General features: G+C 39.2%; 3 protein-coding genes across 5 annotated transcripts; 1 reads left to right on the forward strand and 2 right to left on the reverse strand.

Moving 5' to 3' along the window:
* Positions 1-12,566: 12,566 nt before the first annotated feature.
* On the reverse strand, positions 12,567-67,030 carry SERPINB7 (serpin family B member 7). Of its 2 annotated transcripts, none has more exons than XM_026495953.3 (8): positions 66,953-67,030; positions 35,077-35,262; positions 28,859-28,909; positions 28,176-28,292; positions 21,234-21,351; positions 17,449-17,591; positions 15,722-15,868; positions 12,567-13,600 (listed from the first exon to the last, which is right to left on the reverse strand). In XM_026495953.3, the coding sequence occupies exons 2-8, from the start codon at positions 35,242-35,244 to the stop codon at positions 13,202-13,204; spliced, it is 1,143 nt and encodes a 380-aa protein (XP_026351738.2). In that variant the 5' UTR covers positions 35,245-35,262; positions 66,953-67,030; the 3' UTR covers positions 12,567-13,201. The 2 variants fall into 2 exon arrangements, with proteins under 2 accessions (XP_026351738.2, XP_057169256.1); XM_057313273.1 differs by lacking the exon at positions 66,953-67,030 and adding an exon at positions 40,314-40,341.
* Positions 67,031-77,887: 10,857 nt separating this feature from the next.
* On the reverse strand, positions 77,888-98,617 carry SERPINB11 (serpin family B member 11). The gene is made up of 8 exons (XM_026495951.4): positions 98,549-98,617; positions 93,024-93,208; positions 92,063-92,122; positions 90,767-90,895; positions 88,345-88,462; positions 81,724-81,866; positions 80,870-81,025; positions 77,888-78,793 (listed from the first exon to the last, which is right to left on the reverse strand). The coding sequence occupies exons 2-8, from the start codon at positions 93,189-93,191 to the stop codon at positions 78,389-78,391; spliced, it is 1,179 nt and encodes a 392-aa protein (XP_026351736.2). The 5' UTR covers positions 93,192-93,208; positions 98,549-98,617; the 3' UTR covers positions 77,888-78,388.
* Positions 98,618-131,954: 33,337 nt separating this feature from the next.
* LOC113253161 (serpin B4-like) lies at positions 131,955-138,464 on the forward strand. Of its 2 annotated transcripts, none has more exons than XM_026495949.3 (7): positions 131,955-132,122; positions 132,622-132,678; positions 133,900-134,028; positions 134,799-134,916; positions 135,752-135,891; positions 136,188-136,343; positions 138,063-138,464. In XM_026495949.3, the coding sequence occupies exons 1-7, from the start codon at positions 131,955-131,957 to the stop codon at positions 138,462-138,464; spliced, it is 1,170 nt and encodes a 389-aa protein (XP_026351734.1). The 2 variants fall into 2 exon arrangements, with proteins under 2 accessions (XP_026351734.1, XP_026351735.1); XM_026495950.3 differs by having other exon boundaries at positions 136,251-136,343.
* The last annotated feature ends 5,715 nt before the right edge of the window (positions 138,465-144,179 follow it).

Here is a 144,179-nt window from a genome sequence, read left to right on the forward strand (position 1 = left end):
AGGCATAAACCATATATACATCCAAAAACCTGAATGGATCTCAAAAATAATATGCTAAATGAAAAAAAGCAGTACACAAAAAAGTGTATACTGTATTGCATTTATTTAGAAATTTAGAATAGACAAAACTAACCTCTGATGATAGAACCAAATCAGGGGTTGCATGAAGGAACTTTTCAGGATGATGGACATGTTCTGCGTCTTGATATGCATTGGCCAAAACTGTCCAAGTATACTTTTTAAAATCAGAGCATTTCACTGAAGGTAAATTATTCCTAAAAGAAGAAGAAGGAGAAGATTGAGGAAAAGAAGTCTTAGATCTCTTACCTTTTGTCTTATTTTCAATCCATGAGGTAATCTGCATCCTGGCTTCTTCTAAATTATTTTTGAAATCCAAATTTTCAGGTTTCAGTTTATATAATTTTTCAATACACTCTAAATATTCCTGTAAAGTGAGCATAGAAAAAGAAGAGACGTAGCAAATACATTACAATTTTCATACATTTAGGCCGTACATGGTAAAAATCATATGTAAATAAAGGCAGAAATAGGTAAAATACAAGTATGCAGGACCAGGCCCAGCTAGTAAAAATATATACATTTGTCGTGTTTGAGGCATATAGTGAAGTAAAATTAACAAATTACTATAGGATGTTACTTCAATGACAAAGACATTTCTCTTTCCTCTCAGCCTCTGAGGGTGCACTGCATAATTAGGATAATCTGACAGGAGAATTAGTGTCCTCAGTAATTAGTGTCAGATAGCTTGAGTTCCAAGATATCAATTCTTTTTTTATTACTGAGATCAAAATTTTTTTCAGTGTTGTTTTTAATCATAAACTATGTAAAGTGTATTCTTTTTATGCTTCAACTGGACAACATGTCACAAATTAACATCAGAAAATTAGAATCCTAAACCCTTCTATATGAAATAAATGCATATATGAAATACATTATATGTTCTCTACATAGCAATATCTATCTCAATATGTATTATGTCTTTTTTATTTCCCTACAGTTCTGAAAACACAAACAGTGCTAGAATAAATTAAATAAAGGAAGGAAGGAAAGGCTTCTACCTTACTTATAGAAACAATGTTTTACTTCAACTCCCCAGGAAGAACTTCTGCAAACATCCCACTTGCCATGTGGACTTGACTGGACACAGTGATTTCTGAGAGAATTGCTTGAATGTGTGAATGGACCCCTGTTTCTTGTTCACACTAGGATGAAGTTAGAAAATACTTGAAAACAGGGACCTTGGTATCACCCACTGAAGTATAGCTGAGTTTAGACAAGAGCATCTTATGTTTGCCTTAGGACATGAGATTTCAGAAAAAAATGGAATCAAAGACCACTTGTTTCACCATTTGGACATATTGAAATTTTTGCCTCTCACTGACTGTTGTTGTCTGACAATGAGATCACGCTCGGAGAGCAGGCACCACAACATGTCACAATCACCTCATGGGTGTGAGGGACAAAGGCACAGTCCATGCCCACAGAGCTTGTCCTGTCTCCTCCACAAGACGGTCCAGGGCACGCATTCATACAGACATATTAATTTTAGTATAGTTGGCATCAGGGAAAAATGTGTTTGCTACATTTTGTAATAAATAAGAATTCTGGGCAATTAAGTTTGGTCTTAGTAGCCCACCATAGATAACAGTGGGAAAGTCACATCTAAAAAGGTATAGACCTCCTTAGATAAATGAAGGAATACATTACGTTGTTTCTTTAGAAATTACTAATACGGAAAAGCATTTAACCATAAGGCTTATAGGGGTACCTGGATGGCTCAGTTGCCTTCAGCTCAGGTCACGATCTCAGGGTCCTGGGATTGAGCCCCAGACTGGGCTCCTTGCTCAGCAGGGATCTTGCTTCTTCCTCTCCCTCTGCCTGCTGCTCCCCCTGCTTGTGCTCTTTCTCTCACTATCTCTCTCTCTGTCAAATAAATAAATAAAATCTTGAAAAAATAAAGTTTTTAAAGATAAGCCATCTTTAGTTACCTTTTCAAAAAATAATATATTTATATATTTTGAGCACTCACTGTGGTCCAGGCACTTCTACTGTCTGGGTGACTTGTGGGTTCCATTATGAAGTCTGACCCTAAACTCCCTTCTGCACTTACTGTCCAATGAACGGAATAACCCTTCTTAAATACTGTCTCTCCCTCAATTTTTTGACAGTTTCATCATCTCCTGTTTCCAAAACTCAAGATGATTATTTTAACACAGCATGTGCAGGAGTTTGACTATACATGTCTATAGTCTAGACTCAAAGGACATGAGGAATAAATACTCTGTTTTATTGCCTTAAACCTTTAGTCCTCATGGACTAAAGATAAACTGCCATAAGAGAAATGAATACAGAAGTAGGAACTATACATAACTTTGTGTTTAAAGAATTTTCAGTTCTTGTTAATTCATTCAAGTGAAGCACCTACAATGGGAAACAAAGAATTATTTTCAAAGGTTATTCAGATGCTACTCCAAGAGACCAGATGGTGAGATAGGAAATCAATTTCTTGCCATGAATGTTAAGCTGTTTATATTTTTATGAGCTTTCTGCTATTCATTGCACCTTTCTCTTATCTGTTTCTTAGTTTTGTTCCGCAAAAAAAAAAAAAAAAAAAAAAAAAAAAGATAATATTTCAAAGAGGAAAGGTGAGCTTGAAAAACAAAATCTTTCATGTGCTCTTAAGCAGGAGTCTGAGTGTTACAGTGTTAGGGATAGGGTGTAGGCACTTACGTGTGTGTGTGTGTGTGTGTGTGTGTGTGTGTGTGTGTGTGACAGAATGCAAGATAGGTTTAAAAGGTGTTTAAAAACAATAAGCCCAATGAATGGGCTTATTCATTTGTGTTGTTACTTCATTTTGTTCATCCCTACATCCTCAGTTGTGAAACATAGTAGGAAGCCCATTTGTTGAATGGAGAATGAATGGTCGTGTGGATTAATGAATAGATCTTAACATGATTTGCAGGCAGTTAATACCATTGGTTACTCACCAAGCATGCAAAGATAATCATTAAATTCCTATAACAGGTAATTATTGTCAAGTTATGTTCACAAATGGTATCTGATTTGATGTTCACAGTATCCCTTTGAGATTCTAGCACCTTCTATCATTTTCTCCACAAAGAGTTAATAAGTTTCCTAAAGTCCTTTGACTAACCCAAGGTGAAACCATAGTTTCCTAAGACTTTTATCAGAGAACAGCTGAAATAAAACATTGCAACTCTCTTCAAATATATAAAGGGTGAGTACATTTAACATGCTTTGTAGAAATGGGATAAAGAAGTAGCTGATACACAGCAGATATTTCAACTTAAAATACACATGCAAGAGGATATAATTTTTGTGTACGTCTTTTTAGAACAGGAAAATGATAAAGGAGCAATGGTTATGGAGACGTAGACTTGAGCTCAAGGCTAGGAAGAACTTTCTACATTGTCTAAGGTCTTGGGGCTGGCAGAGTTTACACTGGCTTGGTGCCTTCATGGGGCTGCTCACAACCACACCAGGTCTTAGAAGCCCTGCATCTCTCCAAGGCAGGTGTGCAAAGTCAAGTAAATCGAATGTTCCTGGAGGAAGGATGGTCTACCTTTCCTTCTTCATTCACTAAACTCTCCCTTGCCCTGGGCAGTGTCTGGAGGAACGGGGTTAGAGAATAATAGGGATCATCAGCATTTTTGCTTCTACCTGGTGCTTGGTAGAATCTGGTAATGGGACCCCATGTACTATAGAACCATGTTCTGCATCTCTGTGTTCTGTATGGGGCTATTTTGAAGAACCACCTGGAATCTAATGGTCTCCTAGGATCCCTGTAGGGACTGGATGAGGAAAGACCCTAGGGTGCAGATTTAAGAAAGCACTCACTTTATTGTGTTAACCCTCTGCCTGTGTGACCTTGTCCCTGGAAGTGAGCACGGTCTTAAGAATGATTCACCCACTGAGCAAAATTTCAGAAAGCACCGTGCACCCAGAGCCATATAGACATAGGGCCGGCACCTAAGAATGACTGCCTCCTTATATTTTGCTCCTTTGGGAACCTTGCTTGCCTGCCCCTGCTCCTGGCCCTGCTTGGGCTGCCAGGTCAGGGTTTTGGATACAGGAGGCTACGGGTCTCTATTTCTGGTGGCTGTACTTACATTGCACTATGGACACCTTAAGGGTCTTCTGTTAAGATACTCAAATCAGAGTGAAATTCTCCCTTCATCTGTTGTTCATGTAAATGGAGTATCTCAACTGTAGGAAAGACCAAATGTTTTAAGAAAATGCTTTCTTTGTCCTGTACATTTTAAAAGGGGAAAGAACCCAATGTGGTACATTTCCTTAAAAAGCACCTGAAAAGGAAAACGTGTTGTTGCTGAGTTTGAGTGAGGATACAAATAGAAAAGTCATCATTTTTTTCTGAAGTATTTAACTTATACAATGTCTTGCCAAAATCCAGAGGCCCAGAAGCAACTTTCCCAGCCCAGGGGTGTGGTTCCAATAAAACAGCCTTAAGAGTTCCTACTCAGACAAGATCAAGTTTGAATAATGTGGCTGGTTAGAGAGCGGACACTTCATAGGGACTGGAAATGTTACCACTCGCTTAAAAGCTACCGCTCTCTTCCCATCAACATGGAAGTAAAATCCTCCAAGCCACCAGTATATTCCCGTATATTCTGGAAATGGGGTGGGGGAAGGGAGAAAAATGAGAGTCAGATGGGGTTCAAGTTCACAAGAAAATAGCAATAGATGCACAAACTGAGATACCAAGATCTGTTCCCCAGAGTTTGTGAGACGCTGACCCGTTGTTTTTTTGTTTGTTTGTTTGTTTTTTCCCCCTCACTCAACTGTTTGGGGAGTCTACTTCCTGGTGACCCACACAGCCACCCTACAATCAAAAAGCATCCTCTGGCTGTATCAGTTAATTCTAACTGGATTCAAAAAATCTGAAAAATAGGATTATTCTGTTGAAGGGACAATTAGTTGAAATGGCCAAGCATGGGTCTTGGTAACAGAGAGCCTTTAAATCGGACCAGTTTGAGTTCTAACATGAACTTTGCTTTCTGCTACACATGTGAGTAACTTACTTGACTTCCCTGAACCTATCTAAAAAATAAATCTCCTATTATAAGATAGGAATCACCTGACAAGGTCGTTGTGAATGTGAAATGTGATAATACATATAAAGCCTCTAAATAGGAACATTATTCAATACTATTATCTTCCTTCCCCCTTCTAGGGATTATGGATTGAACTCAAAGAAGAGTCATAGATTGGAGGAGGAAAGTATCAGGTCCCAAAATTAATTCTACAAATGTGCAAACTGAAGTGAGCCTAGTAAGGGTTACATGACCTACTCAAGTCTGCACAGCTAGAAAACATCCAATTCACAATGAACACCTGGTTTTCCTGACTCACGGTCGGCATCTCTCCCTCTAATTTACCAGATAGAGACACAATCTAGAAAAAGAGGATCTAAATTTGGTACCACGTAGCACAGTTTCCTCTTCGGTGTTGTAGCCATTTACTAGCAACTTTCTCACCTAGCCTCAGTTCAGGCATCACGAAAGTCCTCACCTTGACCTGGGAATAAAGATTGATGGCAGGAATGGCTCTTGTCAGTACCGGAAACCATGACATCAAAAAGCTCCCTCAGTGCGTGTGAATAGGGGAGAAGAGAACCACACTGCCTGGTTTTATATTCGTGCCTCCCTACCACCGTCTCCCATACCACGGCGCTTCTCCCCTCCCTTTTCCTTTAACTACAATGAAATATTTTTCTCCTATACTTTCCGAGACAAGTCATCACCAGTTACAAAAATCATGTCAAAGAAGGTACGATGATTTAGAGTTTGCATTTTTACCTTGTCTTCAGGGTGGCTGAAATTCCACTCTGGGAGCCACAGCTGCGCCTGCAACACACAGACACACAGAGTACTCGGCACTCAGAGTTTGCTCCTCTTGTCTTCTCAGAATTTGGTTGCACAGGTCATTTTTCCTTGCACTGTAAAGTGATTTAAAGTATTTATACCAAGGGTAGAGAGTGAGACCTGATACATGCAAGGTAAAATACACTGCTTCCTTGGTCAACGTAGTGACCCAAGATATGTGGAAAAACGTAATGAACATTTAATGCTGTGGATTTTAAACAATAAATTGAATGCTACTTTATAATTACAGAATATATTAGATGTTGGAAAATCAATTTGCATGTATATATTACACAAACAACATATTATCGATGTTTAAAAGGCAGAGAGGAGGCTTTTTGTCTTGGGAACTGGAAACAGATTTCTTTCCTTGACTCCTAAGATGATGAAATGTTGTTCTGTCTGGAATAGAGGCACCCAGGGATGGAGTAACCCTTGTTGAGTGCGGATCTCAGGGCAAAGGCCAGCAGGATTCCCACAGGAAGCAAGTTACAGATCAGCTGTAGCTCTAACTCAGACAGAGACTGATGTGGTGTACTGGAGTGTGCAAGATGGAGACAATGTAGACAGCATCTCTTCAGAGACAGTTAACCCCAACAAAGAAGTACTTTTTACACTGTGAGCCAGACCACGTATTCAAAATGGAAACAAGAGTTTCGCAAAGAATACTTCCCCTTAGGGTTAATGACGCATTCTGATATTTCCTTTCCTATTTTCTCCTTTTTCATGTTTTAAACACTGACAGCATTCACTAAATTGTTTTACAACCCACTAATTGGTCCCACCCCGCAGCTGGAAAATGCTGATTTAGCCTACGGTCTCATCTTGCAAAAGAGGAATCTAAGCCCTAATATAACTACGTATTCATTTAACACGGTGCACGCTAGAATGGATTAGTGTTTTCAAATTGTTTCGTACAGAGAAGTAACATATAAAAGATAATTCTGGGTGTTTCTGTTCAACCGTAGATTTCATCTATGTATTTATAATAGGCCTTTTGGTTGAGTTCATGCATTTCATCTGAATTCCGTAAACACTTTTGGCTTTCATTTTACCCCTACAGATTAAAATTACTACGCTACAAAAGTATTTTTTGCTAAAATAAAAGCACATATTTTTGCCTTTTTCATAAAGAATCCCCCAATAAATGATTATCTAGCATTACTTGGGTTCAATTAAAGTCAGATCCAGTCATTTATACTAACTCTTTTTATCAAATTACACACACATATACACACATAGAAAAGCTTCTACTTTTTAGGAATGATATCCAAACTACAAACATGTCCAGAGGAAGAAGAGGCTAATTAATGGAAGAAAAAGATTCAAGGCAATGAAAGGGAAAAAAAAAAAGGCAGGATTTAGGTCCTTTGTATTGCCATTAAATGACCCCTGATTTGTGTAGGTAACACAAAAACAGACACCAAATATAGTTACCATATGACACAAATCCAATAGTTCCCTTTATAAAACTTTATAGTGAATTTGTAGCGAATTTTATAAAATTATTGCACACAGGAATAAACACTTGGATTGGGGTCTAAACAAAACAGAATTGTCAAATGCCCGCCGTATCAGACCATTAGGCAGTGTTTGGCTTCACCCTACTGAGTGCGAAAAGGCAGTGGCACACAAGAAATGTCCCTTTGTTCCACTGGGTTCTTGGATTCTGAGAGGGTAAAGGGAAGAAATGAAACAACTTAAGTACTTATAACATAAGCAAGTGGCATCCTGGATGCTTGGACTATATTCTCAAGAGTCCACTCACCTCCAGCTTGCAGTCCTCCCTCTGGGTGAAGAGCCATCCGAAAGGGATGCAGGAGACACGGTGTTACCGTTGAGGAGCGGAAGGCCTGTGTAGGGCCTCTGGAGCCAGGGAAAGGGTCAGTGTTCTTCACGCTCCTGGAGAGAAATGAGCTTCTAAATGACTTTTCAAATCTCTAGGCTTTCAAAGAAATACACCTTGAATCATTTTGCCCACCAATATAGAGAACTTCACTTCTCTCATAGACAGTCCTCAGGAGAATTTGGATTCAAGGAAAAGAAGGGGTTCACAATGAAAAAAGAATTCTACCAACCTCACAGGACTTTGATTCATCTATAGATGTTGTTCCCCAGGAGACCCAAGGAACAGATAGTTTTTTTTTAAAAAGTTAATAATTCACTGGTTGTCTATAGACAGAACCAGGGGGTCATTTGCAAAGAGATGGCTGGGCGGATTCAATGACTTCTGTGCTATTATTACCTAGAAATGCTATTAACAAAAGAACATTTACTGGCTTCTCTTGCACATAAAGCCTCTTCTCTATAAAGACTCTGATTCACAGACATGAGTGAGGGTGTGTGTTCCTGCCTATTGTCCCAGATGTTTAAATGGACAGATCACTGTCCATGGTCACCCCTGGAGCCCTCATTCCACAGAAATTGTACCCATCTAGGGGACCGTGGTTCTTGTAGTTTTCTTAGTGTTACAGCAGATGGCTTCCAGCCCGAGTGCACTAACTTAGGTACATATAACAATGACTTTTAATCTAGCAGATCTGTGGATGAGATTCAAGAGGTCTTTGAACCTAAACTTGCACACATCAATTCTTATATATGTGCATGTTTCGATACTTTCTCAAAGGGAGCATTTACTTCAAAAAGTGAAGGATCGCGACCACCAAATCTCCCAATGGCCTCACACAGCGCCCCTGCACTTCACATTTCTCTTTCTCTGATGTCCACCCTCTCTGTTCCAGCTGTTGGATGTCACCATCATTTAAAGACTACCAGACTGAATCTTGAGAAGTCCTTATCTTTTGCTCTCGAATTCATTGTCACAAAGTTCTGACCCCACATTCATTCAATCAAAGGCTATCTCCTAAATCTGTCAGGTTCATTCCCTTCTGTCTACCCTATGACCTGCATTGTGATGCAGACCATCGTCACTTCTCAGATGGACCACTGCCCAGTTCTGCCCATTAACAGTCTTATAGCACTCCAGCTCAGCATCCACACACCAAACACAATCCTTCAAAAGGCAAACTTGAAAGTGTCACTCCCCTCCTTGAAGCCCTTCCTGCCCTTGCACCAAACTTAGAACAAAGGCGAACTCCACATAGTAGTGCCCAGGGCCAGCACCTGCTCCCCACTCCTCCCAGCCCACCTTTCACGGCCCTCTGCCCTCTGCATCCCGTGGTCACCCTTGTAGATCATTCATTAGAAGTTCGTTTCTCTCCAGGAGCTCATGGTCTTTTGCCTGTGGGCCCTGGAACATGCTGGTGCCTCTACTGAGCCCCTCTTCCTCTCTCCTCCCAGTCCCTTTATCTCTTCATTCCTTCTGGTTTGAGATATAGCAGTCCTTCCTCTAGGAAGCCTTCCTATCCTTCTAGGACTGGTTTAAAAGCCCCTATTTCACCCTTCCACAGTATCTCTGCCCTCATCCATAGAGCTTATCACCCTGCTACAACTTGAAAAACTTGTGATAGTTCCATCCAGCCTAAGATTCAAACTCTTAGCAGCATTGACAAGTCCTGTCTGAAGAGACGCACTTGGAGAGAAATTTTACATTTAAGAATGGACTGTTTTTTAAAATATCTAGAAAGTATTCCTGTCTGTCTTCTCTTGCCTCCATACGCTTTCCATTCTTTTCCCTTTTCTCTGCCTCCCAACACACTGAGTATATCAAGGTATATTATTTTGCTTTGTTCAAATTACAAGCCAGTAATAAAACTCAATATTTACAAAAGGTTAGTCATCTTTGGTTTCACTAAAGAACTTTCATGTTTCAAGTTCAATGGTATTCTTGTTTTGGTTCACAATGCCACGGGCAAGAAACAAGGGGAAGAAAAGGAATGTTTCATGACACAATTAAGTTCTGATAGCCAACCCTTTACCACTTTTAGGTAAGCTCACTGTGGCCTTCTCTTCCTCAAGGCGCTGCTGGCATCTAAAGTGAAGAATAAGCTTATGAATGCTGTTCCTAGTCCCGGGTTTTTACAAATTCTACCATGTCTGTAGGGACAGAAATGAAATATTAGTGTCCAAAGATAACCAGATGATTACAGACACATATGCTGCCTTTCTCTGTTGAGGAGTAGAACCTGTCTGTCAGTGAAGGGGTATAGAATGTGCTGGAGAGAAATTACAAAGTGAGCAGAAGATAACTGTCTCTTGTTTCAGAGAGTTTACGCTTAGGAGAGTTTATGATTAGAAGAGTTTGTACTATCATTATCATTCCTATATAAGCTCTCAAAAAATTTATTATTAGGATAAATAATATGTAGTCAAATCACCCAAATCATAAAAGCATAAATGACCCAAATATAAGAACACAGAGTCACGTAATTATGGATTTGCCCAAATTTATAAGAGGTGTGGTGTTTCAGGAAAGCTTGAGCTCATCAGAGACATGTGGTGTCAGCCAGCAGGCATGCCAAAGAAGGAGTGAGCCATGTGAGGCATTGGAGCATGAGATGAGAGGACTCTGAGTAGACCCAAGGCACAAGTGAGATTCACGATGTCCAAGACAGCAGGTTACAATGGAAAGAGCACACGTGATCTCAGGCAATTGCCCAACTTCTCTGACTCTAATTTTCCTTATGAAATGAAAATAACATTAATAATCATAATAGTTTCCACCTTACAGGACAGTAATGAGAATTGAGATGAAATCTGTGAAAACTTTTTGTAAATGATAAAGCAGCGATGGCAGTGAAGATGACAATAATGTTCTTCCGCTTTGTTGAAAAATGGGTGGAAAAAAGCTTCTTCCTGCTCCTGAAAAGACAGAAGATCCAACAATACTCTTTTGCCTGCCTTGGAGACCTTGCCCTTATGTGGGCTGTGGCATGTGACTGGCAGAAAACAGCATGCTTTCAAGGAGGCACTGATGGAGATGGGACCAAGTGTTAGCAAGGGCCCATGTTATCTGATAAGAGTCTCCATCTGCACTACACTCTCGGGTTGATTTCTGTCCTTTCTTGGGACCTTAAGGGAATCTACTCATTCAAAATGAAGAAGGGACACCCACTGTATGCCATACCCTGCCCTTAGAGAGTTTATACTCTAGCAAGCCACACGCACACCCACATGCACGTGTGCACACATACACGCAGACAGAACGTAGCAGGAAATTTGATCATAGCTCTCACAAAAGGAGGTACAGTATGTTTTTTGAGTCCATGTGAATGGAGCTCTCACCAGAGAACATGAATGTGGTCAGCTGTTTGAACAATTCAGTGGGTATTAAGCAAGGATGGAGAGAGTATGCTGCTCAGAGAGGACAGGTTGAACAACACAAAATACTAGATTGGGTTTTCAGTTAGTCCAAGGTATGTTGAGCTCGGTGTCTTTGGCAGGGAGTGGCAAAACCAGGTGGAGAGGAGGATAAGGAAAATTGTGGAAGGCCTGGAAGGTCATGCTGGAGTTTAGACTCTGTCTTTAGGTGGTAAAGGGCCATTGGTGCTTTATTAGAGAGTGACTTGTTCTGATCTATGTTTCAGGAAGGTAACTGGCATCTACGGATGAAAACATAGAAATCTTCATGACTTTGGGCTTAAGAGTGAGAGGGAAGTGCAAGTCACGTGAGGCAGAGAGAACAGATAAGAAACAAACTACAGATGTGAACAGTCTAAACTTGAGCAGTGCTGATGGGAAGAAAGGAGATAAATTCAAGAGAAGTTTTAGTGGTAACACCAATGAACAGTCCCTGTGTACAAAGATAATCTTGATGGCATGAGCTCAGAGTTTTAGACAATATAGTGTCCTCCTGTACCCCCTTCTTATATCTTTACCACCTAAGGACAGAGTTGAGAAGTATGTCATTTTTGAATGACAATAGGTGGGAATAGGGTTAATCAGAAAAATCAGTTCCTCAAAAAAAAAAAAAATACACACACACACACACACCACTGCATACTGGTTAATTTCACTCCCCCCGCTCCCCCACAAAGGTTTCTGAAAGACTTAATAGTTATTTCAGGTGTGGCAGATTAGCAATTAAATTATTTTGGTCGGGAGCTTTTCTACATCTCTCAAATCATGTCACATTAACTCATTCATGCCAAAGTCATGGATTCCACATTTGTTGAGAATCAAATATCTGCCAGATCTAGTATCATGCACCAGAGTGCCATGCTAGAGACTACTCCAGATTTATGTAGTTCTTATTTGGCGAAAGTCTTTTGTGATAAAAGCACAACTCAATAGACTGTTACTGTTTATAAAATCCTAAGCTTGGTCTATTGATTCTCAATTTATTTTTGATCTGTTTTGTAAAGTTACTTGTATCTTATTATAAATAATCATATATGCAAACCCTTTCCCTAATGAACTTAAATCTTAGTACTTAAAATTACCTTATCAGCCTATGTATCTCTAAAGGTAACTTTCATGTGTAATAAGCTAGCAACATTGAACCAAATCATATTTATATTTAAACAGCATTCTTTCTTTTCATTGCTAATTTGCTTGGCCTAGCAAATAAAGTGCTGGTAGTCTCACAGTTGGTCAGAGGAGAAAATTCACACTGTACAGCCATGTTGTATTTATTTATTCTGATGGAGAATAAACTACACAGCATGTGAAATATATTCTGTAAACAACAAATGGCAATAGTTCAAAGATACATAATATTTGAAAAACTATGTACTTGTTAAGTCTCTATCAAGGAAAAAAAGTATCAAGGAAAGCCCGAAAGATATGAACTTGAAATTATTAATGAAATATTTTAGTTGTCCTCTAATCCCAAATCTATATTTTTTTGGCATTTAAATTCGACACTGATTTCAAATCAGATGTGTGAAAGGAAACCCTATAGTGTCTCCTTAGGTCAGCAGGGAAAGGTTATCCTTCACACCTACATTCAGTAGCTGGGCTTCCTTCCACGCTCATTTACAATGAAACTGGAATAACTGGGCTAACTATAGAGTTTCAGACAAATCCCTAGGGCTGCTTCTACACTGTCATTACCAGCAGTTCCCAGATGTGATGCCCAGTTCCGGGTGCAAGGGGCTCTGGGGACGTGGGGCAGGGGGATGGTGTAAATGAGTTGGGGCAGAAAGGGAATGAACTTAGAAATAAGTGAGGAACACGGTGGTAGAAAGGCTAAACCCAGGTCAGGACAATCAACCAGGTGTCTGTGAAGGGTCAAGTCTCCAAAATCTCTGCGGATCAATATTAGAAGGGAATAAACACAAAGGAAACCCCAACTGCTTCGATTACACTCATATCTATTCTCTTGTGATGGTTCCTTGATGTGGCAGGGACTGCTATAATAGAGAGCAATTGTATTTTCAAGGGCAAGAGACTTTGCCACTAAACAAGATGATGTCATCCTTCCTGATGACGAAGAGGAAGGGGCGATCAGCTCTGAACACCCTGGACTCAGGGAGCTGCTTTTCTACGATGTTGGTTCCTGTGGCAGCAGTGGCCTCTGTGCCCTCCTCGGTGACCTCTATGTAGGACTTGTGCATCATTTTGGACACATACAGACGGCCTCCTGAAGCTATACCAGAGAGATCAGCTCTGGATTCATCAAAGATATCTTTCAGCCCTAGGGCTCTTAAGTGGTGTTTGATTTCATAATTCTTCTCTATCTTGAACTGAGGAAGAAACACCTCGACATACTGAGAGCTCATTTTTCTTGGATTGGTCCACTCCATTAGATTCTGAAAGGTCAGTCTGTTTTCAATCTGTAGGAATATTGAAAAGGCAATTCAATATTCTTAAGAGATAGATAAAACACCAACTACAAAGATAGATGGTTTTCCATAATTATCCTCTCCTGGATATTTGAGTGTAAGTATGTCAATGGGTCCAGGGGAGTCTGAAAATGGGAAATTATTAACACAAATAGTTGAAGCACTTTTTTTAAAAAAAGACTTTATTTATTTATTTGAGAGAGAGAGAGACAGAGATGGTGACAGAGAGTACAAGGAGGGAGGAGAGGGAGAAGCAGGCTCCCTACTGAGCAGGGAGCCCAATGTGGGACTCGATCCCAGGATCCTGGGATCATGACCTGAGCCGAAGACAGACGTTTCACCGACTGAGCCACCCAGGCGCCCCAAGCACCCTTTAACAAATCATGTTTAATTTGCTCTGCTATGACGAGGTATGACTTACTTGCATTTCAAGGCATTTCTGTTCTCTGAGCACATATGAACAAATACAGCCAAAGTGAAACAATAGGCAGGTGAAGGAATTAGGTTAGCAGAGATCATCAGAGGGAGAAAGGAGCTCAGTGGTCACTTAAGTCAGCATTTCTTGACCATTTCCCATCAGGAAAGACACAGAAAATGGCAATGTTTGCATAGCTTGCAGGAATAACCAATGGAACCACAGGTGGCCCAGGGCAAGGAACCCAGAGCTCTAACCTCCAGGGTTTAGGTGATCAGCACCTTTCAGCACAGTCACCTACACCATCTGGGGGGCTTGGATCCAAATACTCCTTCCTACTCAACACATGCGACAATGAAGCTCAAGACATTGTAGAAATGTGCCAAATTACATAGCTGGGCACCTCGGCTACATAGCTAGGAGCTCACGGCTCTCTCTCCAGCACCACTGCTGCCCCCAATGATTCACAAATGGAACTCACCAACTCCTGAATACTGAGAATTGATCAGAGACTAGTCTAGACTTATACAGGGGAGATTTTTCATGCACATTATTTACAAATCTTATATGTAGATATTTGTTCTCAAATTGAGTCTCATTGGAATTCTAAAGAGCTTTTCACAGCTACCATAATCAAAGACCTAAATTTATATAAACAAATTTTGTCTAATTTAAATTTTATGTGTGTAAATTATCCAGTTTATGGTTAATATGCAATAACTTCTCATTTCTGAATTAGAATTTTTTCCTCATTTAGCTCACTGTAAAGCCAACTTCCCCATTATTTAGTTACATAGGATTATGTAGGTCTGTAGGATAATGTAGGAATATAGATTTATACTCATCTGATCCAAACATTATTAGGAAGATCTAATACAGAAAAGAAAAACTTAGACAATAAGTACAAGAACAAATCTATCTTTTGAGTTATCTGCTGTTTTGTTTTATATGGGCTACTTCTTCTGTTATCACAGATTATTTGAAGCTAAAATAACTGATGTATGCTAAAATCTAATTGCGATAAAGGTTATCAAGTGAATTACTGGTTTAAAATGAGTACCAATATTTTATAATGTCACTTAAGGTTTAACAATAGCAACTTCATGACATTCCTCTTGCTAGTCATGTCAAAAAAGGTAATTAAAATGAAACTAAATGAAAATTTATAATGATTCAGTGGTTTTGTCCATTTAGAAATTGTATTTCCAAAGTTCTAAAATCGTGTTTCTAAATCAGGAAAAGGGTGGATCAGTCACAGGGCAGTCTCTAACCTCTGTTTTTTCCAGACACAGCAGCTCAGAGTGAGACCATACATTTCAGTGCTCAAAGCCCCAGGACCCTGGACCCCACTGTATCATTCCTGCCTGAAAATGCTTAGTCTGTCAAAATTCCATAAATACATAAAAGACTGTTTTCATGGCCAAGTGCAAAAACCTAAACTCATGCAGTTTTCCTTCCAAGGCTGAGGTTTGAGAGGGTTCCAACTTCATAGCTATTCAACTAAAATTACGTTAAACTGAAGTTAATCTCAGTAACTATAATGGTATCTGGCACTAGAGTAGGTACTCTTTAAATATTTGTCAAATAAATGAATAAGAGGGCAAATCTCTAATTCTTACAGCCTGAAATCGTCAAGTTGAAGCATAAAAACACAATGAATAATATCCTCAATAGTCAAAGTGGCAGTAGCAACTTACTTGGGACAGGTCATTCTCAGGCAGCATAATGAACATGCTTATGCCACCATGATACTTGAGCTCAAGAATCTGCATGGGTGGGTCTCTAATGACAGAAAAATTGAACTTCCGTTCTTGATGCATCATGGCGACTGCTTTCCCAGGACACTGAAAGTCAAGTCACACACAAAACATTTTATTAGCCCACCTTATTTCACTTGTAAGAATAGTGCTTCGGTGTCTGTCTGGTTGATCCTACAGGTTTTTCCTGACTTGCTGCAGTAGGGGTTGCAGTGGCTCACAGCTTAGGGAACGGGCCCAGAGATTAACTGCCTGAGTTTAAAACTTCCAGTTGTGCAACTTTGGGCAGTTACTTCACCTCTCTGTGCCTCCATTTCTCCATCAATATAATGGATGTAAAACTAGTCTCTACTGGATAGGACTGTTGTAAAGACTGTGTGAGTTAATATACCTAACACTTGGCATATTGATTTGCACTTAGCGTCTTATCTAAAAATGTCTATATGATAAGTAATGAATAATTATCAAATAGCATTATAATTAAAAATAAATGCTATAGATTTTTTATTTTTATAAGACCTCATTCTTAAATTGTGTGATTTTGATAGTACTGGTCCGTATTTTACTTCTGATGAAAGAAAGAAATCCATAGTATTCATAACAAGATTTATCATTCATTCATTGATCTTTGATTTCTACCAGCTCTCAGCCCTCCTATGTCTAAAATTTTTGATGTGGAAAAATGCGGAAAAACATTTCAATAAATGAAACTAAGTTTAAAAGTTTAACCTGAGTTTCTCTGTCTAAACACAAAAGGCTGAGTGATTAAAAGAAACTTAAGAGGTCAATTAGTGGAATTACCTCATTTGTGAGGATAGGCCTACGGTGGTTAAGTTAACTTGCCTAAGACAATGTAGGTTTTGTGAAGCAAGGCAAGGACCCCAACATAGCACTTCTGACTCCAAAGCCTTTGATGTTTCTACTATTCTATAAGATTATTGTGTACAAATTGGTAAAATACACACACACACACACACACACACACAAGAATATATGTTTTACAAAAGTTGGTTAAGACTGACACTTGGAAATGCATAACTTTACTAAACATAACTTTTTCCTTTGTAAAAGCAAACACATCCTTGCTTTGACTCAGGAAAAATCACTGATATTAAATAAATGGAACTATACACCCCACAGTTAGAATCACAAAAAATAAAAACCATACATTTGTCATATTTTCTTCATATAGGCATCCAACTAGAATATCTTAAAATAAATTCATACTTTATTACCTTTCTCAAATTTGAATATATTTTAAGAAATATCAATTTATGGGACATCTCCAGTTGTGTACCATAACCTGCATTATCAGGAAAGTAGGTTGTTTTATAAGCAATTCACCATAGAGTGTTGGTAAGCAGTCGAAGAAATAAGTAAAGAAATGATGAATCCATCATTTGTCTATGTAAATACCATAATTTCTGCAAAGGAATACTATGGCAAAAAAACTTTCTTTTTCCTTAAAGATTTTATTTATTTATTTGAGGGAGAGAGAGCACAGAGGGAGAGTAAGTGGAAGAAGCAGACTCCCTGCTGAGCAAGGAGCCTGATGCGGGGCTCCATCCCAGGACTCCGAGATCATGACCTAAGCCAAAGGCAGATGCTTAACCAACTGAGCCACCCAGGCCCCGGCCAAAAAAATCTTCTTAAAAAGGTTTCCATACCTTGGGGGATTTGAAATGGCAATTTACTGTTTCATTCTTGGTGAAGGCCAACTCCCACTTGCCTTTGAAGTACACAGCACTCACCAGCACCATTACCGCAGAGGAGCTTATGCTACCTGCTTGTAAGACGTTCTTGATTTTGCCTTTTGAAAAACAAACGGAGAAAAATTGTTAAATTTTAATGTAATTTTTTATTGTTTATTTTTTTTAGATTAATGTATTTATTTGAGAGAGAGAGGGAGAGAGCAGGGGGAGGGGCAGAGCGAGAGAGAATCTCAAGCAGACTCCCCACTGAGCACAGACCCCGTCTTGAGACTCAATCTCACCACCCTGAGATCACAATTGGAGCCAAAATCAAGAGGCGAACGCTTAACTGACTGAGCCACCCAGGTGCCCTGTTAATGTAATTTTTTAAAAAACACAAGGTGAACGTATTTTCCTTATGACATAATTATAATAACAATGATATTAGTAATAACCTATGAGCAATTGCTCTGTCCAGTAGTCTTTGAACACTTCATGTGCAATATTTGGTTTATTCCTCACAAAATCTCTGTGAGGCAGGCACTTTCCTGTTGAGGAAGCTAGAACACAGAGAGATGAAGTAATCTGTACAACATCACACACAAGAAAGTTAAGGCACCAGGATGCCGACCAAGACAGACAATTCCCAAAGCTCCTCCTTGCTGGTAAGCACCAAACTGCCTTTCCTGCCTTGACAAGGCCACAGGAATCCAAATATAATTTAACCCCATTCTGTTGGGCTAATTCCTTCCTTCCTTCCACATTAACAAGATTTTTGCTGGATGTCAACCCTATTCTCAATACTTGAATCACAACCATGAAAGGCACAGTCCCTGTCATCATTGGGCTCATGGTCCAGCACTGGGGAGCAGCTGTACACACTGGTACCACAGCCATGGGCTGAGTGTGCTGGGGGAGCACAGATGAGGGGCACCCATCTCTGATCTGGCCCTCTGCTTGAGCTGACAGCAAGGTGGGAGGCAGAGAGAAGCTGCATAGAGCAGAGACTGTTTACCCAAACACATGGAAGCCTGGAAGAGCATAGTGTATTTGGGGAAACACTAACTCGTTTCAATGCATAGGAAAAGTAGGGTTGGAAAGGTTAGAGGCAGGGGCCAATAATGAAGAGCCTTGAACGTCTGGTAATAATTTTGGGTTATCCTGAAGGCAATGGAAAATGATTGTTCAGGATTCCTTGGAAGATGAAAAAGGACATGGTTATGATGGGGCAGATTTACCTTTCAAAAGGACTGCTCTGGTAGTTTGTGGAAGTTGGGGAAAGGATGATAAGACCTGGGTGGGTTTGTTGGAATATTTACAGTATTTTGAAGTGTTCCCCCCCCAAATGAGTATTGAGAACAAATGCTTGTCAAAATAAGAATAATTTTAAGATATATTTTCATGAAAAAAGAAGGAAAAGAAATAATTGGTCCAGATGGAAAAAGGTATCAGCAATTTGATGCCCTTAAGAATTACACACTACATAGAATTCCATTCAGCTATTAGGAAAAGCAATTGCATAGTTCATCTTGGTTTGTGAAGAGTGTGTTTGAAACATGTGGTGGCCAATGGTAAAAGTAAGCCTCTACTGTGGTAATGATGAATGAACAAACAAAAGAAAACTGAGACACTGTATTCTTGCTCCCAGAACTAACTGTAGTATGTTGAATGTCAGCAAGTCACATGTTTCATATTTTTGAGACAGAACCAGACTCAGCAAATACATGTATATTGTTCCGAGTATAAATCCAGGTCAAGCCTTAAGTAAAGAAATAACTAGGTTTGGAATCAATTGATTAACAAAATAGCAATGAATACATTTCGTTATTTGTTTTGAATTCAACCAGAACATCAGCTGGAATTCAATTTTTAGCTGTGTGAAAGACACTTACCAATAAGGCAATGTACTTCTTCTGGAAGGTACTACCTTTGCCACATAGATTATTTTGATAAATGAAGAGGATTTTAAAATGAAAGATAAATTATGCATATTTTAGAAGAAGCAATGATATAAAAATGTATTTCACACACAGTAGGATGTCATAAGTTTAATAAGCTTCTTCAAGAAAAAACAGTAAGATACTGGATTGAGCATTAGAATGAAATATTATGTTGTGGTCATTTAAAATAATGTCCTATAAACCGCTTCCAGTCTTTGTTCACTAACCAGATATAAGATATTGAGGATAACTGAGTAAATTAGTTCAGCTTGTCACTACTTTATGAAATGATCATAATGAAATCAATACTTGTTTCATAGGATTGTTTCCCAATCCAATGAGATAATGTAATAGGTAAAATTTCTGAAAAGTATAAAGCATTCAAATTATTAAGATTACTCAGAACCACAATGACAAATACTAAAGCAATTTTCTTTCTTTTTTTATTTAATAATATATTTGATTTAACCAATATATCCCAAATATTATCATTCCACCATATAATAAATATAAAAAACTATTAAGGATATGCTTACATTCTTTATTTCATACTTGGTCTATGCAATTAAATGGTCATGAAAATTGCAAAGTGGTATGTAAAAAGTGGGAGATAGAATGTGAAGAAAAAAAATCTAAACACAGATGTGAATGTAGGCTCCGAAGATAACTAGGTCAACTTATTCTTTGTGTATAAGGCCGAAGACTAGAATAGAAAATGGGAAAAGGAAGCAGTGATCTGTTGAGGTGCTATGATTGTGAGGAATTTTTGCTCGCCATTTTTAAATGTGATTAAAAAACATATAACATCAAATTTACCATCTTAACAGATCAGTTGTATTTATTATATATACCTTATTGTGTATCACATCTTCAGAACTTGTTTTGTTTTGCAAAACTGAAACTCTAAATGCATCGAACAACTCCCCTTCGCACACCAACCCTGAACCCCTCGTAACCACCATTCTGTTTTTTTAAAACTGAAGTATATAAATAAATAAATAAATAAATAAATAAATAAATAAATAAACAAACTGAAGTATAATTAACATACAGTTAGATTAGTGTCAGATGTACAATATAGTAGTCCAACAATTCTATACATTACTCAGTGCTCATCAAGGTTAAGTGTACTCTTAATCCCCTTCACCTATTTCACCCATCCCCCCACTTACCTCCCCTCTGGTAACCACCTGTTTATCTCTGTATTTAAAAGTTGGGTTTTTGTTTGCTTCTTTTTTTCTTTGTTTATTTTGTTTCTTAAATTCCACATATGAATGAAATAGTATTTGTCCTTCCCTGTCTGATTTATTTCACTTGGCATTATACCCTCTAGGTCCATCCACATTGTTGCAAATGGTAAAATCTCATCCTTTTTACTGCTGAGTAATATTCCTATCTATCTATCTAAGTATAGAGATACATATCACATCTTCTTTACCCATTAATCTATTGATGGGCATGTGGGTTGCTTCCACATCTTGGCTACTGTAAATAATGGTGCAATAACCACAGGCATGCATATATCTTTTCAAATTAGTGTTTCCATTTCCTTTGGATAAAGACCCGGTAGTGGAATTACTGGATCATATTGATAATTCTAGTTTTAATTTTTGAAGAACCTCCATTCTCTTTTCCACAGAGGCTGCACCAGTTTGCCTTACCACCAACAGTGCATGAGAAATAATGAGCAGCACTCATTACTTTGGATTAGGAGGAACTATTCCTTGCATACCTTACAAAAGACGTCCAGCTTTAAAGTTGACCATTCTCAATATTCAGATATCACTGACAAATCTTGTAGAAAAATAGGGTTGCACTCACCATGTGTCTCATTTTCAATCCATTTATTAATTTTATATCTGGTATCTTCTACGTCATTTGTAAAGTCAACTCGTTCCACTCTGGCATTGTATAATTTTTCAGCACACTCAATATAGTTCTATAAATATAAATAATTATAGTTCTATAAGTAATACACAATTCTTATAGTCACAAGTCACCATCAACTAAGCATATGACAAATCTGTTTTTGAACTTGTCTCATTTCCGCCATCTTACTCAAGGACTCATTCCTCACTCAAAGATGAGGAAATATGGCTAGAAGTGGGAAAATATGGCTAGAAGGGTTGCTGGAGAACCTGAAACTGAATTTGCACAGCAAACACGTTATTTGAATTTAAGTTTATCTGAAGTGGATGGGGGGGGACTAATAGGGATTACTACTAAAGCCCACTCCCTTGGCTCTACCACTGCTTTCTCACCATAAATACTTCAACAGCATCCTCGCTCATCTCCCTTGCTTGTGTCACCCTTCCTACTGAAAGCATTAAGAAGGTTTCCAGGCTACTTCCTGTACTTTAGATAAAGTTCAAGCCCCTGGACCTGGCCAGCATTTGAAAGAAAGAAAGAAAAGTCAAGTTGAAGAGGACAAGCAGAAAAGGCGAGCGCTCCAAGCAGTAGTACCCCCAGTGGAGTAAGAGGATCTTTGCACACTCCAGAGACCAGCAGGAATTTGCGATGACTGAAGCATGCAGTGAAAGGGGGAAATGGAGGACATAAGCCAGGACAGAGGAAGAGCATGAGTGTCTTATTTGCCTTGACAAGGTGATTTCTTTTTATTTTAGGGAGAGTTCTTTAAACGATTTAAGCAGGAGAGTAATACAATTAAATGTGTATTTCATAAAGGGGACTCTGAAATCAGCATTGAAAAAAAAAACTGATTAGAAATAGGGGAACGTCCTTATAGTTTTTCCTGAGGGATATATAGAGGTCCTGAACGGAGGTGCTGGCAGTTTCCAGGGCCATGGGGAGGACAAAACAAATTTTAGAGCTACACTAAGAAGGTAGCTCCTTCTTATCCCCTACCCTTCCATTTCCTTCTTGAACACTTCAGACTCAAAGCCATTAGAAGAGGCAAATCTAGGTAGGGATACATCTCAGAGTGGGGAGGACCAGTATGGCAGAGCTGGAGGGCAGAGCCCTATACAGTGAGGAGCAACTCAACACAAAGTATTAGGGGCCAAAGGAAACGAAGAACACATTGCCTTGTCAGGGAAGCCGAGCTCTGGAATGCAAGCTCAGGTAGGTCCAGAGGCATCCCTGAGGAGGGATGGCCTCATGTAGGTGTTAGATCTTAAAACAGTGTGAGGTGGGCATCCCTGTGGGGTGTCAAAGCCCAAAAAAGTGAGAGGGACAATGCTGTGGTGGGCAGACCACTATGGGGTGTGGGGGACTAAGTGGAGGGAAGAGGTATACTCATGGAAAGGCAGCTAGCATGGAGGGGCAGATCTCTCATGGGATGAAGAAGGTGTTTTCACATTGGAAGGGGCAACAGCATCAGTGATAGGAGATGGGTTACATAGAGGGAGATTGATCAAACAAGTAAATATGTAAGAATAATGGCAGCCAGATTTCTCACTGTTAGAGAAGGGAGTTAAACAAAAACAGAAAGAGAGAAAACAAAAAATGAACCCCGTTGGTGCTTGATGAAAATTGGAGATATCAGTAGGAACCTGTGGGTTTCACTAGATTTAGGTAAAAAGATGAACATCAATTTAATATGTGCATGTATTTTCCTAAAAAGGAACTAGGGCTCCTGGAGAAATGGCTGATTCTAGGGCTGAGGCAGGAAAAGAAGGTGAGATTGGAACATCTCATGGTGCCAGAAAGAAAGTCCTCAAATGAGGGGGGCAAGTCAAAGAAACACAGGCACCAATAGAAGGGACCATTTGAGCTAACCCTTTGGCTAAAACAGGACACCATGGGTCCATACTGTTATAAATAAACAAATAAATATGTTTTACCAAGAATGTGATATTTACACAGCCTGAAAGCAGTTCCCCACAAAGTATTTAACAACAAAGGGAAAAAGAGTAACTTCAAAGCAGAGAAACCCAGCAGACATCCCTGTAATCATGTGACCAAGGATGGCAGGATGAGCAACGGGATAAATCAGAATCCTGCTAGTGTGCCACAGGGATAACACAACGACGACAGAACACCTGGATGTTTCCATAAAATCTGGTGCAAGTGTTAGCTAGTGCTATGGTGATAATCCTTGCATAATACGTAAGTATATCAAATCAATATGTTGTACAACTTGTACTATATTACATATCAATGATATTTCAGTAAAGCTGGAAGAAAACAGGACTCTAATCATTAAGACACATCAAACAAACCCACACTGAAGGGCGTTCTAAAATACAACTGGCCTAAAACTGGACACTGTGAATCATCATAAAAAGTGTCAAGATCATGAAAGTCAAGACAGGCTATGAAATGTTCCAAATTGAAGGAGACTAAAAGTGAGTCAACAACAGAATATAATGCATGAGTCTGAACTAAATCCCTTGCTATGAGGGATGATGTTGGGCTGGTTAGTGAAACTCAAAAGGAGCTGAAGATGAGCGGACAGTAATGTACACTGTTAACTTCCTGATCTTGATGGCTCTATCGTGACTATGCAGAAGAATGCCATTGTTTGTAGGAATTACATGAAAGTATTCAAATACGATAAAGCATCTCAAATGGTTCAGGGGGAAGTGTTCTTTCTACAATACTTGGAACTTCTATGTGAGTTTGAAATTACTTCAAATGACTTTTCTTTGAAAATAGAAGGAAAACCTATTAGAGCTTCTTCACTGATGGACTGTGAAGCTCTGGGAAAGGGAGAAGTCAAAGATCAAAATACCTGGTAGGTCCTTCACTGAAAGAGAACCCAGGGGAAAGAGAATGTGTGGGGACAGGAGAGATGGTGTGTTGGAGAACCTGTAGATGCCCACCTGAGGACTTGCAGTAGGCAGGCAGAGAGATGAGCATGACACTGAGGGTGAGGAATGACTCATCACACAACCACGGAGAGCTGCGGAGGAATGGAGGACAGCGTCGAGGAACTAGAAACTTTCCAAGTAGACCATCTCTCCCTGGTGAGACAGCGGACTCAAAGTAGAAGAGGCCCGACGGCGGAACCCTAAACAACACCAGTATTTCAGAGATGAGTAGAGGAATGAAGATAAACAAAGGAAACTGAAATGAAGGAGAAGGTAGAAAACCAGGAGAAATCAATGCCATGGAAACAATGAGAGGGGAAAGTTTCAGGAAGCTCCAATAGTGCTGAATACTAAAGAGGTGGGTAAGACCAAAACTGCAAAGTGCCTATAGCGTGGTGTCCACTGGAAGCCATTAGTCACCTTGGTAAGAGCGGCTTCAGGAGAACAAGGAAGGCAGAAGCTGTTTGCAATACATAGAGCAGTGAGAGAGGGTGAAAAAACGGATTCTGCCTATACATATCACTCTTCAAAGAAGCTTGATTTGTCAAGTTTAGACTGTCAGAGTGAGAAACACAGAAATGGGAAGAGAATCATGGGATAACTTTCAAAAAAAAGTAGTGAAAAGTTTAGAGATAGGTATCTGGAGCACATTTATATGCGATGAGGAAGAAGACAGTAGAGTGACAGAAATTCAGGAAAAATACTGACGGAAACATCACCAAGAAATTGGGGGCGGGGAAGGGGGTGAGGTGGCAAGAAGAAATGGAGGAATTATCCATTAAACAAAGTATTCCCTCTGAAATTGAAGGGAAAAGGGAAAGGGAGCAGGGTAAAAGTCGGGATATGGATCGCCCTGATGGTCTCTATTTTCTTTGTCAAGTACAAGACAAGTGGAGGTGGGAATTTATTGCTTAAATAAGAAAATGCATTATTCTGAGGCAGATGTGCTTCTACCTATAGAAGAGAAGGTGGAATATAAGACAACTCAAGTCCAGTTTCTCTAGATACAATTTGTTCCATGAACTTATATAATGTATTCATCCTTAAGAAAGAGACATTGCTTCCCCTCTCCCTCAGCTTCTCCCCCTGCTTGTGCTCTCTCTCTCCCTATGAATAAATAAAAATCTTTTTTAAAAAATTAAAATAAGTAACATTTTAAAAAAGAGACAAACTGTTGCTTTGTCTCTTGAAAATTCTTCCATTAATTTTAAGAAGATCAAACGGCTTATCCAGAACTACAATATTCATCCTATGTATACTACAACATGCATTTCCATTTCAGTATTAAAGTAAGTTCCTATTTAAAAAAAAAAAAAAAAAGAAGAAGAAGAAAAAGTAGTTTGAAAGTTGAAAGTGCTTGTGCCAAGTATGGAAACTCTATTTTTGAGGTGAACATGACAAATGGTTGTAAAATTTAGGACTAAGTCCCAGTGTTTGGTCTTGGCCAGGTGGAGAGCAATAGGAGTGCAGCCAGTCCCTTCCCCTGGCCAGTCACCCAGGAGACCCGAGCAGCAATTCTGAGGAGCACAGGGGTATCAACCTGAGGTCTCAGGCTATCCTGGATGACCCAGACATCTGCCCACCTCCCGCACCCGGAGGCAGTTGTTGACACCCTGTTACTGTCATGATTCTGATGACCAGAGGAAGCAGGATGTGCACTGAAGAAAACCCAGGGATATTACCACTAAACCCCATGGCTTCCCGTCCTCACCTTGGCTCCCAAGGCACTGGGCCCTTCTCCGGCTCCAGAACCACCTAGACAACTCTAAGGCAGCAGAAACCTAGAGCTCCTGGCACAGACCTAGTTGAAACTGATGGTGGCAATAAAGGGTTGCTGGGAACTTGAGAGAAGCAGAAGAGCTTTCAGCAACTGGTGTGAGGAATGAGAGAAAGAAATTACTGTGAGCGCCAACTGCTAGACAGCACAGAGAACATCTAGCAGGTCTGGGAGCCTGTGGTATCGTGGTGGTGACCATAAACGCCAAGGCTTGGCACAAGTGTGGCTCAGTGGCCGAGGCACAGCTGCTGAGGCAAGTCATGGGACAGATCTAGGTGGGGCTTTGTCAGGGGAAAGAGAGAGCTGATAAGTTGAGAGGCGATGGAGAGATGGAAAAATTGCATAACTTGATGCAGTTGAAGAACAGGTAGAGTGGGGCTGAAATAATGAAAGAACGAGAAGCATGGAATTATGTGGCCACTGACGGGGCAACTCCAGTCGTAGATTTCAGGAGTGGAACAGTTCTGGGTGTTGATGAGTTTCAGGGTGTGGCTTGGGCATTTGTTACTGTAATGGTATAGGGAGAGAAGGTCAGGAGACTTTAAGGAGGGAAGCTGAGCTCACAGCTGGGTGTCACAGGGACACTGAAGTCACCCCAAATGGTCACAGAGCTTGGGGCAATTTGGAATGACATTCACAGAGGTCTGACCAAGACAGGTTGAGCACAGATTTGGGGAGGAGGACGGAGAAGGTATCAGAGATGGTGGCTGGGTCTTCTACATACTTTTTGTAAAGACAATTTATACATTATTATTATCTTCATCAATTCAATTAGACTCACCCATATTCAAATATGAGTAAAAAACTGCTACACAACAAAATGTAGAAAATGTGGAGATGATCTATCTTTGCACTGATCTGACAACTGAAAGTTGACAACAGTTATGCTTTTAATCAAAAGTAGTTTTTAGAATAACTAACTGTGTTTGTAAATATTTGGGAGGAAAAAAATGGCAGTGTCTATTTTCCATGTTGGTGATCAGATCTGACCTTTCCTGTGCTGGGTGCATATGCTGAGTGCCAGATAAAGGAACATGGAAATGTGCTATAAATAGTAACATGAGAGACACATCAACTTCCAGGTTAAAAGAGTGAGCAGTCCCTCGGGGACTCTGCAGTATGTGTGGGAAAAGAGACACAAAATGTGGAGTTGAACATACAAGGTGGCCCCTAGAAAGCTTGCGCAGGATTCTTTTGGAAAGATTCAAAAACAAAGTGGCCTAATGCTTCATACTTGCCAGGCTGCCAAAGGGCTTGGGCGCGGTGTAGGAAGGGGCAAAGAATCTGTGTGGGTGACAGACAGAGGAGAAAATAATGGTTGGGTGGAGCGCAGACAGCTGGCAAAGACACAAATGGAGATTAGCCCAGAAATGTCACGGAAACAAAGCTTTATGGTTGTCTGACAAGTGGAGAATTATAAGGGAGAACAAACGTGCCCAGAAAATCATGGCCACTGCACCTGCTTGAACAGTACTAACCAGCTTCCGGTTGTCACAGAGACAGTGGCTCTAAAGCATGGGCTGAGCCCAGTAGCATATAGGGAGCAGTCTGGGTCTCACCGGTCTTTGGGTGAGCAGAAAGCCATGGTGAATGAACTGATAACACAGACAGTGCACAGGAACATGAAAACTTCACCTGCTGACCTCAAGTGAACCAGTCCCTTGCCTACTGTCCAGCCTGAGCAGCTCCTCTGCCGGTGGCTGGCCGGATCTGCCTATGTCCCCTACAAAGGGTTCTTCCGTAAGTGATCTCACTGCAAAGTTACTGTTGGCAGGAGAGATGAAAGGGCGTGGCTGAGAACAGAGGAGGTGAACTCAGCCCTGGGGATCCACAACGATCCCAGGAGACACAAAGTTCAGAGGAAAAGCAGGTAGACTTTTTCCTCAGCTGCCCACCGACAACCCTAAATGGGCCACCGGCTGCTCCCACCCCATTACAGCCCCGCATCACTGCCAGAGGACATGGTCTCCTCTGTTTTGGAGCCCCTCAGTCTGGGCACCCTGAATATGGGGATCACTCAGCTCAAGTACAGCTATACTCTAGAAACAGGGAGATGAAATTTCGAAGACATCTGGGGACATAATTAGCACCTATACGAAAAAAGAATCACCATTGTATCGCTCTGTAGAAAGACAAGCCTTTTTGCAGATGATGAGTTGAACAAGACTAGGGTCCAGAGTGGAAATGACCTGTGATAGGGGAGGCCACACTTACCTTATGAAAGTCAAACACTTTTTCTGCAAAAAGACCGTTGGCAATGTGGAGTTTGTAATCCTGATGGGATGTGTTTATATCAGAGAGAACTCTTTTCAGTTGAGACTGAAGGCCTGGCTATTATTAAAAAAATTTATAAAAATGTATTATAGGACTGTAGATATATATGCACTCTTATTTACACATGAAATAAAACGTGTATATTATACCATGAAAGAACTGAAAATGATGCTTGTAAAAGCAGCAATGCCACCTCTATTTACAATTTCTCGCCTTTCTCATAATAGTATCAGTGATCAAAGCTGATTACAAATTTTACTAAAATAATTAACCTTAGAATAAAATTATTAACAGCAGATAATGAGTTTGCCTCACATGTATACTAAATAATTCATTTTACCAACATAAGTTGGCTGTGAATATCAAAGGATAAAAGCAAAACATTTAGTTCCACACTATCTTGCCAAATTCTGGCCAACGCACAAGTAAAATATTGGTAAATTAATAATTAACAAGTAAATTATCAAAAATTGTCTTTGAGATGCCACAAGATGGAAATCTGAGTGAGACATATTCCTTTGCTTTGAAAGGATGGTAAGCATAATTATGTACATTGGCACGATAGTAACTTCTCTAAATTTAGTCTTGCACTCTCTTTCCCTGAAAGAACGTGTTGTCTTTACCTGAGCGTGAGAAGAGCCTCCCCATCCCGAGGCTGTGCTGAAGTGAAGCATCTGCAAACAGGGAACAAGAAAGCAGTTAGCAGGTCCTGCTTGACAGGAAGGGACCCCACGAAATAAAGGAAGGAAGAGACTTCACTGTTAGTGGTTGTGTTTGTGTGTGTGTTTGGTAGCACACAGGGCAGGCGTGACAGGTGCAGCCATCCTCTTGACTTGGTTAAAATACAGATTATTCATTGGGGAAAGCGCCACAGGCTGGCAGCGTGAATAAATCGGTGGCTACAAAATGAATTGTGTCTACTAATTATTTTGGTTCGCTCATTCTCGTGGAGCAATTTAACAATTACTCACTGATTAAACCTCGACAGGGATCAAAAAAATGATCATGGGATCATGAAAAATTTTATTTACCCACACGGCGGGCAAGATTAAGGCTAATTATGTAGGCACCAAGACATAAAAGAGAGACGTAGTTACCTAATATTCAGAAAATCCTAAGTGTGAAGTAAAATTGGGACTTGAGAGATGTGATTTAAGATCCTGCGATTATTTGAAACAAACAAAAAAAGATCCTGCAATTATTTAAAATTAAGTCGTTTCAGGCTTTTCCTTTTCCAGTGCGGCTCTCATAATCCCATTATTCTAATAATTGCTATTCTGCCCAGGCTTTAATTTTCTATTGCACTTCATCTGAATTTCCCCAGGCCCTTATGTCCATGGGATCTGAAATGCAAAATGGCTTCTCTACTAGGAAGTGATAAAGGGTACTATGCACATGATCATTTATGCAGCGGTCTGGAGCAAAATGAATGTGCACTGTCTCCCAGGCATGGATAGATGATACACAGAGACAGGCAAGATTTTCTGTAGAAAGATGTAGGTTTTCTTTAAGGGGTCATATGTGGGAGCACTTGGGTGGCACAGATGGTTAAGCATCTGCGTTTGGCTCCAGTTACGATCTCAGGGTCCTGGAATCGAGCCCCTTGTTCGGCTCCCTGCTCAGCATGGAGTCTGCTTCTCCCTCTCCCTCTGCCTCTCCCCCTGCTTGTGCTCTTTCTCTCTCTCAAATGAAAAAATAAAATCTTTTTAAAAGGGGGGGTCAAATGTGCTATATTTGAACCATATCCCTGGTGGGAGGTAGAAGTAGGGAGAAGGGGTGAGGGAACACTCTGACGCTAGGTAAAGAAATTATGGATGGGAATCTAATTAAGTCAATGTTGCTATCAGGGCCTCTGTGAGGGCTTTCAACTTTCAAGACTTTGGACCCCTAATTAATAGCACCATCTTATTGGCTCAGAGGAAATGGAATAACTCAGTAAGATATATGAAAACATATGAAGGCTATGAGTGTCACTATTAGTCTTAATAGGTCACAGAGAACTGGAACCTACCTCAATTCCTACACTCTCTAAATCTGAAATAATAACTAATACAAGATGGATTAGGAGATAAGACAAAGGCAACAAGGCAAACTTGATAGACAAATTAGTAGTCAACTTAAAATTCACCGGTGGGGGCCTTTGCAGGCATTGAGGCGCCATGCTTGGCACCCCAGATGTCACCCCCCACCCCCAAGTTCGATGCCACTGTGAAGCATGGAAAATATCAGGCTCCTTTCTCATTTTGCCTTGGCATTGGATATACTGGTATTCGGGAGTATATGGATGTACCAGAAACATAAAATATCATGGTACAGTGTCAGGACTCAAAAATGCAAATGTATTTTCTAAATTAACTCTTGTGGAACCGAGGCAACATTATAAAAAGTATATGAATCCCCAGAAGTCATTCTTGTTAACTTTTTGAAAAAAACTTTAACAACTATAAACATTTATATCATTTTTGATCATGTCTATCTTACTCTGTTTTGATATTATCAAAATATTACTCTGTTTTGATATTATCTGGTTGTCTCTTCTGACATTCCTAATTGGCTTTTAGTAAACTGGACTGGTACAATATTGAGGTGACACACATATATTTTTATATTTTCAAAAATTCTAAGATATTACACATTCAACAATAAAACTACCATGACTAAAGATGAATAGTGATACCAGTAAATATTCAAATGTAATAGGTATTAAATAAACTATCAAAGGGCATATTTATCACAATTCAAAATGCCAGCAGTCCTGTGCCCTCATATCCCCTGACTGACCCTATGTAGGAAAATCAGAATTTCTTTTTCTTGTTCATAACTGGTAACATATTCAGATAATGGTAAGCAAGGAAAATCATGGGTCAACACAATGTAAGAAATTTTAGGATCTTTGGAATGAGGTAAAAAAAAAAAAACTATGAATCATTGCATCCCAATGGCCTTCTCCCTATGTATTCATACCAAATTATAAAACTATTACGTTTTTGAGAACACAAAAGTGGTAGAATAAGTAACATATTACAATGATTATTTTTTGAAATGTTTTTGGTAAAACCCAATTGTTTTAGAAAATTCAAATTTATATAACTTTTAAATAACACTGTAATGTAAAGATATGATTTAAGATAAAAATTTATGACATAGTTTATTTCAATGAAATGCTATGGGAGAGAAAAGAAAAATACATTATAAAAAGCATGGTATTAGTGTAAGCAGAGGTGTTTCTGTCTCTTGCCAAACTCCTGTTTACCAGAAGGATCACCAAATCATTTTCCATACGCTGTAAAACAAAATCCACGAGGTCACATTAGAAGAGAAAAAAAGTTTTCTGGGTCTTTGTTTTGCTTGGTTTTGTTTTATATACAAGGGCATGAAGTTCGTTTTTAAGATGTGGAGCTGGGAGAGGTGGTTTGGATAAGAACTTTGAACACTTCCTTGTGGATATCTGTTTCTGGCCAGCGAGATGTGGATATGCACTTCCTGAATTACACATTACATCTTTCAACTAGGAGACCCTGCAAAAATGTGAGAAGTGGTGCTGCATGGCTATAGGAAGCAGCCCTTCTCTCTCACTGGCTGCCTGAACGAGCCCTGAGGCTCTCAGCAGCAGAGCCACAGCACAATCTTGTGGTGACACCCTCCCTTGAAGGGAAAGGGGGCTTTAACGGCACTGTCTACCGGAACCGGGAATGAAGATTGAAGGACGAATTGCTGTCTTCTGAATTAAGAGAGTTATTAAGTCCTGGATTTGGAAGAAATCTGTTCTTACAGAGCAGGGTGGAATGAAAGCCTAAACTCAGTATTGCTTATTGAGCCCCCTGAAATAACACAGCCCAACTGAGAAGATCCCTGGGCAATAGGAAGGTCAAAGGAGAAAAAGTAAGCAACTCAGGGCTGAGCTAGGATTCCTTTAAAATAGAAGAGCAACCACCCCACCCCCACCCCCACCAAATACCACTTTTGCCTGGGGCCTTTGCAGCAAGCAGTGTTCCTGCCCCAGCTCCAGCACCTGATCGTTTTGATAAAGACCTTTTTCTCTTTTTACCGACTTACTACTTGAAATGATAACATAACCTATGTTTGGTGTTTCAAGGCTCTGACATATCTTCCAAGTGTTTCAGTCTTAAAAAATAAATAAGGTTTAGCTTTTCCTCCAAAAATAAAAATATTAAAATACAAACCATTGTATTAAAATAAGAAGGTACAGTAATATTGTAACTAAATGAAAAAATATGAACCTGAACACAGAACTTTATAAATAAACATACTTTTCTGCTCTTTCACTCAAATGGCAAGCAGCTGATGTGTCACTTTAACTCCACTGAACCTCATGCCTGCCGACTCTGGATTTCAATGCTATTATCCAGTAAAGGAACCAGGGTTTTGCTGAGAGTGGGTGACCTGAACTGTCTTAAGCCAAGAAAATTCGGGACAGGCCCAGAACATCATGTTGTCAGTTAGCAAAGATACAGAGTCATCTGAAGGATTATTGAAAACGACAACTTTAAAGAGATTTCTACTGGCCCAACTGTGACCATCTCAGGATTGAAAACAAGAATGACCACTAGTCCATGGCAATGCTTAAGAGAGACGGATAGATGGATGCCATAAATTACAACTAAACTGATTGAGGCTTGATTTCTCTAAAATATACATATGTGACCCACAGTGTCAAATGTTGGGTATTACAAGCAGAAACTAACTGGGAGAGAATTTGGGGACTGGAGGAGGAAGCTAACAATTAATTTCCAAGAAGGTATCCTACAGATGACTAAATATTTGTACAAATGAATTATATGAATGTTTCTGTGTCTACAGTTGCATGTTTTTCCTCTTAGATGTTTCTTATAGGAGGTTATAATAGCCAAGAGGTATAAAAAGTAACTCAGGAAAGTCACTGATTCCAGCAGTGACAGTAAAAGAGCAGACCTCAGTAAGATAGGCTCTTTGAATTCACTATGACCCATCTCCCATGAGCTGTTGACCCTGTCCACCAGGCAGCTGGGGGGCAAGGAGACCTCAGGAAATGAACCAGGCAATAGCCTGAGAATGTTCCTAACCTGAAATCATATAATAATGAATAACTCTGTCTTCTGTTGTATTAAAGGCTTGGGGTTTTTCATAGGTGTGGAGCCTACACATCTTTGTCTAACATATGGAACAGGAACAACTTTTAAGCTATTTGTTAAGTGGATACCATGAAATCAACCTCCATAGTTTACAGGTGAGGATACTGAGGCCCACATGGATGAACTAATTTTCCCAAATCAGAATTTGGATCTGATTTTCTAACTCCCAGAGCAGTGTTCTGTTTCCATGATACCACATTGCTTTACTTGGTTCTAAAACATTATGTACTTATACTAGCGAATGAATACACTTTTATTAGGTGCTAAGTTTTTTTCCCCAAAGGCTTTATATTTGTTTACCAAAATACTAACTTTAAAATAAATGAGGCTTTGCAATAATATACCTCGGGCTGCATTTCCGTTTGGTGGCTTTAAGGCAAACAGTTCTCTACTGTGGGTTATTTCTGCTTCCTGAGGGATATCTAGAAATAAGTGGAGACATTTTTGATTGTCATGACTGGACAGAGGTAATGGTATCTAGTGGGGAAAGGCCAGGGACGCTGCTAACCCTTCTACAATGCACAGAAAAGCCCCCTCACAACAAAGAATTATCGGGCTCAAAATGTCAGTGGGACCGAGATCTAGAAACCCTGATTTAGAAGATCACCCTGAGTTTGAATCGTAGTGCTGCCACTCCCTAGCTAAGATGGCATGGATAACAGTGCCTACTCGTTGCTATTGTGAGCCGCCAATAAGATACCCGTAGAGCTTCTCCCAGAACAGGACACCGATGAAGTTCTCAGCAGTTAGTCGTTGCCATCTCATTAAAGGTGTTCAACGTACTGTGGCTGTGAATCACTCCAGCTCTTGGGAAAATGGCATTCTGGGACTCGGTGGTTACTCTCTAGCAACAAATATTCACCAAGCTATCCGGAGTGAGAAACGAATTGTCCTAGCTTAGATTATCTGCACAATCTTCAAAAGTGATTAGCTGTGAAAAGTTACAACACGGACAATCTTCCTCTAGCTCTCGTTTATGAACTAAAATAAAGGGGGGAGCCAGGGGGCAGAAAGGGATGCCAAAGACCTCCACGGGCAGCCTGGACCTGGGATCTCACCTGCTACTGAGCCACTACAGTTCCGTGACTGTGTCCCTTCCCTGCACAGCCTGGTTCAGGGTAGTGTACAAGGGTGAGTTAAAAAGCACTTTCTACATGTGCTGGCGACAACATGATAACCATTCAGGTAGGCTGCTATTATCTGGAATGTACTATTATGTCACTGGTGCCCACGTCACTCACGTTGAAAGTGGGACTTCACTGGTACCTTCTTGCTGCTCTTCTTCCTCATCTACGTCTACTCGTGCAGTGGTTCCCAAGCTTTAGTACGCACCTGGAGCATTTATTAAACCACAGATTGCTGGGCTCCAGCCCCATGGTTTCTGATTCAGTGGGTCTCAGGTGGGGCCCAAGACTTTGCATCTCTAACAAGTTCTCTAGGTGATGCTGAAGCTGCTGGTCTAGGAAACGCATTTTGAGAACCACTGTACTAAGGAAAGAGTCAAAGCGGCAGTTCTGAGAATATTCCTGTTGTCTCCCACCTCAAAAACAAGTGCTACAAGCAGTGTGTCTTCTTCACACCCAGAGAGGGACTCACTGAGATGTCTTCATTTACATGGGACCATTGCAGTAGAATACTGTCTTGTAGGAAACAATTTGCCCTAACTGATTAATCGCAGAAACCATGGCGGTGGCACAACCAAGACTGACCTTATCAATCTGGGAGGCACAGTCACCTCGTGCGCCCAAACGGACCAGGGCCAGGGCCGTGAAGATGCTCAGAGAAGAAAAGAACACATTTTCACCTCCTTGACTGTTATCCATCTCTCTGAACAGATTGAAGCAAAACTCTGCATTTGCGGCAGCAAGGGAGGCCATTGTGGAATGGAGCGCCGCCTAGAGGACAAAGAGAAATGGAATGAGTTCCAAGCATGTTTTCGGTGCTTATGATGGTTTTTATATTCATTTATTTTTGTATTTGAAGCTTCATTTCTTCAGCCTTGGATGTAACCATCAAGTAACTTAGAACAAAAAGAAAAACTTCCTTTGGTCCTTATGACCAACACTCTAAAACTCTCTCCTGCCAACATCATGATACCCTCACTTTGTTTTACACTGGTGATCTTTAGTGCAATGTTTCTGTGTTTCTGCCTATGCTCTCACACTCATACTCCCACTTCTTCTTGATGTCGCATTTCTATCATCAGTGGCCCCTGAGAGTTCTGTTTTCAACTCCTAAGCAGACACACATTCTTGGGGTCTACCATTCATCAAATCACCCCAGCTTTCTAAGCTGTAATAGAGCAAAAGTGCTCTTTGCAGTAAAACAAATATTACAACATTAGATGGTCTGTTAAAGGGGCTATAGTCCTTGCTCTCGATCTGTAATTTTAAAAAAGTTAACATTTGGAGATTTAACACAATTTCCTCACTCCTTCTCTCTAGAATAGCTGCCATACATGTGCTTAGAGTAATCATACACCCTAACTCTTTTCAGGACTGTCCTAATTTCAAATATTATGCATCCTTGATTCTGTATTGTTTTCACACCACTTTCTAATTTTTTTGGAATGGAAAGGGTGATTAACCACATTATGTATCACAAACATGCACATAATTTTCCAGCACAGAGGTCTACCTCTTACTGGAGAACCTGAGGTATAATAGCAAATTTAGAATCCAGAATGAAGATGAGATTGTCTTCAAATTCTTGAGAATGTCGTTTCTGAAATATAGAGGGCTGCCACCAGCATGGAATTCTTTAGGAATCTGCTTTGGTATTTCTTTGCAGAATTTTTCCACGATACTAAACTGATCCCAATACCACGGTTGGGGTTGTCATAGACTAAATGAATTTACACAGATCCTCCAAATTATTCTCCTTGAATATTCTGTGACATTATGCCTAATGTGTGGTAGGACCCTTAAGGGGCTCTTAACCCCAACCTTGTTGCTAAAAGTTGTGTGATCTGGGTCAAGTCTTTAACTTCTCTAAGCTTCTAAATTGCATCTTATTCAGGGAGATGATCAATTTACAGTACAGAAAACCGTATGTCCTTCCACCCTTACAGCTGTAAAAGGACCGCATAATATCAAAGCATTTGGGGAGGGGAATGGGGGCATGGTATGGAAAAGGAAGAAGGTCAAGAGGAGGGAGATATGTGTGGTTTGAAAAAATAATATTCTAAAATTGCCATTGTGTTGATTTTGTTGAAGTCACAAAAAAGGAATGTCTTTCAAAGTTACAAATGACATTAAAATAAGTTTTCAATTTTTATTTTATCAAATGGAAGCTTGAGTTTAAAAAAAAATGAGAAACAATCTACTATAGTGCCTGACTCATTGTAAACAGTCAATCAATTGAAGCTGCCCTATATTCATTATTCTTTATTAAATGGTAATAAATTTGCTCTTCCTAAAAGACCACAAATTGGACATTTCCAGAGTATTTCTGAGGAAACTGTATTCTGCACTTTGGAATTCCAACCCCTGAGAACATCACTGAGGTACAAGGCCATAAATGATGCTGTTTTGCAAGGTCAAATTCAGCTACTTTCAATTCATTGCAGGTCCCACTCCTCAGTTATGCCCCCAGAAATACAGGGTGAAAACATCATTCACACTCCAAACACTTTTCACTCCAAGAAAGAACATCTATGTTTTTTTAATGGTTATCCAGAAAATTTAATGATTTCCTATCAAATCCATGTAAACCAAGGGGATGCACAGTGGCCACTGTGATTGGACGGAGAAACCCCTCCAAGTAAAGGTGAGGAGGAACCAGAAGAAGGAGAGGACACAGGATGAGAGATGCAGGGCAGCTTTATCCAGTGAGTGATACTGGCAGGAACTAAGGCCTCCAAATTTTCCAGGGCTCAAAATCACATTCTACATTGGAAAATAAGTATTGCTTCTAAAAAAAAAGAAAAGAAAAGAAAAAAATGACAAAATTGGAATTAGTGAATATATAAGTAAATATACTGAAATTGAAACATATACTTAAATTGAAACATATTGATTTTTATATTAAATCTTGTACTCATAAGGAGTTCCTTAATTTTAGAGAGAAATTGTGTGCTAGATTCTGTCTCTTCAGTTTGCAAGACTTCATATTGATTGCTGAAAAGCATAGTGACTGAAATCAATCACTCTTAGGAAAGTAACTTTAAAAGCAAAATTATAGTAATCATTTCCAAATACTTACAGTGAAAATTATACTTAATAGAGGATTGTGGATTTACTTTAATACAGTCTATATAATTATTTGATATACTTGATATGATATATTCAATATAACTTGAATCTGTAAGACCCACAGGATTTAAAAATAACCCTGTTTGGGGACCTGCCTGTGCGGGCCAGTGGAGTCTGGAAGCTACTTGGTTAGTATTCATATCCCAAAGTACAAAATTTCAATGCACTTTTCTTTGGTCAAGCCCCAATTCTTCCTGATGCTTTACAAAAGTATGTCTTACTGGGGCACCTGGGTGGCACAGTGGGTTAAATGTTCTACTCTTGGTTTTGGCTCTGGTAGTGATCTCAGGGTCCTGGGATGGAGCCCTGCAACAGGCTCTATGCTCAGCATGGAGTCTGCTTGGGACTGTCTCTCCCTCTCCCTCGGCCCCTCCCATCCCACACGCTCTCTCTCTGTCTCAAATAAATAAATCTTAATTTTTTTTATTTTTAAAGATTTTATTTATTTGAGAGAAAGAGAGAGAGAGAGCACAGGCAGGGGGAGAGGCAAAAGGAGAAGTGGCTCCCCACTGAGCAGAGAGCCTGATGCAGGGCTTGATTCCAGGACCCTGTGATCATGACCTGAGCCAAAAGCAGATGCTTAATCGACTGAGACTCCCAGGTGCCCCAATCTTTAAAAAATTTTTAAAAATAAAAAAGTATATCTTACTATTTTACCCCCTGGGCAAGGGGGACAGATCTTTCATGTTTTTAAAAACTTCCTTAAATCATTTTCTAAGCAATAATTACAAATGTTCATTTTCTAATTTTTTAATCATCCTGGTGACTTCATAAAACTTATGGTTGTATTGGAGAGAGGAGAAGCTACACAGGAATCTGCTTATTGAGGCAACGGAGCACACATTTTTATGAGTTAGATCAATTTTATGGCAGAGACACCATACTAGATAAACATAAAAATAAAAATGAGCTGAGACTTTCCTAGACCAATATAAATTCTCAAGCAATGACTTTTAAAATGATAAATGGTACTAGATCATATATCTTTAAACATTCCTGTACAGACGTGTTTATGCACTTTGAAAATAAATACCAAATAGTATGTTCCACTTCACATAATTGTTTTTATCTTTCTCTCTGCAGGTGCGCTGCAAGATTCTTTCCTTCTCTTTTGATATAAAGTCTAAATCCCATTGGCGAATAGATAAACAGTATTTAAGGGTGAGTTATTTTTTTACGCTCCCAAGGTTCCATCAGGTGACAGATGAATAAATATTAGCATTAGTACCAAAACTGTGATTTTTCCTTTCTCCTATAATTACTTTTTATCGCAACTTTAAAGAAAATAATAAACAAGCACCAAGAGAAATAAATTAAATTCAAACAAGCCATCCAAAAGTATCCAATGATTTGGGTCCCAGTTAAATAACTAAAGGAAATGAAAAAGGAAAATAAATTATGTTAAGCCACAGAAGGTATCAGTATGATACTACCCAGGACCCAGGAAGCCATTGTCCAGACACAGCAGCGAAGGAACACGATTTCCAAATCAGTTAAGAACTTGGCTCCAGATTAATTTTTCATCCCACTAAAAAATACTGTATTCTTACATTCTTTACACAAATATTGTAGTTTATTATACAGATATGTAATATATAATTTTCAAGTTAACACAAATTAACAAAGATTCCTGAAGGTTTTTAAATCCCAAGCATCTACCTTGAGAATCTAAAACCCCACGGGAACTCAGAGCTTATTTGTTTACTTGTGGTATATTTTAATCCAAGATTTTTTACCCCTTCCTTCCTATAGTCAACATTTTTCACGGCAAAACAAAAGAATACATATGTTCTCACTAAAGCTTTTTTAAAAGTCTAACAAAAGGCAAGAAAAATAATTTTTAAATAAAGCATAGGAAAAACTAGGGACAAACACAATAAAAAAAAGTCCATGAAATTATAATGATATTTTATGGATCTAAACATCCTATACTTGATTGATAAATTATGTGCCCTTAGTGTTTGATCAAAATATTACCTAATCTCAGGATAATTTTGTCCATACAAGGAAAAGTAATCCTATTTCATGGTACATTATTGAAGGAAAAAAACACACCAAAAACTCCTGTATTTACTGAATTAAATACACATATTGGGGGAAAAGTGAGTAACTACTATCGAGCATGCTTAATTTTCATTTTTATCATATAAGTCAAATGTAATGCTATCAATATCTACTTCTCTGCAGAAGTATTTTCAAATCTTTCCATTTCTCTTAAAATCTGGTTTCAAATTTAGATAAATCCCTAAGCAGACAAACACCATGCTATGTGATTTTTAAAGTTCAATTCTAATCTCAAAACTTAGCTTTTCCTATGCTGTATTTAAAAATTCTAACCTATAATGCCTAAAATAAGAACACTGGAAATACAGAATCTAGATCTGTACATAATTCCCCAAGTGCTATTTATCTATTCCAGAATGGAATATGAGGTGTTCAGCTGTCTCTGATCCCCTGCACGGTGCTGCCTGCCCTTCTCCCGGCGACACCACACAAAGTCAGCCGTAGACAAGCCCTAAGACAGAGAAAGCTGAGGGCAGGACTAGGCAATGATTCTGATATTGTTTGCTGAGTTCAGACCCTCAGGTACAAACAGCCATTGTTCTCTCTCTCTGTGTCTCTCTTGCCCTCTTTGTCTCTCTCATTCAAAGTGTCTGGCCAGACTTTAAGTTACGGGCTTCAGAAATATTTACCTTTCTCTCTTCATAGAGGAAGTTAGCAGCTGGTTGGGTGAGTCTGAGAGTTCCTTGCATTACTCTGAAATATAAAGCCTCTGACGCAGACACTCCCTATTTCCTTTTGTGATGACCATGGAAGTTTTAAATAATGGCATTAAAATGTAATCATGTTAAGGTCCTTTATAAAGCAAATTAAGAGAAATGTGTAGCCTATGTGCTACAGATCCAAGTCAAAGTAGTCAAAGTAGATGTTTTAGTAAGTATAATTTAGCATGAAATTTTATTTAATTTGATATTAACATCAGTATTTTTATGTAGTATATGTAAATACTCACATGTGCTACACCTGGTATTTTTCTATAGAGAAAGGCATGCTTTTCAGATTCAACCACTGATTTTGTTATTGCTGTTTGTTGGATTCCACCTCCTCCTCGGATTTTGGTATCTAACAAGAAATACTGCAGAGACTCACCTAGAAGGGCCTCAGTAGCCCCCTAGAGAAGGGGACAGGCAAAGAGCTGGGGGACAGAGTGGCAGCAGCAAGCACTGCTCTGGCTCAGAGACATGATTCCTGTACTTGAGGGCAGCAGGTGAGCTCACTCTTTCACAACCCCCCAGGTTTTACTTTACGTAGTGTTTCTGACTTTACCTTATACGTTATTCCTACAAGCGTTTGCCCGCCCTGCCTTCATTTTAATGGCATGTTTTAATGCTAGAAGGGAATACCCTGATCGTTTAAGGTTCTCTAAGGTGAATATCCTATTAGAGGGATAGATGTGTTTGAACATATTGAACACATGGGGAGAGACCTACCTCCACCAGAAGACGAATAAGCTAGTGATAGAAACACTGAAAACTAAACAAACAAAAAAATTAGGAAAAAAATACAATTACTAACTTAAGGGAAAACAAAGATTACACAGTGAAATGTGTAGCCTACTACACTTTAAAGCTCAGCTGAGGGTAATATTCTCTTAGTTGTAATGATTTAAATATGAAGTATTGAGCTAAAGAAGACTCATGATATGTCTCTGTAAGGATACCTGGAGGAAACTGTGGGTAGGAGTCGGGTAGGGAATATAGGGTATCCAAGACGCACATCTTCCTTCCATGAAAGGAAGTCTATAGTGTTAGTCTTTAAAATAAAATGCAAAAAAGAGCAGCATTAGCATGGTATTTAGATGTCTGGAGGAAGATACAAACCAGCATTAAAAGCACTTGAGATTGGAGATAAGTATACACCTATGAAATCACCACCACAATCAATCATACTTCAATTAAGTGATTTTAAAAACAAAAGCATTGAGAGTTGTTTTTCCTGTTATGTGAGAAGCAGGGTGGGAGGGGGAGGGAAGAGGGCACTGCTGGTCTACTTGATCAGCTCTGTGGTCTCATTTTGACTCCTCACTGCTTAGTCATATCTAAACTCCCAATAGATGAAGGATAAAATACTAGATCTAGGGTTAAGTTCCAGCTTGGGAACTCCACTAGCCATACGACCTTGAGCCAATAACTCAGTTTCTCTGAGCCCCCATTTTTCTATCCATAAAATCAGAATTCAGTTCGATTCTATCTTTATTTAAAGACATATGAATGTATGCATACATCTGGAGATACTGTATACTACACCATATATACTGTGTATCTATACCACCATAGCGTATGGTGTGGGAGAGGCCCTCAATAATTTTAATCCCCTCCACGCTCACTTTGTCCTGGCTCTATTATATTCTATGTGATTACATACAACATAAGAAGTTGGATCACCTCAACTGTTTGAATATAGCATTTTACCTTCTGGAATCTGGGGTTTCCCTGCTATTATCTCTCTAGTGTGATAGTTCTATCCCTCTGAAAATAATACAATGATAAATAATACATGGGCAGTTTCATCATGGGAGGAATGGAGAGCGCTTTTAGGAATAATGGGCAGTTGGGAGTGCAAGCTCAGAGTTAAGAGGTGGGGAAGGGACCTCTGTTGGCATGGAGATTGAGGTGTGAACGAAGAACCAGGGTGCTCAATTGGTTCCAATTTGCCTGAGACTTTCTTGGTTTGAGCGCCAGAAGTCCCACATCCCAGGACCCCCTCAGTCCTAGTGGGACACCCACTGGGACACATTTCCTCCCTTCAGCCACAGTTCGCAGACCACTGCTTATCTAGCACACCTCAAAACTGTGCTCCACACCAGGTCATGGTCATTCAATTCAAACTATCTTGAGACACACAAAATGTATTGCTGACACCCAAAATACATCCTCATCTGCTCATGCCTGAAATCACCATGACAGGACACATGGGGTCCCAAGCCACAGTCCGAAGAGAAGCACAAAAGAATACACACATTACGATTCTCTTTATGAGATCAGGCCAGGCAAAATTGTATTTTTAAGGATGCTTACATAAGTGGGCAGACTATGTTAAGCGAATGATTGTCTTTACAAGCTCTACTTACCTCTTACGGGGAGGGAAGGTTTTTGGTAAAAGGATGAGGAGGGAGGCTTCAGAGATATTGGCAATGTTCTATTCATTAAATTGTATGCACATATTGAATGCACTTTTATGTATCCAAGTTATATTTCATAATTTTAAAAAGTCAATCAAAATATATAAGGAAATAAAATATCTCAGAAATAGGATCAAGTGCATTGCTTATAACTGATAACTGGTCTATTCCTGAGGGCAGATTTTGATGGAGGATGGGCAGGGGACCCTGCGCTGAAGATAAACACAGTGGCAGTGAGGTAAAGAATAGGATGCGAAATAAGACTGGAGACAGACCAGACAGACATGGAGCATGATGGGAGACCAGGCGTCCCAGTGTTCCCTCCAGGAACCCCCCAAACCTAGCAATCCCTCCAGAGAAGTGACCTGGAGAGATTTCAGACCTCGGCATGTGATCATCGGCCATTTTTTACATGTTTCTTGAGATTCAGCAGTGAGCGTACCTCTCACCTACAGCGGCAGAAACAGAGGCAGCCTTTGAATATGCAAATCAATAATGCATTCACACCTGCCCCCTGGCGCACGCGCACGCGCGCGCGCACACACACACACACACACACACACACACACAGAGTGATGAAACTGATCTCCTTTCTCAAAGTGATGCATTCTCATTCACAAAGAAAGTGTTTCCACACCACTCTGGACCGGTCAGGCCTACATGTTTTTCAAGGCACTTAGGAAGGGGACAAAGAAGAGGGGTGCTGAAAGCCTGATTTACCACTGTCGAATAAAAAGAAACAAGCATTTCTAAGCTTAATATTTTCCTAGAAACCTTAGAATTAGTTTTAAAGCCTGTCCATAGGTGCAGTCTACACCCTCCCTGCCCCAGCAACTGCTTATTGATATGTAGACTTAGCTTCTGGGATGGATTCCTGTGACTCAGAGTAAGCACGGTCCCTAAAGAAGCTATTAAGCATTAAGCCTTTGCACCAAGTTTCAAAATAGTATGTGACTAAGGCAATCTTTATGGGGTTCACTCAGTTTGTATGCAAATCAGATTTAAAGGGGGAATTGCTCATCTCTCTTCTTTACAATGCCAATGTTTTTAATGTAAGTATGCAAAAAAATTTCAGGATCTACAGTATTCATTAGCCTGTCTCAAAACATACCCTCTGTTTGTGAGAGGGATCCTCAGTAAACTAAAGCAAGATATCAGGGGCTTCTGTGAATTTTGTATGAAATTTTATTGCAACTTGTCATTGACCTCTTGTAGTCTAATTCCTTTCAACCTTATCCTGTGTAGATGTGCTTAGCATAAGAACCTAAAATAGAATTTAATACAGTATCTTCAGCATTCCTCAAACTCAGATGTTCATCTGGACCTCAAACTATATTAACTGGCTTCTTTTTGTACTGTCCTCCATCCTTCTCCTACTTCCTCTTCATCCCAGTTTTTTCTGGCCTGGAATTTTCCAGAAACGCATGTGTTGGGTTTGTAATCTCACTTGGCTTCTCTAGATGCTTACCTGAACTGAGCAGCTTCAGAGAGAAGCTGAAACTTGGGGTGTTAGTTCATTCTTGTCACCTGGCCAGACTCTTCTCCACCCTTCTGATCTGGCAATGAATGGAAAGCCACATCTGCAACATCTAGATCCTCCCCACTATAATACAGGCTACAGTTCATTGAAATGGGTTTGCCCCTTCATAAGTGGCCATGTGTAGGCAAAGGTAGGTTAGGGCCAATTGGTTGCTGACAACTTTGCCATTAGAACATACCACACAGGGCAACCCTCTCAGACCTCCTTCCCTCCTCCGGAGCTTTGTACTATCACTTTGCTCTGGCTCAATAAACTTTGCTTTGCTGCCCACCAAACACAACAACAACAACAACAACAACAACAACAAAAGAAACAAAACAAAACAAAAGCCAAACAAACATACCACCATCCCTTCCAGTCCCAGTACTAGCATCACATGGTTGAGCTCTGTGCTACCTGCATCTGCTGTGCATGGAAGGAACTGCAAGCCTGGTTCTTTTGGCTGAACGTTTTCCAGCAGACAGCCAATGCTTACCCAAATGACTGGGTCTTCTACTTTAAAAAGCTACTGGAAACCGAAGGTGCCACAATCTCACAGTGGCTTGTCAATGTTATCTAGTTTTGTTTCTTTCCAAGGAAGAAGAGCCAGCTAGCTTATCCAAAATTAAACAGTCATTGTTTACTTCCATGATGGTTTATGAGTGCCATAATAGTAGAGAAAAATAAAGTCACAAAAAAATCCCTGAAACTTATTTTGATTTAGTAGTTTCAATAAATTTTCTGGTGGAGAAGGGTGTTGTTAATACAGAAAACAGGATTACAAATGGATTTCCTATTCTCCGTGTTCTGATTGCATGGAGCTGAAATATAAGTTTAGCTCTATATTCTTTCTGTCATCTGCCTACTGTAGGCATAAAGTACTTTCAAGGGTAAAACAGCCAGGAGGTAAAAGGTAAGGGATCCAAGTGACACATAAACTGGATAATCCTCCCGGAATTACCAGGAGTCAACCATAACTAAAGTTCTTCTCACCAATGTTTTCTGCTCCACCTTAACTCAGACAACCCTCCTACTACTGTGTTTGCAATAGTCTATTTAGAACTAACCAATCCCAAAGTGACAGAAGTCTGAGAAGGAAGTTCGGCCATGGGAACTGGCATGTCACATCAATTCTCCTCCCTTGCCATCCAATGATAACCCAAATTTCCATAGGCCTTACCAGTTCATGAGTACAGATGAGGTCACATGAATTTTAATAACCTAAATTTGACTGTCTCTTGTCCTCACTTATTTACCCAGGACTGAAGCCTGGTATGATGTTTGAGGGTTCCCAAGGAAAGAAGTTTGCTCACCAGCTAGAGCCACCATATAAGCCTTCCGTATTTCTCTTCTGTTCTGGTACCTTCATCAACATCCTCAGTCTCAAGGATCCTTGAGGATCCCTCGCCTTTGTTACTGCTCAATGAAGGAGCACCGATGTCCCCACCAAGAATATTATTTCCTGGTGTCCTCACAATTGTCAAGGAGGGGGGTTCAACACCTTCATTTGGTCCCATGAAGAAATGGGAAGAAGGTCCCTTCATCACTCATACTATACTTTATTACCAGGCACCTGGCAGAGCTGCATCTCCCGGGATTTATCATCTCAATAGTTTCTTCGGCTGATGTTTATCCTTGGGACCAGGTGAATAACAGAGATTCTTCCATTTTGTTTTGTTCTTTTTCACTCACCCATGATGCCCATTGATACCCATGCATAAACATCCTTTTGATAGGCTTCTTGCCTCAATTAAATTAACAATTGTAAGTATGCACATAATATGACCCAAATATGTCTACATTGTCTTTACTATTATTACTGCACTTTCAATCTTTAACATTTTATATGAAGGTTTTATCTGAAGCTTATTCTCCTGTTACTATCCTCAAATAAACTGCTAGGCATATCTTCTCTTTAAAGGCATACACTAAAGTGAATAAAATGCCCACCTTTTCCAACAGAGGGCTGGGAAATAAAGTAATCTATCTTGACCAAAGTCATTCCTCTTTCTTCCCTCAAGTATATGACAGTGTCTGATATTATATTCAGCATTAATAAATGCTATTGAATTAATGAAATGACCTAGGGTAAAATAAGTGTTATGACAGAAAAGCAAACAAGCGGGAGCTCTGAGAGAGAAATAATTGATTGGAAGTGGGAGTCTTAAGTAGGTCTCACAAATGAGCAAGCAACTGATCTGAATCTTGAGAAATGAGAATGAGAAGTATTCCAGGGAGAGAGAACAGCCGAGTAAAGGCGCATGGGAACTAGTGGACATGATGTGTTCTGGGAATAACTGGCAAACACCTAGTGAGGAGGTGTGGAGGGGTGGAGGCACGGCAGGCTCTGCTGCCTGGATGGATGACAATGCCATCCACAGAGACAAAGAATCCAGCAGTAAGAGTACATGGGACAGAAGAAGAGACAACAGGGTCTGCTTCTGATATACTGAATTTGAGATGCCCATAGGACACCCAGCTGGAAAAGTAGTTGGAAATTCAGGTCTGTATATAAAAGAGGTGGTTGGTGAGACAGACACTAATTCAGAGTCTTTGACACCTAGATGGTAATTAAAACTATGAATGAGATCACCAGACAAAGGTAAGGAAAATAAAAGCTCATTGGTAAGGCCCCCTGAGAAATTTCTACATTTATGAGATAGGCAAAGCAAGGATCCAGACCCCTAAAGGGACTTAAAAAGGCCCCGCAATCAGCTGTGGCTAAAAATTAAATATTTGAAGAAGAATCAAGTAGTAGGGCTACATGACTTTTCTGCAGTAACAACAGGAAGCCCAAGAGCAGCACAGAGAAAAAAAAACAAAAAGGTTGGGTTTTGAATTATAAATGCAGGTTATGTTGAATTGAATTTAGTGTCAATGACAGTGCAGTTTAAATGGTAGACCTTGAAGCCCAGGTTCAACAGAGCATAGTAAAGAGAGAGTATGACCTTCTTCCCAATTTCCCAGAGCAGAGACGGTTGCAGAACAATGGACATCAGCACATGAGGCTCCTGCCCCAAACTCCTGTACCTGCAGCGAGCACGGTGAGCCTTGGCAGGCTACCTGGAAGATGAACCATAAGACTATGCACATTATTATGCTGGAAGACAAAATGTTATTAAGCATGTTTAATGGGAATGTGGGCCACACAAAGGTCAGTAAGTGTGACTGGGGTAAAGAGCTCAAAACTCTAGAAGTGGATCCTCTCCAGCCGCTAACAAGGTCCACATGCGCTCAGAGGAGTGGCCTGTGGAGGAAAACAAGAGGCCAGGTATCAGATGGTATACCAACATGAATGTTCAAGCCAGGGACACCTGGAAAGAAAGATCACAAATAGTAACTAAGACCCAGATGCCCAAGTCCTCTAGAGTTCTCAGGACATAACTAAGAGCCTGATAGATGGGCCAGGCTGGGAGGGAAAGGGTGGATGTAGGTGTTTAGATTTTCAAAGGAGAAAGGGCAGTAGAAGAAGATGAAAAATGCTCTGAAAATGTTGGTGGGGAGCCAGAGAAAAGCTCTTACCTTCTCCTCCTGCCCTCAGACAAGGAGATCATAGGAAATAGCTTCCACTTGAGAAGGGTTTGAGGCAAGTACTAGGAGTAAATGCAGGATTATATGAGGTATGGGTTGAGGAGGCTATAAACCCTGGTTAGAGCTCTGTAGTTGGGCTAAGAATACACCGTTTCTGCGGTGACAGAATACTAATACTAAAGGGTGTAGGAAAGGGTGTGGATCTAGAGTGGTGCTCTGAAAGGGGAATGGCCTCGAGATTAGTGAGGATTTTTCCAAAGAACAGAACAAAAACTCTTTATCATGTGCCCTCCGTTAGTCAGATACTAAAGTAGGTACTATAAAAGCACATGAATAGAGAATGAAAAAAAATCCCTGTCTTCATGGAATTTTCAGTATACTTAGGGTTAAAAGACATGAAAATACATTTAGAAAATGAGAACTAGAGAGCGGCATAACAAATTATACAGAGCCTAAGTGTGTAGAGTTTAAAGAGGCTGAGACCCTTGCAGGCTGAAGCACCGTGCTGGCAGCACGGATGATGCAGAAGAGCCGGGTTCTGGAGAACAGAGACGTTTAGAATGAAGAGAAGTGGGAAGGCTACTCCAGGAGAGGATGTTCACATCAGAAAGACCCGAAAGCATTAAAAAGGATACCTTGTTAAGGATTTGTTTCAAAATAATCCCATGTTGTGGCAGAATGAGAAAGGAGTAGAGATGAAACAAAGGATACAGATGAAACGAGACTCGCCACGGGTTGCTTACTGTGGAATCTGGCTGATGGATAGAGGGTTTGTTGTAGACTATTTTCTCTCTTTCTGCCTGTGCTTGAAAAATTCCATAAACAATAAAATAAAATTTAAAAATTTCAGTTGGAAGGATGGTCTATGAAGAGAGCAATAGCATACAATTAAATCAAGGTAAAAAAAAAAAAAAAGAATACATAGTCCCTAAAAACAGAAATATACATTTCATGTCCTGACTGCCCGAAGGGGAAAGAGACCAGTTTGGGTGCCTTACAGCATTTGCATGCAGGTCAAGTTCAATAGCTCAACAGGAGAGGCCTGCGGGAGGCCCCTGAGGACTGCGCTTTTGTATTTTGGACTGTTTCCTCTCCCCCACAACAAAAGTCATCATCTTCATCATCAGGTACTGCTCAGTGAGCTCCTGGAGCATGCAGGTAATAATCCGAGGTCTACAAATGGTCTCATCAAGACCTGCCTTTCATTTCACGTTTATATTCTGCAATCCAGGTGTTTGCTGAATTCTCACTAGTGGGTTGGCAAGGATTCAATTCTATTGAATAAGTAGGAAAGAACAGATTGGCGTGTGGAAAGGCAGAAGCAAGAGGTGAGAGAATAGGAGGAAAACTGGAAGGAAGACCTGCAGACCTCCAAAATGCTTGTTCTTCTCACTACACTCAATTGTCTCCTGTTTACTGACATACGATTGTTTTACCTTTTCTCCCTGAAGTTTCTCTTTATGCAAGTGAGATGGGGAAAATCCGGTGTTACAATAGAGTTATGGCTACTTCCTTTGAAAAGCAATGAATTCACTCTCCATCGCTTCTGTCTCTTACTCAGCAACGCTACTTTTGGAGGTTATTACTAACGACCATCAATAAGAATAGCAATAAAATATCACTTAAGGGAAATTTCCTACACATCCTAAAACAGATTAGAATATTCTCTGGAAGCTTAAGTCATTTGCTTTTCTTTTGGCTTGGTGTTTTTTCGTTCGTTCTGAATTGCAGACATGGATATTTTGTTACAGACTGTGTTTAACGAATCTAATCCTCTAATCTAAGTTATGTATTTGAATAAAACCTTGCAGCAGCAAGTTCCATGGCTTAATTTCATGTTGTGTCATGGTTAATTCATCCTAAATGCTTGAATGTTAGGTCTATTTTTATTTTTTGATGTCTTCTTCGTTGTTGCAGGATGGGCAGGGCACAGAAGAATTCCATTAGTCTACATCTCCTATTTACATGTCAATATTTACCCTATCTTTCCTTCTGGCTCTACCTCCTCCACTTTCTTCTTCCCTCTTTTATTTTCGAAATGAATAATCTTAGCTCTCACCTGGCCATAAATACCGTGATGGAGTATTCTCCTCAGACATTTAAATGAATGCAGTCATTGGAACTTCCTACAATCTCTTCTCATCAGAATTTCAAATATTGGAGGCCTTATCGGTTTCCACTCATTTGCACCATGTCATTTTGTCACATCCTTACGGCCACAAACAACAGAATAATGAATGGTAAGTTCCCAAAGAACTGAGTCATCATCATGGCTTATTAATAACCTTTCCTATTTGAACTCTAAGTTCTCTGATACTTATGAACAGACTGAGACAGGGAGATTTCCCAAATAAAATCCAGTTCTAGTTTTCTTTCTTTCTTTCTTTCTTTCTTTCTTTCTTTCGTTCGTTCGTTCTTTCTTTCTTTCTTTCTTTCTTTTTCTTTCTTTCTCTTTCTTTCTTTCTTTTTCTTTCTTTCTTTCTTTCTTTCTCTTTCTTTCTCTCTCCCTTTCTTTCTTTTCTTTCTTTTTTCCCTTTCTTTCTTTCTTTCTTTCTTTCTTTTTCTTTCTTTTCTTTTCTTTCTTTCTTCCTTTCTTTCTTTTTCTTCCTTTCCTTCTTTCTTTCTTTTTTTCATAGAGAGTGCACATGTGTGCACTAGAGGAGAGGGGCAGGAGGAGGGGCAGAGAGAGAGAGAATCTCAAGCAGGCTCCACATCCAGCACAGAGCCCAACTCAGGGCTTGATCCTGAGACCCTGAGATCAGGACCTGAGCGGAAATCAAGAGTCTGGCGCTTAACCGACTAAGCCACCCAGATGCCCCCAGTTCTAGTATCTTAAGAAGCATATGAGACTCCACTTTTCCATCTAAGAATGCCAACTTCCCAAATAAATGTAATAATTGGTCCCATTGGATTTCCTGAATTATTTTTTCACCCTAACTTGAATATCATCATCTTTCATGAAAAATATTTTTCATGAAATATAATCCCGGGCTCATTAAGCTTTGATCAATTTCAGTGGCAAAGTTGAATGTAAATGATGTATAGGCATCACCCACTTCTCAAAAGTTTGCATTAAGCCACTTGGCTTTATGAAAGACCTGCATTAGTAGCTGTTTTTGCTAACCAAAATAAATCCAAAGAGGATTTTCTTTTTTATGAAAAAAAGTAAAAAATGAAAACAGTGTTCAGTGTTTGTTTTCCAGGATCCACAGCCACTGTAGGGGCAGCACACTGCCGCTTCCTCCCTGCCGGCATCCCCCCACCACCACCCTGAGCAGCAGGGAGAGGGGTACCACAGGGTCCTTCCCCGGGAACCACACTGGGCATCTCAGCAGCAGCCCCAGCACTGTGAACTGCATCTGTGAGCATCTGGGCTTTGTCTCCATTTATTTTGTATCTGTGTCCTAAGGTATCAGGAATGCCTGAGAGAGGTTATTTTGGGATCAGGGAACACTCAGATATTTTTCCATATAAATTAATATAATTGCTTTGCTTCAGGCCATCCCAGCTTACAAAAGGTTGGCAAGGGAAACCTGTATTTAGTTTTTCTATAACCTTTTATTTTCTCATCCATTAACATCATGGTTCTGGTTCTCACTAGGCTCATTAAAACTATATTCTAGCTACATTCCTCTACTTGCAGTGTAATTTTAAGATCTTCACTTTGATTTTAATTAAATTTGTGAATTCAGTGACCTGGGAGGTAAATATAAATCCAATTCTGCCTTTATTTAAGATAGATACATAATGAACTAAAGGAAATTTTAGAGATCACTTAAATCTAAATCTCCCATTTTATAGTATGAGAAAACTGGGACTCAGAAGTTTGTGCTTTTTTAAAATAAGACACATTTGGGGGACGCCTAGGTGTCTCCATTGGTTAGGCATCAGAGTCTTGATTTCAGCTCAAGTCATGATCTCAGGGTTGTGAGACCCACCCCCGTGTTGGGCTCTGTTCTGGGCGTGGAACCTGCTTGGGATTCTTTCTCTCCCTCACCTTATCCCTCTGCCCCTAACCGCCCCCTCCCCCCCAAAAAGAAACATTTGGAACTATATCCCAGGATGCTTGGGATTTTTTTTCTTATTGAACCCTAATTTCTTCCTGGGTACTTCTGGCTTTTCTGCAAGCATCCCCCATTGCTCCCTCTGAGACTTATTCTGAGTCAGAAGTCAGAAGTTAATATGGCTGCCATCTTGATTTATGCATGAATGTGCCCAACATAGATTTCTGCTTCATAGCTAGCAGCTCATCAGTTCTCATAAGGGTCTATGAGAAATAGAGAATCCCATATGATCTCATAGGAAACTAAAGTAAACCAATTCAACTCAGAGTTGTTTCCTCACCATTTTGGAGTAATACTTTCCCAATCCATGTAAACCTTTAAAGATGGGTGCCTTTTTGAGTGGAGGTGTCAAGCATATAGAGATTCTGGTCTTTAAAGAAAAAAACTATGTGCAGGGTATATGAAACATAAAGAACATATTAAATGAGTATAAACGAAAGACAAGTCTACGAAGATAAAGGAAATAGTTTAAAATTTCTTTTGTTATGGTCATTTCATTTCAAATCATGTTAATTTAATTATGGATAAAATATAAACAAACTGAGAATAAAAACTGGGACCACTGGGATCCAATTTGTGCAAAAAGTCACATTCAAAGAAAACACACATCCCATTCCATGTATTTAGGCTTCCTTAAAGAGACCATTCTAAAGATTTCACAAAGCATGCCACATAAAAAGTCCCTCCTAGATCCTTTTTAGATATCTCTTCCCATCTCCAAACTTTCACTCAGAGCAGCAGCTAACCATCCTTCCCTATATCACGAATCCTCACCACAACTATGCCCCACTTTCCATTCACCCCTTCCTCTTTTGCATAAGTCCATACTCTCCCCATCCACGGAACACCATGTGACAGGAGACCCACCCACTCCTCCCCACCATGCAAAGTGCATGCACATCTTTTGGAAGTTCAGCTTTTCTCCCACTCTGATTACATTTCATGAGACTATCATCCCCTTTGTTCTGGTAACATTCTGTGGGGTGTGTGTATATGTGCGTGAGAGAGAGGAATGAAAAGAAAATAAGGCCAGATGCTAAAAGATTAAAACAACATAGTCATCAGAGTAAATCTTATGGATATCTATGAACTCTATACCCTGATACTGGAGAATACACTCATCTCAAATACCCATGGCTTATCCATAGAAATTGATCATATATGGCATCACAAAGAAAGCATCCATCAATAATTTCAATAAGGGAAAATACTTCAAACAACACCTTCTGATCACATTGCAACAAAACTAGAGTTTACTAACAAAAACAAAGCACAAAAGACTCTTCCACACAGATAGTTAAAATCCTTCCATTCACTCCTGGGTGAAAGGGAAAGTTGATACTGACATTATAAAAAAAAAAAAATTAATGACGATGGTTTCCAGTTCCAGTCAAAATAGGAAAAACATACCACACCCTATTTTTCCCTACAAATTACAACTAAAATCCCTGGACAAAGGCCATAAAGGAACTATGAGAAGACTCTGAAAGGAGAAAAAATGAATGAAGAATGCCTAGAACCTCAGGACTGGAGGGTCAACTTAGTGTTAAATTTCCTGGTTCTTTATCACCCTGTACATCCCAGCCTGAGTTCCAATACTCTGGGACTCCTAACAGGGACAGGAAAAAAATCTTCAAGGAAAGCCTTTTCTCTCTAGCCAGAGGTCTAGGAAGAGGGCAACCCTGCAGGACAGAGCCTTTTAGACTCTACCCATCCAATTATAGGCAGATGTCATGAGAGAATCAACACCCCTACCCCCACCCCCACTCCCACCCCCACCATTGGTCTAGTCGCTGCAGAGACAGTGGAGTGAAACCACAGTGAATATCCCCACCCTACACCAAGCAAGCAGTGCCACATGCCTGGCCACTGGTGGTAGCGGCAGACACAGATAATAGAACCCCACTCCTTCCCACTTGCACTGAGAACACAGTCTATGAGGTGGGATCTTGTCAACTATCACCACCCAAAAGGAAGTAAAATTAAGAGTACAATAACCAGCAAACAAGTAGTCCCCCCTCCTCCTCCCAACTAGAGAGCTGGAGGCAGGAGATGGAAAAAAGGATCCTTTAAATCTGTGTGTGAAGTCCCAGGCACACCCCTGTTCCACCCATCTGTAAAACTGAACAGAATCAAGAAAGCAAATACTCTGAGAAGTGAATTCCAGTGCAGTTCCACTCAGGCCTCTGGATAATGCAAAAGTGGGGCAGACCAGAATAGCACTGCAAAGAGTTGGACAACTAAACTGTCATTAAAATCCAGCCCACCAAAGTGAGCCAGGATGTACTCTGTGATCATAAATATGTTAAAAACTACTAAAAGAGAAGATTTAAATGGCACCAGGGTCTCATTACATAATACTCAAAATGTTTAGGTCACAATACAAAATTAGTCACCGTACCAACACCAGGAAAATCTCAATTCACATGACAAAAGATGATCAACAGATTTCAATATCAAGATGATACAGGTGTAGGAATTATCTAACAAGGATTTTAAAGCAGCTATTAGAAAATGCTACAACTAGCAATTTCCAACACTTTTGTTAGAAATAGAAAATAAATAAATAGGTGGATATAGATACATTGGAAAATCAAGATGAACTGGACAATTTCCTAAAGAAATGCAGATTACTAAAACTAGATAAGAGCTGAGAAGCTTAAACAGACCAATTTCCATCGGAGAAATAGAGAGCATTATTAAGGAACTACTCTATAAGAAAGTATCAGGTATAGATGGTTTAACAGAATTCTACCGAACTTCCAAAGACCAGATAGTCCCAGTGCTTGTTATTCTAGAACATTGAAAAGAAAGGAAACTTCCCAATTCCTTCTATGAAGCAAGTGTAACACTGATACCTAAACCAGATGAAGATAGTAGGGCAGGGAGGGGACACATATCACTTATGAATACTGATGCAAAAATTCTAAGCAAAATATTAACAAATACAATCCAATACTACATTAAAAAAACAATACATCAATACCTTGTGGGATTTATTACAGAAAGGCAAGGTTAGTTCAATGTCAGGAACTTTATTACTACAATACACCATATTAATAAATCTAAGGAAAATATCATGATTATCTCAACACATGACGAAAAAGCCACTGACAACACTCAATACCTATTTGTGATAGAAAAAATTTTTTAATGCTCAAGAAAACTCTGCTACTACTCATCACTGCACTGAAGGTATTAGTAAATTCACTTAGACAAGAGAACTCAATCAGAAGAATAAGAGTAGATTGAAAAAATAAGTTAAATTATCTGTATTTTTAGATGTTGTAATAGTATACCTGGAAAGCCACAGATAATCAGTGATAAAAGCAAATCAAACAATAAAAGAAATTCGATGAAGTAGCAGCATAGAAGAAACATACAAGAATCAATAGAAAGTCTACAGTTGCACCCAAATACCTATGGACAATTAGAATATGAGAAAGGTGGATATGGACTATCCATAGAATCCATAGACTATTCCATAGAATATGGAATAAAGATGGATATTTAAATAAACAACTCTGGGACAATGGGGTAGTCATTTAGGAAAAGATAAAATTAGATCCATATCTCACCCCATACATAAGAATAAACTCCAAACGGATTAGGGATCTAAATGTAAGAAACTGAATCATGGAAGTACTAGAAAAAAATATTGGTCAATTTCTCTCTAACTTCTGTGAAGAAAAAAGCTTTCTAACGATGACTCAAAATCCAGAGACAATAAAAGAAAACATTAATATATTTGACTAAAAAATAAAAATAAAAACTAATGCATGTCAGAAAATACTGAAAACCAAGTCAAGCTGAAAAATTAACAACATATACCACAGACAAAAGGCCTACTTCTAATATGTGAAGGGCAAAGGACCAAAAACCTGATAGAAAAATGTAAACAAGACATGAACAGACAATTCACATATACAAAAAAAATTTTGTTTATTTTGTTTAACAGACTTTACTTTTTAGAGCAATTTTAGGTTTACAACAAAACTGAGTGGAAGGTCAAGATTTCCCATATACACCCTACTCCCATTCATACCTAGCCTCCCACATAATCAACATCCCCCACCTGAGTGGTAAATTTGTTACAACTGATGAACCTATGATGACACATCATTATCACCCAATGTTTATAGTGTATATTAGAGTTCACTCTTGCTGGTTGTATATTCTATAGGCTTGGACAAATGTATAATGACATGTAGCCACCACTATATAGAATTATATAGAGTAGTTTCGCCACCCTAAAAATCCTCTCTGCTCTGCCTACTCATCCCTCCTCTCCTCCCACTCCTACTTTAAATTTTTATGCAATTAAAAATATGTGATTTGCTCTACTGCTCTTATGTTTAGAAACCCTTTGCTCTGAGATCCACTACCTAATTACACATGTTTTTTGCTACTTTGTTTTATTTTATTTTGTTCTATGATCCTTTGGTATAAAATGAAGAGCTACATATTTAATAATAATAATAACCAATTATCCTACTAGTATCTCTTTAAACTCTCTTGCCTCCAAATATGTGTGATTCCCATTCATCACAAGCTAAATTCCAACTATATAACAGTCTATTTCTGAGTTCCAGTCCATGCCATTCATTTGCCTATTTATTTTTTGTCAACTAAAACTGTTTAATAAAAGTATATTTCAGTATTTAAGGCAAGTCCTTCAAATTGCTCTTCACTTTCAAAACATTGTTGACTTTTTATTCATTTAAATTTTCTACAGAATTTTAGATTTATTTTTCAAGAAAAACATCCCACTACAAAGTATAGTGGAATTAATTTCTGTAATTTTAAAAAATATATTGAGTCATGCGTTCCTTAAGGAGAACAGCCTTGGTTCTTGGATATAGACACTCCCGGAAGACTAGCATGAGGGTTCCTCAGGACACTTCCATCAGCAGCTCAGGAGAAGCAGGAGAGAGCATACACAGAATGTAGAAAGAGATAGGGACAATCAGAATTCCAACAAGCAGAGACCTGACTTCCTTCAGAGGGCCAAACTACTCAGTCACTCCATACTTATTTGAATATGAATCAGACAGAAAACAAATTTGGCTTTGTGAAACCTCCAAACACAGTGTCATTGGGGTAGGAGCTACAGAAGAATAGAGGTAGCATCTTCTCAGATTAGCTAACCGAATCCCATCTGCGTTCACGTTATTCTACTGCAGATATTGGGACCACGGCTGTAAGTGATTGAGAAAAATTTATCCAAATGTATCAGATCATCCATCACTCAACAGAGTCCAAGTCTTAGGAGAATTTTCTTTCACCCTGAAGGCTGGTTAAGTTTCACTCTTGGGCTTGCCTTCAATGCAGCTCATACCACATAAATGGCATGCAGTTTCTGTTTTCATAACTTGGGAAATACTACACAACTCTAATTGTATTGTAATGCAATTTATAGTGACCCATTTAGAAACACAGGTCAAACTTGTTCTTTTCTGGGTTCCTTGGCCTGGAATATGTTCCCAAGTCATGGAATTCTCAAAGCATGGCACGGTGAGATGACAGGATTTAAGTCACCAAAAATTAGTCCTTCATTTAGTAAAATAACTTAGTGCATGTTCAAAGGACATGATCTTTAACAAAGGAAAGCAGATAGTCTTCTTTGCCCAATGGCCACTAATCTCTGCCTCACTGAACCCAGATCAAATGTGTATCCCTACAACCTGCAACTCACCTACATTATGATTCTTTAACCCCAAACCTCTTTCTCTGACTTTCTATTATTTAAAGTGTTCTACATAAATGCTTTATATTCCCATAACACCTTAACATCCCATAACACCTTAAAATTTGGACAAGTAATCATCCTTTAGGTTAAGTATCTGATGAATTTGAACATTACCAAATTTAGCTCTGGTTGTGATTTCACCAGGATTATTTTAAAATAAAATAAGCTTTTTTTGGATCCACTCATAAATTTAAAGTGGATTATTTACCATTTTTTAAAATATTAAAAATTAGATCATCCCAAACATAAAAGCATTTCAGGCTGAAAATTTTTAAATATTTAATAACCACAGAGAGCCTATAGTTCAGTTTAGTCTAGTGACCAAATTACTTTCCGGAAGATGTCTTAGTTGTTTCCACTTGTCAGCATACTATCTATGTTTATTTAAAAAAAAAGTAGCAAAAAAGTTTGAAGCACAAAGCTGCATGGAGGAGACATAAAGGTTTCAACAACTCTCTGTAGCAGTTCAAATTACATCAACATTTTGATAATAAATATAGCAGAGATTTGTGTGATATTCTTTCGGGTGCTTGGTCTTATTTATTTATTTATTTATTTATTTATTTAAGATTTTATTTATTTATTTATTTATTTATTTATTTATTTATTTGAGAGAGAGAGAGACGGCCAGCAAGAGAGGGAATACAAGCAGAGGGAGCAGGAGAGGAAGAAGCAGGCTCCTAGCAGAAGAGCCTGACGTGGGACTCGATCCTAGAACGCCAGGATCATGTCCTGAGCCGAAGGCAGACGCTTAACGACTGAGCCACCCAGGCGCCCCTTGGTCTTCTTTTAAGAGCTGGATTTTCATCCATCCTTCCTCTCCTTTCCACAATTGCAAAGCGAGTCTGTGACTAACCAACCAGATCCCCCAGGGTTGTAGCTGGACCACAGTAAGCAGGACCCTCTTCCCTTGGTTTCTGAATCTAAAAATAAGGATATGACCTAACCTCAAACAAATATCACGAACTTCTTAATTCACAATTATCTGCTGATATTACAGGCATGAGAGGAATTCAATGTTTATTTTAAAACGTTCTATTTATGTAGTTCTTGTTTTATGATCAAATATGTGATGATTGAAAAATAAAAATTAATCTAGAACACGCCACTGAATGTAGAGAAATATGTCATCATGTTAAATGACTCTTCTCTTCCTGAATATTCATACATGGAGAGGCAAAGACTAATAATGCCCTTATTTTACATATCTATTTTAAAAAGTAATATTGTTCATAGAATTTGATCGTAAAGAGAACAGATGCTCAAAACCACAGAACAAGTGAGTGGCAAGTGTACCAACAAAACTCAGCCCTTTAAGTCTCCTGCACTTGTGCCTGCTCCTCGGACATCTTCAGAGGCAGATGAAAGCCTAGTGGGGCCCATACCCCACCCTCTCTCCTCTGTTGGCTCCTGCTGTTCGCTTTGCGCTCTAAATGCTGGTCCCACTTTTCCCACACTCTCTCCAGAAGATCTCACCCACCCCCTTACTTCCATGGTCACCCACCATGGGGGACTCCCAAAGTTGCATCTCCAGACCCAAGATCTCCATTAATTCCTATATTCCAATATCTACTAGACATCACACACTCATCTCAAACTTCTCACCTTCAAATTTGCCCTCATGCCCAAACATGCTCTTCCTGTCTAGCCTTCCCCATCTCAATAAATGGAACTCCTACTGGCCCAGTTGTTCAGTACAAAATTTTGAGGGTGACCTTTGATTTCTCCATCTCCCCCATACTTATGCAATCCATTGCCAAGTGCTACTGATTCCTCCTCCAAAATATATCTCAGATCTGTCTGCTTCTCATCATGTCTTCATGGACTACCTTCATCCAAATCACCATTAGTTCCCATCTGGACTCTGGCAATAGTTCCTCATTGCCCTCACCTCTTCCACTCTTGCCGTCTCCGATCTGATCTCTAACATCATCCAGGACAATTTTCTTCAGACATAAGGTAGATCATGTTACTTCCCTGCTGAGAGCTCTCCAAAGACTTTCCTGTATTCTTGATCTTGCCTACAAGGCCCATGGCCATGATCTGGCCATGCCCACTGCCCACTTCTTCTCCAACACTCTCCTCTTCACTCCTATAGTAGACTGAATTATATTCCTTCCCCAAAAAGATACACCTAACTCTTAACACCCAGTATAAGAGAATATGATTTTAATTGGAAATAGGGTCTTTGTAGATTTGATTAAGTTAAGGACCTTGAGATGAAATATCCTGAATTACCCAGGTAAGCCCTAAATCCAATGACTGGTGCCCTTATAAGACAAAGGAGAATGATATTTCAGCCACAGAGACTGAGGGGGGAGATGGCATGTGGAGAGATAGTAATGAGGAGTCTACAAGGCAAAGAAGTGTAGAGCTACCAGAAGCTGGAAGAGGCAAGCTAGGATTTTCCCTAGAGTCTTCAGAGCAAGTGTTGGCCTTGCTGACTCTTTGATTTCAGAATTCTTTTTTTTTTTTTTAAGATTTCATTTATTTACTTGACACAGAGAGAGAGACAGCCAGCGAGAGAGGGAACACAAGCAGGGGGAGTGGGAGAGGAAGAAGCAGGCTCCCAGTGGAGGAGCCTGATGTGGGGCTCGATCCCAGAACGCCGGGATCACGCCCTGAGCTGCAGGCAGACTCTTAACGACTGAGCCACCCAGGCGCCCTGATTTCAGAATTCTGATCCTCAGAACTCTAAGAGAATACAGTTGTGTTGCTTTAATTAAGCCACAAAGTTTGTGGTGGTTTGTTACAGCAGCTCTAGGAACCTAATGCACGCCCTAAGCTCCAATATAGTGATATTTTAATTATTTAAGAGTTAACTTTTTCCTCCTCAAAGATTTCTTACAGGTTTCCATCACCAGGATTGAAATATCTGGCATAAATATCACTTTTCCAAAGAGGTTTCCTCAACATTGAATCTAAATTCGGCCCTCCCTCCTATACTCAGAGACCTTCCCTTTAGTATTTATAAGAGCTTCCAACTATGTATCTATGTACTTGTTGAAGGTGTGTCTCTCCTTTACACTTGGGTCCCAAGAAGGCAATGTTTGTGTCTGTTGTATCACCACAATATCCTACTAGACATTAAAAATAGTCCTTCAATAAATGAAATTACAGAAATAAAAGAGGACTAAACAATCTCCTTTTGTTGGCGAGTATTCTGAGAAGTGGCTTTTTCCTTGTTGAGTAAGTTGAAATCCAACAACCCTATTAAAGTTAAATTTTAACTGAATATTGATAAAATGAATTATATTCCACAGATATGGGATTAATTAAGTCAACAGAAGATTTGAGCTGAAAATGCCATTACAAGGAAAAAAACTTCCTCTTCAATATTTGATCTGCCGGAGAACTAGTGTGATTGCTTGTATGCACCAAACACCACATGCAGTGGCTGCGTCAGCCAACATACACAGTTCAAAACCATGCCAATGAAAACCATGCAGATCAGATCCCCGGCACATGCAGGTTTTCATGAATGTGCCTGAAGCTAGGATCCTTAATGTATACAATCTTGTCCCATTTCCTTTCAGCCCATAAACATGTCTAGGAGGCCACTACATCTCCTACCACTCGATACACATACTAATGCACATAACAATCTATAAGTCCGATTCAGTAATAGTGTAATATCTTGGGCAGGTATGATCTGAATTAAGATACAAAGACTATACCACCAGAGATAAGAGAAAAACCTCACGATCTTATTTCAGAAGGAAATTCCATGGACATTTTGGCATTGTGCACAAAACGAAAGAAGAATATTAATGATAATAGAAGTTATTTTAATAAGGTTGCCCATTCAAATCCTTCATCTAGTGGCTTCCCCCTCCCCCATTCAGTAGTTCCATTCATCTACTCATTCATCCCACAAATTTGCTTCAAGAGCCTACTAGATGCTGGGCCTTGTGCTATACCATGGGAATACTGTGGTAGGTAAATTTTTAAAAACCCTGTCCCACTTCAGTAGGCCCAAAGTTTGGAAAGGAGACCCTTTATGAGCAATTACAAGGCAGCACAAAAAGTGCCACAGGGGGTGCTGTCTAAACAACCAAGAAATAGAGTTCATGGAGAACTAGAGTGACCGGAGAAACTTAGCAGAGATAAACTAGAATTGATCAGGCCTACAGGGGCAGAAAGGAAGCCAGAGCCACACACACAAGGGTTCAGAGACAGCTGAGAACATGGCAGCTCTTCAAGTGCCTGGTGGAGCGAGTGGTCAAAGGCATAAAGAAACAGACTGGGGGGTGGGGGGAAGGAAGAGAAAAGCTAGGTAATGAAATAAAAAGGAAATCAGGACTTTAAAATAATCCATCCAGTTGTGAAAGAAAAAGATACATATGCCCAGAGAGACCTGAGTGCTCTCCATTAGGTCCCTGTGTCATGTTTCTGTGTGAAGGAAAATATATATTGTTTCCTTGCCATCAATTTTAGTAGGCAAGAGTCAGTAACATTCATATTACCTAAAATACTGCTTTCCAAACTGCAGATTGTAACTCACTGGGGGAAATGAAATCTATTTAGTGGATGGACATCAGCATTTAAAAAAAAAAGGAGGGGCGCCTGGGTGGCTCAGTCAGTTAAGTATCTGACTCTTGGATTATGGCTGAGGTCATGATGCCAGGGTCATGAGATTGAGCCCCGCATTGGGCTCCATGCTCAGAAGGGAGTCTGCTTGAGATTCTCTTTCTCTGCCTCTCCCTCCATCTTTCTCTCTCTCCTTCTCAAAATAAATAAAGTATTTTTAAAAACTGAAATACAGTTGTATACGATAAGATAGAATAGGACAGGACACACAAGAACAGACAAACAGAATAAAATAGATCATGCAGCACTGCTCACAGTAAGGGCAAGTATTACTTCATGTGCACACGCAGGTGATGAAGAACAACTGCTTGACAGCCACTGACCAAGAAGCGGGTCTGCACTCAGTGATGATTCTAACCAAGTCTTGACATCCCTTTGAAATCTTTCTTACATATTTAGGGTTTAATACTAAGACTCTTGGACCCTGGCCACAAGGCCAAGTTCTTGCTCTTTGTTGTTGAGGGAACTTGCATGCTGTGAGGATGCCTTTGAAGAGCTGGGCTTTGTGCCAAAGTGGGGAGTGGGAGCCTCACAGTGGCTATTCATCTCGGTGAGAGGGTGAGGAGCTAGAAGGGAGTGGGCCTATCACACACAGGCACCAGGATTTCCATGAGAGCCTTCTTGATGTCACATCTACCAAAAATCCAGATGATATGAGCATCTGTTCATGTAAAGGGGCTCAGGCCCTAAAGAATCACTTCCCTATAACTGTCCCTGAAACATCTCTCCACAGTCAACCACTCTCTCTCCAGGGTGGAGGATACAGATGATCTGACACTAGATGAAAATGGCTAAGTCACTGTTATTTAGAGCCAGTTTCTAAACAGTGGTTATATTTCTGAGTGCTTTAGTGAAGCAGGTAGCATCTTTAAGAAAGCAGTTCATGACATTTTGCTTCCCTTTATATTAACTAATCTGTTTGAGACAGTGAAAACGTGTTCACCATACAATTTAAGTCCCGTGTGCCACTTTTCACCAGCCGGAAATGCACAAATATCAGAGGAAAAAGAAGGAATGTCTGTGGATGGTGTCTGGCTGTGGGTGTGGCTAGGCAGTTAGGATCAGCGTTGGTCCTGATACTAGTAAAAATTTCTGGGGCTCTCTATCTGTGAACATTGTAAAGTCACACCAGTCATGCCATTTGTTGCCTGCTGTGTGGACCACAGAGTTAGCAATGGCAGTTGTACAAAGTGTGTGTATGAGGGAGTAGGGGGCAGGTGGTGTGAGACTGTGGCAGTGTGACACTGACACCAGGTTTGAGGAAGTGGTTACTAGAATACACGGGCAACACACCCTCCTGGTAAAGCCACTTGTAGTTGAGGGATGAACAACAAACAGGAAAGGATCCCTCAGAATCTAAAACTTAACCGAGAGGCAAACTAGACTATAAACTTGAAGGGGAGCTCTACTCATAGTTTGCTAAGTGTGGTGCTAGTATTTACATTTGAAATCTTTCCTCACACAACACATACGCACACACAAACACACACACACACTGAGTCCACCCAAGATTCTGGAAACAATTGGCAAAATCTAAAATATAGGACAGGAATCTTGGAGGAAGCCATAGTGCCAGGCCTAACTGCCTAATGCCTTCTAGTCCCACAAAATCTCCTTCACCAGATCCTCAAAAATTTCTGACCATGGAGGCAGGAATCTCCATTTATTCTCCACCCTGATTTCAACTGGGATGCAGTGGAAGCCCAGACCCACTCCATCGTATGAGATGAATGGCTGCGTGGCTTTTATAATCTTTACCGAGAGACAGGTCGGGATCGCTCTTAGACTCTGGTGTTGTCACTGGATCCCTCGGTGGATCCTCCAGGGGGGCTGGGAGCAAACCACTCATAAATCGGTTCTCTGTGCCCCATGGACAGAAACGGCCAGTCACCGTCAAGGGGTAGGAATATACACTCCCAACCACTTTGCTGAAACATTTCATGCCCCCACCCCGCATAATGATTTTCTGAGACCTGGCACACAGTAAAGTTCATAATCTGAGCCTGAACAGGTAGCAACATGTGTGAGAAAAGAGCTCTGGTCTTTACTTTGTATTCCCTGAGGCATGCTTTCATTACATAATATCTTGTGCACAGACAACAGAATCCTACTTTTAAACTTCAAAGGTTCACATGTAAATATTTATCTCAACGAATGCTGTCCCTATTTGTTTCCACCTTTGGTGATAGGTAATAACATACTGTCCAACCTTAACAATGGCCTTACATAGAGAACTGCATCCTTTTATTAGTGATGTGATACAATTCTTATCCACAGTTGAATAAAGATTTTTAAAATTCTTCAAAGTGCCCATCTTTTAAGCACCGCTTGCCTCACTAACTCATCTTTATTTTTTTTAAGATTTTATTTGACAGAGAAGGAGAGAGAGCGAGAGCACAAAAGCAGGGAGAGTGGGAGAGGGAGAAGCAGACTTCCCACTGAGCAGAGAGCCCAACATGGGGCTCGATCCCAGAGCCCTGGCATCATGACCTGAGCTGAAGGCAGACACTTAACTAACTGAGCCACCCAGGCACCACACTAACTCACCTTTAAAATGATACTACTGCCAGTGAATTTTGTTCAGTGTCTGTCCCAGCAAACTCCAATGTCTGCCACGAGAACAGGCTAATTATATACCAAGGGGACCAGTAGAAAGAAACTCGGATCCTTCTCATCTCATCCCTGATTTTTATCCCTATTCATGCCTCTTCCCATCCAAAAATTTCCTGACTTCTCACAGGGAAAGAAAAATTGAAAAAAAAAGGGGGGGGGCAGCAATGAGAAGAAAAGAAGCAGTAAAGAAAAAAGTGTTTTTCATCATTTCCGAAGTAGGAAAAAAAAAAAAAAAACAGAAAGCCTCTAACTATGGCATGAAATGCCATCTCAATTCAACACTTCAGTTTAAACACTGTGGGCAGGAGGAAACCTAAGACATTTTCCCTGCCTCTCCCCTAGTAGTCCATGCTCTGTGATGGCGAAAGATACTTGGAAAGAGCTTTGGGGGAGCGGGTGTGGCTGCAGGAGGCTTTGCAGGAGAAATGCTGCTCAAACTCTTTCTGACAGAAGTGAGGAGAGAAGCCAGTGAGGTCGACTGAGTTGGAGGGCAGGGCTCAGGCGTAGAGAATCACCGTCCTTGGGGCTTCAGCCTCTCTCTGGACGGCCCTGAAGACCAACCTATCCCTGTCTTTGCTCCTCTGGGGAACATTCTAAGACTATAGGGCTTGTCCCTATAAAACGTCACTTGTGAAGCTCTTATCTCTTTGCTGGTGTTCTAGGCAGCATCACCCGTGGCAACACAACCCAGTTCAGACAGGAAAACATAATCTGATTAGTTCTCAAAGAATAAAGGAGGAAATCTGTGTTTGCTTTGGGGCAAACCCAGACCCCATCTTCACTCATGAAACATGAATAAAACAGCACACTTCCCTACTATGAAACTTAGGTTTCATTCCACCCCATGTAGATCTCTAAGCACTTTTCAGACAAACGGGAGACTTAATACCTCTTTTTTAAGAAAAACTTCCAGAACAGTTTTACTTCATCCCTGTTGAGGAATCAATGCTATTTTATTTATCAACATAAATATAAGCTTCTCTACTGATATATTAGCATTGAAAACCCTACCACAGACTTTGAATCAAAATCTTCCAGCCACAACTGTGATTAAATGCAAGGTTTCCTGTTGCTACCATTTCTATTCTCACCACAGATGTTAGGGCCTCACAAAATATAAATAGTCCTTGTCCTTCCTCTCCTCTGTGTCATGCCTTATAGGGGGCCCAATAAGAAGCCCACGCTCTAGTTCATCTTTATGAGCAGAGAGGTCCAGGCTATACACTACTATAGAAGACAACATTTAAAGCACAGAGATATTCTAAAGCTCAGCTGCACCCAGCTTTGGACTTTTTTTTTTTTTTTTGAGAACTTTTGATTCTAAATAAGTTTATCAAGTACTCAAAAACATTTCTAAAAACAACATCAAGCTCAAGCCTCTCCCCACTGTTGCTGAAGTTGCCAAATATCATTGATAATAATGAAAATATCACCAACAGAGAGTGTCTAACACCTAGCAAATTTTGGGGGGAATTTTTATCATCATGTATTATTGTTTCTAGCTTTTGTTTTGGATCGGGGAGCTGACATGCAACTTGACATCAGGGTCTTAGATCATTTGTTATTTAAAAAAAAAAAGGTAGAAAAGACTAGTTTGTGAATATCCACTCATTCATTCACACATTTATTAAGTACTGTTGTTACGCCCAGGGGATAGGAAGCCCAGACACAAGCATTAAGTATATTCAATGTTTAAATTATCTCTTATAAGCTTGGATTTATCCAGCAGGTGGTAGGCATTTTTCACTACAGTAAAGAACAATGCTAATTTTCTTATATCTAAATGTTGGCCAACGTGATAGAGGCTGCCATCCACTGTCATTCTAATCTTAAAATCACTCTACAACCCTGTAGAGAATAGAGAGTGAATAGGGGAGTTTATGATGCCTTCAGGGAAGCGCAGGAGACTACGGTTTTACCAAGCAAGGCATTGTCTGACTGCCAGAAGCCCAGATACTGCAGGCAAAGCTGTTACTCTGAAGGCAGATGAATGCTCACACAGACAGCCCTCAGGGTTGTTGATCCTTTTTAGGGTGTCTGAGAATACTCTAGAATAAACCAGCATGCATAAGAATGCCACTTACCTCCTCCCACTGCTGATCTGCCACCTGCACTGCTGGGCTCAGGTTCCTCCTGCCTCCTCCCTCCTGAGTCCTCACTCCTCCCGCATCATCTCTGCCAAGGCCCAGGGAAAGTTCCCCAGAATTCCCACTGGCTCAACCCTTGAGGGAGAGGCTGGTGACAATAGCAGCAGTGGTGACAGCAAAGCACTGAAGCCCCTCCCCTCTCCCAGACGCTCTACAAAGAAAATCATGGAAGGGACACCAAGGAGGCACACCAAATAGTCTTCCCTGTCCAGCTCAGGAAAGCACATGGCATCCCCCTGCTCAGCAGCAAGCCTACAGCAGTGCTTTGGTGTCTGTTATTCATGCTACCATTTAATCATGAGCAAGCAAACCAAACCAGCCACAGAAAGAAAACATTCTAAAGACTCTCCTTTCACATTCCCATCTAAACTGTGTGTACTTGGACTTAGAGCAGGTTATCAGTTAAAAGCCAAGAATCAGAGTCAGCAGAATAGAACACAGGGAGGGGAGAAACATAAGGGTCAGCCAGAGCCAAGAGGGGCCAAGCACACGTAGACAATCCTGTTATCTGCCCAGGACTGACCCAATGCCTGGGCTTCAGCCATTCCCACAACAGTCGTTATCTAGAGCTCGAATAGTATCCCTGAAAGATGCAGTAACTCAAGTCCTGGATCTCAGGAAAAGCTTGCAACACATAAATAGTTCTTGCCAATAACAGATGGCAATGTGCAACTCTGGAGAAATGCTGACAGCCCAATACATAGCAGAGACCATATATTCAGAACCAACATCAGGATACGTCTTCTCAGAAGCACGCTTCTGGTGGCAGAATATGGAAGGGTGTGGTGTACTGGAAATTCCAGCTCCTCAACTTGTACCCACGCGACCTTTGGCAAGCTCTGTATATCTTGCTTTGCTTGTTTGAAAAATGGGGAGAATTTTACAAAATTTATGATTGAGAGGATTATAAGTAGCATATAGAAAGTACTTAGTAGATAGTAGGTATTTAATAAATGTAATTATTATTATAATAACTGACTGAGACAGCCCTGGAAAATCTAGGATGTATGAGAACTGTACCTATAAGATTCTTGTATTACTCAAGGTCCACCTCAAATCCCCCATTTTCACCGTCTTCCATATTATCATGAGCCCATATTTATTTCTTCCTTTCTTGATAATATGCTTTCGTCATGTATTTTACTGAATTTTCCACTTTTTATATATAATTTTATATTGTCACTTCTAAGTCACTCCTGCAAGACCTTTTCCTGAGCACAGAAAGCAAGCCATGTTGCCTTAAAATCCCAAAGATTTAATACACTGTAAGAAACCTGGTAAGCACTTGAGAAATATGTACTTAATTGTGGTCCAAGTAGTATTTCTTTTTTTTTTTGTTGTTAAGATTTTATTTATTTATTCAACAGAGATAGAGACAGTCAGTGAGAGAGGGAATACAAGCAGGGGGAGTGGGAGAGGAAGAAGCAGGCTCATAGCGGAGGAGCCTGATGTGGGGCTCGATCCCACAACGCCAGGATCACGCCCTGAGCCGAAGGCAGACGCCTAACCGCTGTGCCACCCAGGCGCCCCCCGAGTAGTATTTCTGATTGGCCATGACTATAAACATCCTTCATACACACCTGGACATTTTCTAAATTATGTTTTACAAAAAGACTTTTCATGTTTGCATTTCACCATGACCTGTATGGAAAATGAAAATCCTATCTACATCACAAAATTATTGTCACTTTGCCTTTGTTGTTAAATACAGCCATGGCCCCATGACAGTGGAGCATAGAAATGTAACATCTGTGTGCTGAAATAAGGACACCTCCCTGTTCGTGTTAAATAAAGCCAGCCAGCATCACTGATTTATAGAACCACTTCTACTCTCTATTTCCATTTATCTGGGTTGGGGATACTCAGCCTCCATCTTACTGGATGCCTTGGCCTATGGATTAACTGCCAGGTTAGAAATGATAAGAAAGGTAGGGAGCATGGCACAATATAATAAACTATCAGAAGGTCACTAGTCCTTCATAGAAACAACATCCCACGCATGCCCTCACCACACACACACACACACACACACACACACACACACATACACACACACACACCCTATGGATAAAGGAAAATTAGACTCATTGCCAAGGCTAGACTGAGGGTATAAGTACATCCCTTTTCCTCATCCCCTCCCATTAAAATGTTATGCAAATACATAAAGTAGTTCTATATATCAATAATAAAAGGAAAGACAACCCAATAGAAAAATGTGCAAAAGACTTGAACAGGTACTTCTCAGACACTGCTGGTGGAAGTATAAAGTGGAAAAACTACTGAAACTGATTATAAGTCTGTGAATAAGCTGTTTCAGACCCACATACATACTTAACAGAAATGTGTACACACACGTGTCAAATTAACTGCATATTCTGCTTCTCTCATAGTTTGCACCCTGCATTTTTTGTGCCAAATCTTGGAAATTTAAAGAGCCTAGTCTCCCAGATTCAGGTATATGCAAGCAAAAGCTTGACTTTCAAGGCTATTATCTAAAAAATCCATTGAGGAACCTCAGCGCTGTCCAATAGCATACTCTTTCCTAATGAAGGTAGTGTACGCAGAAAGTCTAGAAGGTGGATATGAGACATCAAGGGGACAAGTAACCCTCAAATAGTATCTCCAATTATCATCTGACACATTTAAAATTTAAAAACTAAGCCAACTGAAAATATACAATAATAAGGAATTATTTATATAAATACTGCTATGTCCTGTAAATGAATACTGTACTGCTCTTAAGAATTATTTAACATAGTAAGTACACAAATCAAGCTTAACATGACATATGCAATATGATCCTTTCTAAAATAGAAATTAAAATATGTGTGTGTGTGTGTGTATATATATATATATATATATATGGGAAAATTCTGAAGGATATTGGCATAATCTTAACAAACATTAGAGTTAAGGGAAGAATTAATGAATTTTTTCTTTATAATTATCTATAATTTTTAATGTTTATTCAACTGGGCAAATTTTTATAAATACAACATCTCTTTACAATTGCAATGGATTTAAGAGGGTAGATCCTATTCCATTAATTACTGTTGAAATTTGCTTCCAATATTTTTTTTTTCAGAGCACAGTTTCTCACTTTAAAAATATCCAAAGTGGGGTCCAGAGAGGTCCAGTTCAGGAATTTAATTATAGATCAGTAAAAAACCTTTATCTGAACCAGTCAATAAGTAGTAGTTGTAGAGCATATGCACATTCCACTCTCTTATCCACACTTCAGTGTAAGGACTATGGAGTCATATAAGAATGAAGAATAGAGCCCAGAGTATAGTGATTTGGCCAAATGGATAAGAGAGTAATGTAAAGCAGAAAAAGACACTAAAGTTTGTGGGCAAAGTTTGAGGAGATACAAGATTCGCATTATCTCCAAAAACTCTCCTCAAAGGTATTTATTAACTACAAAGGTGTAAAAAAGTTACTTTACAATAGAAAAACCTAGCAATCATCACATCACCCAAGTGATTGAGGTAAACGTCACCAGCAATAAGACATATCAATATCATGAACACCCAGATGTGGTGCACAGACGAGGACACAACATCATTCTTCTGGTGTTCTTGCCCAAAATACATCATCTCACTCCAATTAGGAGAATACATTGGACAGATCCAAACTAAGGGGCAGTCTGTAAAATAATGGATCAATAAAAACTGTCAAGGTCACGAAATACCAAGAAAAACCAAGGAACTTTTACAGACTGGAGGAGACTAAAAAAAAATAATAACTAAATGCAAGGTGAAACCCTAAGTATGGTCCCAGAACAGAAAGAGGACATTAGTGGAAAAAAGGGGTAAAATTCAAATAAGGTTTTTACTTTAGTTAATAAGGCTGTACCAATGTCAATTTTTTATTCGTGATATCTCTACTAAGGTGATATAAGATGTTAACAGCACAGTAAATGGAGTGAGGGATATAAGGCAACTCTTTGTAATACGTTTGTAACTTTTCTATAACGTTAACATTTGTTCAAAACAAAAAGGAAAATGAAACCCTTACAACATGAAAAAAAGAAAAGAAAATCTCAAATATTGTTGAGTCCTGACTGTAGGCCAGACACTGTTCTAGTCATTGTCACGAAGGCAGCCAAATTCCCTGCTATCTGATTTATTGTATTTCTTTTGTAGCTACTGTATACATTGAACAAATAGAACAAATGGAACTATTAAATACAAACTGAAACAAATTTAGTGAGTATAAATTTAATAAATATTTATATTGCATGACTGAAATAGCTCATAAACTATTTTACTAGTAGGATACAAGACCAGATTTACAAACTAAATACTGTATACCTACCACACCCTCTGCTCCCTCCCGCCACCAAGTCTGCCATCTAGTGATAGGACGGGGAGCTGCAGCAACACATCCACAGCCCTTAAGCAAGTGTCAGTTAGCTCAGTGTTTAGGGACTACTGATTTTAAGAGGAGCTGTGGCAGAAGCAGAGTTAGAACCCAGGCCTCTAAATTGCCAATCCAACCCTCCCTCCAACTTTCACAAATGTACCAAGTACCATTATAACAATGGTGCAGAGGATAAAACAGAGACTCTGAAGTCAAGCTGCTTGGGCTCAAATCTTGGCTCTACCACCAACAATGGGACCTTAGGCAAGTTACTGACATTCTCTAAGTCTCAGTCCAAGTGACCGAGTGTCATCACATACACTTGTGGGGATCAAATTGGTAAAATACGGGGCGCCTGGGTGGCTCAGTCGTTAAGCGTCTGCCTTCAGCTCAGGTCATGATCCCAGCGTTCCAGGATCGAGCCCCGCATCAGGCTCCCTGCTCAGCCGGAAGCCTGCTTCTCCCTCTCCCACCCCACCCCCCACTTGTGTTCCCTCTCTCACTGCCTCTCTCTCTCTGCCAAATAAATAAATAAAATCTTTTTAAAAAATTGGTAAAATACTTAAAATGGTACCTGACATACAGTAATACCTCAATAAATGTTAGTTCTCATTGCCATTGTTGTCATCATGGTCTCCCACAAGCACAGATTATATTTTATAAGCATCTCATATTATTGTCTCACCCACCAGGAGGAGGCCAAGACACACTGCTTAACAAAGAGGTTGTAACTTAGTGTAAAAGCCGAATAAAATTTAGCTGTAACTGGAAAATCCAGTTATATTATATAACACTATGACACTTCGTTTTGGAGATGCCAGAGACCCCTGACCATCCTTAACAATTGTACTTAATTTGAATGGCATCCTAACAAACTGGCAACCACTAAACTGTTCAGCTCCCTATTATCAACACCTCTCACTCAGCCAGGTTGGACTTTCCCTTCCACTTGTGAGCATCACTGCAATGGGTCAGCTGACCTCAGTGGTCAGTGACTCTCCTAAACTGTGGCTTAGATGTTCTGGGGAACCCAGCTCAACACAAGGTGTATCTTAAACCATCTCATGTGGGAGTATATAGGCTCTTTCATCTTCTTTATCAGAAGAGATTGTGTACACAGAAATAAAACATTTTTCCTCTTTGTAGCCTGGGGTCACCTTCATTTAACTAGTGAACAATCCTATTAGAATTGTCAGATGAGGTCTGGGCCAAGTTCACTGCATCAGCCCCCATCCAGCATATCTCACTCAGACCAATGAATGCTCCTCATTTTCCAAATCAAGAACATAGTAGACACTCAGAACACTGAAGCATTTAAAGAATTCCTTAATTGATTCAACTGATATTTATTGAGCAACTAGTATGCTCTAAGCCTTACTGGCACTGAGACAGCAAAAAAAGATTTAAAAAAACCCTGGCCCTTATGAAGTTCACATACTAGTGGAGAGAGACTGTCAATAAACAAAATAAACAAAATATATGAGAGTGATAAGTGCCAAGGAGAAAAGCAAAACAGAGAAGACGGATTGCGAGTGTGTAATGAGGTTGCAAGTTAAGAGGTTTGGAAGATGACATCTGGAAGTGAAGAGTGAGGAGTGTGGCCAGGGTCCCAGATGGACCTGTGGCCCACACAGGAATGTGGGTGGCAAGGACATGTTTGAAGAAGTGATGAGAGAGCCCGCTGGAGCCTATCTGCATGAGGAATCAGGGAGCATTCTGGAAAGAATTCATGTTCAGGAGGAGAGTCGGGGCGTCCATGACCCAAGGATGGTGGCTCAGGTTCCGAGACAAAGGGCAGTTGTACAAGCAGTCCACCCATATGCTCAGGTCATGTTCCTCCCATACTCAAGCCTGAGTCCCAAAGCAGAAAAGCTTCATGGGATAGTTCAAATAGCCTCTGCATCATCCTTGAACGAGACTGGGACAGCAACACAGCCCTGCTTGGGAATGATGGGATGAGATACAGCAGACAGGTAGCAAGAGGTTTCCGACCCAGCTTCCACAGCAAGCACTGCATTTCCGCCTCACACCAAATCCTTGGGCCCCCTTGGGCAGGAGCGGCAGGTCCAGGAACCCAAGGAGACTTGATCCAATGTAGTCTGGACACAGCACCAACAGAGGGCGGCACTTTCATGAACCTCTTGGCGATGTCACAGGTGACTTCTGTGGCACCAGAGAGGGGAGCAGATTCCAAACTGAGCCAACCCAAGGAAGAGAATAGTGGGGAATCTCGAAGAGGATTTGGGGCACTATGGAAGTAAGGGGTGGGATTCTGAAGGACCCACCATAACCAGTGAGATCAAGTGCAGTCTGTTAGTCTGGTGCATGCTCTATAAGACCTTATAAAGATTTCGTTAACAGAAAGCAGTTTAAAAAAAAAAAATTCCATAGATCCCACGTAGAACCTGAAAATCCTGCCAAATCCCAGTCTAGTAAATGTCAGCCAAAAGCCTTTTTCCCTCTTAACACACAGTCTTTTCAACACTGATAGTCAAAGATACTTGGGGACTAGACTGGGGGATTCTTGGCATGGACATATCAGAGCTGTCGTGGGTGACCGTGACTCACGTCCACATTACCGAACAATTCCATCACCCAATTAAGCATATTAATGGCGCCTTCACTGTCACACCTAAATTGTCAAAGATGGTATCTACATATGAACAAAATAAACGATGAGCAGTCATTGTGTCCACACCTCTAAAACCCTTCTAGTTCTGCCAAAATGATTATTAACATGGAAAATGCTCCTTGTGATATATTTTATTTAGCTTATAATGCATCTTTCCCATTATAAAGATGGCCATTTGGAAGCCCAAGTGATGTTTCCAGAATGCAAATCTGATCAAGTCATTTTCCTCAGAAGAAAGTCCTCATTCCCTGAAATAGCTACAGGGCTTTCCACTTGGAGGTCCCCATCCATCACTCCATCCTCATCACTTGTCCTTGCCCATAACAGCCTTCTCACAGTGCCCAGCATCCAGGTGTCATTACTGTTCTGAAGTCTGCCTTCTTTGCTTATGAAGACAAGTACTAAGGCTTTTTTGGTATTCATTATATATACATACAGCTTAACATAGAGCCTAGAATTTAGTACATGCTCAAGAAATATTTCTTCAAGAAATGAACCAAGGTATCAATGAATAATGAAATGACAAAAGTCTTTTAAAGTGATTCACTCTTGGGCAGCAAATCTGGTGCTGCCTGGAGGTATATGTGCCTTTTTGTGTCTGGTTAAGGGTAGGCTGGGTGCCTCACTGAGCTCTGCTTTCTCTACTGACACAAAGAAGAAACAAGTGCCCCAACGGAAAGAAATAAAAGAAGCTTCTCCCAGAATAAGACATATAAGGAGTAGCTCCCCTCAGAAAGACCCCAGAGCAAGAAGAGGGATGGTGCTCTCAGGAAGAAAATCAAAGGAACATGGGACACTAAAGCAAAGCCTGAGAGCTGGTCAAGCATCAGTGTTACTGTCACCAGAAGAACTGGAGCCTCCTACCAGCAGCTCTTCTCTGTTGCCTTAGGTAACTAACTCAATAGGATGACCTCAGACCATGACATAATATCTGGTAGCATTAAGGTGGGAAAGCCATATGCCTAATCATCCAAACCAGGACACTTTTGAATGTGAAATAGGAAGCTACCGATTATCATACAAGGGCAACAGAGGTAAGTCAGGCCTGAGCCAGTCATACCAAGATTATAGTCACCCCACTAATCCAGGCACTTCAAGGACAGCACCAGGAGAATGAGCTAGATTCCTCAACACAGAAGTTTGAGGGTGGGGATTGCCCCTCAAGGTGGTCTCCATTAAGTCTTCATGTCTGCCATTCCATTCTGCTCCTGAAAATTTCTGAGGAAAAAAAAATGACAGATTTAGAAGTAAAGGGGAAAAGCTATACTTACTAGTAAATACACAGACAAATCTCTCTCTGGACCACTATCCAGGTGGTGATTTTTTTTTTCACTTTGCCTTCTAATTTTGCAGCAATTTCACATGCAGGAGGCCACTCAGAGCAAAAAGACCGAAGAAAAATTGATGTTCTATGCCCCACTGATGCACAATGACTCAGATTCTGGTTTGATGCTATTTACTGGCCATGGGGGAATACCAGGCTTCCCTGTGCATTGAGGTATAGATGTGAAGTTGGTTAGGAAACCAGCAATTCTGTCTGAGTCGCTGTGACATTGTATATACCAAACACTCATCTGGAGCTCAGTGTTCTTGAAATAAGGGGAAAAAAGACCACTGACAAACTCAGCAGAGCTTTTAAGTATGAAAGAGAATAAAAATGTTAGAAGTGAAAACAAAATACTATCAGAAAACATCAAAGAAAAAAGTAGAGACTTCTTTGTTTTTGAAATCCAGGTAAAGGAGATCTTCCTTTTTTTTTTTTTTAATTACTAGTCTTTTAAGTTTTTTGGAGCGGTTTTAGGTTTATAGAAAAATTGAGCAAAGAGACTTCCCACCTACCTTCTTTGCCACCCCTTCCAATTTCCTCATTATTAACATGTGGCTTTAGTGTCATATATTTGTTACAACCGATGAGCCAATACTATCATTATTATTAGTTAAATTGGTAATTACTTAGATACATTCTTATTAAAAATCCATAGTTTATATTAGGGTTCACTCTTTGTGCTGCACATCCTATGTAATGAGACAGACGTGTAAGGACATGTCTCCTCTGGCATGGTATCATATTGAATAGTTTCATGGCTCTAAGTGATGGACACTGGGTTGTTTTCCTGTCTTGGCTATTGTGAATAATGCTGCAAAGAACATGGGAGTGCAGATATCTCTTCCATATACTGATTTCATTTTCACTGGATATGTACCCAGAAATAGGATTGCTGGGTCATACAGCAGTCCTATTTTTAATTTTCTGAGGAACCTCTGTACTGTGGTCAGTAATGGCTGAACCAATTTACATTCTCACTGACATAAGGGCTCCTTTTTATTTACATCCCTGCCAACACTTGTTCTCTCTTTTCTTTTCCTATCAAGTGTGAGATGATATCTCATTGTGGTTTTGATTTGCATTTCTCTGATGATTAGTGACGTTGAGCATCTTTTCATGTACCTGTTGGCCATTTAGATGTCTTCTTTGGAGAAATGTCTATCCAGGTCCATTGCCCATATTTTCTTTTTTTTTTTACTGAGATATAATTGACACATAACATTTGCTTTTTGAAGAGTGAAAATAGCTGTGTTCTCCCCATCCCAGGCCGGGTGCCCTAAAAAGCTCTTGGCTCTATCCTACAAAGAGGCTCAGGATCCTGACTCTAGCGCCCCTCCCAGCTGTGCTCTCAGGGGCTGATTTAGTTGCTGTCTCTCTGAGTCCTCCTTTCTTAGCCGAGCACCCATATTAGTGCTTCTGAAGGCCCCTCTGTGAGAAGTATTCCCTGCTTTGACTCTAAGTGATGACTATCAGCTCAGTTCCCATCCCTTCAAGAGGACTTTGGGGTTCTATGTCTGCAGTCTTGGAGTGGGCAGTCATTCAGAGTCTTTTTAACAGATGGAGGCCAAGCAAAGTGAGTGCCATGCAGCTCGGCTATGGTCACACCCAAGGCCTTTGGTCCATGTGTACCTCCGTGCTCCTGCACAGCGCATGCCAAGTTCATGTCAAAGGATCCAGCATTCACTGGACTGGTTCCATTCACTGTCTCTTCAGGATGTTTAAAGTGAGAAGTAGATGCCAAGATACAACTCGTTTTTCTCCACCCATCAGGGTTGCTTCAAGTCTCTCCATTGTACCACAGTTAAACCCACTGTGCCCAGAGACTACTGGAATATTGCTACTTTATAACATCTTTATTATTAGAGAGTGAAGTCAGCCCCATCCTTCAGTGCCCTGATGGTAAAGAAAAGCTATCGTCAGCTGCCAGCACTGTTAGTAGTAGAAGAGGGGGTCCCAGCACCTCAGGAGGGAAGCAATGGTTGATTTTGGACTGTCTCTTCTAAGACAGATTTAGGGAAGGGAGAATTGAGGGGATCCTCTGTTTTGCTCACATCTCTGAGAAAGTTCTGGAAGGAAGTACTTACCAAGAGGGTACTGAGAAGACAGTAAATGTATCATGGCCATTATTATCTGATTATCACCTCATGTTATCTTGAATAGAAAATAAGAAGGATTTCTTTTTAAGTTTTCTCAAATTTTTAAAATAAAAATCATTTTTAATAAAAATCTGATTTCTGTTTTTTGCTATTCTGAACTTTTACTCACTGCATTATTGAAAAAAAAGAGAGGGAGGGAGGGAGGGAGAGAGAGGAAGGAAGGGAGGAAGGAAGAAGGAAGGGAGGGAGGGGAGGTGGGAGGAGAAAAGGAAGGACAGAGAAAAGTGAATGAAGGAAAGAAGGAAGGAATAAAGGAAGGGAGGGAGGCAAAAAGAAAAATCTATTATTCTAATTTAGGGCTGAAAATATTTGGCCAAAAATTCCATGAAAATGTTCACTGAATTAGACTTCTCCTTATTCAGTCTCCTTTCATAAGTCATTTAATTGCTGTGGTATATTAACAATCTTTAAAGAATTGAAAGCATTTTATGTATTTATTGTAGTGAATACAGAATTTTGAGCTAAAATTCATGATGTTGTATCTACACATGCAAGGAAAATTACAATATTTAAAAATCCAATCAAAGTTGAAGCCCTCGAATTGGTGTTCTGAAGGTAGACTGGTCACTTATTCAAGAGATCATGGATATATACAAGTCAAACAAATCTAACCCTTTAAAATTAGTCTCATTGACTTGATTATGTCATCCAGATAGCACTTAAATAAGGCTTCAAAGATAAGAGAACTAGGGGAGCTTTTTGTAAATGTACCTTCTTCCATGATTTCCATAATCTTAAGGTTCATCAATTCAAGGTATAAGTTGAGAGAGATCCTAGACCCATTTCGCAGATGAGCAAAGTAAGGTACAGAGGTGTGTGAGGGATGAACTGCTTTTAGTCATGGGTTTGTCCCTGCACCTCCTCTGTGACTCTGAGCCTTGCTCAAGCTGTTTTATTTAGGGAGAGGCGAGCTTGCCACAGAAGAGGATCATGTTGGTATGGCTGTGCCTTATGAAGAACAGGAATGGGTGGTTCGCCAGGAACCGAGCCCGGATGGGGAGTCTTTTCACGAGGAAGCTGTCCCCAGTGGCTGCTGCCGCCTCAGTGCCCTCTTCATTGACATCCACATATGACTTGTGGATGACCTTTGATAAATACAGGCCATCAACTGGTGATATTCCAGAAAGATCAGCTTTGATCTCGTTGAAGATATCTGTCATGCCTAGGGAATTTAGCAGGGAATTTAGCTCATACTTGATTTCAAGTTTGAATCTGGGAATGTGTACTTCAACTTCCCTTTCCACCATGTTAGCAGAGCTGGTCCACTCGTAAAACGTCTTTGTGTTCAGCTGCTTCTCTATCTGAGAGACAAAACACAGATGAGTCCACATGAGCCTAATACGAGCTCTCTGTATTAAATGCTGTTTGTTTTATAATTCCCAGTGGGAATGATTCAATGTATTGCTTTCTCTCCTACTTTGAAAACGTGCTCAAGTCCCATCTGGAAAAAAGAAACAGCATCTCGCACTCAGCCACGTCTTCCCTGTCCCATGTTTCATAAGTCAACACCTCAAATGTGTATCCTACAGTCTTCTGCCTGACCTCCCTCAGCATGCAGGCTTCACCTATACTCCCTCTCTTGTCTCTGGAGTCTGTGTGTGTTCTGGGTGAATTCACCATTTCTTCTTGGTTCTCAAACCTGAAACATTTCGTCGCAACCTCTGTTATGAACTTGCTTCTCCTTTGGCTTCTGTGACACCACCATCCCCTCACTCCGCTCTGCTTCCTTTCCCTCCTGTCCTTCTCCGCTTTGCTCCCCCTGAAGCTCAGCTCTACACGCCCCTTCATGCCTCCATCTAACCATGCAGCCTCACATCCCGGCTTCTCATCCTCCACCCAGTGCCATAATTTCACGTAAGCTCTCCCCTTGGTCATTTGACACCCTCCAGCCAGCCCTCCCCACAGCTCTAAATGGCATCCAAAACCCCAACATTCAACTATGAGAGCTGAAAACTTTCGGGCACCTTCTCTTCATCCTGACAATATACAATCAGACATAAAGTAAAGATGGTTTTTCTTCCTAACTATCCTTTCCTGTCGTCCTTTTCTGCCCTAATCTAAGTTACCCTGACTTCAGGATGCAAATCCCGCTTCGTGGCCTCATACCTCTAGGGCATTTGCATGTGCTCTTTGCTCTGGTTAGACCACAGAGTGCCCTTGTTCCACCTACTCAACTTCTACCCCTCCAGTGAGACATCGAAATTACTCTATGAGGAGCCTTCCTGATCTCCTCATTCTCTACTCTCTCTACTTCCATAGGACTTTCGGCAGAGTTTATCGTGGCACTTGTTACATGATATTTATAACTCTGTGTTGGAACCACGCATTTGTCTGTGTTCTAGAACCCACTAGAATTCTTAGCATAAACACTCAATGTCTGGTATATGAATGAATAAATGAACAAATAAATGAATGCAACACAAGCTGATAAAGACCACTTCTAAACTGCTTCCAAAATGCAATCTGCCTCCAAATATCTTCCCATGGCAGCCCACCACAGGCAACCAGAGGTCCAAGCCCCTCTGAATTGGCCACACCAGTATCACTCTGTTCTCATGGCCATGCCCATGCTTCTCTTCCTAGAGGTCCAAACACATACATCCTGGCTCAGGCATTTCAAGAAGCCTTCCCTATCCCCCATCCACCTGCCACATTGTTTAACCTCAGGCAGACACTCCCTCCCTGACTTAGAAACCCCTGACTGTGGCCATCCCATCCGTGGGTGTAGGCCACCTTCCCCAAGATCCCAGAAGCACAGCTGGTCTGCCAAGAAACTGTGTGGCATTCCAGCAGAGCACTGGGCAGTCCCAGCAAGGCTGGGAGGAAGCGTAGTCACTCCGTTATCAGTGGCTTGCCTGCTTCTGTGCTGGACAGCGTTGGCTGCTGCCAGGGAGAGGGGGCTGGACCCAAACCCCTGCCACCACAACCTGTTCTCAGTGGCTGTGGCACTCATTTCCCCCACAAAACCAGGATGCTAATAAGGGTGGTTAGCTCATGAAAGCATGGTATAATTGGGTTGGAAAAACTGCTCCTGAGAGGGAAGATGGCTAATCAGATTTCTGTGGACTAAGACCCTAAGCAGCATTATAGTTTCATTACCACAGAAAGATGTTTCCCAAGTGTCAAGTAACCAGTAGGTGTGGTATTAGTACAAGACAGCACTGTTGCCTCCTTGCGCCCTCTTTGATGTAGGAATAGATTATTCCCCCAGAATACACTGTCCTGAAGGCAGGCACCTCTCACAGCCCCAGGGGCAATCCCACGGAACCCAGTGTGACTGATGTAGGGACTGACCACACCAGCATCATGCGGTACACATAGCTGGGGGAGGGCAGGTACGAGCACACACGCTTTCTCTGCACATTAGCAGTCTTTACCTGTTCCAGACTGGCCGTGCCTCCTGGAAGCAGAATGATCATGCTTAGTTTGTTGTTAACATAGGGCAGCTCAAGGACTTGCATCTGCGGGTCCTTTATGAAGGCTAATTTATATGTTCCAGTTTGATACATCATTTCCACAAATACGCTTTTACCCTGTTTTTTAAAAAAGGTTGTAAGTAGGTAGAATAGTTACCTATATGCATGCAAATGTACGCACACTGATTTTTTTGCCTAACATGAATATCTGCATTAACACTAAAGGCATGGGGAAAATATAAACAATAAGGTATACCCTTTATTACTTTCCTTTGCAAAGGTTATTTTTTTATTTTAAAATAAATCATTGTTAGAGCCTCACTAGTTCAAATAATATATATAATCATCTCCATATAAAATATATATGTATAGTAACATATAGAATAACAATAATGTTTCCCCAAACCAAAGCCAACATTACCACCTAAAATGATTTATGTGGAAAAATAGGATCATTTTCTTCTTTAAGCCAATTGGAGACTATCTGGGAGAAAAACACTATAGATAGTTTTGTTGTGCTGAGAAAATAGCCACAGCATATGTGGAAAGAATGCGTGGATAAGGGAACGATAAGGAGAGGGCAGGCTCTCTTCTCTGCCAGGGCGGCCCCATTGTCCAAAGGCTCCAGTCAGGTGCCCTTTGGGAAAAGTTACTATCACCTTATGAGGAAAAATGAAAATAAAATTCATAAAAGACACAATGAAAGAAACCTCTGGAAACTTAAACCAGTATTTTCACTAAAACTTGCTAAATTGTCCTTAAATGATTATAGCATTCTTCTGAACTTATCATCAATCTGAAAACAAAATACTTACCTCACTTAGCTGAAAAGGGGTTTTAGTTGTCTCTCTTTCCTGAAACTTATTTTGCCATTGTCCTTTGAAATATATGGCGTTCACCAGGACCATTACACAAGAAGGGTCAATTGTTCCCTTTCCAAAGAGGTTTGTGACTTTTCCTTATAATGATAACAAAACAAAACAAAACAAAAAAAAACAACCAGATAATGTATTTGGATTTGAACTTGGGTTTATTAACAACAGAGAGTTGAAGAGTCACTAGAAATTTGGAACCATTTCTTTTTTAAGGCTCGTTTTAAATTTGAGATGCCAGGAGAACTACTTATCTCCTGGTCATCGAGGCTGTCCTTACCAAATAAGTTTATGTCCAAGAATTGAATGCTTTGTTATTTCTAATCAGAAGACGGCATCTAGGGAATAGTTAGTATATCAGCTAAAGATCAACTTGTCTTATGCCTAGTTATATCCAATGCACTCCTATATATTACTGCTTATTTAGAAAATTTTTAATGATCTCTTATGGCTTCCTTTTAATATTTATCAGGCTTTATACTTACCAGCACCTTACCACATCCAAATATTTTAAGTATTCAAAAGATTCATTCATTCTTACAATGTCCTAGCAATTAGTGTGTCACAAGTATATACCAAGATTTAAAGTAAATACACATCTGAAAATCACAATTCATAAAAATATACAAGGTGTACCTTGCTTTGTAAACATACCAATCAGATTGAACACCAAGCTCTCTTGGTTCACCCCAGTACACTGCAATTTATAAAACCTTTTTTGGAATATAATCTAACAATAGGAAACATAGGGATATCTGGAACATCACTCTAAGCTTAATTTTTCTACTACTGTTCTAAGTAAATTAACAAATCTGAAAAATTTGTAGACCTTTCCAAGCATTTTCTAACTTAATACAAAGAACTGAATAAATATTTTAATCTGGTCACCTATTACTAAGCTTGGATAATATTCATCAGTCTATCAATCAACAAAATACTGTTGAGAGTTTATCACTGGTAAGTGAAATAATAAGAAACAAATATGTTAGAAACATGGTCTTTATGCTCAGAGAAGTATTTATTTTATATTACTGACATGCTCTTCATGAATGTAGTTAGCTCTAACTTTATACTTTGATGTTATTTCATCCTAATTTTGTTACTCAATAAACTTCTCTCCTGTATCAAGGGATATGATTGTCTATATTCATAAACCTTAGAAACTACTGGTACAATGAGTTGGTGGCATAACCACACAGAGAGAGATGATTTCAACATGGTAATTTGTATATTTCTAGTGGGATAAATTTACCACAAGGACAAAAAGAACTGCAAAAGATGTCTTTAAAGCTACTGTTATATTTTATTAGTATTGTTACTTTGAGACTGTGTTTATGTTGGATGATGTGATTTTTCAATAATATTGTTTATACTGGAATCTAGGATTTTTGACATGAAATAAAAGAGAGACAGGTATAAAAAAAGGGGATGTTAAGTAAAAGTCCTATGAATCTGAATTTGAACTGGTCATATCAGTAAGAAATTATACTGTATTTCATCTAAAAAATGTATTCACTGAGAAGGCCTATAAACAATAACCTAGCCAGTATCAATGAGTACTCTTGTACCCAGATTATGGTCTCTAAATATCATTTATCATTAAAATGATCCAGGATTTCTTTGAGAGGTAAATAATTCTAGGTCAGGAGAAGGACATGAGCCTGGAACATCTGGTTCAATTGGAAAGCAAGGAAGCTATCAAATTCTGCAAGGGTAGTATCAGAAGGACTTAGGAGCCAATATAAAGATGTGACCTCTGACTAAAAGGGGCCAATAAATTGAAACATCCCAAAATGTTTAAATTTATGATTTCATAATGATACTTTAAAAGAAAACTCATTGGCTGGGGAACCTAGGTGGTGAGATGGTTGAGCAACTGACTCTTGGTTTCGGCTTAGATAGTGATCTCAGGGTCGTGAGATTAAGTCCTGTGTCAGGCTCCAAGCTCAGTGCAGAGTCTGCTTAAGACTCTCTCTCCCTGTGCCCCTGTTCCCCCTCTCAAATAAATAAATAAATCTTAAAAAAATTAAAACTCATTAGCTATCTTCAAAGGATGCTAGAAGGAAAAAAAAAAAGTTGTTTTGAAAGTGGTATCGAAGAGAAAGAATCCAGCATTCCTTTTTTGTTTTTCTCATATGAACTGTACTTAGAATAACCAAATACTTTATGAGGAGAAGTTTCTCATATAGAAATATTCCAGCTTATAAAGAAGGAATGCAAGAATCGGAATCCTGCAACTTTATAACTCCTGATGAAATAATGGACCAAAGCAATTATCATCAAAGACCACTAACATCATAAAAAGGGGGGGGGGCATCCGGATATTATTTCTTTCCTGATGGAAACACACGTCCTCCAATGAAGCATATTTGTCAAAAGTAAAAAAACAAACAAATAAGCAAAAATCATCAGAATCTTATCAAGTTTCTAGGTCAAACTGCCAATTTATGAGAAATATAAAAACAGAAGAAATTACTAGATGGCATTTCAAGGTTAGTCATCATCATCTAGACTATGAGAAAATGTAGGCAAATATCTGTTTCCTTCAACAAATTTTCTGTAAGAAAAAAGAAGGGGGGTAAATTATTAAAAGATCAAAAGAGAAATTATTAAAAGATCAAAAGAGATGTAAAGAGATTTCTTTAGGCAATGAGAGTGTAGTTTATAACAGATCAATATCCCTGGCAAGAACTATAAGGAAAGCTGAAAACATTTTTTAAAAAATTCTACACTGGGTTGTTTCTGAAGCAACCGCTAATCATATACAATGGAGAGGCAAAAAGTCTGAGCAGAAAGTGGCAAGAGACACAAACTGAGTAGAACTGTCGACATCATGAAAGAGTTGGGAAGACCAAAAATAGAGTTCAAAGAAGCAGGGAACCAACACGGAAGGGGTAAAAATCCCAGAGACAGGAGAAACACAGACAGATGAGCTCAACAGAGAGTTCTGAACAATTTTTCCCTCAAAGTATAATGAAGTTTCAAAAGTTGCCCCAAGCCTAGAAAAGGAGAAACACAGCAGAGAGTGAAGACCAAGAATTTAGAACTTCTTTTAGTCTCTCAGTGCTAGAGAAAAAATAATTCTTAGCAAATAAGAAGTAGCAAGAAACCTCCTTAATCTGAAAAAAACATATTCATAAAAATACCTGCAACAAACATTATACTTAAATACATATTATTATTAAAATCATTTGGAAACAAGATATAAATCCAGAAACAAGACACAACATAAGGATGCCCCGTATCAGTACTTCTATTCAGCAGCAGGCACTAGCCAACAAGAAAAGAAAAAAATCAAGAAAGGTTGAAGAGGAAGTGATTGTATTTATAGAAAATCTAAAATAATATATAAACTAGAATTAAGAGAACTCAGCAATGTTTATATATGAAAGTCAATTATATATTTCTACAACAAATAAAATTCGACATAACTGATATTAGTTATAATTCAGTAAACACGTCAGATATCTGAAAACCATTTATCAAAAGACACGCAAGACATTAACATAGAGAAATACACAATGTTATTGAAAAAAAATTAAAGGGACCTAAATAAATAGAGGTAAACTTCATGGAAATGGACTGGAAGCTGAGTATTATAAAATGCCCATTATCTCCAAATCTATAGATTCAATATATATTATTCCAACTAAAATTTCAACTAGTACGTTATTTTTTTTTTAAGATTTTATTTATTTATTTATTTGACAGAGAGAGACAGCCAGCGAGAGAGGGAACACAAGCAAGGGGAGTGGGAGAGGAAGAAGCAGGCTCCTAGCAGAGGAGCCTGATGTGGGGCTCGATCCCAGATCGCCGGGATCACGCCCTGAGCCAAAGGCAGACGCTTAACAACTGCGCCACCCAGGCGCCCCTCGACTAGTACATTAAACTCAGACACTGACAAGTTGATTTTAAAATGTGTATGGATTCCATTTATGATGAAATCATATGGTATTTGCCTTTCTCAGTCTGACTTATTTCACTCAGCATCCCTCTGGATGCATCCATGTTGTCACAAATAGCACAATCTCACCCCTCTTTATGACTGCCTAAAACAACAACAAATGAATAAACAAATAGCAGAATCGACCTATAAATACAGAGAACAAACTGATGGTTGCCAGAGGGGAGGTGAGCCAGGGGTTGGGCAAAATGGGCAAAGAGGAAAGGGGGATAGAGAATAAGTCAAGGGAAAGAACACAGCGTAAGGAATACAGTCAATGATATTGTAATAGCAATGTATTGGGACAGATGGTAGCTACACCTGTAGTGAAGACAGCATAATGTATAAACTTGAATCACTACGTTGTACACTTTCAACTAATATAACATTGTACATCAACTGTTCTCAAATATAAATAAATAAATAAATAAATAAATAAATAAAATATATATGGAATGCAAAAGATCAAGCAAGCTAAGTCAAGGCAGCCTCAGAAGAGGATCGACATTGGACTTAACACTTCCAGCTATCAAGACATATTGTAAAGCCAGTATAATTGTGGTATTTTCATGGGAATAAGTAGACAAACGGAGCACACTGAACGCAGAAACAGATTCACACATATATGGTCATCCAGTTTATGATAAAGTTTATATTGCTGTGTAGTGATGAAAGGATCCTCTTCCCAATACGTAGTGCTATGTCAACTAGATGTCCATGTGGAGTGGAATGAATTTTTAAATGAATCTTGACTATAGTGAAACAATAAAGCTTCTAGTATATAACATATAAAAATATTTTCATGAGCTAGGAGTAGGCAAAAGATTTATTTAAAAGTATGCCAACGTACTGACTATAAAGGAAAAGACTGATAAATTTTAATCCTTTCAAATTAAGAACTTCGATCCATCAAAGGCACCATTAGGGGAAGATACAAAATGGTAGAAATCATTTGCAACACATGCATTCAGTAACTCCTAAAAACGTGTAAGAAAAAACAGACAAAACATCCTTACATATAGGCAAAAGATGCAAATGGGCACTTTACAAAGGAAGATAAGAAGTGTATGAAAAATGTCCAATGACATCATTCATAAAGGAAATGCAAATTAAAAGTAAACCAACCACAATGACTAAATAAGACTAACAGGTGTTGGCAAAGTTGAGGAATAAATAAAACTCTCATTCATTGCTTGGGCAAGTACATTGGCAAACCACTTTAGAAAACTGGTGTCTCCAAAATTGCATATATATATATACCTTAAATGATCAGCAATTCCATCCCAAGCTATCCACCCAACAAAATCACATTCATTATATGTACCAAAAGATATGCATCAAATGCTCATAGCAGCACTATTCATAAGAGACCCAAACTAAAAATGTCCCAAGTGTTCATTAAGACCCAGTAGAATGGATGAATACATTTAGGTATTTCCAGAGAACAAAACGGACATCAATGAAAATAAGCAAACCATGCCAACCTGCAGTCACATGGCTGAATCTCACAAACAAAATGTTAACCTAAAAACCTTAAATATATGCTTTATGATTCCAATTACATGAAATTTTTAAATAGGCAGAACTAATACACAGTAAAAGAAGTCAGAGAAGTTTTAATGTTTGGCAATAGGGTGGGTTAGTTTCTGGGAGGAGGCACAAGAGCCGCCTTTGAGTGTGCCCTTCCTAGTAACTATGTTTTATTTCCCTGACCTGGTAGAGGTAGAGGGAGGTTACCTGAGGGCGTTCACTTTTGTGATAATTTCTGCTTTGTGATAATTTCTGCTTTGTGATAATTCATTGAACAGCAAACATAGACTGTATGAATTTTCTATAAGTATATATAGTTCAATCAAAAAAGTTTAATTTAAAAGTCAAAATGTAAGAAACATACTGACCAACTGCAATGTATAAATGTTATTTGGGTCCTGATTCAAACAAAAAAAGAGACAATTGGGAAAATACAAAAACTCGCTGCCTATTTGTTAATATTAAATGATTATTTTTAAATTTACAGATGTAATAATGGTGCAGTGGTATTTTCTTTTAAATAACTTGTATTTTTGATAGGAAACAGCCTGACAAAAAGAGGGTTTCTGGGATTTGTCCTGGAAGAGGTAGTGGGAAAAGGGCGAGGGTATAGCTGAAAGACTGGCTTTAGGTAGTAAATCCTGCAGCTGAGTGATGGGTCAATAAGGATTCATTATATTATTCTCTCTACTTGTTTTTCTTTAAATCTTTCCTTAACTAGATTTTTTTAAATAATGAAATGGATACATCTTTAAATCCAAACATTTAACCTGCCAATTTTAAAGAAATATTTGACAATTAAAGGTTTATTTTAAAATCGTGAAAGGTAGATTTAAATTTAATTAAATTTAATCGCAGAAAGTAGAAATAGTGTTCTTCTCATTTTCAGTCACTAAGCTTGGCTCCCAGTCAGGACAAATGATTGTAGAGGATACTTACAAATATTTCAAAATAATCCCTCATTTCCTCCATTCTTGACCTGCCTATGCTGGCTCCTGGACTTCACCCAGCTTCCTTATTAACACTGACTCAGGGAGCTTATCAAAACAGTGTGAATAAAGTTTGGAGACACATGTGGGACTTAATCTTACCATTAGTTTTACTTTCAACCCAAGCATTAATAGTTTTCCTCGTTTCTTCTGGACACCGTTCAAAATCAACAGTTTGTGGTGTGGCTTGATACAGTTTCTCAGAACAAGTTAAATATTGCTGTAAAATAAAGGACAATCACACAAAAAATAGTGTAAGCGAAGCAAAAGCCTACAGCTCTATGTGTTCTAAAATCTACAACACAGAGACAAAAGCAGCTCATGCATATACATCTGCGAGGAAGCAGAATCCACGTGTATTTATTCTTAATAAAACAAATGGATTTCAAATCAAAAAGCTTTCCAAAAGCAATGATCAGAAATGTTTGGTTGTTTCTTCTGTCATATCATTGGCATTCTTCATTCTAAAATGTTCAAAGCAAAATGGCAAGTTGCAGTTCACTCTCACTACTCTGTCCTCTCAAAGCAGACAAATGGGAGTTACTGCCCTATGTTCTACATTGGAACACTGAGATCTAGAGTGATTACATAAGTAAGGACCAGAGTGAGTACATTTTGCTTGTTTGAGGTCTAATGGAGAGCCAGGTCTCCCCATGGTGTGTGTGTGTGTGTGTGTGTGTGTGTGTGTGTGTGTATTATATATATATCAACCTCCCCAAAAGTCATTATAGATAAAACAGTAACAATATTCTCTGATGTACATAATTTGCATTTTTTCAACTTTATGTAAAACGTGAACAAAAATATCTTAAGGAACTCACTATTTTATTCACCTATACTATCCAAGTAAAAATGGTGTGCAAATTCAGTATAAAGAACCTAGCCCTCCCTTTTAACCAAGTTCCCAAATTGGCCCCCATATGACATTCTGGACCCACCACTGATTACCACCCATGCCCCTTGATCCCTATAAGTGGGAACTTTCCACTGCCTCACTGCCGAGGCAGCAGCCAGATCTACATGGACCCAAGTGAAACTACCTGCAATTCCATTCTTGAGAACTTGGGGACATACCTCTATAGTCCAGCAGGACCCAGCACCCCAACATGAACTGAGCAGGATGATACAAGATTTAGAACTATGACAAGTATGAAAAGGGCCACCTGGGATTTGGCTTTGCCATTTGTTTAACTGGGTTCTCTTGGGACTAAATCCAGTATAGAACAAAAAGAAAGCTTGCTAAGGGCAGAATCTAGGCCTCAGGATGATTCTTGTCCTGAGCTGGTCCAACTGTGGTTGGAACATGCTTAGGTGACCACCCTTAGCCCATGAGATGAAAGTTTTTCCAGATAATAATATCTCGTCCATGATACAGATCATGACAATCTTCATGATACTAACAAGGAGCTTCACACTTCAGGAACAGATGCAATCATCATTATCCCAAATCAACACTTCTCTGCTATTTATGTCCAGATCACTGTTTTGGGGAGACAGAGGGGTAAGAGGAGTGTTCCAACTTCAGGGACCATGACTGTTCATCCCTGCCACTTCAGCAAGTACTCCATAAAATATTCCCTCTATGTTTTTAGGACAATAGAAGGAAATTCTGACAATCAACTATAAGACACAGACTGCACTACCAGACTAGAGAAAAACATTAAAAGTTCAGGACTTCATCCTGCTTCCCCCAGCTGGCATGTAAATAAAACCGGTCAAATAAAAGCTATGTCTCTGAGGCTAGCATTTCACCTCTATCACAGCAGGACAACACAGCAATTGAAAGAGGAAGATGGATTTGGTCAGGGGTCAAATTCAGGCTTTGCCACTTAATTATCTCTGAGACCTTTGTCAACCGGACTTTTCAGAATCTGCCTCACAACTGCAAAATGGCTAATTTATACTTATGCTTTAGGACTGTGTGACAGTTAATGTGATAATACCTATAATGTATTAAGTAGAGTGAAGGGCACATAGTAAACACTCAATAAAACTACATTATTATAATACCGTTGGGAAATGTTATAAACAATGTTAGAATCTTGAAGCTAGTAAGAATTTAAGTCTAATTCTCTCATTTTAATAAAGATAAAAGTGACTTGTCCAAAGTCATATGTCTAATAAGGAACAGAATTCAGATCTCTGGGCTCCCAGTCCAGTGTACTTTCCACTGATTCTTAGTAATCTGACATTAAGGACCTTTGAAAAAGAGATGAGAGATGCATGCCATTTTTCTTCTGATCCACAAGAGAATTCTTAACTACTTTGTTTTGTGCTTCATCCCTGAACTTGCTTCTTGGACAACTTCGGTGGTTTTTGCAGAAATAAAATTTTTATGATATTTCACAACTTTAAATGGGAGTTTGGTAAAATCATTCCACTGAAACTCTAAGTCAGCTCAAATTTAATCTCTTAAAGATGAATGTCATGTAGCTCTTCTCACTCTTCACTGATTTTACAGTGTGAAATTTAGAACATACAGGATGCCAAGAGAGTTGTGGACCAGCATTCCACATGAACATACCTGATGGAACACCACTGCCTTTGTCCCGTAGAGTCTGTTGGCCATGCTGAGGGTATAGTTAGAGTCTGGCTGGTTGATTTGAGAGAATAAGACTCCAAACTCTGAATGAATCCTTCCAGCTTGGCTGCACTGAAGCATCAGTAAACAAAGAATGGAGTATTAAGTTGCTTGATTTCTTGCCATCGGAGGGTTATAAATAATGTGAAAACAATAAGTAGAGAGCAAGATGATTGCCTCTGAATATAAGGGTAGAGAATACTAACAAACAAGGAGTTGGAGTGTTTAAAGCATGTTCCTTCTCTAGATTTCCTCTAGCACAATAATCTCAGCACTCCGTGACATTACTCACAGATTGTGTGCAGGATTATAAGCTATTGCAAAACACATAAGCACTTGCTGACCCCAATGGGTTAGTCCAAAAGCACAAGTTTTCATAGAGAGATCCTAGTGGGGTCTTCAGGGCAATGATCCAAGTTTTATTGCTATCCCTGCACCTACAGAATCATCTCTCTTTTCTATCACACTACTTTCAATGCCTCAGTTTTCTGTGTGACCATGTAACCAAACACTTCAGCCCTTCACTGAACTGACCTTACTCATCCATCACAGGAGCAATTCTGTTACACCTACAACTTTGATGCATCCAAACTCAAGGACATTACAGGGGTATACCTACAGTCCCTAAAGCAAAGTTTCCCAAACTACGAGCTTTCAACTCCTCACAACAAGTGGGGTTCTGTGAACCTATAGGCATTTATGTGTTTTCTCAATCAATCAAAATCAAACACAACCATCTTCATGTGTGAATTCTATATAATTTTGATGTCTAAAGGAATTCTCCTACTAGAAAAGAGCAGAGACCATGGTCCCAGGCAATGTGGGCTGGGGAGCATCAGGCCCTGTTTTCCCAGGGTCTAACTATAAGGCAAACATCAGGGTCCATCCTCAGTGACCCCACTGAAAAAATCTACCAATCTGTAGATAAGGCTGGCAGACTCAATCCCATATTAAGATCTATGGCGCAGTCCATAAAAGAACAGAAAGTTTGAGCAAGGATGACAATAAATTGTGTGATAAAATCTGGGGGACTTTATCATCGTTATTATCCTTATTACCATTATGTTAACTCTACAGGCCGTAGCAATTATCAGGAAGACCAAAGGAGTAGATCGAGGGAGACACTGCTAACTCCCTTAAACGACAAATAGAGGCTCTGTTACTCAACCCGTGCACTATAATTTCTTGGTGCCCTTATGTTAAAGAGCATTTGACAGCTCAGCAATGATATTATCATACCTTAGCTGAGTCCTTGAACTCTGGTTTTAATGACTCTGCAATATGATTAAAGTGAAGCACCTACGAAAGAAAAAGAGGGATCGACTGGCATCAAAAGCTACATACAGTCTATAAAAGTGAGTATTTACAAGCATCTGTTTTTCCATTTCAGAAAAAGACCAACAATAACAGCTAACATTTAGTGATGTCATATTCTGAGTACTGAACTAAGCCTTCATATATCTCACTGAACCTTCTCAACAGCTTTGTAAGTAGAAAATATTATCCCCATTTCATGCTTGGTAAACCAGAGCTCAAGAAAGATATTCCCCGACTACCATCTGTCAGTTTTCAGGACGGAGCTCTTGTCCACGAGGCTCTTCTGCCCCCTCCTACCATTCTCAAGCTATTTACTATGACAGTGCCCATCTGGGGTCATGTAAAACATTACATGGTGTCCCAGTACAATACCTATTTTGAGAGCAAGAAAAGCACCCCTTTTCTCTTAGTCCCTCTCAGTTTCCCCATCTGCAATATGGGGATAACAATCCCTACCTGCTACATAGGGCTTTTATGAACTTCAAATGTACTAATGAATATTTTTAAAAACGTGATAGCTTTTAAAGTGTCATTAAGTTTTATTTCAAGTTAAAATTCCAGACGGCAAGAATAGTATCACATATGTGTTCTCTGTCATATTTAAATCACTGAAAAAGTGAACTCTAAAAGCACACTGCAGAAATGTATGCATGAGAGCACTGATGGGAAGGAAGAGACTGGGCTACATGTATTATGATATTTGCATTATCATTATGGCATTATTTAAGCCATTATTCATTTTTAAGAAATACGATTTTCCTAAATGTTTCTTCTTTCACAAGATGGCAGAATTTCCTTGGTATAAAGATGTGAGCATTTGGCTGACCCACAGGGGTGCATGAAGACCTCTAAGCTATGGGGAAATCTTTGCTGTGTTCCATACCTTTCCTATCTGCTCTGCACTGTTTCCTCTGGCACCAAGGAGGACCATACTTAGAGCATAGAGCAGGCTCAGCGGTGAAAAGAAGATATTATCTCCTACGTTGTTACTGTTCAGTTCTTTGAACACATCAAGGCAAAATTCAACGTTCGCTGTGCTGAGAGAATCCATTTTATGCCCAGCAGTATCTGAGAAGAGATGGGGAAAAAAAAAATCTCAGAATATCACTTGGAAATACAGATAATCTATAGAGTTCAGTTATTACATTTCATGAATTTAAGAGTCTGAGTGCACTGTTTCATGAAAAATTACATATTCATAGTTTTTGAGAAATCTGTAAATGATAGAGGTGGGAATTCCCAGTAGTTTCAGATTCTAACGAATAGAAGAATCTGTTCCTTTCAACCAGTATTTCAAAGCTGTCTCACTATCATTTGTATACATTTAAAATTGTTCTGCAGCAAAAGAGCAGAAGGAATTAGGTCTTTGTGCTCTTACTGTCCATGCCATAAGACCCCCCTCATCCTGGAATTTGTATAGAAAAATTCTCGTGCGAGGGCGCCTGGGGGGCTCAGTTGGTTAAGCATCCCCTCTGCCTTCAGCTCAGGTCATGATCTCAGGGTCTTGGGATTGAGCCCTGCATCCAGCTCCATGCTCAGCGGGGAGTCTACTTCTCTCTCTCCCTCTGCCTCTGCCCCCAACTCGTGCTCTCGCTCTCTCTCTAATAAATAAAATATTTTTTAAAAAAAGAAATTCTCGAGTTACACAAGTTCAGCCAAACGAAATGCTATCCCACTAGACTACCCACCTTCACAGCCTCATAGGAGGAGAACACTTTTCTATTTCCAGATACCTTCAAATTCTCCCCAGATGGCACAGTAAAAAAATTGATTGCCTGTTGCTCAGCCCTTCCCTTCCCTTCTTCTCTGCTAAGAAAACACAGATCCCATGAAGCGGCTTTCTCTTAGCCATGTACTTCAGAGAAGAAGTACTTCCTTGATTGGCTTAAGCCAACTGAGGTAATTATCCCACATTAGTGACTAATTAGGTACAGACTTTGAGTTATAAGAAGTTCTGAGAATCTAAGTACAGCATGGTGACTACAGTTAATACTATGGTAATGTATAGTTCAAAGATGCTGAGAGTAGATCTTAAGCATCCTCTCCAAAAACAAAACAAAACAAAAAACAGTTAACTATGTGAGGCGATGGATGTGATCTTGGGAAACATTCCACAATGTTTATGTACATGAAATCATCACATTGCACCCTTTAAATATATAATATTATATATTTTTTAAGATATTATTCATTTATTTGACAGAGAGAGACAGCCAGCGAGAGAGGGAACACAAACAGGGGGAGTGGGAGAGGAAGAAGCAGGCTCCCAGGGGGGCAAAGAGCCTGATGCGGGGCTCGATCCCAGGACTCTGGGATCACACCCTGAGCCGAAGGCAGATGCTTAATGACTGAGCCACCCAGGCGCCCCTATATTTTTCAATTATTCCTCAGTCAAATTTAGAGGGAAATAAATAGAATTTTAAAGATCTGAAGGTGTCATGATTTTTGCCAATAAGGACAAAAAGTCACTGCGGGGCTTCTAGAAGAGGCCTCCCTTTGATAAAAGACTCATGGGGGAAGCCAGCCCTCTTCTTCCTCTCAGAGTTGTTTTGTCTTCATGTGACTACTATCATGACAGCTAGTTGTGGGAGTGTGCTATAGCCAGCCCAGGAGGATAAGCCAGATGTCAGAGAGGAATGGTGGACAGAACCGAGTAGATGGATTAACTGAGTAGACAGATTAACCCACCCTGGATCTGTCTTACCTTGGGATTTCTTGTCATGTAAGATGATGTTTCCTTACACTTTCTCATTTTAATCAAGTCTTCCACTAGTTGCAGCTAAAAGCATCCCGACTTACTTTAGGGATTTCTTTATACACCCTTGTCCGCTAGAACCAATTAGCCCACATACCTCACATTCACACATTTCTAGCCCAGCTACATCTTTTCCCTCATTTAGTCCCCCAGCGATCTGGAACTACTTCATTCTTCTTCCTCTCATCTTCTAGATTACAGGTGTGCACTCTTACAGAATCCAAGTCCAGGCCTGTATTCTCTAGGCTATTATGACAGACAGCCAGTCTATTACCTCCACCCATGTATATTTATTTTAGTTACTAACTTGCCTTGTTTTCAGACAGTATATATCTGAGCTGAGCTCACTGGAAATGTGTTCTCTGGGGTGTGACTCTGTTGGGTTACTGATTTAGACATTAGTGTCATACCTGTCACTAAAACATAGTGTTTTGTGCCTTACAAGCCAAACAAAGCCAAGCCTAGGGTAAAGGCCTCAGATCTGGGGCAGGGAGGACAGTGCACAGCTCAGCATTTCTCAGGCAGAGAGAGACTGAAAGGAAACATGTCACTTGGGGACTTTCAAAATAATGACCCACCAAATTTATACGGCAAGAAATGGTGATGACACATCCCTGTAATTGAAACTAGTTGTCTTAAAATAATCATTAAGGACGAGAGCTACCTATTCTATTCATCAGACCACCCAGCATAGTATAATAGAGCCTAGCAGTTACATTATCAGACTGGACTGTATTTTTCTTTGCTCCTAATAGTTTTTTTTAAAGGTATAACACAAAACTAGTGCTAATCTTATTTAATGAAAATACTAGTATATACCTTTAACAGGACACTGTTCAAGTTAATTTTAATAGAGCTCTCTGTAACAGGTCTAATAATAATAACATCCTTGAAAGTTCTTTATTGAGTTACTTTAATAAGAAACCGATTTTGGTCCAACCATGAAGCATGTCCAAACCTTATACTCTTCATACTGCATTCTGCATTTCAGTATACATTGTTAGCTAATGGAGTCAGGCTCTAGAATGCAATTTCAGATTTCACATTTCTAAGTAAATGTAAACTTATTCTCTTAAAATCTATGTCATATTGTCATTATAAAAAGCCTGCCTACATAGCAGAGTTACAGTAGCCCTACACTTATGGAGGCACCCAGGAAAAGAGTATGGGGATATGACCACCTATGTGAACCTTGCACTCCTATTTTTTTTATTTTTTAAAGATTTTTTAAAATTTATTTTTGTGAGAGAGAGAGAGTGAGAGTGAGCACAAGCGGGGGGAGGGACAGAGGGAGATGCAGACTTCCCACTGAGCAGGGAGCCCGATGCAGGACTCAGTCCCAGTACCCCAGGATTGTGACCTAAGCAGAAGGCAAACGCTTAACCAACTGAGCCACCCAGGCACCCTATTCACTCTTATATTATTAACCTGTTTGTTTCTTTCTTCTTTTTTAACCACATAGCATAGAGGACTGAAGTAATCACACCCCTTGGTTTTCTTGGCACAGCCATCATTGGGCCACAATTCTCTTCTTTGCTTATTGACTTCAACCCAGTTCATTTCCTTTCTCTTCCATCCCCAGAGACAACACTTATAATTTGTTTAAAGCATATTCTTTTATTTACACGTGTCCTTAAAAAATGTTTCTTTACTTTATGCATTTTTTTCGTTTTCATAAATGAGCTTACATTAAATAATTTATTTTTCACTGAGTACTACATTTTTAAGACTCATCCAGGTTACTCTGGAAACATCATCTGTAACTTGTAAGTACTGTGTTTTCATGCTTTCACATTTTGCCTGTCCACTCCCCAGAGACAGACACCCAATGGCCTCCTCCTCCACACCATCAGCAACAGGGCTGTGAGGAGCATCCTCACACACACCCCTTTACACACCTGTGTGAGATTTCCTTGTAAAGGAAATGACTGAATGGCAGGGTTCGTGTAGGTGCCAAGCACTGTATACATTATTCAGAATTTAAGTCCTACAGGATGGGTCGTGTTACCCCAGTTTTGCAGACAAGGCAGTGAGGGTTTGGGAATTCACACACTGTAAGTGGGGGAGCCATATTTTGAACACAAGCCCATCTGTTCTGAAACCCATGCTCTTTCCACTTGCCACTGGATACTACTCAGATAAGCTTTTATTTGAGGTAAAATGGTTTTATTTTTATGGCATTATCATTATTATCCCTATTTTATAAGGATAGCATCTTACCAGAAAAATTAAGAAATTCTGTCCAAGATACAAGGCATTGATAGGTGTACTCTAACAGTTAATGGTTATTAAATAGAGTATTATTTCCCTCACTTCACAATAAGATCTTCTAGCTCTTCAAGCATTTAACCATAGCACCAAGAAGAAAAGCTTTAGGTTTAGGTTTTTCTCAAAAGTTATTGGGAATACATAGCTTAAATTAATGCATGAACTTTGGTATTTGGCACACTTATTTGCAAGACAGAGTTTTCACTATCATTAACCTAGCTCTTAAGAGCTCTACTGTCATCATTCATTTTCCAAAATTTCACCCTTCTGGCTGTTAGCACAACAGAGTATCCACATTAATCTGGTGTTCAATGGATTTTACCTGGTAACCTTAATTGACTGTTTCTTCTACACCTGAGTAGTTGTCTTTGTGAGACACTGAGACACAAATGTGTGGACGAATTTACAGATTCTTATTCACTGAATAAGTTAGTCTTCCTCATTAGACTTAGCGCTCCTCGAGGGCAGGGAAAACCTACCTGTAAAGTCATCCGTGTCTTGCACAATCACCCAACAATGGGTATGTACTAGAGAAATCAACAGTATAAATGTTTTATAATTTCTAGTCTAATTAATATTATGCATTTGGTTTCAGAAAAGAGCACGCCATGAAAGACATAAGTCCCAAGACACACAGAACCCTACTGCAGATGCACAGACCCACAGAAGGACTTTGAAGTGAGCTCCCGAAAAAGGAAGGAATGGCAGAAATTTTCTTTTAGTGTACTTTTCTATCTGCTTTTAGATGAAGAAAAATCCCCCCCAAGCAAAAGGAATGTGTCACCTGGAAGCTGTCATGGGAGAAAAACAGTAACAGGATGCCCAAGGCTGCAGCCCTTCTAGGTTAAGAAAGAGGATTCCTAGAAAAAAGAACTATTCAGGAAATGTGAGGAAGAAACGTATCTTAAAAGGGGATACTGCCACTAAAGTATTGCAAGAGGACAGAACATTGTAAGGCATTCTTCCCAACACGTTAAGTTACTAATAAGGTCACTCCAGTGCAGTTAAGACCTTCTAAGGAACTAAGAAAAGTTTCATCACACAGACGCCAGAGCCATGTGCAACAAGCTCTGCTCTGAATAAGGGTTATTAGTAAGTAGAAAATATCAACAGGGATCTATTTTGCTAAACAAATCAGAGGTTTGAAATTCAGTCAGCCTGCCTCAAGGATTTTAAAAATGCACACCATCAACGTTAATGTATTGCAAACATGTTAATGTGTTCATCAAGAGATCAGCAAAAGACACACTCAATCCAAAAACAATCTTCACGCTCATTTGGCTCATTACACACCTGTCCAACTGCCCCATTATACTGCTCTTATCTGCTCCTCTCGGACAACAAGCACAGCTGAAATAATGAAGTACAGAAATACTTCTCTTTACCTTTGTTGCTTTCCGGGGTGAAGTGGACAATTTGGCAGGTGAGATGGGAGCTGGTCCCTGGAGAGGAAATATAAAGCCTTTATTTTTTGCCCCTCCCTTCCCATTGTGTCCTTAGTGATTCAGCTCTACATCCGCCTGGCAGAAAGGGCAGCCCTGAAAAGGAAGTCCCCCTACAGGCCACCCAGAGCTCCTCTGCATCCAGGACACTCACGGGATGGCCAGGGCTTTCTGGATAAGTGCCCAGTTCTTAACCTCCTTCTGCCCTGCTAATGAGGACACATTTACAAGCCTAATCTCTGTTCAAGAAAATAAGCTGTCTTTCTAAAAAGAATAACTGGGACACATTCAAGTTAGCAGCACCATATTAAAAATTCCAAAGATTGCTGTTTCAGTATGCATGGCAGACAGCGATTCAAAAGGAAAGATTCCAGCTGTGACAGAAAGACTCTAGCCATGATGAATGCTTTCTGGCCTGAGGCCCATTCATCCCAAGATTTTCCAAGCTCTCTTGCATGGAGTATATGTTTTTGTGAAGAGCTTCTGCTGGCAGGTAATTCTTGTCCCATAAAAAGGACATAACAATGAGCTCAAGCAGTGGTTTCAGTTTAAAAGCTTGGAAGGAGCAACAAGCTACCTCTACCTAAAGTGAGTTCAGAGGTATGATTCAGCACCATGCAAGAAAGATTATAGATTAAGGGTAGACATCAAAGCTGGAGACAAAAACTGTTTGGGCTGTGCAGTAGCCAGAATCAGCACTATGAGACAAGCCTAGCTTCCCAGAGGCTGTTCTTGCCCATGTAATACACAGCCCAGCCTCCCCAGGGGGATACCACTGCCCAAACTTCAACTATGATGGCAGACCATACTGCACTTATGACAACAGAAAGTCTTTTACGGCCAGTGATTTTTCTGCACATCATAGATGCGCACTAGGATCTCCTTTAGTCAAACTCAACCATTCTAGGGACACCTGCCTGCCTCAGTTGGAAAAGCATGAGACTCTTGATCTCAGGGTTGTGAGTTCAAGCCCCACAATGGGTGTAGAAATCACTTAAAAAATAAAACCTAAAAACAAAAACACCTCAACTATTGTAAAAGACACAAGAACTAGAGGAAGTAGATTTAAAATTACAGCCCTAATATCCACTATGCCCATAAGATTCTCATAAAAACAGTTGTATACAACTAATCACACAGAACTAAGAAAAGTCCTAAATCTGTCCAGTCTTCTTTTTTTTTTTTTTTTTTTTTTTTTTTTTTCTCAGAGCAAGTGTTTTCCAATGTGAGTTCCTCCTGACTGGGGGTTTCCATCACTTGGAAGCCTCATATCCATGGTTAGGGCTCACCTTCCACCTCTTCAACTTGTTTTCGTCTCCTTTCAGATCCAGTAAGAAAAAGACTAATTTTCTTAGCTTTCTTACTATCTAAGAATTGTACTGATCAAAGAATATCTTTTTCATCCTTAGTCTAGATGGAAACCCTGTTATTTTACCCACTCGAGAAGAACTTCTTACACTCCATTTGATTTTTTCTTCCAGATGGAAGGACACCTATTAACATAACACTCTTTGCCTCTCTTTACTCTTTCACCCACCCCTCCTTCCCTAGTGTCTCAGCCTGGCTTCTCTGAAAACAGAGCCATAGACAAAGTCTTGCAGGCCTGGAATTAATGCAGGAAGTGATCTCAGGGAATAAAAGAGAAACAAGTGGTATAGGAAAAGAGGGAAAGCTAATACATTGAGCTAGCCACTGGTACCTGCTCCCATGAACCTTCTAAAATGTATCTCAGAACGGTCCACATAGAGGAAAAATGAGGGAAGCACTTAATCTACCAGCTTTCATCCCCATTGGTCAAAGGTGACTCTTGGGTGCAAACTCAGGTTGTATTTGAACACATGTCAAGCATGCCCATCCCACAACGAAGCATCAGAAAAGCCCTGGAGCTAGAAGCAAGATGTGGACAGAGGTATTTTCAGGTTGCAGTGCACAAAGGCATTCAAAGCCTGTGCAGAACTGACAGGCTCACTAGCAGCTAGAATAGGAAGTGGGGTGACAGCACATAAAGTGGTTCACAATAGGTGTCCAACACATCTAATCCATGACATTGCCTGTGGGTAGGTTTGGGAAAGAAGCTGCCAGTTTCCTCATGGGGAGCACTGGCGATCCAAAGGAAGTGCACACTCTGGTCTTTTCCTCTTGCCCTAGGTTCCTCTTGGGGCAGTGCTCCACGTTGAGGGTCCAGTAATTTCTATGACTAGGTTGTATATCTGTCTATTTCAGCAGACCAGAATTAGAATCCATTGTTGGCTCATATCTAATCCTGTCTTTCAACCTATCTTGACCTGTAATAAATATTTTATTCTCCATCTGCCTGAATTCTTCAACTTGCTCTCAATATTTTTAGGACTCAGATGAAGTAAGAGTGTTAATTTTTGGACCTCTTAGCCTAGGACAGTTAGCATGGGCTGGAGAGCAGAGTACATGCTGGATTTCAGTCCCCAGTTACTCCCTCACCTTAAGCAGGCCATCTTGATGACGGCCTCCATCAGAAGTTAAAGGAAAATTTCAAGAAAGAACCTGGAGGCAACCAAGAGGGCATAAGTAATCTTAACGGAAGTTGCCTTAATGTTGTTCTAAGGGAAGAATCTAGGCTGTAATGCATTGCAGAACATACTAGAAAAGAACACACCCTTGAAGAGAAGTTGTGACGTAAGAATGCTAGAAAAAGCAAAGTTGCAGAACTTTTTATCTGTGACTTTAGCCTATTCCAACAAGGGAAAAACAATGAATGATAAGTATTTACAACCTTCCCAGAGGAAGGAGGTTAAAAGAGCAGTTGAGCCAGGACCAGAATCTGTGGTTTCAATGGAGATAACGAGTGAAGGGCGAAAGTGAGTACAAAACAAAAAGTAAAAGATGTACTGTGGAATCTGGACAAAGCAGACCCTGTTTAGCCTGAGTTAGCTGTTCTTGGGAGCTTAGCATGGAAGAGAGGGTAGGGAAAACTTTGGGACCATCTGCTCTATGTTGTGGGAGATGGAAAGGGACGGAGAATGTTAACTTCTGGAATTTTCATTTGCATTATGTCATCCTGCTTCTTTGGGTAGCCAAATTTAGCAAGTAAAAATACAGGATACCCAGTTATATGAATAATTTTACAGTATAAGTATATCCCAAATATTATATGGAAGAAATTTATACTATGTATAGCACATATTTCCACTAAAGAAAGCATTATGTGAAATTCAAATTTAACTGGGTGTTCTGTATATTTTATCTGGAAACCCCACCTCTTTGGCATTTTCTTGAGAGACTATAGTAAATATATACATTTACCGGCATTTACTTGAACTAGACATAGAATTAAGAAAGGTCCATAAGGCGGCTTGATGCAGATCTGGATACCAAAGGTAGTACTAAAAAAAAGAAAAAAATGGACAAGTGGCTATTGTTAGAGAAAAGAGAGAAAAGCTGATAAGAAAAGCTACCCAAAGAGATATAAAGAGGCAAGATGCAATGCAGGTAGAAGAACCAACAAAGACCCAGAGACAAAATGGAAAGAGCATGAGGCATAGACCCAAGAAAAATAATCAACGATGCTATTTTTTTAATTTTCCACTAGACACAGAAAGAGCCTTTCAACTATAATAAGCAACTCAGGTAAGTCAAGAAGAATTCACTACTTAAAACTAGGCAAGTCACACATGAGGGGAAAATATTCACCATGCATACACCTGAAAAAAGTGGAGGTCCATGGAACACAGAAACACCTACAAACCAAAAAGCTAAAGAGATATAAATGGCCAAATATTTCCTGACATAAAGCAACTCTTTCAAAAGAAGAGTTCTTTTGAACACTTCACTGAAGAATAGGTATGAAAGGTGAATAAACACATAACAAAGTGCTCGATATCATTAGGCATTAGAGAAATGCAAATTAAAACACAAAGACCTATCACTTCATAGCCACTAGAATGAGTAAATAAGAAAGACCAACTCTACCAAATGTTGATGAAGGTGTGGAGCAACCAGAACTCTCCTATAGTGCTGGTGGGGGTGTAAAATGGTACAGCCACTTTGGGAAAAGGGTCAGATTCTTAAAAAGCTAAACTTGCGATCTAAAAATTCCTCTCCAAAGTGTTTATCCAAGAGAAATGAAAACATTATTTCCACCACAGGTCTTTTTCAAGAATGTTGACAGTAGCTTTAAACGTAAGACCTAAACACTAGATGTCCAACAAGTGGGAACAAACTAGGACGCATCTGTAACTGGAACACTACAAAGCATTAAAAAGAAACAAACTACCAATACACACAATAACAGTGGGTCAATCTGAAAAGCATTATGCTGAGTGAAAGAAGCCAGACTGAGGGAACGAGAAACTACATAGGTATATGGTAAGTACATATGGTTAAATACATAAAATCAAAACCACAACAGTGGTTGCTCCTCTTAGGGCAGGATTACCTGGGAAGGGGCATACACCTGAGTGAATGTATTAGACAAAATGGATTAAACTGACTGATCTGAACACTTCACTATACTTAAATTATACATTAATAATAGTGTTCTATTTTAAACTTTTCATTTTGAGATAACTGTAGGCTCACTCAAATGCAGTTGTTAATACACAGAGTTCTCACATATGCTTTACCCAGTTTCTCCCAACGATAGCACCTTGCAAAACTGTAGTACAGTATCACAACCAGTATACTGACATTAGTAAGGTCAAGATACAGAATATTTCCACCACCACAGGTATTCCTCACGTTGTCTTTTTAAAATCGTACTCACTCCGCCCTAGGCTCATCCTTAAACCCTGGTAACAACTAATCTGTTCTCCATTTCTAGAGTTTTGTCATTTCAGTAATGGCATAGAAATGGAATTGTACAGTATGTAATCTTTTGGGATTGCCATTTTTTCAATCAGAGTAATGCTCTGGAGTGCCATCCAGGTTGTTGCATTTATCAATAGTTTGTTCCTTTTCAGTTCTGAGTGATACCCATGGTATGGATATACCACAGTATGTTTAGCCATTCCCTGATAGAAGGACATCTGGGCTGCTTACAATTTGTAGACATTACAAATAAAACTGCTGTAAATATTTACATACAAGTTTTTATGTGAATGTAAGTTTTTAATCTCCCTGAGATAGTGCCTACTTTGGGGGTCACAATTTCATGTTTAGTTTAGGGGTTCATGTGTGTTTGTGTGTGTGTGTGTGTGTGTGTGTGTGTGTGTGTGTGTTATAACTTGCCAAACTGTTTTTCAAGAGTGGCCATACCATTTAGCACTCCACCAGCGTGTATAAGTGAGCTAGTTCTCCACGTCCTTGCCAGTATTTGCTGTGGTTATTTTTTATTTCAGGTGTTCCGATAAATGTGTAGTGATACCAAACTGCAGCTTTAGTTTGCATTTCCCTTACAGTTAATGATATGGAACATCTTTTCATGTGCTTATTTGCTATCTGAATATGCTCTCCCTTGAAATGTCTCTTCATGTCTTTGCCATTTTCTAATGGATGGTTTGGTTTTTAATACTGAGATTTGAAAGATCTTCATATATTCTAGAACCTACTACTTTGTTAGATACTTGGATTTGACTTTTCATCCTCTTCAAAGGCACTTCCACAGAGGGAAAGTTTTTAGTTTCAAGAGTCCAATTTACCAATTTTTTTCCTTTTACTGATCATGTTTTGTTGTTAAGTCTACAAATTCTTTGCCTAGCCCTAGATCCCAAATATTTTCTATTTTTTTCCTAAAAGTTTCATACTTTTACATTTACATTTAAAAGTCAATTTTGAGTTAATTTTTGCATGAGGTTTGGGTCAAGCTTTTTTTCTTTTTTTTGTTCTTCCAACTTTTTATTTAAATTCCAGTTAGTTAACATACAATGTAATATTAGTTTCAGGAGTAGAATTTAGTGATTCGACACTTCCATTTGACACCATATGGTGTTCATCACAAGTGCCCTCCTTAATCCCCATCACCTCTTTAACCCATCCCCCACCCCTGCCCCTTTGGTAACCATCAGTTTGTTCTGTATAGTTAAGAATCTGTCCCTTAGTTTCTATGTTCTTTTGTTTTGTTCTTAAATCTGCAACAACATGGATGGAGCTAGAGGGTATCATGTAAGCAAAATAAGTCAGAGAAAGACAAATACCATACGATTTCACTCATATGTGGAATTTAAGATTCTTTCTTTTCTCCTTCATTTTTTAGAGGGGAGTATCTATGGATGTCCAATTTCTCCATCACCATTTGTTGAAAAGGCTATCCTTCTGAATTGTTTTTGAACCTTTGTCAAGAATCTACTAGCCACTATTTGTGTGGGTTTATGTCTGGATTCTCAGTTCTAATTCCATTGATCTTTGTGATTATCCCTCGGCCAAGACCACACAATCTTGATTATCTATATAATACATCTTATAACAGAGTAGACTGGTCTTTCCTATTTATTCTTCTTCTTCAAAATTAGCTTAAAGACATCCTCAAAGGGTGTTAGGCTTAGATTTAATTTTTAAAATAATACTCTTTCAGACATAATTTACAAACCAGGAGGAGGTCACTAAACCTTAGAGGCCCTGACACAGTCAAGAAGAACCTGGAAAATACATTGCAAATCCCAGTTCTTTGCCCATGGAGAGGGTTTCGGCACTAGCATTTTCAGTTTGGGTCTCATCCACAAAGCCTCCTCTACCCACACTAGAAATTGACTTGTACGACCTCACCAGTACCATACAACTTAGGGCATGAATGAAAGAAGTCTAGTGGTTGTCTAATAGTCATGTGTACAAATCACTTCTCCAATGTGGGGATCTCTTACACCAGTGGCCCTCAAAGAAACTCAATATTCATACTTTCTGTAGTCTCTCCCTCTGTGACTTGCTTTAAACATTAGAATGTGTCAAAAATTTTGTTAACATGGAAAAGTAAATTCTTTCTTTCCTATATACTAGCAATGAACAATTGGAATTTGAAATTAAAAACAAAGCACCATTTATATAAGCAGGCCTCAAAATGAAATATTCGGATGTAAATCTAACAAAATATTATAAGACCTATATGAGGAAAATTACAAAATTCTGGTGAGAGAAATCAAAGATCTAAATAAACAGATATTCCACATTCATAGATACGGAGAGTCAATACTGTTAAGATGTCAGTTCTTCCCATCTTCATCTAGAGACTCAAGAAATTTCCTAATAAAAATCCCAGCAATTTATTTGGTGGACATCTACAAACTGATTCTAAACTTTATGTGGAAAGGCAAAAGATCCAGAATAACCAACACAATATTTTTTAATATAAGAATATAGCTATGGGAAGCTTATTCTTTTTTTTAATCGAAATATAATTGACGTACAACATTGTATAAGTTTAAGGTGTGCAACATGCTGATATATTTATATGTTGTAATATGATTACCACTGTAGCTTCAGCTAAACTAACACTTCTACCAGGTCATATAATTATCATCTTTTTTTATAGGGAACAATTAAGATTTAGTGTCCCAGCAACTTTGAAGTTTATAACATAGTATTGTTAACTATAATCACTATGCTATGCATTAGATTCTGCAGCACTTATTTACCTACTAGTTCTGACATACCTCCAACACAACACTGAAAAAGAAAATCAAAGTCTACTTTATGAGGGAAATGATACTACCTGTCTTCAAAATTTTCTATAAAGCAACAGTAATTAAAACAATGTACTGTTGGTGAAAGAATAGACAAATACATCAATGGAACATAACAGAGAGCCAGAAATGGACCCATACAGATAACAGCAACTGAACTTGACAAAAATAGCAAAAGTAATTTAATGGAGAAAGCATAGTCTTTTCCACAAATGATGCTGGAATAACTGGTCAATCATTTTAAAGATGAACTTAGATACTAACTTTACACCTGTCCTAAAACTTACCTCAAAACTCATCACAGACCTAAATGTAAAATCGAAGCTATAAAACAGCTAGAATATAGGGAAAAAATCTTGGTGACCCTGGGTTTAGTAATGAGTTTTTAGATACAACACCAAAAGCATTATCCCAGCAAGAATTTGGTAAGTTGGCTTCATTAAAATTTAAAACTTCTGCACTGCCAAAGATACTGTTAAGAGAATGAGAAGACAATCCTACCGACTAGGAGAAAGTATTTACAAAACACATATCTGATAAAGGACTTTATTCAAAATATACAAAGAACTCTTAAAACTCTATTATAGGAAAAACAAACAATATAATTCAAAAGGGGGCAAAAGATCTGAACAGATCTCACCAAAGAAGATATGCAGATGACAAATAAGCATATGAAAAGGTACTCAACATTATTTGCCATTAGGGAATTGCAAATTCAGAGGAGACACCACCACACATCTACTAGAATGGCTAAAATCAAAAGCACTGACAACACCAAAGGCTGGTGAAGATATGGTGCAACAAAAACTCTCATCTGTTGGAGATGCAAAACGGTACTGCCATTTTGGAAGACAGTTTGGCAGCAATTTCTTAACAAAGCTAAACATAGTTATACCACATGATGCAACAATCATATTTCTCAGTATTTACCCAAATGAGTTGAAAACTTATATCCACATAAACACCTACACACAAATGTTTATAGAAGCTTTATTCATAATTGCCAAAAACTGAAGCAACAAAGATGTCCTTTAACAGGTGAAGGGATAAGCAAACTGTGGTACATTCATATAATGGATTATCACTTAGCAGTAAAGAGAAATGAGTTATTAAGCCATGAAAAGACATGGAGGAATCTTAAATGGATATGATTAAGTGAAAAAAATCGAATCTGAAAAGGTTAAATACATCTCAAGTATATGATATTTTGGAAAAGGCAAAACTACAGAGACTAAAAAGATAAGTGGTTTCCAGGGGGTAGACAGGGAGGGAAGGATAAATATCTGGAGGACAGAACTTTTAGGGCACTGAAAATTTTCTGTATGATACTGTAATGGTGGACATGTGACATTAGGCATTTACCAAAGTCAATAGAACTGTGTAACACAGACTGAACTCTAAGATAAACTATGGACTTTAGTTAATAATAATGTATCAAGATCTACTCATCAAATATAACAAATGTACCACACTAATTCAAGTCAACAACAGGCAATACTATGGAGAATACAGAGAGAAACCTCTGTACTTTCTGCCCAATTTTTCTGTAAACTAAAATTGCTCTATTAAAAAGTTTATAATTTTTTACAATAGTAATGCTGTGCCTGTTCTGGGAATAAGCCAGTTCAATTTTCTACTATAAAATCCTTCCATTTGGAACTTTATGAATTGAGTCAATGATTAGCTGATCTCATTGTGTGGAACATGTATAGTTGGCAAACATGACTGTACATGACAAAGGAGGAATGACAGATGGTGGTTCCCGGCCTTCATTTCTAAGTCTTCCTCATCAGCAATTTGTCAAAAACCTTACTTGGATATTCAACACCTATGGAGGACGTGCTATGAGCCGGGCACTGTTCCCACTTGCCGCAACTAGTAGGGAACACCACAAAGCAGCTGCCATCAGGGATCTGTCCTGCGGTGACAGTACGGGAGACCTGAACTTGGCTAGACGGATCCTACTGAGACATCCAAGCTTTGCAAATGGTCCTCCACCATGTTTCAGAAGGCTTTTGATATTCTTGTTATAAATATAAGTAAATAGTAAAAATAGTTAACAGAGTAGCCCTTGCTACTTATTAATTACAGGAAATTCTGAGTTTCTATCAGTAATTCAGATTTTTCAGTGCAGCATCTTTGTCACTGATAAAGACGAGTGCTTTCTTCCACAGCTGTCTAATGTCTGCTGCTTATTCCCCTTTATCCCAGGAAATATCTCTCTTTCATCTATGGACACTACAGCTTCTGTCTTGGAACTGTAGTCCCCATTCAGCTGCCTCTCTGGCTAGGCCTTGGCTGGAGTTGTGGTTGATTGGGTCTGAAGTGAAATGGAACATCCATGGCGCCAAAACCAGGAACATCTGATGCATCTGTGAACTCCACTAAACCCCTCCTCTGACAGCCACAGGCCCTGAATTTAAGAACATGCATGCTGGTCTTCTTCCTGACTTTCTCAGTCTCTCAAAAAATCATCAGCCCTCCACCCTGGCCTGGCACCACTCTCTCCATTTCCATGTTTCTTGGAGACTACATTCCATGGTGCTTGTATTAGCGGGATGGGGAGGCAAACTTCGGCTTTGCAAAGAAAGCCTTATATAGAGAATACATAGGTTGACAGTTGGGCGTTACTGTACAGTTGTGTTATTTTTAGATTTTCAACCAGTATACTGAGTAATGCTGACAGCAGAAAATGGTGAATATTATGTGCTGCTATTATCTGAGGCTTGTGTATATAATAGTCTTATTTGGAGAAGAGGGAAGGGGAAGGGAGGGGAGGGGCGAGGAAAGGAGAGGGCAGAGGAGAGGGAGGGGAGAAGAGGAAGAAAGAAAGAAGAGGAGGAAAAGAGAAAAAAAAGAAAAAAAGAAAAGAACTATTCCAGGGCTTGGATCCACTGGAAGAATCTGGAGGAGGGATAGCAGGAAGTCCTTTGGGGAGGGAGTGTTGGTAGGAGGGCTGGTATTTCACAGAGTAAATACAAGGTCACCAAGAAGTTTAATTAATGTCTCCCTCTTGGAGAGATAAAGATAAAATATTTAACATATCTACCTATAAAATAAAAGAAGATTCGAAACAATACTTGATTCAATAAGTAAAAGGATACTAAAAAATTCTGTGGTAAAAAGACAAAAAAGAAGGGTGGGAGAAGCTAGAAGTCAATGTGAAAGGATCTAAATAGAGATGTGTGGTGGGGAGAGAAAAGGTGAGAGTTGGAGGAGAAAAGGAAAGGAACAGGTTGGACTAGCGGTTCCAGGAGGGTTCTGGGACAGGACATAGAGACCATGTCTCTTACGTCCTTCTGAATGAGGTCAAATGACTAGTCCCCATTGACTGGACAAATCTTGAGAAAATCCTCTAGGCCTCATTTTCTTCAAATGCAAATTAGACAGTTGGAGCAAATGACCTTCTGTAGCCCCTGCCCTGCCCCGTAGGTCTCTCACCCTAATTTGGAGGGCTGAAGCTGGCCACAGCTCAGCAGACCTCCTGAAGACCCCATACTGCTGCTTATTGTGTGAAGTGTTTATTCTTCACCCTCTAAGTATATGCTGTAATTTAATTTATGGTGTTGCTGATTTTGCTTCTTTTTTTTTTTTAAGATTTTATTTATTTATTTGGCACAGAGAGAGCCAGCGAAAGAGGGAACACAAGCAAGGGGCAGGGGGAGTGGGAGAGGAAGAAGAAGGCTCCCAGCTGCGGAGCCTGATGTGGGGCTCGATCCCAGGACCCTGGGATCACGCCCTGGGCCGAAGGCAGATGCTTAACGACTGAGCCACCCAGACACCCCTGATTTTGCTTCTAAGGTCCTTTTTATTCCAAAAGTTTATGGTTGGAGCCAAGGGCTATCTGATTACCTGCTTGTCCAAGGTGATGGTACCAGCCCCAGCCTCGAGGAAGTAAGATACTCTGCTATTAACCAGGCAAGAGAGTCTTTAAAATGCTGAATCCTGAGATTCTGTAACCATCCCAGGAACAAATGTCAGAAGACTGCTCTGTTGACTAACTGGTTGCTTCACAGGGAAGAGGCAAACTAGAATTGCTTCCTCCAATTACACAGCACAATGAATAGCAACAAGGTGACAGCACTTGTAGTTCATGTTTGCTCAATGTATTAAAGAACAAAAGCTTGCAGAATCACTGGAGCTTGCTCATGGAGGGGGGTGGGGAGCAGAGAGTCCTAAGACTTTGAGATCTATTGTGTTTAAACAATGGTCCCAGATTTTCCAGGCAGCTTCATGGAGAATCAGCGTTACTATCTTGCATATTTAGTCTAATCACATTCTACATCTTGGCCTCTCGAATTACTTATTCATATTACAGAATGTGTGTTTATTGGCAGATATTGCCAAATGAGTGGCTGAGCAACACAGGGTAGAATTGGTCTCATTTTACTTTTACGGAAGCTGGGATAAAACTGGCCCAGAGTAAGCATACTAGATTAATTAGTGATGACAAACCAAATGAACAAATAAATAATTACTGAACAAATGATCAAACTGTGTTTGTGGTACAAGTAGATATACCAGATCGGTCTCTGTGTCCTATCTTCCCGAAACCTAATGCCTCAACTGGTGGGAGATATTTGTGGAGTGCAGAAGATACCTAGCCAATCACGCTCACTTAATTACATGTAAAATGGGTGGATTTCAGATTATACACATGAGAGCTGAAAGAGACCCCAAAGTTCATGTAGGCCAAACTGCTCATCTTACGGAAGACAAAAAAAGGAAGCTTAGAATTGACATACTTGTTTGGGACCTGACTAGCACTGGAACCAGCTGGTAAACGGTCTCCACCTTGACCAATTTGATCTCTTTACCTTGTTGACATCTGAATCTTCCTTCCTTTTAACTGCTGCCTACGTCAACCAAATAACCCTATATGAAATTCTGGGGTATCTCCTACTGCCTTTCTTACTGAAACATATTAGCATACTCCAAAAATAATAACCTCTTGCACTGAAAGTTCCTAAGAAAAAGCCAGCCAGTTTGTGACTCTAAGACTGGAGGAAAAATACAGCAGCAAATCATCTTATATCCCTTCACTCAACAGAAAAAGGGAAACAGATCCAGCAAGTCCTGACCCCCAACCTAATAATAAAATGTAGTTCATGTATGCTCATTCCTCACCCTGATTAAATAGGAGTCCTTCTGACCAGCTAAGCCACTGGTATGGGGATACACTAGATGTTTTGCAAATAATAATCAGCCAAGAAAAGTGTTCTTTTTCTCCATGGGACCTGAAACTCACCTCCCCTTTCAAGAGACACTGGATCACCAAGCAGCACCAGCAAGGAGCATCCTGCCAAAACAAGTAGACAGTCCTAGGAAGCATTCTTCATCCCTGTGAGCCAGAGATTCCTCAGAAATTCCTTTCTCCCATCTAGAGGCACCAGGTAATCCTGCCTAGGAATCTCCTTCCACCCTTTCAGGTGGCACCAGCCATGACCAGTGGGACACCCAGCTGTAACAGGTATCAAGTGGACCAAAATAGCACAGCAAAAGTTCTGAAAATGAAATTTTTATCAGAACCACGCCCACAAAAGCTGGCCAGGGCTTGTATGCCAAATCTAAATAGGGTGACTGCCTATTAAAATAAAAGATTTGAAGAGGAGCCAGACTCTTAACAATAACCAAAAGACCCAGGATATGATTAAAAAATAAATCAACTAATGAAGTCCCAATAGTTCAAGATAAAAAGCTTTTGCACAGCAAAGGAAACAGTCAGTAAAACCAAAAGGCAACCTACAGAACAGAAGATATCTGAAAATGTCTTATCAGATAAAGGGCTACTATCCAAAATCTATAAAGAACTTATCAAATTCAACAACCCAAAAATAAAAAATCCAGTCAAGAAATGGGCAAAAGATATGAACAGACATTGCTCCAGAAAAGACACACAAATAGCTAACAGACACATGAAAAAATGTTCAACATCAGTCAGCATCAGGAAAATACAAATCAAAACCACAATGAGATAACACCTCACACAGGTCAGAATGGCTAAAATTAACAACTCAGGAAACAAGAGATGTTGGTGAGGATGTGGAGAAAGGGGAACCCTTCCACACTGTTGGTGGGAATGCAAGCTGGTGAAGACACTCTGGAAAACAGTATGGAGGTTCCTCAAAATATTAAAAATAGAGTTCCCTTATGACTCAGCAATTGCACTACTAGGTATTTATCCAAAGGATACAAACATAGTGATTTGAAGGGGTATATGAACTCCAATGTTTATAGCAGCAATGTCCATAATAGCCAAACTGTGAAAAGAATTGAGACATCCATCAACAGATGAATGGAAAAAGAAGAGGTGGGGGGGTGTATAATGGAATATTACTCCATCATCAAAAAGAACTAAATCTTAGCATTTGCAGCAATGTGGATGGAACTAGAGGGCATTACGTTAAGTGAAATTAAGTCAGTCAGAGAATGACAAATACCATACAATTTCATTCATACATGGAATTTAAGAGACAAAACAGATGAACATAGGGAAAGGGAAGGAAAAATAAAATAAGATGAAAATTGAGAGGGAGGCAAACTATAACAGATGCTGAACTCTAGGAAACAAATTGAGCGTTGCTGGAGTGGAGGTGGATGGGGGAAGGGATAATTGAGTTATGGGCATTAAGGAGGACACTTGATGAAACAAGCACTGGGTGTTATATGCAACTGATGAATCACTAAATTCTCTCTCTGAAACTAATAAAGAGAAATTTTTAATTAAAAAAAAAATCACCTGTCAAACCAAGAACCAGAAAAATAAAAATTAAACAAGAAAATACAATCAACTGACAACAACATCAGATAGATTCAATATTGGGATTATCTGACATAATTTTAAATCAGACATCAGACATATTGCTTCAGCCAACAATTAAAAATTCTCTTGAAACAAATGAAAAAATAAAAGATTTCAAGAAATAGAAATTATTAAAGAGAACTAAATAGAAATTATAACAAATGCAATAACAAAAATACAAAACTTTCTGAATGGACCCAATGTTAGAATAGAGAAGACAGGATAGGATCAGTGAACCTAACAATTGCTTAATAGAATTTACCCAATTTTAACAGATTTACAGAACTTACACAATTTACCAAGAAAAAATAGACTGAAAAAAATTAACAGATTTCAGGAACATTCAAGACAATAACATAAGATCCAATATTTGTATCCTCAGAGACTCAGAGAGAGAAAACAAAGAGAGTGGAACTGAAAGAACATTCTAAAAAATAATGGCTAAAACCCCAAATTTAGCAAAAGGCACAAACCTACAGAATCAAAAACTGAATTAGCCCCAAATAAGGTAAACACAAAGAAATACATGTGAAGACACATAAAAATTTAATTCTGAAAAGTAAAGAGAAAGGGGAAAAATTTTTGAAATCAGCACCCCCCCCCAAAAAAAGGCCATGTTACCTGTAAGAAAACACTTCTTTGAGTGACAGCTGACTTCTCATCTGAAACCATGAACACCAGAGGGAAGTGTCACACTTTTCTCAACTGCTAAAATAAAAGAAATACCAACTACCAGTTTCATAACCCACAAAACTATAGGAATAAGGGAGAAATGAAGACATTCTCAGATGCAGGAAAAGTAATTAGCAGACCTACTCTTCTTAAAGGGTAAAAAGGGTAAAAAATTCCTTCTTTAAAGAAAGTTCTTCAAAGAGAAAACACCTAAGCCAAAGGCAGATGCCCAACCAACTGAGCCACCTCAACAAACATTTAAAGAAAATTGACCAGTAAATAGAAAATATAAAGAAAACAGAAGAGAAAAAAACACTTTCTAATTCACTATATTAGGCCAATATTACCTGATACCAAAGTCAAATGAAGACAGTATTAAAAAAAAAAAAAAAACTAAAGAAAACTACAAACCAAGAACTCTCATGAACTTAAGTGTAAAAATCCTCAACAAAACATTAGCAACTCAAATCCAATGATGTATAAAAAGAATTATATAACTTTACCAAGTGGAATTTATTCTAAGTATGAAAGATTGGTCCATCATTCAAAAATCTCCACCTGATATCAACAGTCTAAAGAAGAAAAATCATATGATCACAGCAAATGATCCAGAAAACATTTAACTAAATCAAGCACTCACTCATGATAAAACCTCAGCAAAATAGGAAGAGAGGCAAATTGCCTCAACTTGATAAAGAGCATCTACAAAAAAACCTACAGCTAACATTAAACTTAACAGTGAAAGATTGAAATCTTTCCCCTTATATTAGAAACAAAACAACTCTTATTCAACATAGTTCTAGAAATTCTAGCCACTTTGATAGGTAAGAAAAAAGAACGAAAGACATATTGGAAAGAAAGAAAACTCCCCCTATTTTCAGATCACATGACCGTCTATATAGAAAATCCCAAGGAATCTCCAGAAAACTTCAATAATTAGTAAGTGAGTTCATCAAGATTGCTGGATACAGTATCAACACATAAAAGTTAATCACATTTCTCTATACTAACAAAGAGTATGTGGAAACCAAAACACGTTTTAAATTAAAAGCACACTTACTACATATGATTTCTCAAATAAATAAAATACTTAAGATATTCACTTGTCTCTCATTCACAGATTCCTTAGCTTATCTCTTAGAAAGAGGATGTATTTGGTATCTCAGTATCATTTTTTTTAAACTTATGCCTCACTCGGCATTTGTTTGCCACATTAATTTACTGCAGGATACTGTCAAATCTATGCAGATGATGACACAAATTGATTCCTTTAACTCCACTTCACTGGAGGACATGCAAGCCAAGATCACAGAAAATATATGTGTTAGATAAGCTTGTACAGGCATTAGTTATAGTGCAATTGGCCAGGAGATCAATGTTAAGGACTTAACAACATACATTGAATGAGAGTATCTATAAGCAGAAAAATACCTAAAACAAGGTGTACTGATTTGTTAACACAAATGTGGTGACCAGGGGTTCACAGGAACCTAGCCCCATAATTCTCATAGGAGAAATGAATGGTTCAGTATTCACTAATTCAGTGTTCCATGATGACTTTAAAGAACATAATTATCATGAATACCAAAATTGGATGTATCTTGTTTCTTCTCTAAACCCAGCCTAAAGAAAAAATTTTAAGAACCTGGCTACCTGGCAATGTTGCAAAACATCAATATTCTAAGTATCACAATCTGATATGAAAGGAATTAAGAAAATGTTAACATAACTGACCTATTAATATCCTGATAAAACTGTGAAAACTCACTTTAGAAAAAAATACCTGTGCACACATTCATACAATTTTGCACTCATAAGAACTTCTGCTGTAGTTCAAGCTGCCTTTAAGGCAAAGAAACTCACAGACTTAAGAAGCACATGAAAAACGTAAGCAAGCTCATCAATAAACAAAACCAAGAAAATTAAAAGAACAAGAGGGTATCATTTACACATATTAGAACAAGGTGGCTTAGTGGGCACCAGACAAATAAATTTATCTTGATGCCCACTATTCCATGCAGAAGTATTCTGACCTTAGGAGTACAAAAAACAATTAGAGCCTCATTCCTAGAAGTAAAAAAAAAAAGGAGTACTAATGTAATTTTCTTCTTAGCATGGTTATAATGATTAAAAATAATGTATAATAATACCAATAATGTATTAGGCCTATAAAAGACATTCAAAAAACAGCAGTTGCCATTATTATAACAGCAAATGCTGCTAAAGACTGGTAAAACTATGTGGGGAGAGAACGTGGGGCAGCTAGAACTCTCATATACTACCAGTGGGAATACAAAAGGATGCCACCACTTTGGAAACCAATGTGCTTGTTTTATTTTTTCCATCTTTATTAGGATATAATTGACCTATAACACTGGGCAAGTTTAAAGTTTACACAGTGTTAATCTGGGCTAGCTAATCTGTGTTAGCCAATGCTGTGGCTAACACCTCCATCACTCACATGATTATCATCTTTTTTGTGAGCTGTTTTTGTTCAAGAAGAGCTGTCTAATCGTTAATCTCTGTGGGGAGGGATAAAGGCTGGGGTCTCAAACACTGCCATTTTGGTGGTATCACTCTAGAAAACTTTAAATCTCTCGGGGTTGAGCAATTTTACTTCTAGAGAAATTCTTCCTAGAGACATGCATTGGTTAAACATATACTCACCATAGGATCCGGTAATTGCACGCTCTGGAATTTACCCAAGAGAACCGAATACATATGTCACAAAAGGACTAGTATGCAGATGTTCACAGAAACCTTATTCATAATAGCCAAAAACTGGGACTACCTTAAATTTTTATCAGCTGGTGAATGGTAATACAAACAACGGGAGACAACTCAGTGAAAAAAAAAAAAGGAAGAAAGTACTGATTCCTGCAGCAACATGGATGAACCTCCCACATACAATTCTGGGCAAAAGAAATGAGACAGAAAGAGCACATATTATATAATTCCACTTCCATGATGTCCTAGAACAAGCAAAACTAACAGAAAACTGATTAGTGGGTTCCTAGGGCTGGAATTGGAGAAGAAATTGTTGGTAAAACAGTCCTAGGAAAATTTCTGATTGAGATGAATGCTCTACAGCTTGATTGGGTCGTGCTTACACAGGGGTTTACATTTGTCTAAAGTCACTGCACTATACTTTTATAATGCATGAATTTATTTTATGTAAATTATAGCTCAATAAAATTGATAAACAATAAGGAATAGGAAGAGATTTGTATAAAGCAGACATAGTAACTACTGTCTCTGGAAAGTATGGGGGGAGCAGAACACTTCTTAATTAAATGTTTTTAAGAATAACCCCATACTTAAGAAAAAAATTAAAAGTTACATTATGCATACATCCCATGTGACCTCACCTAATTTTAAGTGATGTGTACTCAAACGTAGATTCAATAAAATCTTCAATTAAATATTTTAATGATTCAAAGAGACCATTAAGTCAAAAACAGCATTTGTGTGTGTATGCGTGCGTGCGTGCTTGTGTGTGTGTGTGTGTGTGTATTTTTAAGTGGAGAATCCATATACTAGTATGGTTTGGGGCTATAGCCTTGACTCACACTAAGGCACCAGCAGTTTTAAAAATCAATGCTTTTGCACCATCTGTGTGAATCTCAACACAGTGAAAAAGGCAAATAATGTCTTAGTGTTTTTATGAAACTGGTTCTGATGTTGAGGTCTGGGGAAATTCCAGGGCCTGCAGATCACACGAGAAGAATCCTTTCTACAGATGTAAACTCTGGAAATGTCTACTAGATTAGGAATTCAGAAAGTCTGTGACAAAATTAAGCAAAGATTAAGCTGCTGAAATATTGGAAAAGATCCTAGATTTGCAGTGGGGGTAAACGGTGATTGTTTGGAATCTAGACTCTCAAAACTTTGAATGACAAAAGAAGTTTATGCATGGAGTGGCTAGAAGAAAGTGGTTTGTTTGCTTGCTTAAGAATGAGAGAGTTTATCATATGGTTTCACTCATTTATGGAACATAAGAAGTAGGAGATCAGTAGGAGAAGAAAGGGAAGAAGAAAGGGGGGGTAAACAGAAGGGGGGAATGAACCATGAGAGACTATGGACTCTGGGAAACAAACTGAGGGCTTCAGAGGGGAGGGGGGTGGGGGAATGGGATAGGCTGGTGATGGGTATTAAGGAGGGCATGTATTGCATGGTGCACTGGGTGTTATACGCAAGTAATGAATCATGGAACATTACATCAAAAACTAAGGATGTACTGTATGGTGACTAACATAATATAATAAAAAATATTATTAATAATAAATAAATAAATAAATAAAAAGGCCAATCAAGTTCTCTTTGATTCCTTTATGGAAAACAAATAATTCTTTACCAGTGGCTACTAACCTCAGCCCTTTCCTTTCAATAAAAATCTTCATGTGAAAAAAAAAAAGAATGAGAGAGTTTCAGTATATTTACACCATGACAGGAGTCCACTAGAGACAGAGGCTCACTTAGGAAAGGTGTGTTACTAATGAAAGAAGTTCTTGAGAAAATGGAAGATGCGAACAAGAGGACAAGAAGAAGAAGGAAGAGTGAGAGGCACATAGGTCTGAAATTTAGAGGATGATGGGAAATTGAAGAAGTTCCAAAATAATATCCTTTTCTTTTTTCTTTAATGAAAAGGAGGAAAAGACATCAAATGAAAATGATAAAGCTTTGGGATGAGTAGAGAATTAGAAAGGAGAGAAAATAGAATCTTTGAGGGAAATGTAAGAGGGAGGTGACCCAAGATGTTATAAAAAGTTTGGGAAACACTGTTGGGAGAACAGCTTAAAACAGAAATTATGACTTGTGTGTGTGTGAGCCAAAATATACATAGAATGAAATTTATCATTTTAAAAACTCTACAATTCAGTGGCATCAAGTACATTCACATTGTTGTGCAGCCATCACCAATATGGTGGTTCTTCAAACTGTTTTCCACAACAGTCACACCATATTACATTCCCACTTGGAATGCACAGCGTTCTATTTTTCTCCACATTCTTGCCATATTTGTTATATTCCAGGAAGGCTTTTGTATATCTTCCTTGGAAAAATGTCAATTTGAGTCCTTTGCAATTTTTCTATTGGGTTTTGAGTTTTTGTTATTGAGTGGTAGGAGTTCTTGATATACTGTGGGTATTAATCCCTTATCAGATATAGGACTTACAAATGTTTTTCTACCATTATGTGGATTTCTTTATATTCTCTAGATAGTGCCCTTTGATGCAAAAAAGTTTTAAATTTTGATCAAGTCCAATTTATCAATTTCCTCTTTTGCTGCCTAGGTTTTAGATAGCATATCAAAGAAATCATTGCTAAATTCAATGTCATGTTTTTCCATTATGTGTTCTTCCAAGACATTTATAGTTTTAGCTCTTACATTTATGCCTTTGACCTTTTTGACTTAATATTTATATATGGTGTAAGGGAAGGGCCCAGCTTGATTCTTTTCCATGCGGATATCCAGTTTACCAGCACCATTTATTTAAAAAGATTGTCCTTTCCTCCATTAAATGGTCTTGACACCCTTGTCAAAAATCATTTGACCATATATTCAAAAGTTTATTTCCAGGCTTTCTATACTACCCCATGGGTATATGGTCTGTCTTTATGCCACACTGTTTGGATTACTATAAATTGGTAGTATGCTTTCAAACCAGAAAATGTAAACTTCCAAATTTATTCTTCTTTTTCAAGATGGTTTTAGTTACTGGGGATGCCATGAGACTACATATGAATTTTAGGATGGGTTTTCCCGTTTCTGAAAAAAAAGTCATTGGAATTTTTATAGGGATTGCATTGAACCTGTAGATAGATTTGAATAGTATTGTTATTTTAGCAATGTTAGCTTTCCTATCCATGAACACAGGGCATCATTCCATTTATCTATGTCTTCTTTAATTTCTTTCATCAATGATTTGTAGTTTTCATTCTATAAATCTTTTGCTTACCTAGTTAATTCCTGGTATTTAATTCTTTTTGACGCTTGTAAATGGATGTTTTCTTATCTCTTTTTCAGATTTTTCTTGTGTAGAATATAAAAATACAAGCAATTTTTGTTTGTTGATTTCATATCTTAGAAATTTCCTCAATTATTTATTAGTTCTAACAGACTTTTTTGTGGAATCTTTAGGGTTTTTTACATACAACATTATATCATCTTAAATAGATCATTTTACTTCTTCCTTTCCAATTTGAATGCCTTTCATTTCTTTTTCTTGCTTAACTGTTCTGGCTTTGTTAAGTAAAAGTGGAAAAAGGGTAACAGATTTCAGTCTTTCACTATGCAATATGATGTTAGTTGTGGGTATTTCATAAATATCCTTTATCATGTTGAGGAAATCTCCTTCTATGACCAATTTGATGAATATTTCTATCAAAAGGTGTTGAATTTTGTCTAATGATTTTCTACATCATATGAAACAGTCACATGGTGTTTTTCCCCTTTATTCTGTTAATGTGGTGTAGCACATTGATTGATTTTCATATGTTGATCTATTCTTGCATTCTAGAAATAAACTCTACTTGGTCATGATGTATAATCCTTTTAGTGTGCTGCTGAATTCAGCTTGTCAGCACTTTGTAAGGATTTTTGTATCAATATTTATAACAGATATTGGTCTTTACTTTTCTTTCCATAGTGTCCCTCTTGCTTTGATACCAGGGCGAGCTTGCCCTCATAGAATGACTTAGGAAGTGATCTCTCCAGTTCAGTTTCTGGAAAAGTTTGAAAAGGACTGGTGTTAATTTTTTCAATATCTCATAGTACTCACTGTGAAGCCAATTAGCCCAGAGCTTTCCTTTGTTGGGAGAAACTATGACTTTGATAAATACAAAATCAGATGACATTCCTCTTTAAAATCAGATGAAATATAATCCATCCACCATCCTATTAAAGATGCCATTCTCTTTCCTGGATCCTCCCTCTCTTAACAACTTTAAGAACCACACAATGTTTAACAAATTGAGATGTGGAGGGGGATAGTGAGTCTTATACTTGTTTTAAATAAGAAACACCAGAAATCTATTTTGTCCCCAGGAAGTCTCATACTATTGACCTGCTGTTGCAGCCACTGCCACACAGTGTCACTAGTGGTGTTGCCTGAAATGTGTAGCACCTGGTAGCACACAGCAATACCACGGATCTGAATCCTGCAACAGTGATCTCCAAAACCTTTGCTCAAGAACAACTCATAACTTTTGTTTAAACCTTCGCCCCACGTTTTAGTTGAAAGCTAAAATTCTGGCCAAAATACAGTTACAAAGGATATAACTTGTGTCATATTATGAATGTTATTATTTTAAAAATAAAACTATTTCATCACTCTTTCAAATCCATCCAATGGAATTTAACCATAATATCTACTATTTACCCATTTTTAAAATACATGAACAAGCCCTTTAATTTTTGAAGATCTTAAATCATTCTTCTTCACATGGAAATTATATTTCCATTCCACTTTCTTCAAAGATTTTTATCCTAATTCAATATTTTTATATTTTAAAGTCTTCTATTGATAACTTTGTCATCCTTCTCTCCAATAACAATGTTTATAAATTTAAAATATAAAATGTTATTTCCCATGATCCTATTGCTTTAAATGTTTTCTTTTTTTAGATTGACTTGTCTATCACTACACTTACTATTAGTATAAAACTGGAGAAAAAGTTAAAAATTTGATACATAATTATTAAATACAGATGCTATTTTTTAATTGGAGAAGCATCTCTTAATGAGATAAACCATAACAAAATTTCCCTGTGCTTTTTTACCTAAGATAAAAATATATAGTGCTAAAAATTCATTGGTTCTGCATCTAACACAAAATTTTGGACTTAGCTAGTAGCAGGTTGAACCATCAACCATTTTTAGGAATGAAATAAAATGAGAATTCACTTTCACAGAAGGAAATAGTCATGATGAGATTTGATAAAATAGATTTTATATATTAATTGAGTAATGCACACCATATCTGAAATAAATTTCATAAGTTTGACCTAATGTATCTTAAAAATACATAACCCAGTAAAATAGTCCAGTTAGTATGGTATTTTCTTGTGCCTGAAATAGTATCTGGAATAAGAAAAGAATTTGTCACAATAAGTAGAAAAATCATATTTAGTGTTCGTAGCTTTTGAAGTGCTCTTCTGCTTTGGTCTCCTGAGGAACACAATCTCAATAATAGTCAAAGCTTTGAAGAGGCTGTGTTACTGAAAAATTTTCCATTACTCCCACTGTCATCCTGACTTCATTTATAAATATTCTTAATTCAGAACAACTCAATATGAGCTAAAATACTTCCCTTCCTGACATTCCATTCTTCACAGTTTATAGGAGTCTGTATAAAACCGGGGAAGGCAGAAGCCTTATGGGTGAACCTATAGTATCTTGATTAATCATTAAAAGAGTTTTGTCTTTGTTGCTCCTGGGCATTTCACTGTAGTAAGATTTGCAGTAGGCGACAAGTTTGCTTTTCTTTTGTAAAATGTGGAAGAACTGGGAAACCAGCCACTGTGAACACAGGAAATTCTTGGCATATAAATTTTGGAGAACACATGCATCTTAGATTTTTAAATTATCATATAAAAGTTTCTGGGGACATCTTTAGATTTATTTTAATTTAAAGACTGCTGTTTTGGAAGATGTTTGGGTTAGAGGAATCCTCTCTTCCCTAGAACAGTCAGCTGTAAAGATTCCATGACCCACTGTCCACTTTAGTGGCATTCATTCTCTCCTTCTCTCCTTCTCTCTTTCCTTCCTTCCCCACCTCCCTACTCACACCCTCCTCATGTGTAGTCTTCCCCCCGCCCTGGCCCCCTCCCTCTCATCCTCTAACCACATCACACATACTATCTGACAAAGGGGGCTTGTCAGAAGTGGTCCATCATTAAACACACCTTGCTTTTGGAACTAGCACTCCTATAAAGCCTTGGGAAGGTCTACTCACATTGCCACGTGCTACTTTCCTTTACTATTCTCTCAATGTCCACCCTTGAAATTAGGGCCTCCATGCTCTCTCAACTGCTGCCACCGGAAGTGGTCCAAAACATAATGGGGAAGCCACAGCGCAGCTCCTCTTCAGCTTGTTGCATGAGGCCTAGGTTGGATAAGCACCACAGGAGCCATGACCTCAGCTGCCTGACACCATCCGGCTGGTCCTTCAAGGCTGCTGAAAGTCCTTCCTACTGCTATGGCCTGCCCACTTGCTGTGTCAGTCCTAACACCTACACTCGTGGCCCCATCATCCTCAGTCAATAATCATGAAGAAGTACAGTTTGGTGTCCATGGATTACCCAGTGTCTAGGCTGGTCAGGCTTATTTAGGATCACATGGATACAAGTGTGTGTTTTATATTTATGGAAAAATAGCTAGATGGTTTCTACTCACCTGTTAAAAGTTTTTAGTTCAGCTAATGGGAGTGTTAACTGCAGTGGACTGAATAAGTACCCCCTCAAGACTTCATGTCTACCAAGTATCTCAGAGTGTAACCTAATTTAGTCATAGAAACTCTGTAGATATAATTAGTTAAGATGAGGTAATACTGGCTTAGGGTGAGTTCTAATCCAGTGGTCAGTGTCCTTATAAGAAGAGAAGAGACACACAGAGAAAAAGGTCCCATAAAGACAGAGGCAGAGACTGAATGCACAAGCCAAGAAACAGTAGGAGCCACCAGAAGCTGGAAGAGGCAAGAATTCTCCCCTAGAGCCTTCAGGGGGAGCGTGGTCCTGATAACATCTTGATTTTAGAGTTCTAGCTTCCAGAAGTGTAAAAGAATAAATTTTGGTCATTTTAATCCACACAGTGTGGGGTACTTTATGATGGTAGTCCTAGGAATTTACTATCCTGGTTGAGAGTGGAAGAGAAGTTCCCTCTTCTACTTTCCTGTCTACATTTCTGAATTATCTTAATTTAACAGAGCAAGCATCAAGTATTTCAACAATGTTTTTTAAAAAAATACTTTTGAAGAAGTACAGATACTTCCAAAAATCATTGAAATAATATTGTAAATCAAATTAGTACTGACCAAAATTCAATTTAATGCCCTGAATTTCAGGAAGAGTTCTTTTACATAAAGTACAACTAATTAACGGCTTTGTCAAGTGATCCTCATAGTGTAGGGAGGACATCGCTGTAATGATTCCAGGTCAGGAGTTTCTTGCGCAGCAGTATATAATTACTAGAAGCAGACTGTATCCTGCTTGCATAATTGGGAAACTGAAGGAGGTGATAACTGTTCCTGGCAGTCTTGAAGAGACAGATGTGAAAGGTAGGGTCATTCCAGGAATGCAGAGGCTTGTTACACAGGTAATGAGATGGGAAGTGTATGGTGATAGGATGGCCTTGGGATTTTGGCTCAAGGTAGGAGGCTTACCAAGTCACTTGTCACCCAAATGTAAAGGAACCTTGGCAAACTTCCCTTGTCAGTAAGCCCCTGCTTCTGGCACTGTGCTGGAGACCACTCACTTAGCCTACCACTAAGTCATAGAAAATAACTAAGAATGCTTTGCTTGGAGGATGGGTCACTACAGAAGCCTTAAAAATGTGATGGTCAAACATATTATGTAACCATCCCTAAATTCAAAATGAAGGTGCATTCAAGAACCATTCACCCAAATGTAAGCAGCCAACAATCAGTTATTCCTGGTTACTGCGGGACTTGGTGCACAGAAAAAATTATCTCACCATGTGTTCCAAAGACATGCTTATTCTACTGAAACATCAACAGAGCCCCATAATAGAAGACGTGGAAAGCAGTGTAATTTTTCTGATAAGATTAAAAGGTATAGAATGAAATTTTAAAATAGGGCTGATTAAAATTATGTAAAATATCCATCAACCAAAATGATAAATATCAACACAAAACTAATGAAAAGGAAGGGCTGTATGAATGGCACTAGAGAAGGGAAGGAAGGAGGGAAAGCCCTAAACTGAGAGGAATGAATCAGAAATGGACTCGTAGACTGAAGTTAGAGTGGCAAGATGGCACAGGTAGGCTGGAGAGGGAACGCCTGCAGAATACCCGCCAAGAGAAGGACCTGCATCTGAGGGGTGGCAGTGGGAAGGGGGTCAGAGATGTGGAGAACTAAAGGCAGAATCCTAAGGAAGATAAGTCAACGGTGACAAATAATTCAGAAAATTCACTGTCAAGGACTGGATAAGGGGCCATCAGAAGGCTATGAGGAAACCACCAATGGACGTCAGCAAGAATGTTTACAGGGCATAATGGGGTTAGGGTACAACAGATTCAGAAACAGATGAGCAATCTACACCTACCTGGCTAAACCTCAAGCCTGAAAGGACAAACCACAGATGTTTTTGATGTGGCTCAGTGTTTCTACAAATTATGTAAGAGCAGTTGACTCTGAATGCTAATTATCATCAATCACAAATAGGCACTATATAAGACCCAATGACATTTCTACATTTCTGAAGCAGGTGTGCCCCCTAGTTCCCCAGAATTACATTCCAATGATCAATCTCCCTACTTTTCCTACCCACACTGCAAAAAAAAAATGATAGCTACACATCCTTTTCAACATGATTTTTTCTCCACTGCACATTACGCTTGAAGACCGATTTATGTTCACTGCTGTAGTATATTCCATTATATGAACTTAGTTTATAAATATTATGGGAAAAAATAAATATTTCCTTATTTTTCTATTAATATACATCTAAGTTGTTTCTACTTCTTGCTATTGCCAACTGTATGCCCACTAACCCCCCTACATACGTCTTCTTGAGCACAGCATGTGAGTACATCTAAGGTACATATTTAAACACAGAACGGCTGAATCTGAAGCACATACCACCAAATATTTCCAAGGTAGTTGTCCTAACATTTTCACCAGCACTTCATCAATAATTCTCTTCTTCCACACCACACCAATCCTAAGTATTTAAACGTTACTGGTGTTAATCTCATTGTTGTTTTAATTGCATTTTCCTAGAAAGATGAAGCATCTTAACACTGTGAATGTATTCTAGCTTTCAGTATTTACTTGTCAAGATCCATGGAAAAGGTTTTTCAGATTTCAGTTGGAACTGAATTTCCCAGGCCCATCATAAGTAGGCAGCTGATCACACAATCTTTATAAGCACTGTTGTTGTTACAGCAACTTAGCACCACAGCCACCTGATGTCCCAACACCTTGTTTTCCACCTGCACTTCGTGTCTTTCCTCCATCGGTGATAACTTGATGCTAATATAGGCCATATGCCAGTGCCCCATTTCCTCTCAACATGTGCTCCTCAGTATGTGAGTACCCTGATTCCAGAAATTCCATTTGAAGATATTTTTCCTAAAGCAATTTACTTACTGTATTAGTCAAGGGCCTAGCAGAAAACAAATGACACAAAGTGGATAATTCAGGAAAGTTTGATAGAGAAACTATACGAAGTATTGTCAGGGCTAAGAGAAACCGAGAAAGGACGGTGAATAGTACAAGGTGAGCAACAGTGGGGAGACACCGCCACCCCTAGACCTAAATAGTAAGGGGAGGAGTGGTTACCAAAATCAAGGAAACAGTTGGAGCTACAGAAAAAGCTGCCCAATAGCATCTGTGGCTTTTGGTAAAGAAATGCAATCATCCCTTGGCAACCTGGCTGAGAGGAAGCTGGGTGACTTGTTGCCTCCCAATGGCCAAATGCAAGTGTCTGTCAGAGGACAAGACACTGATTATGTCGCCCTACAACTGAGCTTCCTGGAGCCCAGAGGAGGTTGAAAGACTGAAGAGTAGAACTGGAAAAGCAAAATAAAATCCCCAGCAAACCCACATCCCATGTACTCAAGTTTCTTTACCCCTCTAGAATTTTTCCTCTCCATTGGTACTCCAGAGACAGCATTAACAACAATCAATATTGCTTTAGACAAAGAGCATATTCAAACAGGTAAGAAACATCATGAATCCAATGATCAAAAGGGCAAAAGACATGAGGAGATTTTCACAAAGAATGAGCTTCAACTAAAACAAATGTAAAATAAGATGAGAATATATTCCATTTGTTGACTATGAAATGAAAATTTTGAAGTCACCTGTAATACTGGGAGCATTTAGGATGAAGAGCTAAATCCATAAAAGGGTGAAGAGGTAACAGATGACTTAATGAATAGTAAGGAGCAACACACAAGATGGTAGGTGGGCACGCGGTGACATAGCACACGGCTGGAAACTGAAAATAGGGCATTGAAGACAGGAAAAAACAATGGTTAGAAAAGGCAGTGAAAATAAAAGAAAAAGAAGACCATGTTTCCTGGCTTCAAGATGGGAGAGTGACAAGTTGCCTCTGAGTAAAGATCCAGTGACATGGAGTCACAGGAACATCCATTATTTCACATAAAGCAAAGAGGAAGAGGAAAGGGGAGAGCCTACAACCAGTGTTTCTTGGCAAAAGAACAGAATACCCACATGAATCAGGTAGGTAGTTATAAGAGAACAACAAGGAACAGTGATGGATTCAGTTGAAAGTAGGATGACTGTCCTGGGTGGTGCTGGAAGTGTGGGAATGGGAGAAAAGGTGGGGCTCATATGAATCTGTCATCCATGATATACTTACACAGGAGACCAATTCCCTAACTAATGTCTGTATAAATCGTACTGGAATGAGTTCTCCTCTGTGAAATCCTTTTACAAAGCTAATTAACCCCATTCTGATGTAACTCAATGCATACACAGCTGTATCTGTTTCTGCAGGGGACAGAGTAATTGGCAGATATTCTATCATTGGATATTCATCGTTCTCCACTAACCAGTTTCCCCGTAGAGACACACCATATACTTCGTAAGAAGGAAGAAGAAATAAAATTCCCCAAGGATTTGCAATTTAACAAATCACGCCCTTCACAAGGAAGTAAGGTTCGGGAAAACCAAGGAGATATTTCTTAAGCTACCTATAAAAGCATGAGAAATAGCAGGATGGTTCCCAAAAGTGTATGTTTCTCCTAAGTTTTATTGGGTTTCTGGATTCCTGCAACCAATGATGTTGGGTGTATTATTTAGAAAATACCCAAAGACACAAGGTGGCAAGGAATCACATGCAAAAACTTCTGAGGATGGCTGAGTGATTTGTGACACCATATGACATCAGGATGTCATAATCCTGTCTATTACATGCCAGGAACACTTTTTGGGAACAGAAGTATACAATTATTTCTTAGTTGATCCCAAGCTCTTTCTAAATGTAAGCAAACTCCTGGTCCTTATAGAGTCCCTTGCCCTCGGACTCTACTTCTGCATGATAAATCTTAGCAGCTTAGTCTCGGGGGATTTCAGCCTTTCCCTTAAAGGCTAATTTATACCACTCTGTCACCAAATTTCTTCCTTCCACGCACAGCCCAAGTTTCTTGCTTCTGTCCTATGGGGGTCAGGTCCCTTTCTTTTGGAGCCCAAAGAAACCCCTCCTGCTCCTGCTCCAAGAACCCATACTTCTATCTGGTGACAACGGCCGGTGACACAACCATCACAGAGAAGTTCCTATTCCCATGTTTGTAATTTTTCACCATGGGTCTTTTTCTCGTCATTTTCTTCTAACTTTGGACCTACTCCTTCATCAAAACCCCAACAGTCTGCTTCCTCCCTTACCCTCACCCAGTAGAGATCTGTTACATAATAATCCCACTTGGGGATTCACTACACACAGAGTGATAGAGGAGACCTAAGAGCAGCATGGCGTAGGGCGTAAGGAGATCTGCCAGAAAAAAAACTTTCAGTTTTAGAAACAAAATTCCCATTCACCCTCTACCTCCTATCCTCACCCTCTATGTTTCTGGGTCCTTGTTGTAGTGAATCGTCCTGTGAATTCATGATGTGCTGAGACAAAAGACCCTGTCCACGGTAAGTATTAGAAAGGACTCACTATGGTAACAAGTGCTAGAGAGGCGTGCTGGAAATCAGAACTCCCATACCTAACCCCATCATATTCTGGTGGGAATATAAAATGGCACAGCCACTGGAAAACAGTCTGGCAGTTCAAAATCAAACACAGGCTTACCATATGACACACTGATTTCACTCCTAAGTATACACCTTAGATATTAAAACATTTACCTGCAGTGAAATTTCTATATGAAAGGTCATGTCAACATCATTCACAATAGCCAGAGTGAACAAAACCCAAATGTAGGTTCACACGTGAATGGATTACAGAAAGTGGTATTCTCATATGACAGAACATTAGTCATATACAGAAATAAAGCACCATTACATGCTGCAGTGTGCTATGCCATGGATGAACCATGCTAAGTAAAAGGAACATGATACAAAGGGCCAAATGTCATGCATTCCATCTATAGGAAATATCCAGAATAGACAAATTCATAGAACAAGTAGGTTAGTGGTTTCCAGAGACTGCGGTAAGGGAGAACTATGCAGGGTCTCTTTGGGGGGTGATGAGATTGTTCCAGAATTAAATGATGGTGATGGCTGCACAACCTTGTCAACGTACTAAAAACCAGTGACTATTAGATTTTTAAAAAGTGAGGCTTACTGAGGGCTTCAGAGGGGATGGGGGTGGGGGATTGGGATAGGCTGGTGATGGATATTAAGGAGGGCACGTACTGCATGGTGCACTGGGTGTTATACGCAAGTAATGAATCATGGAACTTTACATCAAAAACTAGGGATGTACTGTATGGTGACTAACATAACATAATAAAAATTATTATTATTATTATTATTATTATTATTATTATTAAATTATTATTTAAAAAAGTGAGCCTTATAGTAGGTGAATTACATCTCAATTAAAAAGTCGATCCATGGTACAAACACCCACCCCCGGGGCAGGCCAGGTGTGGGGCTAGATGTCCCACAACCACTACCCTCGACCCTGCCATAGCCACACCTCAGGGTACAGTGTACTCTGGGGACAAACACTTTCTTATGTCTGCCTCTTTTCTCTCCCTCCCTCTCCATTTCTACTAAATCCCAGCTTAATATAGCTGTCTGGGGGAAGGGAGGGTTGGGCATGATGTGATTCTCTCTCTGAGCCTCACGCTCAGAGGAAATCACCTGGGTATCTTTCCCCACCCACTGTTCTTGGCTGTCCCAGGATGGAGCCCGAAAAGGGCATCGGAAGACCAGCCTTCTCTCCTGGTGACTGTGGGGCTTAGTATTTGATTGTATCTCACCCCTTCTGATTTTGTAGGAGGACATGACCTCTTTTGAGAGTACAGAAGAAAAAGGTTCTTTTCATTTAAACACAAGGAGGTATGTCATTTCAAACCCAGAGTTTGTCTAACATACTATGGGTAGTGGATACACCTGCAGGTTCCTGAGCCAGCTTACCTGCCTGATATTTCACCTGTGCAATTCACTACCGGTAGCACCTTTTATTCAACCATTCTGTGCCTCATTTTTCTCTTCTGTGCAATGGGAATAACAAAGGGACCTCCCTTAACAAGTTGTAAAAGGTGTAAATGGGTGAAAGCCTATCACTGCTTGGTAAAAGTCAAGTTTTTAATATTATTCTACCTGTGGGAACACCATTCACATAAAGGGAATAAAGTTCCTATAGCAGAATTAACCATCGCATTCAAAGAACACCTTTGTCTCGTTTTTTCTTATAAGCAGTAAGTGTCCAGTCCATGAATATGAAGCTGGTATACTAAAGGGCAAATGACAGAGAAATTTCATGATTCTGGAGTTCAGATAATTTATTTTCAGTTCATATTTATATAAAAAACTAGAATGCTGCCACACAAGATGTTCCCTGTTTTTACCCATCATTCCCCTTGTGAGCATGTTAACACTGCAAGGTAAATGAACTTCCCACTGACCTTAAAAAACAGGGAAAATCTGGGACCGGCTGCAAGGGGGCATGTGTGGTAACAAGGAAGACAGCTATCGAGGTACAGCCTTTGGGAAAGGCAATAGATTCTTGTCCTCCATGCATTGTTTTTTGTTTTGTTTTGTTTTGTTTTTAAATTTATTTATGTGACAGAGAGACAGCCAGCGAGAGAGGGAACACAGCAGGGGGAGTGGGAGAGGAAGAAGCAGGCTCCCAGCAGAGGAGCCCGATGTGGGACTAGATCCCGGAACGCCGGGATCACGCCGAGCCAAAGGCAGACGCTTAACGACTGCGCTACCCAGGCGCCCCATCCTCCATTGTTAAGTCACCGTGTCAGTAGCACTTTAGAAAGAACTCGAGCTATTTTCCTGGTTATAAAGAATAATTACTAAGGAAATCGACAGGTTGAATGAGCCCTTTCGGAACTTGAGATAGAAAATGTAACCTTTTTTACTGTTTATGTTTGAAGTGGGCCTGAGGGACATCCAAAACCAAGAGAAGACTTCTTCAAGGGTGATTTCCGGGTGGATGTGGCAGGGGCATGTGAGGAAGTTGTAACTGTATCCTCATCAGTATTAGAAAGACACCTACCTGCATTTCATAAGATCCAATGATTGCAGGTCCACAGTTTTTTGCTGCAGGTGAGAAGGAAGTACAGTAATAGAAAGCTCATGTTTTATTCTCATAAATATTTTGAGTTGATTCACATGATGGTTAGCCTGGTTAAGAAATCAAAAGCTGATTTACTTGAAATACCGACCACAACGAGGAATAGGTGGCAGGAGAGAGCTATATATTTAGGAGCTCACTGTTCACCACACACAGGCTGACAGACTCCCTGCCCACCTCTGCTTCCTTCAGGAACACAGGTATGTGCCTCCAGTTGCTCCAGCTCAATAACAGGAGTCATTTCTGAAAATCATGGTGGTAATGGTGTGTTTTCTATCATGCATCTATCGCAATCTGTGTGACCGTATTTTACTTATTCTGCCAGGGTAAAACGGAAACACCTTCTTCCTCTGATTTATCCTTTATCTAATTTATTTCTGATTAAACAAATGCTCCCTTAGGCACACATGTGGTGGTGGGGAGGGGGGTCTCTGGCACCCACAGAACCCCAAAGGAAAAGGCAGAGAGGTGCCTCATGGGAGCAGGCTGAATCTTTGTGTTGGTATTTGTAATAGTGAATTTTCTACCCAGGCCTTGTGCTGCCAGTTATGGAAGAAAGATAAAGATGTTCTATTACTTTTTCACAAAAGTTTTTTTTTTTTACATAGTAATTTTGATAGTCGTTTAATTATGAAATTTATAGATACATTGAAAGAGACTTGAAAAGTAGAAGGAAGAAAAACTTGAGTTGCCAGAATCCTACAATCCAAATATAAGTCATTTCTTTTAAGAAAATGTCATTACAGACTCACCCTCCCTTCAGTAAAGTCATAAAGTGAATCTCATGCTTTTCCAGGAGTTCCAGATTGCACCAAGGTCACCATGAATTCACTCAGTGCAGCAAACACCCGCTTCGCATTTGATCTGTTCCAACAGTTCAAAACATCAAAAAAGGATGACAACATCTTCTACTCCCCTCTCTCCATCTCATCAGCATTAGCCATGACCTATTTAGGAGCCAAAGAAAATACTGCACTGGAAATGGAGAAGGTAGGAGTCCACTTCCCACCCACTGTAACAGCTTAGACTGATTTCTCTGTTAGCTGTGAGCACTGTGAGCACAGAGCTGTAGGGGCACATGCCCTCCCCAAGGCCCTGCCCCACTCGCTTCCCTGTGCCTAGATTTCCTCTGATAGTTGGAATGAACTCCCACAATCGCACAACAGAGGCAAGGCTTAAAGGGAAGAGTAATGGGAGAAGTGATGCACTATTTAAATTCATGCAAAACATTTCATGTTTTCTCAGCCATGAATAATGACACAGGATTCTTTGAAGTGGCTGGTGATGAACCAGCTTTCCTGTGGTTTTTCAAGGAGCAAATGCTTACACTGAAGTTTTCTGTGTTTCCTTTGTTTAGTGTTTTGGTTTGGTTTTGGTTTTGGTTTGGGGGTTTTGTTTTGTTTGGATTTGGGTTCTTTCTTTTTTTTCTTTTTTATTTATTTCCAGATCTTTTGAGTAGTTTTCGTACCCCACTTCCTGTCTCTTCCAGGTCCTTCACTTTAATGAAGCCACAGAGAACACAAAAGAAAGAACTACAACAGATCATGTGAGTCACAGAGACTTGGGTCTAGAAGGAGAATTGCATATTCAAGAGGGTCATACTTTAAAGCAGGAATTTTAGATAAACTGTGAAAAGTCCATTTTTAGGGAAAATCTTAGATAAAATAGATTGGACAGAGTTGTATCTCATTTCATATTACATACTTTTTTATTTCATACTTTTTTCTCCTGAGGGGAGATCAGCACCGTGCCTAAAGAGCTTCAAATTCCTGCTTTGCTGTTCACCAATAAGGAACATGAACAAGACACAACTGCTCTGAGGCACAATGACCTCATCCCAGTAAACTGGGAATAATAAAGGAATCTGCCTCAATGCATACACAGAGATGTAAAACATTACAACAATGCCTAGATTACTGGAAACCCTGATAAATTTTACGTATTATTATTGTAGAATAATAATAATTACAGTAATCATAACACTGTTGCTAAAATAATATAATTTTAATTAATTCATAAATGGGATTAACACATCCAAGCATATTTTGGAAAATGATTACATGAGGTATGTAATTTATAGCCTTAAGGTCCAAAACTCTTAGCTAGCAAGTAGAAGTTTCTGGATTCAGACAGGCCTAAATTCAAAACTTGGTGCTGCTACCTGCCTCTCTGTGGAAAGTTTATTTAATTCTGAGTCTCTTGTTTTCATCTGAATAGGATTAAAGACTTAGAGATAGCAATGTAAAGCCCTTACCAGGCACATGCTGTTCCTACACTTAAGAGTATGACATCATTAGTAAAGAGCTATAGATCATGGTCAACAGATTTTAGAAGAAATACAATCTAAGAGTGTAAAGGGCTTCATGTCATAATGTAACTGAAATATACAAATTCAACATTATCATAATATTAATGGCTGTTAAAATGAAATGTGCCTCTAGCCCTTAAGGAGCATAAGTTTAGTTGGGAAGATTAACCTAGCTATTTGTACCATTAAAAGACAATCCAATGGAAGAATGGTGCTGCATCTGTAGTTAAAAGGTGAAAAGACTGGATTATTTGGAGCAGGAAGAATTTCCCGGGGGAGACTAAACGTAAGGATTTTGAAGAATGTTTAAGTAAATCCACCAAAAACCAGGGAATAACAATGAACATCATCTGTGGCCTGCCAAAAACTTTAGCTTTGGATCTAATAGTTTACATGGGGTTAGTATTTATATTTACATTGACAGAGAATGCAATGAGCCTATTTTTTTGATATTTTAAGGTTGAAAATTTGGGAAATGTGCACCACCAATTTCAAAAGCTTCTGACCGAATTAAAGAAACCCACTGATGCATATGAACTGAACATCGCCAACAAGCTCTATGGAGAAAAAAATTTCCAGTTTCTTCAAGTAAGTTTCATGTGGTCTAACACATCTTTAATACGAATCTTGGGACCTATGGCCTCCAATGACCAAATGGGAGAGACTGAGGCAGGTGAACCTGGCTGACTCACGTGCAGAGCATTCACACAGGGTACAAGACTCTCTTGCCTCCACGATACCAAATGAAGTGTCCTAGACCCTGACAATCCACCAATATCAAGTGTGAGTTTAGGGATTACTCCATAACCCAAGAGGAGGTTCAGTAGCAAAGGAAGTCGTGAGATGCCCCCAATGATCTGACACCATTCAGTCACACAGTGTAAATTTTGGTGGGCAATAACCCAGGAAATGTATGGCTAATGGGATACTGATGAGAGGGCAGGCTTGGTGTCTCTAAGGCAAGTGGGGAAAGTGCCAGGGAATACTGAATGCCTAGAATGGAAGATATAAGCAAAAGCAAGAACCCTATGGATTGAGAGTACTGCTGAGGAGTCCCAGAAGCACAGCATCTCCTTTAGAGCATCATGCTTTTGCAGCTTGCAACCCACAGCCTCTTCTGCCCCAGCCTACATCCAGAAGGTATTGCCTTTCAAAGACCTCATTCTTGTGCCAGCCTGTACTTCCTTTTCACATTACTCACACGCTAACTGTATAAAATATGCATGAGCAAGAAAAAATAGATTTCTTCAGGGTCTAGATTCCTGTACTACCTTTTGTCCACATTGAAGATAACTAACTTGGGAACACATAATTACTGATTACTCTTAATTCTTCCTTTCTTCCTTCCCACGTCAAAGGAATACATGGATAACATCAAGAAATTTTACCTAACCACTGTGGAATCAGTTGATTTTAACAATGCTGCAGAAGAAACTCGTAAGAAGATTAATTCCTGGGTGGAAAGCCAAACTCACGGTAGGGTACGAGAGATCACCCATAAAAAGCACTTTTTTTTTAGTCCCCGCTGTGTGTAAAACCTGTTCTTGACACCATACGGGGTGCCAGTGGGGTGGGGGAGGTGGCTTTGCAGAGAGCCTGGAGGAGCGCACTGTAGATGACAGAATGATCTAGGTAAATGTGACAAGCAACAATGGAAACCCAGGAGGTATAAAAGAAAGACAAGTACAAAGAAACACAGTTGGCAATCTGTGTTTGCTCAGGGCTACAAATGACAATACCTTTGTGAATCCCAAAACTCTGCTCAGACCCCATCTTGGGTTCACATCCTTTAAATTCTCAAAGCAGAGAATAAAGAGGAAGACACCCCAGGGAGTGTTGTCTGACAGCACAGGGCACGTGTTTCAGGTAATAGAGTTCATGCCATTTGTCCTAAAGAACAATCAAGCCCTATTTCCTCAGAGTAGTAAGCCCAAAGGTGAAAAAATAGAAAGGAAGGGAGGAAGAGAGGAATGAAGAATGGAGGTGGAGAAGAATTCGGGGAGAGAGGGAGGGTGGGAATAGATTTGCCGCAAGGGTAGCTGAAATCAATGTATCCATATTCCGTGTGAAACGACTGAAGTCACGCAAAGACAGAGAATCTGAACACCTTTCCCATGACAAGAAGGGGTGTCCCCACCTAACTCCATCAGGCTGGTGCCTTGAGGAAAGCTGCACCTTGAGAATTACTGCTCACAGTCCCTAAAGTGGTGACTTGTGTGAATAATTAATGATCCACTGTAACTTCCAAAGCATCTTCCAGACAAACCACTTGTACTTTCACAGCAGACTTTTGATTTTCTTTCTTTGGCAGAAAAAATCAAGAATCTGTTTCCCAAAGACTCTCTTACGTCTACCATTCTGGTTCTGGTGAATGCCGTCTATTTCAAAGGACAGTGGGACACAAAATTTGATAAAAAAAACACTGTGGAGAAAGAATTTTGGCTGAACAAGGTACTGTAATTTATTTAAAATATTGTAACACACTTATAAATGGAATGTTAAATTTAAACTCATATCTGATAGCATGTACAACGGCAGGTAGAAAATAAAATTTGTCATGGTTGTATTTTCTTCTTGTTTTATTTTCTTACTTCATTTAGATAGGAATACGCGAAGAAATTCTTGCTTCTAATTCACAAATTTCCCATATCGTCTCTTAGAGGAGGATGTGTTTGGTGTCTCAATAGTATAATCTTCTTTTGACTAATGCCTCACTTGGCATTTGTTTGCCACATTAATTACTGCAGGATACAAGCAAACCTGTGCAAATGATGAAACAATACGACGTTTTTAAATTCAGCTCACTGGAGGGCATGCAAGCCAAGATCCTGGAAATACCATACAAAGGCAAAGATCTAAGCATGATATTGCTGCTACCAGATGAAGTGGATGGTCTGCAGAAGGTAAAATCTTGTACCTCCAATTCTTCCTACTATTTGCCTGATTTCCTAGTAGTTCAATGTTTGTATAGGCTGTTCATTGAAGCAATGCTCACAGATTGGTGATGGTAGTTGACAGTTCAAGTACAGAGTACATAGTTTCTTCTCTACATACAGCCTAAAAAAGAACTGTTAAGGAGAACCTGGTATCCTGCGTGTTCCAAAAAGTAAATATCTTAAATTGATATCACAGTGTCATATGGAAGAATATACAGAAAATCTCAACATCACAGGCCCTATTAATATTCTGATGAAATTATGGAATGTCAGTTCAGAGGAAACAGACCAAGCACACACATTAATATTATGCAACCGTAAGAACATCTAACATATTCCAGTCTATTCATTTGAAGACAAGGAAATGAACATCCATATGTAGGTGACACTTGGAAATATTTGCAAGCTCACTCATAAACAAAACAAGCAAATTGAAACAACAAAAGGTACATTTAAAATATCAAATCACAGTGGTTTTGTAAACAGTAGACAAACAGATTTATCTTGATGCCTACTTTTCAATTTGGAAGTATTCTCTCCCTAAGAGCTCAAGAGTCATTTGGAGCCTCATTGCTCAGAGTTTGGGGGGCGGGGGGGGGGGGGGAAGGTGTGTGAGGGGATTATAATTTTCCTTTTAAAAGTGTTATAATAAAGTTAATATATAAAAATACCAACAACAGTATCTGGCGCATTAACATTCCAAACATGGCAGTTTCCAAAGATTCCAACAGCCAGTCATGCTGCTAAAGTCACAGTGAACTTGCCACACCCAAAATAAGATACTGTGCTAAGAGTGGGATTTAGAGATCCTCAGGGAAAGTAATACAGCAATACATGAGAAGGGCCATGACAGTGCTCACACTCCAGCTCAGCAATCCTCATTATCAATGACATCAGGAGTCCCAGTCCTGGGATTTTAACCTAAAGTAACTAATCCAACAAGGCAAAAGCTTTTGGACAGCAGAAGCTCAAAATATTGAAAAATTCAAAATTTTGGTGCATCTTTGTATTACCAAGTTTAACTTGGGGACTGACACAAAGCGAATGCTTTAAAAATATTAAGTAAAAATATGTACACTGATTATCAATTTAGTAGTAGTACTGTGTAACAATTAAGTAAAAATATATACACTGAATATCAATTTAGTAGTAATACTGTATAAAAATTTAAACTTAATTAGAGAAATACATATCTATATAAGAAATGATTACAAATAGGTCAAGCAAGAAAAAGGAATAAAAGTAGTGCCTACACTATAAAAATTATTTAAATTAGGGTGTACAAAATTATGTCCACAAGGATAGTAACAAGATAAGTCTATTGAAAAAGAAGCATATCATATGCGGGGAGTGTAAAAAATACAGATACATAGTTCATCTCTTACAAAATAACTTTATTTAATAATTCTGTTGTATACACACATATGTGCATATATATCCATATATTCACATGTATAGATATTTATGCACATATATAACACAGTCATGAATATATAATACATTTTTCAATTGTATAATATATATTTATGACTCTGTTATTTTTGCCTGCTCAGATGTGATAAACTGAATCTTCTGCATTTGCATTTACTGTTTAAATAAAAGTTTTCTACGATTTGATCCAATGTTAAATCGTGTTTGACATCCAATGAGAATCACGTCAGCTGTTCCTTTTTTCCATTGCTGTAGCTTGAAGATCAACTCACTGCTGAGAAACTAATAGAGTGGACAAGCTCACAGAACATGAGCGATAATTTTGTGGATTTATACTTACCCCGGTTCAAACTGGAAGAGACCTATGACCTCAAGGACACACTGAGAGCCCTGGGGATGGTGGATGTCTTCAATGCACAGACAGCCAACCTCTCAGGCATGACAGGAAACGAGAATCTCCTGGTGTCTAAAGTCATACACAAGTCCTTTGTGGAGGTGACTGAAGAGGGCACGACGGCCGCAAGCTCTACGGCAGTAGATTTTCAAATGAAATCATCACCGGCTTATCCTTTTCATTGTGATCACCCTTTCCTGTTCTTCATCAAGCACAATAAGACCAACAGCATCCTCTTCTTAGGCAGAGTCTCTTCCCCTTAGATGCAATTCGCCTGCCACTACTTAGGAGGAAATTCACAGTTGTTCCAGTACATGGATTGCTAGAAACAACAGATTCTCTTTAATTCTTTTTCCAATCCAATCTCATAGTCACTAAGAATGTAATGGTTGAAATAGCATGTCTGTCTATCTCTCCCCTTCTACAAACACATGTAAACTATTTCATCTCCCAGTGATAATTCCCCTTTGGACAAAATGTTCAATATAAGATAAAAGGATATTTTAACACTCTTCTACTAAATTTGAAATCATTTTGCCTATTTCAAAAATTTTACCTACTATTCAAACTTATTAACCTAGATACCCTCATTTGTTTGAATTTTGGTAGTATCTGGAACCCTTACATGTCTAAATTTCTTTTATTATACATTATCAATAAAGCAATTATTTCTTCATATTATTTGCTGCTTTTCCTTTTTCTCCTTTCAATAAAGTACAAGTGGCTTACCACACATATGAAAGATAATTTAGAAATATATTGTCATATTAAAAAGAATATTCAACGTAGGAACAGAACATCATAAGGCTGACGGTAGGTTGATACCAGACCATGAAAGGCTCTCTAGCCCATGTTAACAACTTCCTATTTTATCCTAAAATAAATCAAAAGCCACTACAGGTTTCAGTTGTTTGTTTTCCAAAGAGGAGAATGAGATCATCATATCTGAATGCTTAAAATATACTTCTGGCTATCACGATATAAATAGATGAGAGGAAACAACAGTGTAGACAAAGTAAGATTAATTAGTAAGCCATTAGAATGTCAGGAGTGGCACTAAGAAAACAGATATGTAAGAATTATTTAGAAAGTAAAATGCACAGGATTCTAGCAACATATGTGACGGAAATGAGAGATGGAAGCCAAAAATGATGTCCAAGTTTCTGGCCTACCCAATGGGTTGAATGGAAGATTTTGTTTTGGAGAGAAGAAAAGATCCTGGGTTTAGATTTGTATTTGCTGAAGTTTAATTACTTTTGAAACATCCAAATGGATGCACTTGAACATATGAGTCTAGAGCTCAGATGCAGGATATGATCTGAAGTCCTAAAGGCGTCATGCTCAATATAAAAGTTTTACCATGTTTATTCAGGAACTCTAAAACATGGTTAAAAAAAAATAGGTGGCTACTAGCAAGAATGAGATCCTAGGGAGAGAGTATAAAGTGATAAGAAAGGGGGGCCTGGAACTGACTTCGAAGTGTGTCAATATACAAACATCAGGTATTGACAATTTTTAGTTTTTAGAACACAGTTTTGCTTAAGGGACTGTATTCATTCAAAATCCTTCTCAGTCAGTACTGAATCCCCACTGATTTCATAAAACACAAATTTTGGAGGATCTGAGCAAGGTCTAAATTTTCTTCAGCAGAATTCAGCAGCCCAAGAACAGAGCAGAGGAAGTAAATATTTCCCCATATGAGATTTGGTCAAGGGAACTCACAGACTGGTGAGAGAGTGGGCAACATTATAAACTATGCGGTGAATAGCTGGGCAGGGAAGGCAAGGTGGGAGGCAGTTACTTTGATGAACAAGAGGCACTGGAGTACCTAATGAGGATGAAGAAAAGAAAGAGAAGATCAGAAGTTTAGCCCAGGACTGGGACTTTGAAGTACATTTTAAAAGAAAATTTTAAACAATAAACTCACAGTGTCACCATGGGTGTGAATTAATTTCTAATGATTCAATGAAGTTTAAACTGGTATAATGTTTGGGGGGGGTTGAAGAACTGATTGTTGGAATCCCTTTAGATTGCAACTTTCAACTACTTGTTATTTTAGTTGGGTTTTCTTTCTTTTTTTTTTTTTAATGTATTATTTGTTTCAGGGGTACAGGTCTGTGATTCATCAGTTTTATATAATACCCAGCACTCACAACACATACCCTCCCCAATGTCCATCACCCAACCACCCCATCCCCTCACCCCCTTCCCCTCCAGCAACCCTCAGTTTGTTTCCTGAGATTAAGAGTCTCTTATGGTTTTTCTCCCTCTCTGGTTTCATCTTGTTTCATTTTTTTCCCTCCCCTTGTTTCTTAAATTTCTCGTATGTGTGAGATCATACAATAACTGTCTTTCTCTGATTGACTTATTTTGGTTAGCATAATACCCTCTAGTTCCATCCACGTTGTCACAAATGGCAAGATTTCATTTTTCATGGTTGTGTAATATTCGTGTGTGTGTGTGTGTGTGTGTGTGTGTGTACCACATCTTCTTTATCCATTCATCTGTCGATGAACATCTGGGCTCTTTCCATAGTTTGGCTACTGTGATTTTAGTTGGGTTTTCAAAAGGAATGTTATAAGAGCAAACAAGTTATGACAAAGGCTCACAGGCATTAGAGTCAAGTCAAGTAGAGGGCATGGCTGATATCTCGTTATGAGAACTGAGAAGCTTTGCCTATATTCTAGGCCAGTCAGAGAACCAACTACCCCTGCATTGTGGCCATATGCAGAGAAATTGATAGAAAACTCAAATCTTGTATCTTTATTTTTAAAGTAATGCATTCTAACTCATTGAATAAAACAGAATATAATGAGTCCATACTGATAAAAAATAAATGATCAAATTAAAAGTTTTGTAAGGAATGGATATTTATGCTTTCAAGGGTCCTCCCCCACAGAACACCACCTTACACCTAGTAGAGTGGCCAAAACTTTAATTTCATTTTAAAAACCAGCCACATCAAGTGTTGGCGAGAACATGGAACAAAAAGAACTCTCATATAATACTGGTGGGGAACAGGGAAAGGTGCAACCACTTTGGAAATCAGTTTGGTAATTTCTTATAACATATAAACATTTACTTAACACGTGATCTAGCAACTCCAATCCCTGATATTTACCCCAGAGAACAGAAAACATGTATCCGCGAAAGGACTATATACAAATGTTCACTGCAGCTTTATTCATAGAGGCCAAAAACTGGAAATAACTCAAATTTGCATCAGCAGATGAATGGATAAACAGACAATGGAATGGTACTCGGTGATAAAAAGGAAAACACTACTGACTCCCACAGCAGCATTAGTGAACCTTCCCCACACTGCACTAGGACAAAGAAGCAGGACAGAAAGAGCAGGTAATGTAAGTAATTCCACCTCTGTGGAGTCCAACCTATGGTGACAAAAAGCTGATTAGTGGTTTCCTGGGGCTGAAGCTGGGGAGGATACTGATGGTAAAAGACTCCGGTGGAAATTTCTGGTGGAATGAATGCTTCACAACTTAATCAGCTGGTGGTTACACAGGTGTTTATGTTTCCAAAAGGCACTGATGTGCACATTTACAGTGTGTGCATTTTGCTTTATGGAAATTATTCCTCAATAAAGTAGACAGAGTAGGAGGAAGAGGAGAAAGAGGAAGAGGAGAAAAAGGAAGAGAACTGCACAAAACATAGTGACTACTGCCTCTGGAAGTACGTGAGTGGAAAAAATTAAGTATCTTTTTAAGAGCAACTTTGGGCCAATTCGCAATTTATTCATATACATTTAACCCTATTTAATTACATGCCAGTATTCCTGTCATATGGAGCAAGAAGCATCATGAAACTTCAAATTAAAAAATAAAATTCTGCAATGTGTGATCTACCAAGCTGCCTTTACTGCTCATCAGACATTAAAAATTACTATATTTAAATTTTAATTTGAGATTTGAAAGAGTTTAATAAGAAAATTCATTTCTAGATAATTTTTCATTAAGTATCATTGGATAAAATATGCTATTTTAAAATTTAAAGCTATTTTTATGTCCGTTTTGGATACAATTTTCACAATAGTCAAAGATGAAAGCCACACCTCACCAACTATTTGTTTATCAATGGAAGAATAGATATATTCTTCCTTTATGAAATGGTATCATCCTTTTCTGGAGAAAACCTTCAATGTACAATCCTATTGACTCTATCAGAACAGGGTGTCTGTCAGAATTGCTTAGGCTGTACACCTGGAGCACACACAGGTGGTCGGCGACTATGCAACAAATTAATGAATGATTGAGTCATTCCCCTAAGTCCCTTGGGAGCCCCTTATTTGTTCTTTAAGAATTCATTTGTATTTCTATTAAAAAATACATAATAAATATCAAAAAAATGTGTTATCTGCCTCACCGTGTGTAGTATAGTGTAGGCCATTCAACAAACAATTATTCTGTACCTACAAAGTGCCGTGCTGGATTAGGTAGTAGGTTCTCATATACAGGATGACCAAAAAATAAATAAATAAACCATGCATCCTAAAGGCCAGAATAAGGGAACTGAATTCAGAACACAAGTGGGCCAGAACTTGGGGAAATGACCCAATGTTAACAATCAAGGCAGAGTTGAAGGTCTGGAACTAGACTAGCAGTATGAAAGCAATATATTCCATGGAAGTAGCTGAGATCAGTCAGAAAATAGCTGGTGGGCAATCAGAAAACTAAAAATCCAAAAAACTTAAGGATCCATAAAAAAGGCAAACTCATAAATTCAGGAAGACATTTTATAAAAGATACAAGAGACCAGAATTCACTGAGGGTTCTACCCTCCCAAGTGGCTGTATATGTGTGATTCCCCAGGGGACAGGGCTGTCTCAGAGCACAGAAACACCCAGGGACAGTCCCTGGCCTTCTAGAATCGTAACACCTAAGACTGTATTGCCTCTGTTCCTGATCATTGTCTACCCAAATGGGTGGAAACCAGAAACACACGTAATCCAAAATATTGCCCAAGATGATTCATATTTCACTTGAGACTCATAATGCAGTTGTTTTCTCCCTAAGAAGGACTCTTTTACCTATAGTTTTTATCTAACAATAATTTTAAGAAAAACAATAGCTTGGGGCGCCTGGGTGGCACAGCGGTTGAGCGTCTGCCTTCGGCTCAGGGCGTGATCCCGGCATTATGGGATCAGCCCCACATCGGGCTCCTCCGCTATGAGCCTGCTTCTTCCTCTCCCACTCCCCCTGCTTGTGTTCCCTCTCTCGCTGGCTGTCTCTATCTCTGTCGAATAAATAAATTTAAAAAATCTTAAAAAAAAAAAGAAAGAAAAACAATAGCTTGCATTTTCAGTACATTTTTTTAGTAGTCAGACTAAAGTGAAATGAAGATAAATTACACGTGACAAATGGAGCACTACCTGCATTTTCACCTCTCTGTGGTAATGTTTATGCCCATTGCAAGAGTGGTACATCAATGACCTCGAAGGCAATGCACGCTGAGACAGCTCAAAACCAGCAATTCTGCCAACACATCCTGCAGGGACAGGCTTTCACCATGACAATGAGGTGAAATCTGCTTGGAGATGCAGAATGCATCACAAATATACAATCATATGTGAATATTTTTAAAATCCAGGGGATTAGTGTGTGTAAGCTTAGTGAGCCAGAACTTTCAAACACCCTTGATGGCTTAATATACATACTGGTGCCCTGGAACACTCACTTCCAAATGCTAATGTAGAGATATAAGTCAAGGGAGAGAACTGCTGCTCTACCTGGAATCCAATAACATTTCAGAGCTGATAAAACAGCAGCTTAGTTTCCAATATGGTGGCTAAGGAGAAGCTGGCCATGATTTGGTTTCCCAGCAAAGTTAGAAGATGCTTCTGTGGCTGTTACTGTTGCTGGTGGTGTTGGGGCTGGTGGTGGTGATATGATGGCAAAGAAAATGGCAGCTAATATCAACTGGATGCACACCATGTTCTAGATTCTTTAATAAGCACATATTCT

The sequence above is a fragment of the Ursus arctos genome, unplaced genomic scaffold, assembly GCF_023065955.2.
Source record: "Ursus arctos isolate Adak ecotype North America unplaced genomic scaffold, UrsArc2.0 scaffold_17, whole genome shotgun sequence".
Taxonomy (NCBI): Eukaryota; Metazoa; Chordata; class Mammalia; order Carnivora; family Ursidae; genus Ursus; species Ursus arctos.

What these genes read in the sequence shown, in the direction of transcription:
- SERPINB11 (XM_026495951.4), bottom strand. Translation starts at nt 93,191, where the DNA reads ATGGATTCTCTCAGCACAGCGAACGTTGAATTTTGCCTTGATGTGTTC. An exon ending in AGTTCAAGGACTCAGCTAAG is followed by an intron (nt 90,896 to 92,062) that starts GTATGATAATAT and finishes CTGATGCTTCAG; the next exon opens with TGCAGCCAAGCTGGAAGGAT. An exon ending in CCCCTTTTCAGCTAAGTGAG is followed by an intron (nt 81,026 to 81,723) that starts GTAAGTATTTTG and finishes TTTAAAAAACAG; the next exon opens with GGTAAAAGCGTATTTGTGGA.
- LOC113253161 (XM_026495949.3), top strand. Translation starts at nt 131,955, where the DNA reads ATGAATTCACTCAGTGCAGCAAACACCCGCTTCGCATTTGATCTGTTC. An exon ending in CTGCACTGGAAATGGAGAAG is followed by an intron (nt 132,123 to 132,621) that starts GTAGGAGTCCAC and finishes TGTCTCTTCCAG; the next exon opens with GTCCTTCACTTTAATGAAGC. An exon ending in AAGTGGATGGTCTGCAGAAG is followed by an intron (nt 136,344 to 138,062) that starts GTAAAATCTTGT and finishes CCATTGCTGTAG; the next exon opens with CTTGAAGATCAACTCACTGC.
- SERPINB7 (XM_026495953.3), bottom strand. Translation starts at nt 35,244, where the DNA reads ATGGCCTCCCTTGCTGCCGCAAATGCAGAGTTTTGCTTCAATCTGTTC. An exon ending in AAGTGTTTGACTTTCATAAG is followed by an intron (nt 21,352 to 28,175) that starts GTAAGTGTGGCC and finishes TTATATTTATAG; the next exon opens with AACTATATTGAGTGTGCTGA. An exon ending in CTGAGAATGACCTGTCCCAA is followed by an intron (nt 13,601 to 15,721) that starts GTAAGTTGCTAC and finishes ATATTCCTACAG; the next exon opens with ATTGAAAACAGACTGACCTT.